General features: G+C 37.7%; 1 long non-coding RNA gene across 2 annotated transcripts; it reads right to left on the bottom strand.

Moving 5' to 3' along the window:
- Positions 1-78,754: 78,754 nt before the first annotated feature.
- LOC106489975 (uncharacterized) lies at positions 78,755-142,594 on the bottom strand. Of its 2 annotated transcripts, XR_010883532.1 has the most exons (5): positions 142,428-142,594; positions 141,225-141,285; positions 140,445-140,520; positions 85,026-85,080; positions 78,755-79,377 (listed from the first exon to the last, which is right to left on the bottom strand). It is a non-coding gene; the product is annotated as an uncharacterized lncRNA (long non-coding RNA). The 2 variants fall into 2 exon arrangements; XR_010883533.1 differs by lacking the exons at positions 85,026-85,080; positions 140,445-140,520; positions 141,225-141,285 and adding an exon at positions 83,382-83,465.
- Between the last annotated feature and the right edge of the window lie 1,585 nt (positions 142,595-144,179).

Genomic DNA, 144,179 nt, shown 5'->3' with positions numbered 1-144,179 from the left:
GCATACTTGGTATGGGTGTACATAGTTATACTCTCCCTCCCTTCCTTGTCACACCTTAATCCTCAGATCTTATGCTCTGGAAAAAGGAGATTCCTTCTTTAGGCACAACTTGATGAAAGACACCACTGCAACTGCAAGTGTTCTGTACATCTTTACATAATGAATTGTAGCAGAAGATGCCACACAGCTAGTAATCAGCATATCAGATTTTGGCATACCACAAATGAGGTGGTCAGACTGTCCTTGCCCCTCTCTGTGTCCAGATGCACAGATGAGAACTAGTTCATTTGCTATGACTGTCAATCAATTACAACTCTTGCTCTGAGCAAATGTCAGACACTCCGCTCATGAGATATTGTGCCTAAATGTTCTGGCTCACAATTGCCAGCTTTAGTTATTAATTCTACGGTAGATGAAGCTGAGAGATAAATTTGGTTATAGAAGATTTAACAGAGGTTAACCCTTATTTAATCGTCTCAGCCAAGCAAACAGCTTTGATCAACAGCATAGAGCTATAGTTCAATATTTACACCTTGCATGAAAATATGGCATTTAATCTAATCAAGCTGGCCAATGCTGAACATGCCACATTAAATGTTTGCTCTTCAAATCTGGAGTTCATTCATTCTGTCACTCTAATTCCCGAACTCAATTTGAAAATAGTTTGCATTACATGCTATCTTGCAGCTTTATGTGTTTGCCTACTAAACACAGGTTAAATGACCTTGTCTTGTGAATGTGACATTGTTAAAATCATAGAACAAATGCAACAGTATTATCTGCTAAAAGAAAAATTAATGCATTGCTAAGAGGAAAAAGACAAAATATCTCTCTATCTGTAACCGTTCTTCTTTTGCTACCAAATATAGACTTGTTTTTTGTTCCCCAGCAGAACAGCAGCAGCTTATGTGCTGATTGTAATTTTTTCTCTTCCCACTCTAGTCAAATCTTTTAGACAGTAGATTGAAAGATGAACAAACAAATGGGGAGACAGTGAAAAATAAACAGTGCAAAATTAAAATCTCTTTAAAAATGACATAGTCTAAAACAAAGCAATAGAGTCTGATCCTGATCTTACACAAACCAGTTCCAGTAAAGCGGGAGTAATTCTAGTGATCTTGAAGGAGATACAATGGGAGTAATGAGATCACAGTCAATGCCTATGGGCTTTTTTCCTCATTACTTCTTAGGTTTCTCATACTGGAAGTGAGACAGCACAGAGGTTAGGACAAAAATTTCAGTATGCAATGAAAAAAAAAACCTACCTATATTTAAAATAAAAACACAGCATTTCAGCTCTCCTCACTTCTTTGCAGAAAGGATGAAAAGTAGATCTATTGTAAATAGTTCCATGATAAAACTTTCCAAAGGAAGAGGTCATAGTTTCTAAAAAAAATTGCTTCCAACAATAGACACATAAAATCATAGCACTTTCTTGCTTCATAGAAATGCTTTTGGTTGTTATAGGTAATGAAGAGAACCAAGAGATTTATACCAGGGTGAAACTTGGTCCAGGGCAGTAGGTGAAGAATCAGAAGGCGCAACCATTTAGTGCAGCAGAGCATGCAGCAGTGGTCCCCTTAACAAAAGGTGAACGAGCTGCTCCTCAAACCAGGCATGGCCCCACCAATGGGCTGTAATGGCACCATGCTATGCTCTGAGATGTACCTACTCCTGGAGCTAGCATGCACATCGCTAGTACCCTGCTGAACTCTGCTGTATGGCCTTTTTATTTTTATCTCCCCTTTACTTTCAAATGTACAACAAAATACAGAAAGCATTTCTATAGTTCTTCTTCTGTATATAGACATATCAATATTAATATTAATCTTGTTTTCTTCCATTATACAATGTCCTACTGTTTCTCTCCCTCTTTTTTTTTGGGGGGGGGAGGGGGGGTGAATATATATACATAAGTATATACACGTAACATTTCATATGTGGATTAGAGGGACAATATCAATATCTTTGACACAGTAATACGAATAAAATGAATATATACCAAACCATACACTACAATAGTAGATAAAAAAAATTAGGTGACTTATCCAGGGTTACAAGGCCAGAGCAAGGAATAGACATTTAGAGTTGGATTTAGCTGCCCCAACTTAGACATCTGGAAGTTAAATTCTGGAATCAGAACTACTTATCTTAAGTTTTCCTTATAGCCAATGCAGAAAAATAAGCAATTTAAAGCAGCTTTCATCTTACCCTAAAATAAGTCAGATGTATCACCTTCTGAAGGTCTAATTCTCTCCAACTATAAAGGCAGCTTAGGGCTACCAGCTCAGCCCTGGATAAATTTGTACACCTAAAGTTAGGTGATATGGACCCACCCAGACCTCCTAAGTATTATGTTATGTTTTATAAATATAGAAAATAAAAATCATATACATGCTTGCATAGAGAGAGACCTAGGTAGTTTGGTGCATGTTCTTTTGTATTTTTCTATTGCATCCATTGGCACTTCATTATTTCCTTTTCCTACACATATAAAATGTCTGACTGTTAAACACGATGAACTATTTTATTGTTAAGCATTTAAGAAGAGAAAAATGATGGTTTGAATGTTAATGCACCAAGGTAGATCAGAATCTTAGCACTGTTAAATGCTTTCTGAGCCACTAGAGCATAGCGTCAGTGCTATAAAGAAGCACTCCCTGATGGATTGTTAGCGATACTCTAACTCTTTTCAGGACAATAATATTGACTTCACATTAGATAAACATGAATCTTCTAAACAAGAGGCGAATACCCAGGAATCAGCCTCTTCTTCATGTCTAGCAGCTAAAAGGCAGCAGGACACACTCTATAGAGTTTGATTTTAACTGTAATTAGCTTTTGCAGTGAAGTGCAGTAAGGTAACAAATGAAGCACAGTGCTGCAACGCACGACTCTGAAGAGAGAATAAGGGAGGTCACACTCTTTACCTTGACAATTTTTGTTTTTCACAAAACCCATTTTTAGCAAAGCACAGACATTAAATGACCCTCAAGCTTTCAAAGAGGTGTGTGGGAGAAAATAAAAATGAAAATCAGTGAGGTATTGAATCTGTGGTTGTAAGTTGTTCAAATGTAAAGTGTTGACACAACAGGGAAAAGGATAGTCTTTCCACTTTACCTGTAGGCCACAAGTTCAGAGAAACTAATGCAGCAGCTCAGAAAAATTGCTTAGCATTTATCAGTTGGAAATATATTTGTTTATATCCCCAGCAGAATTCATAGACATTAGTGAATTTTTATATTTACAGGTACAATTTTCTGTCTGCTAATGAGAAATAGACCTAATTCTATCACGCAATACACTGATATAAAAAAAAAAAACAAAATACACAACTACCAAGTTCATCAAAATCAAAAAAAGACTTTCTAGTTGTTGAGATTTTTAGCTCTTTCCTTCCAGCAATCTTTACAGGTGAATTTTGTATAAAGTAATAATTTACATTGTCAACAAAGTCAGATTTGCTGATTTTCAAAACACTTACATTGCTGATTTTTTAATTCCTTTGTTAATTAAAATTAGAGTAGGAAGTGTCTGGGAAACATTGCCCTGTTTCTGAAGAGAGAAATAAACTAAATATGCTCCCAGTGGGACAATATAAATCTTCAGTAAAATAGACTTGTCAACAGAAGAGTCCGCTATTTTTGTGGATGTCTTTTTTCAGTATTATTATGATTACTAATTTTCATAATTGCTATTTTCTTTCAGTTTTTTAATACTTAAATGGAATTCATTAAGAAATTATAAACTTTTGATAAGCTTTTATTAAGATTTCAGTTTTATTATACTTCCATGAAAGAGTAAAATCCAAAATTCTAAATACTTTTGGCAACACCTAAGCAATCTTTAAAATGCTGGAATATAGGAACTAAAACTCCACAACTTGATGCAATCAATTCCTCTCAGCCCTGCTCTCACTTTTAGCTCAGGACAGAAATTTGAGTTTGTCACTGCAATCTGCCATCATTCCAAGAAATATGCCAGGAGACAAATGGCTGAAAAGGACCTCAAGAGGCAGTTTAATACATTCCTATACCCCGATCCAGAACTGTCTGCACCCAGCTCTTGACAGATGTTTGTCTAAATCAGTCTGTAAAGTCTCCTGCTCCAATGGTTAACTCAGCTTATAATTAGAGATTTTGTATTAAACTCACTAAACTAACCTGGATTCCTACGCATACTGAGTTCATGAATTTCGGTTCACACTATCAGTGTCTACAAGCTCAGTGAAAAATCGTTTTCACAGAAAAACTGTCATGTAGATAAAATATTCACTGGTTGCATATCTTTTCTATACTCCACTCTGCAGTTTCATTTCAGCCTACCTCAGTGGCACTTTGAAAAAGTCTTACAGACAAATCCAGAGTTTATATCCTTTGTCTACTTATATACTTTGCCTCACAAATCTCATCCTCATACACAACACAGAGAGACCAGTGTGACATTAATAAGCTAAAATGATCAAAATATGAGCATTTTACCTTTCTTTGAGTATTTGAAAGTGTCTTCACTGTAACTTTATTTAATATGGGGAAAAACGTGGACTTGATAAGGCCAAACAAAACTTATGTTTTCAGATGTTTTTCTACAAAGCAGCAATTTCCCTTGAAATTTCAGTGTGGGGCAAGGATAAGCAATGACCAAGAAAAAACAGTTTGTGAAAATTCAGTTAATAATTTCTTTAAAAATCATTGCATTTCATTCTGGTATTTAGAACCTGATTGCTTCTCTGTATGCATACCAATCTGGTATCCCATTTCTGCATCCCAATTGCTCGGACAGCCCCACCATTATCTGCGTGGCTGGTATGGCAAATAATCAAAGCGACTTTTCAAAATTGCTGAAAGGAAAAAAGTATTCGAAGAAACCAGGCAGAAAAAATTATTGGTACCTATGCACACCAGTGATACAAGGATCTCAGAAATGCTTTAAAGATACTAATTAACTAAAGTGTGTAATGGCTAAGGATTCTAGATTATTAAAGTATATCAAAATAAAGTACATACAATAGAATCATCCCTGTTATTAAATACTGATGCATATGTTAAACTGTACTTTAAAATAAATTATATTTATTTCATCATCACTCTGCTTAGGGTTTTTTTCTATATAAGTCCATACCCTTGACTAGGCTAAATCAGTATTATCCCATCAGCTTCAAATGAGCTGCACCAAGTTTAAACTGATAGAAAAACTAGCCAATTTTATCATTTTACAAAAAGGCCCCTTCACACAGCAGAGAACTTGTTTGAACATGAAGAAAAATAAGATTTTCAGTGTATGCACAGCAAGGAAAATTACTAACTTTTGGATATTGCAGATTTAAAGGGTATATGAGAAGCTTCTGAGCTCTCAGACCTTGCTATATTGCTTTGGAACCTGGACCAGCACAGACATGATGAAGAGGTTTAGCAGGATGTGTATTAGAAATTGGAGTAAGCTGTAACCATGCAATAAAAATTATAACAGAAAGTACAATGCTATGATTTTTATGAAGCGTTGGAGGCATCCAAAATAGCTTTTCTCAAATTTTACTTCAAGTAAATTAATAACTTGGTCTCCAAGTACAGGCAAGTTTTCTGCCTCTCTCTTTCTCTCTTTTTTCCCCTTTCTTGCAGCCCATCAGTTTTGGTTCATAAAAATATATCTGGAAACTCTTTTATGATTCATTTAATGTTTGGAACGTACTGAATAATGACTTCAGAACTTCAATGAGTTTTAATCCACTTCAAACTCAAGACAAATGCAATTTTTTCCCAGTAGAGTGGGATGTCACAAGAGAGATTGCTGTCCAGCACGAAAGTGAAGCAGATCTTGAGAATTGGTCAGCTGCTTCAAAACACTTATTTGGAGATGATGCCAAATGAAGAGGTCACCTTGTTCTAAATGTAGCACTTCCTCCTGTGTTGACTTTTCACAGATTAAAAATAAATAAATAAATAAATAAATGGGAAGATACAATGACTGGCAGGAAAAGGCAATTATTAGAGAGCTCTGCTAATTCAAGGCATCTCAGAAACAGAGCAAAGAGTGATCTCTGTGCCCCAAGAACTTGAAGATAGGCTGCCCCAGGAATGTAAAAGGCAGAAGCAAAGGGTGAAGCTAAGACAGAGAGCTAGGGGAGGGACTCGGGGCATTGACCTGCCTCTTCACAGGAGGATGGAAGCAGTAGAAATGGTAATGGATAGTTTGGGAGGGGAATCCCACACAATCCAGTCCCTTCACAGGAGACAGCAACAACTACTAATTTCATTTTTCAGGATTCAGTCTAAAACAAAGAGTATCCTGAAGGAGAGAGCTACCTACTTTTTGATTAGAGTTGGCCAGGCTTCAGTACAGACTTGACTCTGGCTAAATTCTACAGTCATGGAAAAACAACAACAACAACAACAACAAAAGCACCAACTCAAAAACTACCTTTCAAGTAACCTACTAGCTGATTAAATAAAATTTATGATACCAGTGCTTGCTGTCAGGTATTCTTTTTGTTCAAAGAAAGTTCTTTTTTCCTGTGTATTGAATAAAGAGATTAGAAAGATGTGAATAAAAAAGCATCTGTGGTCTGTAGAGAGCAGACAGGATCCTGCTGCCAGCACTGGAAATCAGAGCATTTGCAATACTAATCATAATAGACAATCCCAGCTTTTCTCTTACGTGGTGCTCTATACTACGCAGTAAAAGCAAAAAAGCCATGAAACTTTGACTTCATATAGATTAATGTCAAATCAGCTTTTTTAAAATGGCCATTTCTCACTAATGCAAGATAGTAAATAAAAACTATCATCCTTACTTTGTCTGTGACTTAAACTAGATAAGACTCAGCCAACAGATTTAGGCATCTAAATATAGATATCTAAATGCAGGCAACGTCATGTGAGCTAGGTGTTTATGGTCCCATTATACTTAATGGAAAGCTAGGCAAAATAATCAAGGGAACCCAGAATCCTTGTCTGATTTAGGGTAAAACTTTCTATGCATATTCCCTGTTGGAAAACTAACACAATTCTTTTTCCTTATCATGTCGACATATTGTAGTAAATATATTAAAGGTTGATAGGTGCTCAGAACTTTGCAATAAGATCATTACATAAAATGACCAAATCACTCAGTCATATTCTTTGTTTTGGAAAATCCTTCTGATTTTACAGCATGGCATTATGGTTAAGCCACTGAAAAAAACAGCAGGAAAAACAGCAGGTATTATTCTTTTATCAGCAGATAGTTAAAGCTTTTTGCATTTGGAAGAGCTCAGCAGAGGTAAAATTAAGAATGTTAGGCTGGATGATAGATCACTGGTTGACCAATTTTCATTCTGAAAATAATCAGAGTGCTAACTGATAGTGATCACATATAAACTTAAAGATATTATTTCAGATTTACCACCCAAACTTTCTGTGAAATATCTTCATATGCTATAGTGTATCAATGGAAAAATGTCATTACCAACAGATATCAATTCACTTTTTGCTCAGGGAGAGCAAAAGTAGACTTGAATGAATGGCTTAAACTGGTTAGACAATACTTGGCATAAAAATAAGTGAAGACAAATACAGTACAGGCACTGAATAGCTCCCTGGCTGTAAGTTCTCTCAGCAATGCTAAAAGAGATGTAGCTAATGACTTGATTAGAGGACAGAAATAAAAATAAAAATCCTGAGAGAAAATAAAGTCAAAATGGATTTTGCAACTTCTGCATTCACCAGCTGAAATGATATCCCACCTTTAAAAATCCACAAATGAGAGATCAATCTATAAACCTTTAATTCAAATGTGATATCGACCATATGTGTACGGAAGATAAAAATCTAAAATAATGGAAAAGTGCATGAATTCTTTCAAGAACAAAGGCCTCATAAGAAATAGAAGGTGTCATTGTATAAGAAATGCTAAAATCAACAGTTCCTTTATTTCTGAAATTATCTGGAAACAAAGATGGAAATGAAGTTAGAATGAGATAATTATGTTCGATAGAACATGATAGACATGCCATAGACTATATAAAAGGACAATATTTTTGGCTAACCAAAAAAATGCTATCACTGAACAGTACTTATGTTTGAATGTCAGAAAAAACATGTGAGCATAGCTCAGAACAGGGAGGGAAGTCAGAGCCTTGTTCTTTTCTGAATGAAGGTCTGCCAGCAGATTTCAAATGTCGGCTTCTGTGGTTTAACAGCATCGTTGTATCAGTACTTGCACCAAATGTTACCGTGAAACATTCAGTGAACAGGAATACTCATTAAAGGTTATTTTAATTTCAATTTGAACAAAACAATTGCAGTATATTGTCTTTTGTCATCTTTTTTATCCCTCACAATGTCATTCTTTCCAGCAGTTTCCAGAAATTGTATCATACTTCAGAAGGCCCCCACTAAAAATGTTTCTCAAAAAAAGCAACTTCTTTTTTTAATTGCACTTCAAAAAGTGCCACTTCCAATCGTTTCTCTGCTTAGCCAGATTCTTCCTTTCCATTGCCCAGAAGGTTTAGATCAGCCTTCCCTGTTGCCGCCTGCCAAGCTCCCGCACTTTCTTTCTCCAGCGTACTTCAGCAGTGCAGCTATGAAAGTGCAGTCCCCTGTGCGGAGAACACCAGCCAGCCAGTCGCACAGTGTCAACATGAACTGGAAAGGCATATGAGAAATGACTGTCAGAGCCAGCTTTCTGTCTACTTGAGCTCTTCATTGCCAAAATCCTTTTCCTCAGCATTGTATAAGTTGCTTCCGACACCAAAAGGATATTGCTCTTTCTACAAGCCACTAAGATTTTAATTGTTCAGGGGGAGATTGTTTTTTACTTGAAGAGTTTGGTGTTGAAGTTGTTCTCCTGCCTTTGCAATTCATTTGCTGCTTAAGAAAGAACTAGACTACTCAGAGGAAGGATGGATGCGAAAAGAGGAGTAAAAAATAGGGTCTCCTGCTTAGGGAATTAAATTTATATAACATGGCACACAAGTCTGTAATATCACTGGGGAGCTTAACAGTTTTAGTCCTCAATATTGTTAGATCCTAATCCTGCAAATGATTAACTTTTGCAATAGTTCCAACTTGTAGCAATAAACTTACATTAAATGTACATAAACATTTACAAGACAGGCTACATACAGTCATTCTTAATTTCTTGTATGACCATTTTGAAGTTAATAGTGTTCTATCTCAAGTGCTTCATACTTAGTCAGATCATCATAATATCAGCTCCTGGATGTTATTTACAGATTTATTTACTGATTTCCATTGTTTTCTTTCTCTGTGGCCAATCTTCTGGTTCAAACTCTGTATTTTTTTTAAAAAAAGCATGATCAAGAACCCATTGCCCAAGACTACGCTTTCAGCACTGTATAGAAGAGACAGCCCCCGTCTTGAAAGGCTAAAGTAAAGAGAACAATAAAAAATAGTAGAAAGAATTTTTTTTACACCTGTTTTACAGATGGGGAACTAAGGTGCAGAGAGGTTGAATGACATTGCAAACATTTCACAGGGATTTAAGGTAGAGACAGGAACCAAATTTAATCTCCTATATACTCTTGCCATAAACACATACTATTCTTTTTGAGAAGAGATGAACTTAAAATGCATTTTTCCTATCTGTACACAATTGATTAAAGTTCTCAGAGAAGAGCAACTAAACTTACATTGTTAAAAGAATATCTTCTCTAACAGTGTTTTTTGCATGTTCTCCTTTGACCCTAGTAAAATGAACGGAAATGTTTTCAAAGAAGTCACCTGAAACTCTGCCTAACCTTGTAAGTAATTCTGGGGAGATTCTGTTTGAGTTCCAGCCTAAGGTGAGAGTTGACTGTCATTGCATTATATTGCATATGGATATCACATGGTGTGAATTTTTTTCCTTAATAGTCTGTGTGTTCTGGAAGCTAAGTCATAGGTGATTTACCCTCTGGTGAGTGTTGTTAGTGCAGCATATTACACACTTGGCTAGCCCCAGTACTTATTCATGGCTTTTTTATTTTTATTTTCAAGGATTAGGCTAAACCATGCATAGGGAGTAGGTAGGAATTCATATTCTCTTTCATACTGCTGTGCTTGGAAATATGCAATGGAGAAATACATTTAAAAAAAAAAAAAAAAAGTAAATTGCAGAAGCCTCACATTTTTACATAGATACTTGATACCAAAGAGGAATATTCAGGGGGGTTGATCCCTTCAGCTCCTATGAGTTTACATCTGTGTCATGCTTTGTGGATTGGAGAGAATTTTGCAAGGGTGAAGATGAGGAATGGAGCTGTGAAATTCAGTTACTATGCTTTGCAAAATTTGTGAGTCTGCACTGACTCTCTAACAATACAAAATATAGTGACTGTCTCCTTTTCCTTTTTGCAAAAGGCATCTGATTTTTTTTCTTCCTGAAATAATTACTTTCCATTATTAAAAAAAATAAAATTCCTCAGACTTTTCCATCCTCTCAGCAAAGAAGAAACCTTTACTCACAGCATATAAGAGATCTAAGAGAAGAATATTTTTAAAAATTTTTGAAAATCTTAAACCTGCTTTTTCATTTTAACAGATAAAAATCCATTATTTCACGATAACTTTTTGGCTGGTGCGAGGTAAAACAGGATGTGATTGGAACTGAAAGGTATCCAGTTTTATTTGTCCCTGCTTCTCTGATTTAAAATGAAGCCTGGCTGTGTGCAGATGATAACTGTGAGCAAAGGTTGGCATCAATTGGAGCTGCAGGACAAGCTGTCTCTGTGTGGGGGAAAATATCACCTTTTTAAAAGATGCCGAGTGACACTGACAAAATAGACAAGGCAGTCTAGAGCAATGACATAAAAGTAGTTGTCATATAATGATTAGTGAACTACCGTTCATAATAATCTCCTTCAATAGACTCCTCTGAGGATAATGTTTGATTATTTGAACACATCATAGTGTTAATTATGGCTAGGCTGAATTTTACAGTCTAATTTGTATTTTTACAGTATGTGACATTTGAAAGCTTGAGGTAATATTCAGTGTCTTATTAGGTGTTTGAAATTCAGTTTGTAGCTTTTGCTTCAAACAGCAGCCTTTTAATTTAGTACCTCTTTAGCAGAGTGGGCTTGATATGGAATAATCATTAGGGCAGTAACCACATCTATAGGAAGTCTCATGGGGAGGTGTCTATCAATTTCCCCTTAAAAGAAAAAAGGTATTAACAGTCATAAATCTAATTCAGTTCCTTTTTTAGCTGCAGAACAGAGGAGATTTATCTGACAGGAAACTGGGCTATCCTTAAAATCCTCTAAACTGTGGATGAATAATCCAGTTCAAGTAAAATACTAAAACGGTAATATATTGAAGATATATAGCCTTATACATCAAAAGAGTTCAAAGCATTTAACAAACATTAATCTCATCTATGTGTCTGTCTATCTTTCTCTTTCCATCCATTCATCAAGGATATGTCCAGTGAATCATGATATTTGTACAGCACACAATTAAGCCTTACTGTACATTCTTGAGATGAAGAACTAGTATTCCCTCATCCTATACAAAAGGCAAGTGAAATACAAATGGAAATGCTGGTAGATGTATCCAGATTCATTCAAGATATGTGCAACAAAAGTATGAAAATCAAGTTTTCTGCCTGCAGGGAAGGGGGGGCTGGGAGTGGAATTCATCTCACCTTACTTTAAATGTCTAAAGTTACCCTACTCTTCCTTTATAATCAGCAGAGATAGAGAGGCATTGATCCCTTTTGTCTGTTCTCTTTAGGATCAGATGGCCTGTCCTTTAGGGGGTTTTCTCCTCTCTACTGTCTGAAATGGTGGTCCAAAGGACTAGATCAAATAGAAGTGTTAGGTGAATCTATACTGCTGGCTTTCTCATGCACGATCCACCTCAAACACAGTGACAGTCCATTTTTAAGTTTAATGCTGAGAACATTGGTTTTTAACATCCGCTCTCCGTTCTGCACTAGAACTGTTACTGCCAAGAGCAAAGGTTTGCTCTCTGGAAGTCTGCATACTCAAGCAATTCAGCATTTTACTTTGAATAATTTTTTTGACATTTCTTGAATCCAAAGCTCTGTAGCAGAACTATTAAAAATCACTTGTAACATCTCTACACTGGAAGATCTGATGATATAAAATTAAGTGATCCTATTTGACTGCAGGTATTCAGAATTGAAGCCACAGTATCGGTTATAATCTCCTGTTGCATGAGATCTCAGAATGGATTCAGTACTAACTGGTTATGTACCTAGCTATGGCTGGTAGTATCTCATAGTCACTTTGCAGCTATCTTTTGCATCTGTCTTTAGTTATCTCTAAATTATCACAGTGTCTGAAGTTTTCAAAACAAAGCTGGTTTTGAACCACAATAAATCAAATGATGAGGAATCAGGAAATGGTACACATCTGTTTCTTTTCTGAACTAAAAAGTTCATTTATTCCAATTATTACTATTTAGGACAGCCTCCAGACTAGCTAATGAATAGTCAGAATGTGAGAGGCAGTTTGAACTACTAGACTATCACAGAATCACAGAATCACTGAGGTTGGAAGGGACCTCTGGAGATCATCTAGTCCAACCCCCCTGCTCAAGCAGGGTCACCTAGAGCACATTGCACAGGATTGCATCCAGGCGGCTTTTGAATATCTCCAGAGAAGGAGACTCCACCACCTCTCGGGGCAACCTGTTCCAGTGCTCTGTCACCCTCACAGTGAAAAAGTTTTTCCTCATGTTAAGATGGAAGTGTCTGTGTTTCAGTTTGTGCCCATTGCCTCGCGTCCTGTCGCTCGACACCACTGAAAAGAGTCTGGCCCCATCCTCTCGACACCCTCCCTTCAGATACTTGTACACATTGATAAGATCTCCTCTCAGCCTTCTCTTCTCCAAGCTAAACAGGCCAAGCTCTCTCAGCCTTTCCTCATAAGAGAGATGCTCCAGTCCCCTAATCATCTTTGTGGCCCTTCGCTGGACTCGCTCCAGTAGTGCCACATCCCTCTTGTACTGGGGAGCCCAGAACTGGATGCAGTACTCCAGATGTGGCCTCACCAGGGCTGAGTAGAGGGGCAGGATCACCTCCCTCGACCTGCTGGCAACACTCTTTCTGATGCACCCCAGGATACCATTGGCCTTCTTGGCCACAAGGGCACATTGCTGCCTCATACTTAACTTGGTGTCCACCAGCACTCCCAGGTCCTTCTCAGCAGAGCTGCTTTCCAGCAGGTCAACCCCCAACCTGTACTGCTGCATGGGGTTATTCCTCCCCAGGTGCAGGACCCTGCACTTCCCTTTGTTGAATTTCATGAGGTTCCTCTCTGCCCACCTCTCCAGCCTGTCCAAGTCTCTTTGAATGGCAGCACAGCCCTCTGGTGTATCGGCCACTCCTCCCAGTTTTGTATCATCAGCAAACTTGCTGAGGGTGCACTCTGTCCCTTCATCCAGGTCATTGATGAAGAAGTTGAACAAGACTGGACCCAGTACTGACCCCTGGGGGACACCGCTAGCTACAGGCCTCCAACTAGACTCTGTGCCACTGATCACAACTCTCTGAGCTCTGCCATTCAGCCAGTTCTCAATCCACCTCACTGTCCACTCATCTAACCCACACTTCCTGAGCTTGTCTATGAGGATGCTATGGGAGACAGTGTCAAAAGCCTTGCTGAAGTCAAGGTAGACAACATCCACTGCTCTCCCCTCATCTACCCAGGCAGTCATCCCATCATAGAAGGCTATCAGATTGGTTAGGCATGATTTCCCCTTGGTGAAGCCATGCTGACTACTCCTGATCACCTTCTTTTCCTCCACATGCTTGGAGATGGCTTCCAGGATGAGCTGCTCCATCACCTTTCCAGGGATGCAGGTGAGACTGACTGGCCTGTAGTTCCCTGGGTCCTCCTTCTTGCCCTTTTTGAAGACTGGGGTGACATTGGCTTTCTTCCAGTCCTCGGGCACCTCTCCTGTTCTCCATGACCTTTCAAAGGTGATGGAGAGTGGCTTAGCAATGACATCCGCCAGCTCCCTCAGCACTCGTGGGTGCATCCCATCGGGGCCCATGGATTTGTGGGTGTCAGGTTTGCTTAAATGAACTCTAACCCACTCCTCCTCCACCAAGGGAAAGTCTTCCTCTCTCCAGACTTTCTCTCTTGCCTCCAGGGTCTGGGGTTCCTGAGGGCTGGCCTGACCAGTAAAGACTGAAGCAAAGAAGGCATTCAGTAACTCTGCCTTCTCTGCATCCTTCGTCACCAGGGCACCCACTCCATTCAGCAAAGGGCCCACATTTTCCCTAGTCTTCCTCTTGCTGCTGATGTATTTGAAGAAGCCCTTCTTGTTGTCCTTGACATCTCTCGCCAGATTTAATTCCAAACGGGCCTTAGCCTTCCTCGTCGCATCCCTGCATACTCTGACAACATTCCTATATTCCTCCCAAGTGGCCTGTCCCCCTTTCCACTTTCTGTAGACTTCCTTCTTCTGCTTGAGTTTTGCCAGGAGCTCCTTGCTCATCCATGCAGGTCTCCTGCCTCCTTTGCTTGACTTCCTACTCATAGGGATGCACTGATCTTGAGCCTGGAGGAAGTGATGTTTGAATATTAACCAACTCTCTTGAACACTCCTTCCTTCCAGGGCCCTCACCCATGGGATTCCTCCAAGTAGGTCCCTGAAGAGGACAAAGTTTGCTCTCCTGAAGTCCAGGGTTGCGATCCTACTTGGTGCCCTGCTGCCTCCTCGCAGGATCCTGAACTCCACCATCTCATGGTCACTGCAGCCAAGGCAGCCCCCGACCTTCACATCTTCCACCAGTCCTTCTTTGTTTGTTAGTACGAGGTCCAGCAGCACACCTCTCCTTGTTGGCTCCTCCACCACCTGGGTCAAGAAGTTGTCACCAATGCTCTGCAGGAATCTCCAGGACTGTTTGTGCCTAGCTGTGTTGTCTTTCCAGCAGATATCGGGGTGGTTGAAGTCCCCCATGAGAACCAGGGCCTGGGATTGTGAGGCTACTTCCAGCTGTCTGTAGAAGGCCTCATCGACTTCCTCATCCTGATCAGGTGGCCTGTAGTAAACACCCACAACAGTGTCACCTCTATTAGCCTGCCCTTTGATCCTTACCCATAAGCTCTCGACTCGCTCTTCATCCACCCCTAGGCACAGCTCCATACATTCCAGTTGCTCTCTCACATAAAGAGCAACTCCACCACCTCGCTTTCCTGGCCTGTCTTTCCTAAAAAGCACGTAGCCATCCATGACAGCACTCCAGTCATGCGAGCTATCCCACCATGTCTCATGTCTCTATGAGGTGAAAAATGAGTGCTTATTTCCTGGAGTTTTTCTTCAGATTTACACTGTAAATAAAAGTGATGCTGGAGATAAACAAGTTGCATCTATTTTGATTAGACGTAAAAATAAATTATTAAATAAAAAACAGGAAAAATTATCACAGCAACTGTGCAAAATGAAAAGTGAATTAATCAGAATTCTTCACTTTCTTTTAGTCATCATCATGTCTTCCTTGTAGGCCATGTTTCTCTCTCTGAAAACAGATTAGCTCCTTTTTAATTGGATTGGGTCCAATGGATTCCAATTGATTTGCTTCAGTTCCACTTTGAGGAATCACAATAATTTCCATTACCACAGAAATAATGCCCTTTAGTTCTGTTAATTAGAGGTGGGACTGGCAACACCCCTTACTACTAACATTGCCCAATGCTTTCTATTAGAGTGAACAAGTGTTTAGAGAACAATGGATGCTGCTTGGGCATGAACAAGTACATTTTATATTTCCCCACTGATACAAACCATTTTCAGTATATAGAGAATGTTACCAAATTTCATTCATTTCCTCTAACATTTTCCATTCTGGAAATTTTCCATATATGCCTTGAACTGACTTTTTAAAGGAAATTATCACACAAAAATTTGGGACATTTTGAATTGATCTGACAATCATAATTATTTGATCAAATGGTATGTTTCCACAACTCCCTTGGCTTCACTGAGCACGCAGAAGGAACTTGCTCAAGGAACTAACTTACATGGACTTGCTTGATGAAGACCTCTCATGTATAGCTAATATTACAGAAGTTGGAAGGCAAGCAAGGATTCAGTTGAAGATTATGGAAAAAGAAAGGATGGCCCTTGGATTTCACGGGATAATTAAATCCCTTCCTTCCTTCCTTCCTATGTGATAAAAAGCATGGCCAAAAAGTTTTCACAAGTGGTCATTTTCTCAGTGCCTGCCCTAGCATTTTGAGAATTGGCTTGAAGAACTGTTTATCATTTGCAGTTTAATTGGTAGTAAACTGATAGTAGTTGGACTTTGACAAAGTTTAAAGCATACAGATTGCATCAAAACTGATACTTTTGATCTTCATGTCTGGGTATTTCAATTCTTCACCTGTAAAGTGGGAATAAATCTCCATAATTTTATATGGCTGTTATGAAAATAAATTAATGAGTACTTTTGAATCACTCAGATATTTGAAAAATTTCTCCAGGAAAAATATTGGTACTATTGTGTTTTAAACAGTGTACAATAAAGAAAGGCTGGAGTTATGATGGGGTCAACCAAACAAGACCCATCAACGAAAAAAGAAAAAGCAAAGTAGTGAATAGCATGAATACCATGAACAATACATCCAGTGGTCTGTGTAAAGCAAGAATTCTTTGAAAAAAACATCATGTGAGTATCTAATTAAAGATTATCTCATAGTGCATATGTACTGAAGTGGGATTGGACTGCTGCTTTAAGACTTCCTAATGTTTCAGTGTTTAATTTGACTCTCTTACTAATTTATTATTTTATTTTGCTTTTTTTAATTTTTTGTGGCTAAATATTTATAGAATGCCAGAACCTAGGGAGATGATCATACCAAGGGGACAATGATCTAGCTCTTAGCTTCTTCAGTTATTATTAAAGAAAATGGAGGTCATGCAGCTGAATGCCTGTACATTAAATTTTCAGATGGGAATGAAAGAGTTTTAGATTTTTTTCACATCCTTACCATGTAACATCATATCCTGCTAAATATATTGAGGCAAGACACCTGTTGCTTTCAGTAGCGTCTGCCTTTAGATAATGATTGTAGCTAACCATTTATACTGGAAATTAAACTTTTTCAAATATGTTTGCAAGTCAGCAATACATTTCTCAGACTATGCAGCTATGCATATGCATCTGAAGTTACACTTTCATACTTTGTGATCCGTTTTGGTTTTGCTTCCTTCAAATATTCTAATGATTTTACGGACAAGTGTTTAAGGCGGGGGGGAAATTATGTGAATATTAAGGAGCATTTAGAGAAGTGTGTTTGCAGTGGAGAACTACTCAGCATTACAAATCTGATTCTAAAATTATACATCTTACCCAATCGGGGAACAAAACCTTCCTGTATGACGTCTGTTGCGATTTAAATGTCTTTAATTTTGAATGCCAAGTATGCCAATAACCTGCTTAATCATAAATATTTGTAGAAACAGTTCAGCAACTATCTCTGAATAACCAAGAAGTTCCACACAAACGTTAGCTCTCAAGGACAATTTTTACAGAAAAACGGAGAGTAAGATAGAGACAAATGTATGGTTTGTTACTAATTATTAAGCCATCTATATAAATCCATTCAATAGCATTTTCTAGAGTTTTTCTGAAACAAAACTATTTTAAAGCCCAAAATCCAACTGTTCAAAGGAAAAGCTAGATGAAATAAACCTCTTACCTAAAACACAAGCAAGGCATCCACATGTCAGGCAAGTAGTAGGTGCTCAGCATTTTGGGGTCAGATACTAGAACTGGGAAATGTTCCTTCCAGGAAAGTCTGTTATAAGAAACAAACACCTTTGCTGGCTCACCTCTGGCTGCACTCACCTACCTTTCACATCTCAGGGCCTCACCTTGCAGCTGTAGCCCAGAGCTGGAGAGAAGGTCTGTCATGAGGAATGAGGTGCTACACCAAGAGAGTGCAAAGAGGGTATTGAAAGCACTAAAACTGAAACTCACTAAAATCAGATTAATAATATGTGTGAATTGTTTCAGTATAACCTGCCTCCTTGCTGTAGTATGCACAAGTAGCAAGATTCTCCAGGAAGACTTAAAATACCACTGGAAGAAAACAGAAGGATGGAAACTGCTCTGCATTTTATCCACTGATAGACGTAGACGACAGACAGTCTGGAATAAATTTGTTTACTAGTGAAGGGACTGGGATTACTTGTTAATAAACAGCACTGACTTTAGCTGTTGGTGTTACTATGGTGATAGGAAAAGGGTAAAATTGTGAAGTTTCTGAGAATAGACTCTGGACAGCTAGGAAGAAAACAATTAGGAGTCTTCTGTGTTTGAAAAGTGTTTTCTTATGTTGTAATTCTTTCAAAGTGAGCTGCTTATTTTTTAAAAAAAATCGTAATTGGATTTATGATTCCAATGCTAAATTAAAAGGTTAATATGGTAGTATTTACTGAAGTGGATATTGATAGCAAACCATACGTTCCAATTTCTATTTAATCCTCCAGGTAACTTTTTTATTACTATTATTAAATTGAAGAGTTTGCTGGGGGATAATGACTAGTTCTTCTCTCCATAAAATTGGCTAAAAAGTGATTTTAAAAAACACTTCTGAGTTTTCTTCATGCCTAATCTGTTACTGCTATTTTATAAAAGTGGTGTGCATATTTTGGACTCCCAGAAATTTCTTTGTATTTTCTGGTTTTCCATGACAATGGACTAAATTAGGACATTCTTAATCACAGTATATGGGAAGCTAGAGCCAAATCTGAAAAGCTTTACTTGATATAGCCTTATTACACAAACTGTTACATTGAAGTCAATTATGGGAGATTATTATTCTTGATTGAATAAGGATATTAAAATTGAAGTAATACTGGAAAATAGATCAATGATAGGAAAAGAAGGAACTAGTGGCATTTGTATAGAGAGATTCAAGAGTAAATATTTATGCCTTAATCTTCGAGAGGTTTCATCCAAGCCTACCTTTGTAATAGCTGGTCTGAATCTGCCTAACCTCGCAGGCATCTCAACTTCTTTTCATTTACGTGAGCAAAGCCACCTGCACACTGATTTCTATGCCAGCTAACAACCTGTTTAACCATATCAAGCCAAAGCCCTGGAAGTCAGGAAACAGGATTTTTAAATGTGTATTCTTTGGTCTTTCACCAAGCATTCAGATATACAACAGCACAAAGACAAAGATGTGTCTTGTTACAGGGAAACTAGGGTTCATTTCTCTCCATTAAAACAAGAGGGAGGTTAAGGAGATTATAGTCCTCTAGAAGCAATATTTGACTATTTGAGCATCTTTTTTATTTTTCTTATATGTGAATTTAATACTCTGGCACCCAGCTTCTGGGTGGAGGGATCACTGCTGTTGATTTTGAAAAAAGAGGTTTCTCCAGTGGGTGCTTTTCCAATCAACGTTTGGGATGTCTCTAATTATTGCCTGGATACCAGCTGTACCCCTTCCAGGCGAGTGCTACCCTGCAGTGTCATGCTCACTTTTTGTGTCTCAGAAGACTAATACTTGATTACTCTGAACAAATGGAATAGTTTTCAAAGGAGAAACTGAGAAAGACTAAAGCTCCACATAGGGTTAGAGATATTTGAGCTCAAGAAGGAACTGAATGCTTTCTCTCCAGTCATGAGCAGGTGCTCCAGCACCTGAATAACTGAATGTATAAACAGGCAGAAACATTTCCTAATACTTACTCTCCACATCTGCCTAAACTGATCTGTGGGAGAAAGCTGGCCTATCCACCTAACTGCAGGCAATGGTTTAGTGTTGTGAATCCTAACGAGAGATAGATGTTATAATCTATTCTACAGGAAAACACTGCCACAGACACTGCTGGAGCATAAAATCCTTATTCTCATTATTTCCCACTGATTACCTTCACTTCACTAGCCCCCACATCAGTACTCCAGCTATTAAGAATCCAGGTTTTGGCACTTATTTCAGAAGGTGTTGGTTCTACTTCTTAGCAGGATATCACAAATGTACATGTTACAAGTGTTATAAAACCAAATTCTTTTGGATTTCAAGCAGATCTGAAAGGCCAAACACTAAACAGATTTAAATATAATTACAGCCAGGGGCAGTTCCTGGTATTTTGCTGCACTGTCAGAGTACACTAAGGGAATTGAGCTAGAAGGTTAGGAATTTTAGCTAATATGAACACATATTTGATGGGAGTAAGGAAAGTCCACCAGCCCTTTGTTTCTTTTGAATTAACAGAGATTGACATTTAATGAACTTTCATCCTGATGTTATTGAACAGGAAGGTTATGTATGAGCTATTGGATGTGCATGATAATAATCACGTAAATCTAGTTCAGCTCTAGCATAGGATACAGCTTTTGTATCTGAAGGGAGGCCCTGTCTTATCTCAGGATCCTTGGAGGTCCCAGTGAAGAAAGACTGTGAAAGGCAGCTTTAGGAAACACAGGATATCAGTTTCAGGCAAATATTCAAACTGTGGCTGTCTTTGTTCTAAAGAGCTTATTCTATAGCTTGAAAATGTGTGGGTCTTACTCATCTGAAGCTGAGAGGGCTAATGTTGGGAGGAAAAAGAGGATGAAAAAACTACTTCAAAGAATATCCATTCTGCCCCCCACTGATGTATACTGCACAGCTACACTACAACTACAGTGTGATACATACATATGCAAACTGAAGGCTGGGGCCAAAAAAAATACCAACTTGAGCTATACTAGTGTTGCTTTGATTAAAGTATAACTTTAGATTCCCATCCTGTTCAGAGTCCTCCTGAATGACAAGACCTGTAATGTATCTGCTGTGTCCACAGTCTCAACAGACTTTGCCTTGTTTAGTCATTCAGCAAATAAATAAATAAAGCAAAGAAACTTTTTAATCCATATTGGCTGAACCGCTAATAGCCTGATTTTATCAAATTACATAAAATTTCCATGAACAATTACAAAAAAGAGCTTTTCTTTTTTAATATTTCATGTAGTTTCACTGAAATTATTGACTAGTCCTAATATATCACAAGCACCCTTGAAGCTGTTCTTCAGCAGCCATCAGAAACAAAGCTACTGAATTCTACTGCTAATGTTCATTCTAAATATTAATAAAACCCTATTAAAATTGGAGAGTATTTTTCTCCTCCACAAAGAGTTAAATAGGATGTCCAGAGCCTGCTTTAGGGCCTTTCTTTAGGGCACCAGACTGTATGATAATCTTCAGCAAACCCCAAAATTAAAAAGCTTATTATCAAGTCCTTTTCCCCACCCCGATTCTTTTTCAACAGAGCAGGAGCTTTATCTCTGAAATGTTTTTATAGACAATATAGTTTTCCATTCTGATTTCCTTTTTCTAGTAAGACATCCAGCTATCCCAGAATTGTCTGCTACCTGTAGCTCTTTTCCTCGAGAACAGCTTCAGCCATCGCTAATCACCTTCCTTCCCAGTTGGTTTTATAATCTGCTTTACCCCAGTCCAGACATCTGTCATTAAAGGAGCTGCATCTCAGAATACAGCTTGTTTAAGGCTAGATCCTAAACGGAAAAAACTATACTGTAAAAAACACTCTTAGAGTTACTTCATGATAAATCAGGAGGAAGCAGGGAAATAAGGGGATAATAAAGTAGACACTTATACAATTCAAAGACCCATTGACTTCAGTTAATGTGGCCAAAGCAGATTAAAATCAAAAAGAAAAAAATGATATAAACTACTCAAATACAGATGGACTTTTCTGGTCATAATTACTTAAGCACATTTGGGGGAGATAAAATAGAACACTTTTTACGTAATGAGGGATAGGGAATTTGAGACTGTGTCTAGACTACATCTGGCATTCCCATCCAGGAGCAAGTGCCACTTCCCTGGTCCTTGCAAGTGTCCTGCTTTATACTGGAGTAGGATCAAGGAAGAGACTAGTCCTTTTTCTTCCTGTCTTTTCTCATTTCAGATTTCTGTTTTCTAAACAAAGAAAAAGTGTGTGTGTCCTAGATGGGACGGTCCATTATGTTCTGCTATGACTGACTAGGGAAATAGGACTTGACTGGAGCCTTCTTCCATTTAAAAAATGTGAGTTTGGATGCAATCCATGGCTTCATCCATCACTTACATGAAGAAACCATGAATGGTCTGGTCCAAATATATTGAAGCTACCGGAGATAAGATGCTAGTAACCCATGTAGAAGTTTACAATGCAGATGTTTACATATGAGTTGGTCACCCTAAATATCTTTACACTCAAAAGAGAGAGAGATGCTTAAAAGGAGAAATTCATCTTATGCAAACAGGGCAGTAAATTCACTATTGCTCTCCACTGATAGTAAAGGCAGCTTAGAGCAACTAACTCAGATGCTGGTATCTGCATTGCAAATGTGGAAAGTTAGGTGAGATGAGTTTCTCTGAGTCTTTCCACTGTTTTAGTGCATTTGGTTGGGCTCCTGCCAGTTGTTTGATATGCAAAATTCCTTTTTATTTCAAGCAGAATTAGAAGGGTAAAAAAAAGATAAATAGGTTAGAGAAATACAGTGTTATTGACTCATTTCTGAATTATTTATTTGTATCAGTACCAAGCAGAACTTTCCAAGTATCTTCCCTTGATTTTACTTTATTTTTTACTAACTCCTCCTTTCCCTGTCATATTGGAAATGAAGAGGTTAAGTTGTCCATATAAAGGTAATCAAAGGACTGTTTAATCTAGCTTGTTCCATTCTTCCTCCTTGCAGAAGGCACTTGTAATCAGATTCTGTGCTTTCAGAGATCAAGAGCATACACAAGACTATAGGGACAGAAGATAGATACTGAGACATTTCCATGCACATCACTTGTAAATAATACATTTAGAGGAAAAGTATATTTTTTTTTCTCATGTTGGTGTTCTCATCGTTTTGATACTGCATGCACTTATGCAATTTGCAGAGTAATTTTATGGTTGTTAGTAGAGATGAGATAAAGCTGATGGAAAAAAAGAAACTCTAAGAATCAGCCCCAAACTCAGTCCGAACACTGAATATTATCTAACCATTTATAGGGTTCTGATTTTATACATTTAAACTGCATGTAAGCATTATCCTCTAGATCTTAACCTCTGTCAGCTTGATCAGATTTCCTGCTGAATGAATTTTAAAAGAGTAGTTCTAACTTTTGTTTTCAGGTCTTGAGCATTCTGTAGCTTTCTTAAATATGAACCCTTGTAGGAAGAATGACCCAAGTAATGGGAAAAAAACTAGAGATAGGAACTGGCATTTGCCTTGGCAGGTGATAATCCTGTACCATCTTCCCCTCCTTTTACTTCTAGGAAGGAGAAGTGGATATATAATCGTTAAAACTACCATCCCCAATCTTATATCTTCATCCTGTGGTTAACAGCTGGTTTGAAGTCTGTGATCCACATGAATAATAATCTCTTTGTCTGTTAGTAATGTGGTGCAACATCTGAAGAGGCTTCTGTGGTGAGGGAATGATATCAAAAATACTTTTCCTCCTTTAAAATCACCTATAGGGTGTCCTCATAAGCAAGTAGGAAACTGAAAAGTAGCATAGCAGACTGAATTTAGATGGAGAGTAGGCCATCAAGAACTCTACACACACAATTTCACTTCACTTTTGTTATCTGAGAATCATCATGTATCAGGACCACAGAAAGGAATTTCCTTTTTAAAGAATTAGAGTAAAATATTAAATCCCCAGGAGTAATTAAAACATGTAAGGAAGGTGTTCAGTGTTGCACTGACACATCTGGAACAGTCACAGAAACATCGTTGCCATCAAGCCCCACAGTTTGGTCGATGGTGCAAAAATATTGTGCCTTCATTACAGATCACTTGCAAGATCACGGTTTCCCCACGTTTCACTAACCTTGACAGAAATTGTGAGTTCAGTTCCATCAGTAGGCAGCTCTGACAAATTCCCACTTATATGTCTAGTATGCTTTGTCTGAAAGCTGAGCTACCTCCCAGCACATACAGATCAGCCTGCTTTATTCTACTGGCAACCATTCTTAGCAAACCTGCCTGCTTTAATTTGAAAGGACCGTACTAGAATTATGAACTGGATGGAAAAAGATTTTAGTGTGCATTTTCCAGGGGATTTTTATGAAGTGATCTGAAGAGGAAACTATTAATTCAGCCAAAGAGATTAGCAGCAGTGACTGTACTGCTCAGTGCAACATCAAGGATCTCTTCCTCCACAACAGCCTGGTAAAGACAGCCACGTGGAACTTGAAAGCCTCTTCTACACCTTTAAGCGGGCTTTCATTTTTCTTTTGTGCAATGTGTCCTCAGTGTTTTGTATTATGAACGAACAGGCTATGACCACCCCTTCACTCTGCAGAGCTCTAATGCAGCACTGCAGAGCTCTGGTACCACTGGTGTCCACAGAGCTCCTCTTTCCCTGACCTGTAGCCCACAGAGAATATAGAAACACATTATTTCCCTGCGCAGCTCTTTCACCTCTCGCTGCAACCATTTCCTACACAGACACAGAATTTATATAAAAGGTTTTCCTCAGCTTTCATCAAATCTAGGTTGCAGGCCTATTTCGTAACATTAATTCTCTCCCTCACCAACCGCCACATCAATTCAGTACTTTATAAACTATTTCAGGGATCCGATTTATCAGGCCTGACAGAGCTTCACACTGAAATAAACAGCACTGCCTCTGCCGAGCTCGCTCAGTGGCTCCTATTTATCATTATTTAATTCAAGGGCCTAAAATTCTCTGACATTATTAATAGTAAGATGAATCACTGGAAAACTACAGAATCTGTGACCAACGAGGCTGAAATAATCCATTTTGGTGAAAATGTCTACGTGGAATTGCATTCCCTGATGGGTAGCCGCTCCGTCATTAGCGACTCCATATGCATGGATGGTAAAGAACTGAAGCGTGAAGTCCCCAAAGAGTGGGATACTTCAACTACCATTCTCTTCCCAACAGTTAACACCAAAGTAGGAAAAAAAAGGCAGATAGCACAGTTCTAATGCCTCTGTCAGTTGAATTTAAATGTACTAATTTAATCCTTTTTGTACTTGATTAACTTTAACTTGTCTGAGGTTGAACTTTTGTGTTAACTGGAACTGCAAATCCATTAGATCATTATGAGGACTGTATTACTTAGCCACCTTGATGAGAGATAATCAGCTGCCTGGAATGTATATGAGCACTTGCTGCTCTAATTTGGCACCTCATTAGCAATATTTTTCTATTTTGTTTAAATGAAAGGGATTAGATTGGGAGTTTGTCTGGGGCCTGAGATTTTATTTATGAATAGCCAGTCTTACTCAACAACTGTGAGACCCAATAAGAAGCTAAGGACTGCAGAATTTGTTTGATTCTATGTCATGAGTATTAAGGTAGGTAGGGCAGGCAGATACTGTGTTCTTTCTTAGAGGTGCTGAGCACTGCCACACCACCTCACTGATGGACTTTGAATACTTTAAAATATTTTGTAAAATTCCTTTAAAACTGAACACTTCTTCAAAACTGAATTAAAAAAATCAAAAAATTTGTTTAAAAGGACCTTTAGTTCCTTTTATTTCCCCTTTCCCAGGGGGAATCACTCATTAGTGTCTTGTTATTCACTATCATTCCCAACAATTTAAATTGTTTAATTCCCTAGCATCTGGGCAGGAGCAGTAATTTCTGAACAACAAATGATAAAGGATAAAGTAAACACCAAATTCTCCTTTGAAGAATTCCTGCAACAATTATTCTAAAAGGGCGGGGATGGGGGACTGCTAAATAATCCTAAATAATTAATCATTCATCTAAGCTAGAACTCCCACATCCCAAATGAATACTTTCACCTCCTGCCCAGAATTCCTCTCTGGGAAAAAAGGCTGTGTGAATGACATCAGCAGTGTGGCTTTCTCAATTTTAAACAATTTTCTAATCCTATCTTAACAGTGTTACATCCTCAAACAGCTACATCCTCAGGCAGCATACCCCAGGGTGTGCAACATATACCTTCAGCATCATGTTATGAAACAGCATTGTGGAAGGCTGCAGCACAGGTTCCTATTATTTTAGATGCTTTGAACTGAAAACTGATCAAAAACTTAATTATATTTTAGGACCAACATGGCTAGGGGAAGAACAAAGCCAAGTGATATACAGAGTGGATGAAGTCAGTCTGCTCAAGAGAGAATTATCCCTTAGCATTATAGTTACAAGTCACTCTGTGCCATTTGGGCTTAGAAACTATGATTGCTACCTGATCCATTTTTATTTTGCAATGTGAGGGTACCCTGAGAGCCCAGGTTTGAGTTCTTATTACCTACCAGGTTAAATGAGAATTCAAGTCTTGGACTTCCATATCACAACCCACCACTGTGGAGACTACAGCTAGCCACAAAAAATTGTCATTTTCTTTTTCCAGATGTCTAATCTGCAGTGTGTGCTGTGAGAGTTTCTTTCCGGTCAGGCCCTATCAGTAATAATCCATCTTCAGATACATGGAGTTCAGCAACATCAAGATCTGGTGATTTTGCACATTCCTGCCAGGAGAAACCTAGGGAGTATTACTTGAGAATTTCAGCAATATAGCAAATTAGGTTTTGAGGATTTCTAAGATTCTCAAATAATGAATATAGCAACTCAAATTACCAACTGCTTTTACTATTCAGCCTCTTTTCTGAAGTACAATTAACTGAGCTATTTGAGACTCCTGTGATCTCAAATATCTTCTAAAGGAGAATTTCCTTGCAAAGGTTTTATTCCTACTACTCTACAGTTCATTGTCATTGACCTGGTCTCTGCTTAATTTTGGGTTGAACCACACTGACTCAATCCATCAATCATTCCTTCACATCTTGCTCCAGGGTCTGAGTTCCTTCAACACTGTTCGATAAATAACGGTGCACCAAGGTGTAAATGCAGAGTAAGAAAAGGAAGATACAAATACAGAAGTCTCTGTGTATAAGTGAACAGGTCACAGTATCCCAATATGTGATTTTTAAAAAGACTTTTTTTTAAAAAAGGATTGAAAGTAGGATGCAATATATTTATTACCTATATTTTCTTGCATTGTCACATCATCATCCCAAAGAAACAAGGATGCTTGATATTAACAAGTCATTGCATATTCTTAAACATACAGTTAGTATATCTTTTGTGCACTATAGAGTATTGTCAACGAACTAGATTTTGTGTTCTTATCCATAGGAGAATTTATATACTAATGGTACCTATGTAAAACGGAGACATTTGGCTTCCATTATAATCCACCGTATTCCCAAAGTACAGTTTATTCTGAATGAAGATCCACATTCTACCTAATTTTAACCAGCTAGTTCATTAATACTTCTGCAACTTCTATGCAAACTGTGGAGAATTCTTCAATTTCTCTTATCACCAGTTAGGCTAATCCCTGCCTCATGTCATGGAGCATTTGAAACGCGTACGTGAGTGGTAACCGCATGTGCAGTTTAAGGTGAGTATATTACTGTCAGTGTGGCTTTTCTGTGAATATCTCAGTGAACATAATTGCTGCTATGTCTATTTTTAAAATTCTCTCACTATTTAATTGGGGATGGGATTTTCACCATCTCTTGTATTTTCTCTCCTGTTCTAAAGAATGCAAGGTTAACTCCTTAAAATGCAGGGAGGAAAGAGACTGTGCAAAGCTCCAGAGAGCATAACCACGGCAGGAATTTACAAGCAGCAATAACTACAGTGCATGAAATTGTTCAGAACAGTTTTTCTCACTGCTCTGTCTTGCCATTATTCAGATGCCATCATAAAATTAGGTAGAGAGGGTTTCACTACTGAATTATTGCTTGAGATGTTCCATGTACAGGCAATGGCATATAAGTCTGACATATAGTAGTTTACTTTAGTTACTGGAGAGGTGGAAAAAAAGGTTACATTGTGGAAAGTGTGATGGGGCCTGGTTTGGTCTTGTCATGATTCTGTTCATACTCATGTGAATCATTATTAACTCATGCTAGTGAAAGAAGAGACGTTTACTTGTTTGGGCTTTTGTTGCTATATATTCAAAACACATTTGTGTCTTTTTCCAGTTTTTCTGGATAATATCACAAAAGGCTCATCAGCTGCCTTGTACCAAAACAAATAATACAGCCATAATGTTGTTATAACCAAAACTGATTCACAACAAATACTCACCACCAGTTCCTGGTTCTTCCTGCATTACTCACCTGCTTGTAGACCTAGGTAAAGAGTTTGCTTTCCACAGGATGGCTGAGCACACAGGGAGAAATGGTCCCCAAAGTCTCAACACAAAATGCTCTGCCTTCAATAATTGATTGGCTTTCAGTGCAGACACTCCAGTGACTGCCACTGTAGCACTGTACCACTAGGAAACAGGTGATCTTTCCTGTTAGTGGTTCCCAAACTACTTCTGGTGTGAGAAATCAGTGATTTAAAAGAAATCTGAAGTCACTGAGTCTAGGTATGTGATTTATTAACTCTAGGCCATTGATTTCAATAGGGTATTTGTGAGCTGGATTTCATCCTTCCATTCATTCTTCTTTTTTTTCTACATAAGATGATTTAAAATGATTTTTCTTTCCCTATTGCCTGGCAGAAAAAAGAAATCTTTTATTTCTTTCACTAGATTCAAGTCCGTTGTTGTAGGATATTATTGGGGTACCTTTACTCGTACAAAATTTGATTCCATACTTGAAATAATTGTAATCAGTCATAATAATAATGCCGATCCTAAATAATAGGGCAAAATGCAGCCTACTGCCAAGATAGTGTTTAGGATAGGTTTAATTAATCCACATTCACGCCACATTTTATGTTCAGGTATCGGCAGCATCCAGCACATTCTGGGCAGCAGAATCTGTCAGCATAGCAAAAGAGGACATAAATTATTGATAGTGTGTACACCAAATTGCTCGTTGTTAAAACAACATGAATATTCCTAGTTTGTTCTGCTTCAGACTGGCAGAATGGTAATAAACCATCCTCATCCCCAGACAATCTTCCAACCTTACGCCAGCCACCCCAGACCTTCAGAGCCACTTACATCGTTCCTTGATATACACACCACATCCCACCAGCACCACCTTATAAAGCAGCTCGTGGGTGTGTTGCAGCACAGCTCTTTCTCGTTATTTTGAGCTCTGTAAGAAGAACAAGAAAAACAGTATGCTACAGGAGTCCCAGAGGAGTATTTGAGGAGGTACGGCAGTGTGGCTGCAAGCAGTTTGCTCCAGACTGCTCCTGGCTCTAAGCAGCATGGAGTCAAACTCGTCTGCCCCACTTAGCTTACGGACTAGTTTTCCCTCTAGTGTTTTTCACAAAGGTAGTATAGACATAGTCAATGGTACCCATATGTCTGAAACATCCTCCTCTACTTAGTGTCAGAATATACTGCGAAAACAGTCACAGCAGTCTTTTTATGTAGAACTTTAAATTTAGTGCTACAGACTAATTCAAAAAAAAAAAATATACAAACTCTGCTGTGTAGCTTTGTACTTTCTTCAAGAAGTGTTGTGTTTTATTTTGTCCTTTTCTACAGCTTCAGCTTTTAGGTCATACAAGCAAGTAGTATCAGCTTCATTGCTGAGTGTTTCCCTTTCGCAACGTGTCCCTCTAAATGACTGATATCTTGTTTTTAATTATGCTGACACTCACTTGCACATTGCTGTATCAGCATTTTATTCAAAATAGGGTGATGAGGGGACCTAAATGGTCTGTAAGATAATTTAAGTGCATTAGGGTGCTCTCCTTTTCTCAGAAGACTTCCTGACCAGAAGAATTATTTCTCTCAAAGTTTCTAAATATTTGTCTTCTTTTTTTAAAAAAAAGTTATGAAGGCACCATTCAGCAATGTTTTTGAGAAAAACTTAAGAAGAATTGCCCTGTAGCACATTTTAAATAACAATTTAAGTCAATCTGATGAATAGGCATATAAATGAGAGCAACTATTAGAGAAAAGTTTTAGAAAGTGAACTACATGTAAAATTATTTTTAACTTTTCAACCCATTTACAATTTTTTAAATAATTCAGCCAGAAGCAGAGGCTTGTAAAATTTCCCCTGCAGGAGTAAGGCTGGTTGTCCATGTCAGATTTAAAGGACCTGGAAAACATGCTGGAGGCAAAGGGGGAGAAGAATTTCAAAGAAAGTCACAAACTATTAAAAGCTACTTCAGTTGTAATTTGGAATGAAAAAGGAAAACAGTGTAGAAAATGTGCTTCATGTTTTATGGTAGGTTTTGAGATTTTGAAAAAATGTTCCAGACAAGTAAAGTCAAATGGCCAAGACAAAAAAGTTAACATCTTCAATAAAAAGACATAATATGAATTGAAAATCTAATAATGTAATTGTGGTTAAGTAAAATGATTTTATTTCAACTTTCACATTTTGAAAAAATTTCTTTTGCTAGTATAAATTAATTTTAAATTTGTGTTGGAAAGTCACTTTGGACTAATAGTGGAATTTACAGAATAACAGAATGGCTGAGGTTGAGGGCACCTCTGGAGATCATCTAGTCCAGCCTCCTTGCTCAAAGCAGGTTCACTGAGAGCACATTGCCCAGGACTCTGTCCAGTTGGATTTTGAGTATCTCCAAAGGTGGAGACTCCACGGCCTCTCTGGGCAACCTGTTGCATAGTTTGATCACCCTTACAAAAAGGGTGAAAAAAGGGAGAAAAACATTTTTTTCTTATGTTTAAATGGAATTTCCTGTATTTCAGTTTGTGCCCATTGCCTCTTGTTCTTTCATTGGGCACCACTGAGAAGAATCTGGCTCTGTCTTCTTTAGCCCCCATGCTCCAGATATTTATACACACTGACCAGATCCCCCTGAGCCTTCTCTTCCCCAGGCTGAACAGTGCCAGGTCCCCCAGCCTCTCCTCATGTCAGATGCTCCAGTCCCTTAACCATCCTTGTGGCCCTCTCTGGACTCACTCCAGTATGCCCATGTCTCTTTTAGTGGGGAGGCCAGCACTGGACACAGCACTTCAGATACATCTCATCAGTGCTGAGCAAAGGGGAAGGATCACTGCCCTCGACCTGCTGGCAACGCTCTGCCTAATGCAACCCAAGGTGCTGTTGGCCTTCTGTGCCACCAGGTCACACTCCTGGGTCATGTCCAACTTGGTGTCCACCAGGATCCCCAGGTCTTTTTTCTGCCAAGCTGCTTTCCAGGCTGCCAGTCCCCTAGCCTGTGTTTGTGCATGGATTTATTTCCCCCTCAGGCGCAGGACTTCGCATTTCCACACTACTTTGAAACATGTATATGTGATATAGTGTCATATGTGGGTATGTCAGAATTCTGCTTTTCAAGGAAAAAACATTGAGGAATGAAATCCCTTAGACTGACCCGCTATTACCAAAAGTTTACATTTCAGTAAGTCAGTATTTTCTGACAAAACAAATAGTTCAAAAAAATTCCCTTTCAACTTTAATATAAGAAGAAAACAAAAGTGTTGCTTTTTATCTTCATATTCAGACCAGAAAACTCCCACTTACATAGCTTGCAACATAATAAATGTTCTTAAGAACCTCCAAATCCTCAAAAAATTCTTTAAACATTGCATTAATGAGATGCAGCCACTTATATAGTAGCATTTAGCAGTCACCTACTATAACATTCCACATATCCTTAGGAGATGGCAAATTTGGAGCAGGATATAGCAAAAAAAAACCTTAATTCTTATTAAGAAAAAAAATTGAATCAGCATTTCTGTGTCAAAAGAATTTACATAAGCTCTATTATTCTCAAAGTAGTTTTTCAGCCTCTTTTTAAATGAGTATGTCTTTGCACCAGATCCTGAGCCCAACATACATCAGTATAGCTTCACTGGTGGAAATAGATCTATACTGACTTATCCAGGTAGGGCTTTAATCCTTTATGTTTAGAATCACACTCAAAGTTCAGCTGCAAAGACGTACCAAGTCTCTCTAATTGTCTCCTTGGAGCAACAATTTATAGTAACGAAGTATTAGGCCCATGTACTTTGAGGCTACTGTTGTGGTAAACCACCCAAATAGTCTCTATTGATTTTATCATATTTTCCAATTATTTTAAGGAAATAGGATTTTTTCAGTGTTTAGTGAGCATACACATGAAAAGAAAAAAAAAAAAACAGAGAAAAGATACCTAAACACTGTAGACAGCTCTATTTGAAATTTAAGATGTGTTTAGAAAGTCCATAAAGGACATGGGAACAAAAATATGAAGGGGTATGAACAGGGGGATGTGATAATTGGAGGTCAGAAGCTCAGGAAAATTTTGTCCTGGGTTCTATATATAATAAATGGAAAAAGACAGGCATTTCCAAAGGATGAGCTTGTATCTCCCCATTAATTATTTACTTCAGGTGCCTCAAGCGCCTAAAGTGAAATGGGACCATTGCAATGAACTGCCTGTTTGCCAATCTATGCACACACCCATGCACAAACAGAAAATACAAATACAGGCAAATGACTGCATGAAGTACACTTCAGAATTATTTGTAAGGACTCAACAAATCACATTTCTAAATTTAATTTTGGAGAGTCAGTGCAAGTGTCTTATTTATTTGGAAATTTGACATATAATCCAAAACTTGTCCCAAAATTAAAGTGCTAATAAAAATAGATTAAAGTATTAAGTTACTACTCGCTTAATTGAAAATACAGAAAAAAATTCAGCCTTTATTGGGCGTCCATTACTAATTCACCACATTCTATATTAATTCATAAAAAAAATTGATTTTTAGACACAAAATAATGTTACAGAGTTTGCTTTATATGTTTTCTTCATTAATTCTGAAAAAATAACATAAAGTCAAAAACAGCTGGGTAAATTCTACTCTGCCTGAAAGCTGAGCTAACACATTAACAATTACCTTATTAATTTGTTATTATTGTTTGGCTAGTTATTAATTAAAGGGGTAAGGCAAATCAGAAAGTCCATATATAACAGAAATTATTTCAGCTTACTAAAATCTAGAAAAATCTGTGAGTATTTTAGAGGAATCCTACATAAGCAGGTGAATGAGCAACATAATGGCAGATAAATTTTGCTGTTGAGAATTGCACAGCAATACTTATTGGATAAAATCACTTGAAAGCTCTCTTGCACATTGCTGAATTACAGATGAACTGTAAAAACTTAGAAGGGAAAAAAGAACAGGAACAGAATACAAAATAATATGAAAAATGTTATTTTCCTACTACAGAAAAGGATGATGAACTCTTACGTAGAATTCTCTGTTCAGATACAGTCATCTTGTCATGAAAATGGTCCACGAGCATTAAAAGTACCCTGACTTGAGGAAGGAAAATGATAAGTAGAACAGAAAGATTTTTTGTATAAGGATGGATAGAAACTACTTTAATTTAGAAAGCCACAACAAAGACATGACAAAGAAACACAGATGAACTGTTTTTAACATGCTATTATTTACATAATTAACTTGTGAAACACATTCCTGTGTATTACAGAATTCAAAAATTTAATAGAGTTGTTCAAAAATTTAATAGAGTTGAAAAAGGATTTAAGGCAAGTCATCTAATACAGCTGTTGCTGAGACATAGAATTTGCTGAACAAGCTGGTGAAGAGGCTGAATTCCTTACAGAATTTTAATAGAAATTATCGTGGATAAAACAAACTTTTCTTGAGGCTTTTTACATTCAGGGGAAAGGGAAAGAAGAATGGAAAATAAATCAGAAAAATACAAATAATTCTTCCAGGGAGCAAGCTTGTTGAGTCACCAGGCCGGGTGCCAGGCCTCAAGCTCAGTGTAGGTGTGCTGTACTGAAAATGTTAGACATGGTGCCGACATTCTTGCATTCTTTGCTGGAACTTAAGGGGCGCCCTCATTACACACAATTCACAGCATGCATTTTCTCCAGGTTTTCTCATTGTGCTGGAGGTAACATTATTAAAACAGCTTGAATAAATTTATTTACAAACATACGAAGTTAAAAATTAATGAGAGAAAAATGAGAAAAGATAGATTGGGCCGTAAAGCTTTTCCCTCAGGAGACACCTAACACAATAGTAGTCCTTACCAGAAAAAAAGCTAGAGCGGTATCTTTTTCTAGCACTATCTCTATTACTCTCTGCACACCTCTCTCTGAACTTGGGACAAATGTCATGCAAAAGATTGGTGACTAAATAAACCAGGAATAGCATGATAACCCTTAGGTTGCACATTATCTCCCCATCACAGACCTGGAGAGACCGCCTGGATTCCCCAAAGAAGGTTGGCGTTGTGTGTTACACATTACGGAACAGGCTCCTCCAGAACAATGGCCATGGGAAATCTCTGCTAATCTCACTTCACTGGAGCCATACCACTAGGAAAAATATGCAGGAAGAGGGAAATGGCAAAGCTGTGCTCTGGGCAGTGAAGTAACTGAAGAGGAATCTCCTCATGTCTTTCCACTGAATGTCATGAAGGGATAGATACACTACATGCTCTAATTTAGCGTACAACTGCCTAGTTGCTTCTCATGCTCATTTTTCAAAAGCATTACTAGATATGATCCTTCTTCCCTTTGAGATTCACATTCCTCATTTTTTTCCTTCCAGGCTCTTAATAGTTTAGTCTCTGATATTTTTCTGCTACTTGGAATTTTCTCTCCCATTCAACCTGCCTTTGGTCCTTCCAATCTCCTTCATATCCTTTGCTTCCTAGTCTACACTGCCTTTCCTAAACTTCCACTTCTCTGAATCTTGTTATTTGACCTATCTAACCTCCATTATGCTTTCTTTCAGTGCCATCTCATGAAGCATTACCCCTAAATGCTTGCATGCAAAACAGTGCCAGTAGACAGGAGGACAGTAAACTGAAAAAGGAACATGAACAAAAATGATGGAAAAAATAAGACATGAATGAACAATATGATCCAGCCACTTTGTCTCTTTTCTATCTTGATTGGCCCTGAGATAGCCTTGTCCACTGTTCCTGGGCACTCCTTTCTCGGAAAGGAGAAAACTCATATTGCTCATATAGACTTCAATTGCCTTTCCTTTCCCATGCAGAACTACCATATTGGTGCTTAATTAATGATTACTTAAACAATGCTAATGATTAAACAAAATTAGTATTTTAATTAAAATGATTTTTATTTTCTCATGTTTCCCAGTAAGGAATCCTACGATGTTTTACAATGCAGAAGCAATTTTCTGGTAATGTTTTCTGATGAAGTCTCGAAACATAAACTGCTCTGCTCTGAGCTTCTGGTCGTGCATATAGTAGGATTATGGCAAAGCAATTCATATTGCTCTACCTTTAATCTATATCAACAGGAGAGACAATTTAGTTTGTCTGGCACTGGTACTTAAAAAGCCAGATAGATGTAACCTGTGAGAGGCAAGCAAAATATGAGCAAAAGTAACATTACAAAAAGTAAAAAAATGAAAAAAAAGAGTTGTAGCATGTAGTGTTGTTGTACCCATGAAAATTTCCAGGTTTTGGAAGGGGATATGCTTGAGTGATATGTTGATGCTATATTTTGTCCTCATACTCCAAAAAGCTTTATTTTTTCTTAACAAGAATTGAGTAATGACCATGAATTGCTTCTGCTTCTAAGCAAAACAAAGAAGTTGCATCGCTGAAAATTTATTTTAAACATTTTCCACATTTGTCAATGTGAAAACCTCACTTTTGCACTACAGAAAAAGCTCTTTACAAAGCATGAATTTTATTGCATCTTTATACTTATTAGAATATTTGTATAATAGAATTAAGAGATGCTGGATTCTTAAGGTTTGTTGTGGGATTTTGCATAACCATCTACAAATCTTATACTTTAATTAAACATTAGAAAATAATAAAAAATATCCATCCATATCATACACATTTCTATTAAATCTGGCAGCAACATCTACCACGTTAACCAAGATAAGTGGTTCTTATAATGTTTTCTGGTGGAGTTGGTTTACTTTATATTATTGAGGCACATTACAGCAGTAGGCATTTGCTAGTGACGCCACGTAACAGTGAGGCAGAGTTTGCTACTTCATCTCTTCATAGTGCGGGTGACTCTGCGTGATGTGTCCATACTAGCTTGATAATGACAGCTTATTAGACCTGTGAGAACTAGTCCTATTTGTCTGGAAGTAATAGAGAGACAAGCCCATGACTAAATGCTCCACTTCTAAGATGCATCCCTTTGCCTCTGAGAACTATCTCATATATACAAGATCAGTGCATTTACAGTTGCCTTTTTTTGTACTGGAAAGAATATACTGCGGTCAAGTGCATTGTTAAATATGGATGTCTCAGTGCTCTGAACTTGGAAGCTTGGTTTGGTGATACAGATATAAAAAGAGGAAAATTTTTTCCTGTGAAGAATTTTTCGATCTCCATCTGTTTCTTAAGAGCTGAAAGCCACTACGAAACATAATTTAACATTTAGAATAAAAAACTTCCTGATCTTCACTGTCATCAGAAGAGGCCTAAGAAGGAGAAGTAAGTTTAACTTTAATTCCTTTCTTGGGAATGATGTGTCCCTGGAGAGATTCCTGTGATGCCCTTTAAAGAGCTCTAGCTACTCAGCAGGAAAAAGAGCCCGAACAGCAGCAGCTGAGGATGCAATTTCAATGTCTCAGAAGTAATCAGACAAGTTTCCCATCTGACAAAACTCTAGAAGACTTAGAAACTCTCCTTCAATATAGATAAAGAGTTTTCCAACTTTTTCATCACAGCACGACAGTACCTTTCCCCAGAGTAGGCAATATCCTGCTAGCTGGATATGTATTTCAAATATCAGTTATATCTATGCTGGTTAATGAAATGGAGATTCTTCTCTGAGACTGAGGCCGGACGGTATGATACAACTCACATCCACACAGATAACCTCTCATACCTCCCGAAACAGGCTGGCCATATCCAGACTGCCTATTGAGAATGAGCAGGGGCCCATGTTAACTCTCAGACTGTGCCTGGGAATTAACAGAAGAATGATAGGCACTAACCATTTAGCAGTCTTGGCAATCATATGCCAGTGCTCAGGCCTGTGTACTGGCCTTTTTTAGTTTACCACTATAGGCATAGCCCAGGCAGGTAAGGTATAAATCACTGCTGTCCTACTCTTTCACATTCCAAGTGTCCTAACTTCTAATTTATTCTGTATAGCTCTTTTGTTTGTTTGTTTGTTTGTTTGAATTCTTCATCTGCTTTGCATAACTAATTATATTATAACTGTGGCTAGAATTCAAACCCACTTTTTGGGTTGGCCATGTCTAAATTGCCAGCTCTGGAACCAGTCAGTTCTTCCTGGAACAAAGACATTTTGCTGGATTCCCTTCCTGGCTGAAGAGACTCCTCCAGCAGGAGGGCTCAGTGTAGCACTCAGAGGAGTGCTGCCTCTCCTGGCACATACAGTGTATCCCAGACATCACTGGACTGTTTTATTGAGAAACAATATAAAGATATGAAAGTTTGGGCTTTTTCCTGAAAAAAATGATTCATTACAAAAGTCCATCACAAATAACTTTTCAAACATTTTAATTAAAATACAGTCAGAAATTTAACCAAAACATACTTGCCACAAAGCCATACACACAAGAAAATTAATGTTATATGGCCAACAAAATTCTATCAAACTACAAAATGTATTTCATCTTCTTCTGCAGCACCTAATGACAGTCAGCATTGCTAACAGAACCTGACATCAGGTTTACACAACAGCCCTTTGAGTGTGTCAGCATTGATGATCCATAGTCCACACATCATGATTTTAACGGACCTCTGGATGTCATCTAATCTAGCACTCTGCTCAAAACAGATCTAATCTGATCAGGTTGCTCAGAGCTGTGTCCAGTCGAGTCTTGAACACCTCCAAGGCAGGAGATTCCACAACCTTTCTGGGAAACCTGTTCCACTGTCTGGCCACCCTCGCGGTAAAAAAAAAAAAAAAAGAAGAATTTTCTTAGATTTAATTGGAATTTCCCATGTTCTAATTTGTATCCATTGCCTCTCGTCCTATGGCTGTGCACCTCTGAAAAGAGTCTGTCTCAATCTTCTCTTTATCCTCTGACCAGGTAGTTGTAGGCAGCAGTAAGGTCTCCCCTGACCTTTCCCTTCTACATGCTGAACAGACACATTTCTCTCAGCCTCTCCTAGTACATCATGCCCTCTGGCCCCCCGATTATCTTGGTGGCCTTCACCGGACTCACTCTATTGGTCAATGCCTTTGTTATACTGGGGAGTCCAAAGCTGGACACAGTGCTCCATTAGTCATTCAGAAATAGAGGAGACTAGTGAAAGGTCCCTTACGAAAAACGTGGCTGAGGCTTTATTTCAGACACCTGATAATGAGTCTTAGGTGGAATCCAGTTCATAAATGCCATGTCTATAAATGCCACAGATGTTGCCTCCTCTCACCCTTTCCTTGAAGAGATTACTTGATCAATGGTATAGACTTTGGATCCCAATGGTGGGATCACTGTTTGTTCAGAAGCAGCATTGGTGAAGTCATGCAAAGCAGAAGAGATGGTATTTTTTTCTTCCCTACTGGTCCCAGATTTAATTTGCTAATTTTCTGTGGTGGAAGTCACAAAAATAAGCTGTTGTCCATAAACCAATTTACACTATTAAAGGAAAAAAAATGGACATCTGTATCCTGGTCGCTCAATTTCCCTGTTCCAATTTACTCAATCTCTTTTCATGCATGACCTGCAGTGTTTTAAAGGTAAGCGTTTTGTTCTCTGAGCAGGTCTGGGGAACTAACAATTTCTCACTGTTGTAGATGCTCATCAGAGGTTGTAATTGCCTGCCTGGGTGCTTAGACATTTGGCTCTGAGAGTTCTGCCTAGCACTTTCCCAGTACTGAGTAGGCTAAGTTGGTTTGCCCCATATTGCCATTCAGCAATCTATCTTTTTAGCACCTTCATAAGGGATCTCTAATCTCTGACAGGAGATTGAATTAATTTCCTGAAGTATGTGACCATACTTAACAACCTTTCTAACTCATGTGCTTTCTGGTTCGGAGCCAAGATTTACATAATTATTTCTATTTTTGAGCTGTCAGGACTGACACATTTCCCAAATGCCTACGTTTAGCCATTTTTAGCTTACGCTTGGCCTAACTGAAGTATAGTCCTTCATCTCTAGCTTTTTAACTACTTGATGGGCTTTTGTTCTTCTGGGATTGCAAAATATAACTCTATCTAGATAGGTTAGCAGTCCACTGAGACCTTTAAATAACTCTGCTCTGATTATATCAAATACATCTAGGGATTTTTAATGCTCTTTCTGATGTAAGGCAATTTCAAAAATTCTAACAAATAATAGGTACATAATTTAGAACTATTTTTTTATCTAACCAAATTTGTCAGGAATATTAAAAATCTTCACTGTATGGAGTCTACTAAGTGGGTACTAGGAAGATTTATTTTTCCTTCCTTCCTCCTTATTTTTCATCCTTTCATTTATTTATTTTTTTTCCTTTAGCTGTTACCTGAAGACTATAAGGAGGTTACTGCACCTGGTTGCCTTTCAAAAAGCTGTGTACATACACACACACACACACACACACACACACAATTTCACTAAATATTTCAAAATGTTGTTATTTATAGAATGATTATAACTTAATTCAAAGCGATTAGTATCACTGGGGACTTCTAAAATTTAATGGACTACTTATGAAAAAAAATACAAGATAGTCCTCCACAGCAGCCCATTAAGATGTCAAAGGACACAGACAAAACTGGTTCTGGTCAATGTCTGGCATCTGTCACAGACCATAAAGTCACACTGAACAGTACCATATAGAGTGTTTTACAGACTGGCAGATTATGGCAGATTATGGCAAATCACGTGGATCCGATATAGTTCAAGTGCCCATAGGATTACATAATTTCCTAGTTTAGTAATATATTTGGTACTTTAGGCAGTTGTCTGCTGTGCAAGAGAAAAATTACTGCAGAATTTGACATTTTTGTTGCTTTTTCCTGGGGTACAATTTCTACCTAAAAAGCAGCTTCTAAAGCAGCTTCAATAGTTTCCCTTCACATTTAAGAATTTCCTTTCACTGGTGGAATTTATTTCAGGAAGTGAAAGAGATAGTAACATCCAGTCTATAAGATGTCCTTCATCCTTCAATCCAAAAATATCACATTTTTCAAGAGAGATCCTGTTCCTGGTGATTCTTCCAGCTTCATGTGAGCAAGACTGAATCAAAACAGTTACACACAATGAGGCTGAATTGAGGTCCTGCAGATAACTTCTATCCTCTAATTTCTCAAATTCTGAATTAAATTTTGGAATCTTAACACTTTTTTAATACACCTGACTGTATGCAAAAAAAAATCTTATTTCTGTCTATTGATGTAGCCCACAGCAATACATTTGGTCAGAGATTATGTATAACATTTATTTTTCTTTCATATTTCAGGAACAACAATCTAATGAGACAAATTACCCTGTAAAACTCCTTTGCATGGGGGAATACAGCCAGATGCCAGAAAGCACTGGGGGGGAAATTAACATTATGATGCTATGGAAGCACTTTAAATTGCAATACTGTCTCAGGGTAGAATTAGGAATTTAACACTTTTTTTCCTCACTTCCATTCATTTTCAGTCTCCAATTCTGGCTGCATAGCTCTGTGGTGAATAACAATGTATATAAAAAAGCCCCTCTGAACTAGGAGCTAAATATGGTCCCCAGTCATAGCATTGGCTCTCTCTCTGCCATTAGCAGACAACATATGGATATTCCCATGAAAGGCAAGTGATAGAGAAGTCCATAACACAAAACCGCACCATTGTATAGATCACTGGCAGTGCACGGTTAAAAAAAGAATTGGCAGTGTTCTATCAGTTTGAATAAAGAATGAACACTCCTGGCCTGTATTTCTAACTTGATAAATGACTTCTAGCAAATTACTTCTTTATGCATCCATTTTGCCATCTGCAATATTGTGTAATTACTTCTAAGGATTTTTTTTTGACTAAAGTTTAAATAGCTAATGTTTGTAGGGTACTTGTCTGCTTCAAAAGCTCAGATTTTACTGAATGATGGGGGGAAAAAGAGAAGGAGTAAGAGCCCAACACTTAGCCAATAAATAAGATATAAACAAAAATGTGGGATATTTGTTACTGTTTCACATTTCTGAACTTACGAGGTAAATATGCAGTCATGATCAAAAGATTTAACGTAATGAAAAGCTTATGAATCTATTTTGTCCATCTCCCTGCCAGTTCGAAGCCTGATTCTGTACAGTGTGCCAATATTTCAGATATAAGGAGGATTTGGCTCATTTGAGAAATACATGTATCACAGCATTAGGGTCAATATTTAAAGTGCTTTTGTTTTCTCCAAATATTATTTTCCATATCAGAAAGCTCCGTGAAGTACAATAAATAAATATTATCTAACGAATCTATAAAAATAATTAGAATAAATATTATCTAAATAATCTAAATTTTATAGTCTAAAATATTTTTCCAGAAAGAGACTAATGGCTCCCACATGTATGTGTTGATGCTAAACTTCTCCACCCTCTCTGCTCACCTCTCACTGTCTGCAGAAAGGAATACATGCTGACTGGTGGCCCTGCTGTGACCTTAACACCAGCCAGAAGTTATCCCTGCCTGAAACCACAACGTAGAGTATGTCACTGGGTATGTCACAGTTTGCACTGGATTACAAATAGTTGCCAGGCAAGATAGGAAAAGACATTTCTGTGAAGCGCTGGGACAGATATCATATCTGTAAATGTGAATATGGATGTCTCGAAGCATAGGTTTTTAAATGAGCCCATACTTTAATTGCAACAATGGCCCTATTACAGTATCCCCATGGTGACTTTCAGCAGATTGAATCGTTGCTCTTCCATACGCTGTCACGGAGCCAGGCCCTGCAGACAACCAATCATCTATTATCATGTAACGAATGTCTTCAACACCGCTTGACAGTGGGAACTGATGGTTTCACAGTACTGCAGACTGCTCTTGAAGCCAGGTGGGATCCTACTCTTGTAGGGCAACCCTGTAGCCCACTGAGCTCTTGAGTGTCCCAAGGAAAAGTGAAGATCTTCATCTGAGATGAAGAGGCCAATTCCCTATTGCAGTTCTTTACCGGTAGAACCAAAAGCAATCACCAAAGCCATTTGCTTTTCCCACCAGAAGCTGATAAGCAACTGTCTGGCCCACCTAAAGCTTAATCTTTCACAATATGTGCATACCATCTACCCAAGCAACCAACCATCATAAATGCCCACAGCTGAGAGCATGCCAGGGAAAGGTAGGTTGGCAGCATGGGAATATAGCAGTTTTGTCAAGAAGGTTGTATAAAAGATGTGCTGAGAAGTAGGGAAGGGTGAAGTGTTAGATATACTGTTGTGGGAGCAGGTTGAGTTCATAAAGGAAGCTGAGGCTATTGCAGAGGAGAAGAGAAAAAACTGCAGCAGTGAGGAAGTAATGCATTGAGACAAGTATAAAACTGAAAACTAAAATGAGCCACTCATTCATTGAAGCAGGGCATGAGCTCTATACTGCCATATACTTGTACAGTAATTTATCCATGGGTAGGGCAAATGTTAAATGCTACTAAATGAAGCACCTTCTCAGTCTTCATTTACACTTTGTCACTGGTAAAAGAATGGCTCAGACCAGCCTAAGCATGTGTGTCTCTCAGTTTATTTCACTTTATTGCAGAAGTCCTACAACACTGGCTTTAACAACCCCACTGTGGCTATGCTGGGTAGTCTTGATGGCTCCTCATGAACCTTCCCCTTCATTTTTGCTTTCCCTCTCCTGGAGCCTTCCTTCAAAATCAGCAGGAGGTAGGTTGTCCTGTCTGGTATGAGAGATACACTTCAGTTCCCAGAAATTCTGTTTGCCTTCTCTTAAAACCACAAGACAAGCAATGGTGCCAAGGTATTATTTCCTAATGAGAAGACAAGGCATTTTATTCCTGTGGCACATCTTCTACTCAAACACTGAGGTGTTCCACCTTTACAAATTCGTAAAGATAGTCTATTGTACTGATAATTTCCTAATTTTCAGTGTAGCCAGAAATTCAACTAGGATGAGCTTTTGTTTTATTCTAACACCAAGCATCTTTTCTTTTTTTTTCTGTGAAGAGCAAATGGGAAAGATCTCACAGCCCATTAAACAAGCAGTTCAAGTCTTAAAGTGCTGCTCTGAAGCACTCATTCTAGAGGAGCAGTGGGTTTAATTTGCACTGATATGCTAACAAAACTAAAGGGCTGGCAAAGCTCTTTTTTAGTTTTGTTTTGTTTTTTGGGTTTTTTTAAATGAAATCTCAAATAAGCAGCTCACCACACATATATTTTTTTTACATACTGGTAAAATAACTTCAGGAAGTGCAGTGCTGACTATTGTTGTTTTCTTGAAGCAATGTTGGCTTTGCTGACCTGAAGTCAATGTGGGAATTAGCTTGTTGCAGACTCCTCAACTCATATGGAAGCTGTTTGAGCTGTAAACTGCTCTGACAATAACCATGATACAATCTCAGTTCACCACTTGAGTCCTACCTCCTGGCTAGATCTCAGAAGTTGTACCACTGAACTCAGTACAGCAAAATCGATTTACAGTGGAAAGGGTTTATTTCAGAATTTCTATGTTTTCAGTTAGCTCGGCCAGATTTAAATATCTTCTGATAGTCTTCTCTGGATCAATGAGTTACGGGGTTTCACTTATGCAGCTACATATATGCTGTTTTGGTTGGAACTGTCCAGATTTGGTTTAATAGATTTTTCCCTGGCATTTCTGTTGTTGATTAAAACACTGAAAAAAGGGCTACAATTCTTAGAATATCTGGAATAAACTAACCAATCAGAGACATGAGCAGAATCTTTTTAGACAAACATTTATCAGCTGTACTACGTCATAAGCTTTAGAGAAAAGCATTTTATTCTGGGGGAAAAAAGAGTGGGGAAAGAGCCCCAAAAAATTATACACTTTTTGCATATTAGTTCTACACCCTGCACTCATATATATAAAGACACCCAAAGTGAGTTAGGATTGGAAAACCTAAATGGGAATGGCCTCAGTATGCTGGGCTGTTTATACAGGAATCCAATAGGAAAGAAATCTGCAGTGAGCCAGCCATCTTCTGCACGCTGTAGGCAGAATGGTTACATCTTAGCTGTTATTAGACAGAATTAGGGCCTTCCAGCACTGAATATATAAGTCCCCATAGCTTGAGTTCAAGAGTTAAAGTCAAGAGTTAAGAGGCAACGTCCAAGCGCCCTGGTTTGGATACTGAGGAAAGCGTGCAATGTGCTTTGGCCAGTGGATACAGCAGACAGCTGGGGAGAGATTCATCTCCAGATTAAGATACCTACATTCAGGTGGATGCATATAGATATCAATGAATGTATTAGATGTCTTAACTTACATTATAGTTAACAGAAATCTGGTCAATAAATCAAGCATAGGTATTTACTTTAGGGTGAGCTAATGCATTAATTAGGCTTCACTGGCAGCAGTGACTCTTTTGACTATAGTACCTTAGACATCTAGTTAAAAAGTCAACATTTATATTTAAGTATCTTATTTATATTTAAGTATCTTCATCTGAATCTGAATCGACTGTTGAACTCAAATATCCAATGACAGGATCGGGACATTTTATGACAGGACTGAAGAAAAAGTGGCCTGAGTCCTGCCTCAAAGAGATTGCAAACCTTGCAATAATCATACAACAACTCAAAAATGAAAGACTAGCACACTATCTGGAAGAAATGTAAGGCTAAGGGTCACAGTAATAAACTCACATGATTAATCAGTGTTGGTAGGTACTTGCTACCTCTGAATACAGAAAACCAGAGTCAGAGTATTAGAGCAGTTTACCATATGAAAGTCAAGCTATTACAGAAGTCTGATAATCGTTTTAGATTTCTAAAACAGCTTTCTTTTCTCTATTAATTGAAGGAAATCACATGACTTTTAAATAGCCCCTATTTACAGACTATATAGCTATACATAAACATGCACAGGTCACTAGACCTATAAACGCTGTTGCCCTACAGGGATCTGTAGCTTCTGCAACAGAAGGCATGGAGGTTAGGCATGAAAACTGTTTAAAAGGCAACTAACTTCAAACTATATTTATGAAATTTGGCATGAAGACACTGATTCACGTACTGAGAACTCCACAGGTGGAGCCCCTGTGGTCATCAAGGTCTCATTTAAGACTGGCCCAAGAACATCACACTACAGAGCTGTGGTTTAAGGCTTCGTGTTTGACAACTACTAAAGCCAGCAGTCTGATCCTCACCTTTAAAGAGGTACTGAAATAAACAGTGCTGCACTGATTTAAGAGATGTAGTTTTTTTGTCAGTGAAACATTTTACATATAGGAAACACAGTAATATAATACACAATACACAGTATACAATAATTTTGGTTACAAAACCTGTAAAGCTGCTATTAAATATTCTTTTAGAATATTTTATACGGGTTTATAGATGAAAAAATGATAATGGAAAAAGTTATAAATTATGACTTTTTTCAGGGTTTTTCTTCACAGCATGGCATGCTGCTGAGATGCTATCTGTATTCAGGATAATTTTAACTTGGCTATGTGACAATTTCAGTACACAATATGCTCATGCTTTGCACAAATGACTACATAATGTTTCATTAAGGACTGTAAATACCCATCAACCTAATCACAGAAATGCTGTTTCAGTGATTTTAGGGCCATTTAATCTGGGTTATGATGACAGGGATGAATAGCTTTATTTTATTAACAGTTGCCATTGCAATTACATTGAGAAAAATATTTTTGTGGAAAAATTAAGCAGCCTTTCCTGTTGCCCTGATGCATGTGAGCAATAGAAGTATCTTTCTATAAGGAGTCTTTGCAACTGCCATAGGAGTGCTTTCCTTCAAACAGCTTTCTCTATCAGTTTTCTAATTTGCTCAAGAAAACATGGATCAGCTCCAACTATGTCATGCTACTTTTTCACCTCTTGCTTGTATCTCTGTTTGCCTTTTTTGGGAACACCAAATTCCCTTCCCAAGAGTATTTTCTATCATGGGATAAGTTCATTCTGGCATTACTACTCAAAGACAAACTTAACTAGTTCTTAATCATCTCTGAATATAGGACAAATTGAGGCTGCAGAGAGGTTAATTATTTTGATACCTGTGATTTCTTATATCCCATAGAAACACTGCCTTTTCAATCAGCTCTGTCACTCCTTTGAAACCACTGCTCATAGTAAAAATACATGTGGGAAACACATTGTAACAGGAAAAACTATTTGGGAATTTAACTTTTTATTTATTTTTAATTCAGAAAATCAGACTTGGAATAACTTTAAGACACAACATTCTCCACAGCTTAGAAGGCATATGAACAACAGAAAGGTGAGCAGAGAAGAGTCCATTGGCAAAGTGGTTTGCTTGGACAACTTTGGTCATGTTTCTGCACACATGAGCCTGACTTTGGGCTGATAAACCTTGTCTTTTAAGGAGTGCTTTTTATCATTTCCAAAGAATGATATATTTAGGACTCAATTCCAGTCTTGCACTCTTTTCAAAACAGTGTAGCTCCACCTGTTTTCTGGAATTATGCTGGTCAAGTAACATTTGAGTTAGTCTTCTCTTCTGGTCTCCCATAGTAATGTATTCATTACATGTTTGGTTTTATGAGAAACATGAAGATGAGACAGGCCCTTGTGGCAAATATACAACACTAGAGAAAGTTAGAAGAATAGAAGTCAAATCAGATATCATGAACTGGTGATAAATATTCATGGTGGTGACCATCTAATTTTCTTTTTCTTTTTTTTTTCTTTTTTTTAATAGATCTCTCTCCACTTTGATTAAGATAGGACTGCATAGGGGCATCTTACCTCATATTTACCTAACAGAGGTTTCCTTAATCTGTCTCTATAGCATTTCCTTAGATAGACCATGGATATAGTTAAGTAAAACACGGTTGGGAGAATATCTGCATTAATGCAGGCTTGGGAGCAACTGTCTGAGCAGTAGCCATCATCGGGGTTACAGTGGGTGCCAGGTTGAATATGAGCCAACAGCTATCTTCACAAATATGGCAAACTGTGTATTAGGCTGCAGTAGGAGGAGAATGATCAGCAGATTAAGAGAAGTTCTTATTCCCCTCTAACCAGTGCTGATGAGGCCATATGTGGAATACTGCATTCAGCTTTGCACCCCAAATTCAAGAGAAATTGTGGAGGAAATGGGTCCAGCAGAAGGTCACCAAGACGGTCAGGGTCTGGAGCACATAATTTAGGAGAAGAAGTTGAGACTCTTGAGGGTCTTCTTTGGTCTGGCAAAAGGGTGCTCTAACAGCTGCTTACTGAAAGGAAGGTGACAAAAATGATGGAACCAAACTCTTCATGGTAGTATCAGATAATATGACAAGAGGAAATGGCCACGAAATATGGCTTGAGAGGTTTAGTTTGGAAATCAGGGGAAAAAAATCACTATTACGGTACAGTATACAGTACTATAGTACTGGAGCACTGGAGCAGGCTGCCCAGAGGGGTGTGAAATTTCTGTCCTCAGAAGTTCTCACGACATGCCTAGACAAAGCCTGATTGACCTGATCTAGTGGTGGCAATAGTCCTACTTCAAATGGAAAGCTGCATTAGATGATATCCAGAAGGTCCTTGTAACCTACATTTCTGTGATTCCATGACTGAAGTCCTTTTTTTCCTATATGTATACATATTTATTAGGACAATCTCAATTCTGTTTTGAATTTGAAACTCAGTTCTGCTTTGAAAACATTGTTTAGCATCTGATGTAGGTCTTCTATTTTAACAGAACTGTGGCACTGACCTGCATAACAAAGTATTGGGTTTTAAATAATTGCAATAATAACTACAGATAATAGAAAGTAGGGTTGGGAGAAACCTTGTGCCATCATCCATCAATTGCCCATTCATTAAGGCAGGATAAACTATACCTATAACAGCCATGACATAATTTTTTTCCTAGCTTTATCTTAAAATCTTTCAGCTATTTATATTCCATAACCTCCTCAGAAAATCTACTCTACTGCATACCAACACCATTGCTTATCTGAAGCTTTTTGTTCTCTCTTTCAGAACCCTATCTCAAAATTTATTTGAGTCAAGTTCTCCTTTAAAAGGAAAAGGGCTTGGTGCAGTATAAACCTTCTGCCCGTGACCATGATGTTCCAGAATCTGACATGATGGATCTTTCTTCCAGAACAACTATTTATGCAAAGCTGTTTCCAGAAAAGATCTCCTAGCATCTCTCTTCTATGACGCTGATCATCCCAACTCTATAGCAGGTGCTTTTATGTAAAACTGATAGGCTTTTCCAGTAAATGATGCCAGGATGTGCAGGAAGTGCGTAGTGGTTGCTGTCGGTTCCTATGGAATGACACAGGGATCTTCTCTTTATGTGTTCACTTTGCAGAAGAGGGAATAAGCTGCCTAATGAAGGGTTTAGGCCCAATGATATAGCACCATGCAGAATAAACTCCTTCATTACCTGCATTAAATAAAATTATCTACTTGATCTGATATTCATTGAATTCATAGGGAGTTTTTTAAGCTGATTTCAATAAATGGAAGAAGTTAAGAATGTCTTGAATGTATGCACAACTCCAGTTACCTTGAAGTTTGGTAGTATCAGATTTATATTGCTTTAGAGATTCAAAGTGTTTTTAAAATAATTACTCAACAAAGTGTAAGTAATCCTTATGACATCCAGCTGGGAAGATCCTAATGTCCACAAGAGTGGTAACAGTGAACTATATGGTGACTAAGAATATAAGAATAAGAGGGTTTTTGAAAATACAATGTGACCTAAGAATACAATATTGGAACTTTATCTTTTAAAGAAGACCAAGTTTAAAGATTTGTGAACACAAGCAGTACTACTGATGAGTTTGGCTGCATTTTTAATAAAGATAAATCTGTATATGACAGTGTAATCAAAGCAAAGGGATACAGCATATTGATCTTACTTTGGAAGAGCTAATGGAGACATTAATGCCAAGACTGAAAATGTCCCAAGAAGTAGTGGGGCAACTCTGTATCATATTAACAAGAAAACCCATCCACAATCACACATCTTGGGTACATCAGGGAAATGTTCTTACACATTGAATGAAATCTCTTGGGAGGGTAATAAATCCTACACAACAAATTATATACTAACAGGTTCTTAGGGGAATTGAAATAAATCCTCACAACCACTTAGTGGGTAATCTCCAGATCAGATTCCCATTCTTCTTCAGAGGAAAATAATATATTGCTTCTTATACTCTCTGCCAGCCAAATGCTATATATCAAAGATATGAATGCAGTTGAAATATTGATCCTGAGCCAAAGTGAAACTACAGGAAAGTTTAATATATTCCCCTATAAAAAAAGAGAGTGAGTAAGAAAATACTGAAAATATAACTTTTAGTCAAAGGAAATCTAGATAAGAATGGAAATTAAAATAGGAAACATGATATACCCCTTGTCACTTACTTATATTCCTGTGAGGTGAAGAATCAAGGCTAAAATATGGATTATTCTGTACTAAACAGCAGTGTCAAGAAATAAAGAATGCAGAAAAGGTTGTTGGAGGGATAAAAACCTTATTGTTGTATGCAAATGTGTTTAGTAAAGAATTAATTGAAAAGCAAGATGGGAGACTCCCATTAACTGGCTGCAATATACACCGGCAAGCACAATGACTGGAGAGAAGGGCAGTGTTGACTCTTGAAGGCAAACTCAAAAAGTGAAAAGGCATATGCAAGAATGATTTTTGGCTGCATAAAGCTTGTTAGCTCAGTCAAAAGGAAAAGTTTCCCTGTCAGAGGTATCACGGCAGTCATCCAACAAAAACTGGATATCCTAATGCAAGTCATCTGCTGTGGTGTGCACCTCACAAATGTGTAAACCACATGTTCTAGACAAGACTTGATTCATTGGCTAGTCTGGCAAACAGCCTCAGAGATTTGGGTCAAGCTCTCACCAACATCATTCCTTGACTAAGGATAACAGAGGGAAACATGGTGGTAAGTTATGTTCACCCTTCTCCATACAGGTCAGCCCTTGATTTATTTCAAGTTTATGTTTGGCGTCCCCTAATGGCCTGCAAGCTTCTGTATATGGAGAGCAGCTACTGTGCAGTGCTCTTTGGTGGTAGCCCTGAGCTAGTGGCAGAGAGCAGAAGTACTGTAATCCTTAGGTTAGCTTTATGTTACACATAGGGTACTCTCCAAGGGCCAATTACATCTGTTCTTAGATTTCAGAATGGAATAAAAGTCTCAGAGTTACAGAAAAACAAGACCAAGATATCCAGAAAAAAACAAAAGCAGAGTCTTTCCAGAAGATTAAATACTACAGGATAAAAGTGCATGTTTTAAAGTTGAGCATTAACTGCTTTTAAAAGCAAACCGCTATCTCTCTATTCCCCAGGAAAACTGCTGTCCGTGTGTCTGCCTCTGTGGGATTAGCTGGAAACAAAACAAGTTGTTGAAGTAACACAGCCTGCTCTTGGGAAAGGAGACCACGCATCTTTTACCAGTCACTCTACAAAGTTGTTCACTTTAGAGGAAACTGCTGATTTATTCTCATACAAAGAATTAAGGTGGAAATAAAGGACTTGCCTACAGCAGAAAAGAATCAAGAAACGGATTTCAAAGGGAATAAATAAGATTCTATATGAGTGGGGGAATGCTTTGTGATCTCTTAGCACCTTGCTTACTAACAAGAAGGGAAAGTTTCTAAAGATGCTGACGGGTAAAATGAAAGTAGAATAATCCCCTAATTGAACTATTGGATAAAAGAGAGAGAAAGAAAGACAAGAGTGTGAATCACTATCCTTCAGGAAATTCTGAATCAAAATGCTGCTCATCTAAAAGTGTGAAGATGCATATTGTGGGCTCTCCAGACAGGAACTGAGCAGTTTGCAAACTTTTGTGTATGAACAGGTTGTTGGGTTCTGGATTTAACCTCACTGACAGAATCAGGAGCTACACAGCAGAGGGGGGAAGAAGTTGTCCCAAGGCTCTGGGAGAAATTCGCTCTGAAGGCTTATTATCACCCAACTGATTTTTATATGCTTTTCAGGAAGGTGCTAAAAGTTGTTACAGGAAGGGAGAGAAAGTTTTGTGGAAATATTATGAGGCTGAATACTGCAAAATTTCTTGTCACAGAAGAATTTTAAGAATATATAGGACCAACAACGAAGACAATGCTAGGCAGTAGAAAGCCTGTGTCTGCAGTGTGAAAATAAAATAGACAACATTTTGTCATCAGCAACCCTTACAGGGTTGGGAGGTTCAGGTGAAAGAAAATTTTCAAATTTGGCTCAGTTTATAATGGAAAAATCAAAAGTTACTTTAGATCCTTCATTGTAGTACAGGCTTCCTCTATGTCATTTCAGTCCAACTCACATGATTCATAGCCTCAAGTGAAGTATACATGCCAGGGATGTGGGCAGGGCACAGATGTCTATTTAGCAAGCCAAGAAGACCTGTGGACTCAGCTGTCACCCACTACTTTAACTTCACTGGTCCTAAAAAAACTGCAGTGAGAGTGGCAGAAGGAGGCAGAAGGGGCTTTCTGCAATTGTGAAGACATAGTTGTCATCACAGTGACTCTCAGAAGTCCAGTAAAGGATGATTTGCTCCTATTAATGATTGCAGCTACTGTTTTCAGGGGGCAGGAGAAGAGGTGACGGGTTACTATATTTAAATCCATTCCTCTGCCCTTATAATCCTACTGACTTTTGATGGACCAAATATAAAAATAATTCAGAAATAGTTCTCATTTGGATAGTTTACCTGAGGCTCTGGATAGGTCTGTGTGCTGTAATTTCTGTAATGTATTAATTTCCTACTCTCTAGCTTTTTAAAGTTTATTCACATCAACCTTCAAACCAGCCTTATGGACAATTACTGCAGGATTATCTTAGTTGATAGAATTGAAAGTATTCCTTTGTGGGTCTTAACTCTCAGAGATGAATAAATTTTACAAGATCAAACTTCTGATATTTCTTTTTCTTCTCCTTAGATGATCATAAGATACAGAAAAGAATATTAGGACTATTTTTTTTTTCTGGTAATCCAGATTCGATTTTAGATCTAGAATCACTCAGTTTCTACTGATATGAAGCCATAAACCACTTCCAAATCTGTTATAGGATTTCTTGTTGCTCTTAAAAATGTCCTAGAACTAAGTCCAGGCCTCTTGAACCAAAGAATCCTAGGGCAGGGGGGTTAGGGGTTTTTTTTGTAAATACAGGCACTGGTGGGCACATTTGTATCATGCATTTTTTTACACATGTAGATAACAAAATTGTGCTGTTGTTCACTTGTAAATCATTATTTCTGATCCTTCTCCTGCCTCTTTAGTTTCTGTTTCCTGCACTTACTAATGAGACATGTTCGTAACACCTTCATTTCTCACCCAGACATTTCCCTATCCAAAAAGAGAGAGAAATGACAGATAATCTGAATGCACATTAACTCTTCCAAAGAGGTCCCTGTTACAACAGCATTCAGTTGTTATAACAGTACCACGATGGCAGTGAATATATTATCCTTTTTAACAAATGGGGCTTAACTGGGGCTCACAGCAGAGCTGCAAAAGCAAATCCCTGAGATGCAATGTCTATCTTTGGAATTAGATGAGGGTAGCAAAATGCTGCTAAAAATTTTGCCTCGCCAGTCCTTGGATTGCTGCTGTGACTTATTTACTTCAAAGTAGAGCTGAGAATAACTCTCTCAAGAATTCTAGTTGGCAAAAATAACAGTGTTGAGACTAAACACATGACCATTCTGCAACAATTTGTTATGGTCTGCCCTCTAATGGCTGCAAGCCTGAAATGGGCAGCAGGCAGTTAAATTACTACTGCAAGTCAGTGAAACTAAAGTTGTGGAATTACCTTTTGGGGTTTCCAGTCTGAGTATCCAGCTGCAGTATACTTGTGGAAGCTGGACTCCAAAGAGAGAAAAATTGCTGATACGAGGTTAGATGACTTGCAAACTATTGCAATGGGATACTGACTGTGACAGTTTAAAGCCCTGTATCTTTGTTAAGAAATGGCTAGCAATGGAGAGATTTCCTCTTCACTGGAAAAGAGCTAGTCTGTTCTAAAATGAAAAAAAAAAAATTTAGAAAAAATTGGATTGGGTAGTTATAAAGTACTTTCATAATCTCAATCCCATAATATCACCATTCCCTGAGCAGAATTTTCTGCCCTTTTGCCAACTGCATATTCTTTGATCCAGTCCTTGAATTAAATAATCCAGTCTAGTGAGTAAAACCCTTTTATGGTCTCTGTGTGCATCTGACTGCAGTCTGAAGGACTTCTTTTCAGATATAAGGTTCTTCTTAGTTGTGAAAGGAGCTGAAACAGCCTCAGGCTGCCCAAAAACTGGAATGTGTGTATGAAAAGCTGGCGTATCATCACCTTTTACCCTCCCCAACTCATCCCCTGAAGAAAGAAATGTTTAACCACAAAAAGAATCTAGCCTAATGCATGGTCCTTTTTGATGTGTCTTATGAACCTAGAGGGAACGCTAGGAGGAAAGCTGGTGCTATCCTAGCTGAAGAAAAACCCATGGGAAAAAAAAAAAAAAGAAACCTTTTGCCATTAGCTAACTGCTTTAAATAATGATTCTTTCTTAGTTTAGGAAACAAAAGATAGAAAATGTTAATCAAGATGAGTGTTGCAAACGGATACATTTCTTAGCACTGACCTTATTTAAAAAAAAAAAAAAAAAAAAAGACTGTAGAAGCTCAGAAACTTATTATGTGGCAGCTGAAGAAGCCAAAGACTTTTCTGCTTACTGTCAAGGAAAAAATGATGTAGATGAAAGAAGTAGCAGTTTTCATTCCAAACTGAGAGAATTCAGAGGATATACAGTAAAGTGTAGACAATGCTACTGACTAAAGAAATCTTATGTGAAGAAGATCTAAAGGAAAACAAAGTATGTCTATTCACACTTTGCTGAAAAAGATGCATTCCCAGTCCTTTAATTACAATGAAAATTGTTTAAGTAGGATGTTTATTTTATTACTATTCACTCAACACCAAGCAGTTAGTGGATGTTCATCTTGAAATAGCCTTTATGTACAAAAAGGTGTTCAAGGATATTGAAAATGTTATTCCAGATGCTTGTTTGTTTCCAAAAAATGTTAAATATTAGTACACTACAGCTGAGGCTATCCAGCAGCGTAATAACAGGCTTGTCATATATAGAGAAGCAGATATTGTATTAGCCACAGTCAATATGGTGGGGATCAAAACCCCCTATATAATGACCTAGCTTTGACATTTTAGAATGATTTTGACAGCAAACAAACTGACCTACGTGTTAGCAAAATTCAGAGACGTACAGGAAGTGAAATACAGTAAAGATGCACACCATTTGATAGGATATCACATAACATACACACAAATATATAGACATATACATACATATATAAATAGCAATTTACTCTTAAATTAGGTTCAATAAAAATGTGTATTGACAGTGGCAACTACCATGATTGTGTAATCAAAAGAAAACCCTATCACAAAAGTATAATTTGGATCGTTGCACTTCAGAGAACTCAGTCTTGCTGGGGACCACAAAATTTTACACTGGTATCCTATCCCCTTCTTGGCTTGCATCAGGGTAACAGAGTAGTGTCTTTGTGGAATGAAGTTAAACATGAGTCATTTTGCACCATACATACTGGCAAAGGATACTGCAGAAAACTGAATTAAGAAGTAGTCACCTTAATTCAGTCACCTCATGCATTTTCCATCTTACTCTTTTTTTGTAGCAAGTGCTGTGGCAAATTACAAGCACTGGAGATTTCTAAGATCAGGAGAAGTTTAAGATAAGTAGAGGGGAGTGCATGACATCAGGAAAATGATACACTGAAAAAAATGAATAAATTCAGGCCACACTTTTTAAACTGTCCTGTTTAGGCTGAAATTTTGCATTTTTGGCTATGAAAATTAAGTGCTTTTGAAATTTTTTAACCCATAATTGTTTCTCTGAAAATCACAGACGTGCACAGTGAAAGTTGTTGCCTCCTTGTGCATGTTTGCAAAGAGTATCTTTCTTCTAGGTACCTGCTGCTACCTCTGAACCAAAACCCTTTACTCCCAGTCAACCATTTAGCTGAAAAGGATTTAGAAATCTTGATGTTCACTTAGGGATTAGATAGCCATGTAGCAGAAAAGACTCTTATAGCTGCAGGCAGCTGTTCTGTTTTGTATTGGTGGGGGAACACTTTTACAAGAGTCAGTCCTTTAGGCAAAAACTTGTGGTGCTAAAGACACTGGAATACCTATGGGATCAGGCAAGTATAAAATGGATTACAGGTCCCTGACAAACATCTATGCCTTAACTCCTCATCTATAAAAGAAAAGTAAAAATAAAGATATATCTGGCAAGCACATTATGTGGATAAATGAATATTGATTGTGATGCTAATATCCTGGCAGGTATAACAAAAAAAAATTAACCCAAATTGGACCACTATGATCATACAGTCTGAGCTTCTGCATGACACAGGTCATTGGACTTTTATGAACTAATTCCTACCTTAAGCTGAATAATTATTTTTGATTTAGAGTAAATATTCTAGGAAAATGTTCAGATTTGATTTTAAAGTTGTCAGTGAGGCTCTCCCATCATCCATCACTTCCATCAATAATAAATTAACCTTTTGGTAAAAGTTTCCAGTTTACTTGCACTAGTTCAGCATATTTACAGATTGTGCTTTTGTTACTCTTAAACATTTCTTTCATTTACAAAGCAAAGCGGGCTTCAGTGTCTTACAACAAGGCATCTTTTCTGTTCCTCTAACCGTTCTCAAGGCTTTTCTGTGCAGCCGCAGGCACATCAGAAGAAAGCAAAAGTAGTTTTCTGCTCCTCTGGATTGCTATTTAATCTTCTGAGGATTCCTGTTTAATCTTCTGAGGACCACATACCTCTCTCCACCACTGTGTCACACTAGGAATTTGTGTTAAACTGGTAGCTTCCACAGCCCCCAAGTCCTTTTTTAGAGCAACAGCTTTCCAGGAAGGAATCCTATGTATGAGGGATATGAACATCATTTATTGTTTTAATGCAACATTATGGTTGCTTAAACTGAAATGCATACACTTTGTTTATGCTGTTTAACAAGCAAATATCAATGACATCGTCTCTATTATTTGCCATTTAACTTATTTTCGTGTCAGTTTACCTGTTCCAACTAAAAAAAAGAAAAAATTGCTTAAAAGTGAGGAGCAGCAGGGTCAAAAATCAATTAGTCTGCAAACTGCAAAAAAGCACCAGTATGATAACTCCCAACTGAGTGTTGCTGGCTAGCATTTAATCCATACTGTTTACAACAGAGTATGTTGATTTAATCCTGTTCTGGTTTCTTTGTGCAGTACAATATCCAATTCTTTGCAGAAGCCTGGCAGGTCAACACTGTGCCCTACCAACGAAACTTGAATCTTTCCAACAACTTATTTGAAGTTCGTTTGATGAGATCTGTTTTCTATAGATATACATTCACTGGCACTGATTGCACCAAAGTACTGCAAAGTTGACTGCAAACAGCTATTAGAAAATCCCATATTCAGGATATACTGGTTGGCTGTGAGAGATCTCATCCTCTGGCAGTGTTGGTATTCCCCTATGGACATATATAACTGTTGATAACTGTATTTGCAAATGTAAGAAAATGTGGCTTCTTTGCATGATCCTACATGCAGCTGTGAAATTCACTTTCCTCATACCAGCATAGATAGATTGTAAAACTGGAAATTGACTGTAAATAAGATATAAACACAGCCAAAATAAAGTCATTATAATGTAAACAAAGCATCTGAAATACTTGCATCTGCAATACAAGGCTTGACAAGGCTAGACAAGCTCTCTGTAAAACTGCTATCACTTCACGTTTCAATTGCAAACTGAAATACTGAACCAGATTTTTCACATGCTGGAATTTGGCGCAACTCCACTGAAGTCAACCAATTTAAGCCAGCAAAAGTGCTGACTTAGAGAGAATACAGAACTTCTTCCAGCTGTAATGCACAGCACACTTTACTCTGATCCCAATCAGATCTGAAAATACAAAGGGGAGGTAGCAAGAATGGAAATTTTCCTTCTACAGAAATGTTGCCCTCAAGATTTCTAGTAGAGGATGTGGGAGAATTTAGAGAAATTCTTGTTTATCTGGAATAGGTAGTCTTTATATAGTTTGGAAGGAAAACTAGGATAAAAATTTAAAGAAGTTAGATGTAGATACATAGCCAGACAGAAAGTCAAAATTTTGTATTTTTATTAAAGGAGACTAACTTTAAACTACAAATAAGGAAACATGTTCTTCATATATTTGCTCATTTCTCTCAGTTCAATGAGAGCTACTGCTCCTCAGCTTGCCAAGGATGCTGTAACCACTGAATTGCAGAGATGTCCTTCTTGCATGTTTGCCTTTTGCCCTTGGTGGTTGAACTTAACAAGAGAGCCTGAGTGTTGCTCCCTTTGCTTCATTTCCTTCCTTCTCCACAGCTACTTTATAACCTGATAGTGAGAGTTTTCTTTCATAAAGTGGAAAATAGAAGTCTGATCCACCTCAGACCAAAGAGGAAATTGAACTGAGGTCTATAGTATGCTGGGAAAGTACAGAACCTATTAGATCAAAGACAGGCAAAAAAAACTTCTGCAGCAACCATGTTGTAAAAACAGGATGAGTCTCCCTTGGTAGGCTGCCTAACCTGGACACAGAATGGGAAGAAGTGTCAAATATATGGTCTTGAATAAAGTATCTCTGCTTTAAAGATAGGCTGAAGCTTGACACACCGTGCATTTCATATTGATAGTTTTAAGAAACCTCTGCTCAGCGTGTAGGCTTTCCAGATTGTTTTTCATTGCACTTATCCCTTTTCTCTGACTCTGAAGGGATTGTAGGCATCTGATATGTTTTGAGTCACCTTGCTGGAGATGAATTTTGTGGTATTGCAAAACCTAAATTCAGGGTACCACTGTACAGACTCTGACTATTTTTCTTTGGGCTGAAATAACTTCTGCATCTGGCATTTAGGTACTTAAATCATATAAAGTGATATTCATTAACTGAAATCAGTGTTTTTAAATAGCCTTTAAAATAGGTATGAATAAATATGCATTTTAACTTGTTTCTTTTAAAGTAGTTTTTCCATGATGGAGTAATTGGAAGGTGCTGTAACAGCAAAATGAGGAATGTTCTCCTATGGCATGGGGTCTGGTTCACTGGCCCAACAGCTACTAGGCCTTATGAAATCAACCTCTGCTACTTGTTTAGAGTGTTTCTCAATATATGATGAAGGAAATAATTTCTAAAGAGCCTTGGATGTTGTTAAACTATTTATTTTACAGTCAATGTCAAAATAATTAGTTTCTTTAAAATCTATGGTTGCATCGTGCATGGTAAGGGAAAAATGATTACAGAGAGAGAGTCCTTTGGAAAAATATCAAGGAGCATTTCTTCCAGCATAATGCATTGCCTAATATGTCAGCTACTCAAATTTCATTATAGCTGATTCTATCTCCTGCAAAGGTTTATACAGAACAATGGCATGGCCAATGGTTACAAGAAAAGCAGCTGACAAAACTATTTAACTACAATACTCTGTGCAGCTACTGGAACTGCCATTAAATGTTCGCAATATTTCTTTGTCAACATCACTGCTCTTTTTTGCTTGTGACTTTTTTGCCTGATGATCTTAGTAAACTACTGAACTTCTAGATTTTCCTTTATATTTAAATCTGCCAGGCTGGGTATTCTGACCTGAAATGTTCAATAGTACAGGGAGTTTTCTGGAGGGTTGAATTTTTTTGTTTGTTTGTATTTTTCTTTGTGTTGCTACAAAGACAACAGACACCAAAATGTATGTGTATTTAGTATATAAAGTCAAAGGGCAAAGAGATATCTTTTTTTGTAAATCTTTCTTTCAAGTAAAATCCTAAAAATCCTTGAAAAATCAATAGCAAAATTTCAGTAAGGTTAAGGATTACTTTGGGCTGCTATTAATAGTTGTAGAAGATTTACACTTGGGGGAAAAGAAAAGGAAAAAATCCTTCCTTCATCAATGAAAAGCAAAATGTGGGTACTGTAGCCTTTCATTCAAGTGTAGCTTATCTACAGTTTATCTAGTGACTCTTCAGAGATCATTAGAAGCATATATAAACTTGGACATTTGAATGGGAGAGGTTTTCCCAGGGAAACTTGGGGAGAAGAAGAAATAGCAATGTTATGGCAAAAAGGAAACTTTCCAAGAGATGCAGATTATTCAATAGTCCTTTCTATTCACGTTGATTGAGGTGTTCTTCCCTTAAAACAGACAATAATAGAGTCAAATGGACTCCTGTGGGCCTTTCTATGGACCTCTTTCTTAGCTCCCAAATTCTGTAGTGTATTGGTTCTCCTGGGAAAAATCTTACAGATATTTCAAAGACAAATATTCAGATTGTGCAGTCTGACTATGGTGGGACAGATGGTGGGACATTCTCTATTTCATCCTCAAGATGAAAAAAAAAAAAAAAAAAAAGAATTTATTTTTGCATTGAGAAAACAGTAAGAATGTGAGAAATATTTTAGGAAAATGTCAGATCTGCATTTTTTTTCCCAAACAAGATATTTTAGGGCAGTCTTCCATGCCTTTTCATCTGCTTTTGGGTTTTTTTTGTTTGCTTATTTGTTTTTTCTTAATTGTCTTGGTCAAATTTATGTTTGCAAGTAAATAAAGCATTGCTGGCCGCATTGTTGGTCATCTCTTTCACTTAGGTTCGCAACTGGCCCTTTGGCATTTTTTCGCAAGCCTTCATTAACTACAGAATGCTAATAGCTACCTTGAACTGAACATATTGCAGCCAAGAGAAAGCTGTGTAAGAGTCCATGAATGCACCACTGAAGACAATGAACTTGAAGCCAACATCCTGGTGGCTTGGCTATTTCAGCAGTGTCATATGGAACTAGATTTTATCATTCTGTAGACTTATCTCTTACACTGGAATATTCCCAACGTCTATTATAAGGCTGCTCCTCCCCATACGTTTCCATCAATAAACCGTACTGAATATAGCAGACAACTAGTCTTAAAAGTGAGTCTCATAGGATATTACCACTCACTACCAGCATCAGGAATACTGTTTTTTGACTGTCAGTCACAATGACAAATCATATCTCCCCAGTCTCTCTTCTCCACTGCATTTTTAAAGTCACTTCTTTTTCCTTGTAATTCATAAATCCTCACTCTCTGATAAGTCTTTTATGTGACACTTTATCAAGTGTCGTTTTATGAGTCTGATAATATAACCCATATCTTTGACTCCCTTCTATCAGGTATTTCTGTGACAGTAGAGGAACACTTTTTCAAAAGTAAGCTAGACAGATTGGTGAAACAATTGGAAAAGGGGAAGGGGAAAGAGAAGAAAGGAACATATTTCAGTAGTGGGAGCCCTGTGAGGATGAACAACACATTCAAAGTATATTACTTGCATCCAATTACTATAAATTGCAGATTAACTTGGAAAAGAAATCCTTTGTAAAAGCATTTTATAATGTTTGTATTTTTATTTGTATTGCTGCTCATTTTATATTGTTCAAGAATAAGTTGAAGAAACAAAGATTCAGATCTAGGACAGATGTAGAACGGTGAAGTTTTGGAGTTAAGAAGGGAAACACAATAAAGGCTCTCATTTTGGTTCAAGGTTTGATAGAGCTGATATTGTGCCAATGTACAGGGATTTCTACAGTAGCCAGACTGGAACTAGAATATTATCTGGGTTTTCATCCAACCACTAAATCAATGCATTAAACCAGAGATGGGTTCAGATACTGGGATTAAAGGCTGGATGCGGCCCAATGTTGGGATGAAAAAGGGGCGTTGTGCCACTGTGAGGCTTCTTTTGTTCACATGACCTGGAGAGCACCCGCTGCACCAAGCAGTGCTATCAGAGGAACAACTGCCACCTTTGCTTGCCAATATATCTGCACCCATCTAAATTCAATCTGCTTTCAAGGGAATTTGAATTCAAGCTTCTGATTTTGCTTTATACTTTTTTCTACTAGTATTATTATTCTTGCTTTTGATTTTCATTGTCATTTTAAGATCATAGTTAAGCTGTACCACTCAGATCTGTTCAATAGCCTGCAGGCATCACCGAGAAGACTCTCCTCTCTCTTGGAAGACATAAATTTCTTGAAAAGTCAACACTGAAAGGGAGTGCTGGTTTGAAAAGACAAACATCTAACTAAGGAATGTATGAAGAAGGAGAGACAGACAATTTTAAGCAACAAAAACAAGCAACAAAGCCTGGAGAAAGGACTTCTTAGGAAAAAAAAAAAACACAAAGAAATAGAGACAGCCTGAAAGAAGAGATTTTCTTGCTTATACTGAGCCAATTTAAGATATTTTTACTACTTTATCTGACACTTTTTCTCTATTGGAGTGCTTAGGTAGCAATAACAATATATTAAGATCATTCCACTTGGTCAGAACAAACAGGGTTGTTTGCAAGAGAAAGGCAATTAAACAAAGACATGCTTGCTTATATTAATCTATCTGTTCCCCTTGTCAAAAAATCTTAGGAAAGTCAGCTAAATGGTTTCACATCTGTGTATTGGCCTTTGAAAAAATGGAGAAAGTCTGCTTCCTAAAATTAATGCATCTAACAATCAATATGTTTGGCTGAAGCCAGGCAAATTGCCAGCAGGTACTGCATAAATTTCCTCTCCAATTCTCCCAGCAAGGCCTCTGATTTGTAACATGCCCGGTTTTCGGGTAGCGGCCTCCAGAGGCTGCTAATCCTAAAAGGCTGCTAATCCTAAAGGGAGGGGAGAGAGAATAGAGCAGTGGGTAAGAAACGCAAGCTGCCGCTACCTGGAAGTGAGGAGCGCAAGCTGGCACTGAAGAGCCTTAACCTGCTTTTCCTACACCGCTGCCTGCACACTGCCAGCACAGACGCAAGATACCCCACCGCCTTCCTGGGAGAAAGGTTGTGTCCGGGAGCAGCGGCCACATCCTCCGCACCCACGCTGTGTCCTGGGTCCTGGCGCTCAGACGCACCCGACATGTAAATCCTTCCATGGGCCTGACCCAGGACAGAGGAGCAGCTTGGTCTTTGGAGAGGAGGACTTGCCCCGGCACTGTCGAGCCAAAGAGACTTTCAGTATAACGGACAGGGGCTTTCTGACCCTGTGTCGGTGTGGCTCCCTGTCGTGGGCAGTGCTGAGAAAGGTGATGAATGTTGCTATTTGCAGAACAAAACGAGTATTTTTTTTCTTCTTTTTTTTTTTAATTTTAATCTAGCTTTATCACAGTTAAAAGAAAGCTCGATTAATACATTTTAAAGTAATAGTTACAACAGGTTAATAAGTGATACATCTTTATATGACAAGTAATCAAGAATCGCAAGAATATTTTTAGAATCACTATAAATGTTGCTTTATTCGAACTACTGAATTGTTGGTTTCAAAGAATATTTTATATTAGAACATCTATAAGTTATTTTTAAATGGAACCTTAATATACAATATGATCACAACATCAATGTGAGAGAAGAAAAATTGTTCTGTAATACTGAGTTTGACTAATATTCCCGTAACAGCTAGTGGAGCACAGTGCAAGTACTTAGACAGATCAGATGTATGTAGAAAGGAGAAGAATAAAAGGAGCATGTAACCCATAATGGGAGAAAGGAGGAGCGGTGCTTTTTTTTGAGTTTTTTTTTTTTTTTTTGAGATCTGTCCGTTTTTGCTCATATGCAGCACCCATTTTAAAAGAACTCTTTTCTCTTTCCCCTTTGCAAGGAAAAGGCCTAATTTCAAATACAATTAAATAATGTGACAGGCCAGCAACATATAAAGTTCCTTCTTGTAAAAGAAAAAAAAAGGTTTAAATATGAGAGAAAAACTACCTCACAACAACTTCAAATTTCTCTCTGCTAAATTTCTGTTATTTCTGGAAGAATCAGTTATGCTCCCCTTTCTCATATATTACCATACCCACAATGCCAAATGATTTCAATGGAGTAACTATTTCAATACGGTACTATCTATACTGAGTCAGAGCAGAGCAAGTGGGAAATGCCACCACTGGTATATCAACTGCAAACCCGTTCTGAAACGTCTGGCACAGTGTGGCCTCTACCAAGACAAAAACCCTGAAGTACTCTCAAGGCATTTATTTAGGAGGAGAAAATAAAAGCACTCTTTGGTCAGGGTAGTCTAGCAGCATGAGAAAAATGACCTTGCCTGAAAAAACACCTTGTCCCAACTTTGAGTATTAGATTTTGGGGAGAAAGACTTTTCATTCTTCTTTTTGTTAAAAGCAAAAAGGCAAAAAAAGTGGCAAAAGAGAACATACTATTTGAAAATTATGCAAAAAATAGTCAAGTAGATGTGCTTCCAGGCTTGTATATGTATCCTCTGCTAAGAATAATTTTACAGCCAGATTACAGAGCCCCAGACAATAGGGCTTAACACTGAAAATGCACGCATAACCCTAACTGTGGCAGTTTGACTGGCGTTTCAGTATTACTGTATGCAACTGAGAGCCTTCCAATCAGCCAGAACAGTGGGATCCACTGAGGAATCATGATCAAGTAGCTATTAGGCCAAACGGTATTGTCAGAATTTCTCAATTTATGCAGTTTCTTTCAAAGAACTGAGTCCTGAAGCTTCCAAATATCAAAAGGGTTCAATATCGAATAGAACATGTATTTAAGGAAAATTGGCCCCCAAATTACCATGCTATTGTCATTTGTTCTTTTCCAGTTCACTTAAAGGGTAAAGTGGAGACTATTTTTAAAATTCAATATGAAAAAATTACAACTGAAGTTTCTTTAGAAAAAGAAGTTCATTTAACCAGCTGCATCTCTCTTTTGTACTCTGCTCCAATGTTAATGTGAATTATAGCTTCCCTGTTTCTCATGCTCTTTTGTTGTCTGTCATTTCCATTTTGGAAAACTTAGCACAATTTTAGGTTCGAACTGATTTGTCCTCCTTTGGCCAAGCCTGAGGCCTTCCAAACTCTTCTGGAAAAGTACCACATTCACAATCACTCTGGCAAAGTTCTGCCTGGATTCCTTTCAAGTAAGACAAAAGCTGTGCAGCCTGTTATTTAATGTCTTCTCTTTTTCCCATTGAGGTACGCTGCAGAGCTCCAGTTGACTTTACTTGGAGCAAAAAGAACCCCAAATGCCAAACAGACTTGGCTACTGGATTAATAAGGGGATTTTTGGAGTATGAGGTATAATCCATCTTCATACAACCTCAGCACTGGGAAGACCAGGCACGCTGATGTCTGCTTTTCTCCGTTTCAGCTGGTCTATTCTTCTCACTGACCAGGGCATCAGGGAGGAAATCTACAACTCATTTCTCTATCTGCAGTACTTCTAGTGCTTAGGGCCACAGGTACAAGAAGACTCTTTGGTCCCAGAAAGACAACAACAGTGTCTAACCTGAGAGTAAATGAGCATCCCACATCCCAGGCTTTGCATTTCTTATCTGGGCAAGCATGTAGAAGCATGTCATTATCTGCTGCTCAAATATGAAGAGACAAGTCCTGAGCAGTTTTCAAGGTGCAAAATATAAACTGCTGTAACTTTATTTAAATGTTAAGAATTGCAAGCTGTTCACGGTGGAAGCTATCTTTGTGCCACATACAATGACTACATATCTACAGGAATAGTATGGTGAAAGGACCACCATTAGGGAAGGCAAAAGTTGCACAGCCTCTTCCGTCACATTTAAGTAGCTTGCCTGGGAAGTCACTTATCCCACTAGGAGAATATGGCTTTTGAAAGACCAAAGCTGTTCCCTTCCTGCATGGACATATTTATATCTGTGTGCAAGTGGACTGGCAGTGATGGCAGAGAGTCAAGCAGGTAGACGGGGTGCCTAGAGCAGGACCTGTCTCCCCATCTGCAACCCTCAGTGCACCTTCAGCATAAGGAATCTGCAGAAAGGGCTGAGCATAAGGAGCACAGAGTTAGAGGGAAGGTGCCCTCGTGCCAAAAAGCCTCACTTGCGCTGTAAGTGCCTGCCACAATAGAGCTGTAGTGTTAATAAAAAAAAAAAAAAAAAAAGACCTTTATTTGCCAGTTAGAAAAAAGGAAGAAGAAAATCAGGTAAATTTTGGTCTTCTTCTAATGGAAACCTATTTTCTAAATGAAAATAGGAAAAATGTTTAAATATTTTTTGCAGAAACTATTTTTACGGAATATTTCATTTACTTACAGCACTCAACATCTCTGATTCACACCTAGAATGCTGCAGCAAAGTCACTGTATTCTGTGCCTCCCATAAGGCCACACATACTATTAGTATTTAATAACAAGAAGAGCTGCAGTACTGGAGTCCTATACAGATTCTCACTCTCGCTGATGAAACATCTGTAATTTCCCTAAGAAAACTGGAATGATACAATTCCTTTCCAGACAGTTTTAAATATTCATTCAAAGAGCTCTTCCAACCCACAAATATACAGTCTACTACCTGCTTTTTTGAGTGTTGTCAAGATCCCCAAACGCTGTACAAATGTTACTTGAACTCAGCATGGTAATTAATAATGGTATTTATAAAGTGCCATTCTCCTAAAACCAGTGATGTTTTGGGTGCTGTAAGGCACGTCTGAAACAGACAGACTCCAAAATTATTCTTACCATTAGTAAATTAAGGGCCAGATTACTACTGCAAGAGAATATCAATGTGATATTTCTCTTTTGACACCCCAGGGACTGTACCAAAACAATTTACACCCTAGAGCTGCCAGGGCTTCAGCTTTTGCAAAAAAAAAAAAAAGATATATATATATATGTGTTTGTGTGTGTGTGTGTGTGTAAATGTATATATATAAATGTGTGTATATATATATATATAAATGTATATATAAAAATGTGTGGATAGATAGATAGATAGATAGATAGTGTGTGTGTGTGTGTGTGTGTGTGTGTGTGTGTGTGTGTGTGTGTAAAAACAAATGCAAAGGGATATAAGAAGGCTTGTTGCACCTTTCACAAAATAAAAGAGCCCAGAGAGGAATTCTGATTGAAAAACAATTACAAGTGGAATCATTGTGGGTTTTTTTTCCTGTTGATTATTACTTTATACACATACAAAGCAGTTTAACCTTATGCCTCTCAAAACTATCACAAAAGAAGTAAGTATCACTTGCAGTGGTAAGCTAATATATTGCAGCATTGTGGTCATGAAAGATACACCATCAGTTACAGAATCTTGTCTGCAGAGGGTATTATATAAATTATCTTGTTTTCCTTATTAACCTCATGCAAATATGAAATCAGAGACTGCTGATCCAGAGCTACAGGGGCCCATCACTTTCCCAAATGTGCAATAAAATCCACTTTAATTAATTTTATTATCTGTCTCCTAGAGACAGGATGAAAGAGTTAGAAAAATGTGGGCACCTTCAGTTAAAGAGGCTTTTGCATGTATTCAGGGAGCAATGCAACCTGATAACTCCTGCCTCGGTGAGCTCGAACCGGCCTTAAGCTGTGCTGTGCTGGCTCATATTGCTGCAAGCCATATTAACCAGTGGCAGTGGAGAAGAGTGACAGCCATGGGCAATGCTGATTGGGAAAGAGAAAAACTAGGCTGCGGATTTTGGATCCACTTACCACATTTAAAAGTAACCATTCTTTGGCAAAGACACCATCTTTAGACTAATAGTCCCTCCTGTGGAGCTCGCTCTGTCTGCCCTCCAGTGAAGACAGCGGTGGGAGGTAAACTGGTTGGGAATTGTTTTGTTCTGTTAACAAACAGAATGGAAAGGAAATATAACAAATAATAAAGCTAATTTCCCCAGGCTGCTCTGCTTCCAAGACACCAGTCAGAAATTCATTGCAAGAAACATGATGTTATTGATACTTGTGTAGAGACAGTCAAAGGACAGTTGTTCAGTGAGCGTGATTTAATTGGATGAAGCAGGTAGGTAGCCATTGCTTTTAGCAGTAATCATTGGTATAAACAGCAAGAGGGAAGGATGATGCTTAAAACAGAAAAATACAACAAAGTTAGCAGAGTGAAATTAAGTAATTGACAATATTTAAATACTTATTAGTAGACTTTCTTGCCGGTTATAACTATTAGTTGCAGAATCACATGGCTACTGATGGATATGTATGTATATACATGTATATACAAAGTCCTCCTTCCATTAATGTATGCAAAGGTTTCCTAAACTGAGTTGTGGAGATTCCATCATATATGTAATTTCAAAATGATAAAAATATTTTCAAAAGAATCATTAACTGCATTTATCACAAGCAATTACAGTTAGTTTTCTTTATTGTAGATTTAATGTTCTGGTCTCCTCTGGCAAATTCCTCTAAGTCACGGTCTCCAGGCAGAAGAGCATGATACGGTACCATAGTGGTAGTACTGTCTTACATAAAACTGAGGTTATTACCTGGCCTAACTCTTAGATAAACTTGAATGAATATAAACTTTAGAAGAAAAGGAAAAGCACAGATTGGAAGAAATAGTACTGTTTGATTAAGTCACGTTGTTCTAATGTCACACTATTTGTTCACTAATCACTAGTTTAAAACAAAATATAAGCGGATGAAGAAATAAAAAGTTATTGGGACTATTGGCTTGCATACTTAAGCATGGTGGAAAGAAAGGAACAATTAAATTCGCTAATCCAATGAGAATCAGCATTTCATGTATGGGACAGCGCTTGAAATAAATCACAGAGGTAAAATAAATGATCCTCAGATAGTGTTAAAGTCACTGCTATGTTGACTTCAAGAGATATTGCAGCCTAGGATCTCTATGGAAAAAGGCTTTTTTTTGTCTCCATATTCATGAACGTAATTTTATTTAATATTTCTTTTCACCTTTCAGTGGTTTCTTCCAAAAATTTTAGCTACTTGTAATTAAATGTAAGTTATCATACAACAGAAACAATAAAGAATGGGAAGATTAAAGCAGGATATTCAAATCAGGGTCACAATGACATCATTGTGCACTGTGTCATCCAGAAATTTCTTCTGCGATGTTGATCCACCCTTATTCTTGTGACTAGCTGCAGTGTTTTCACTGGAAATACTTGTGAAGCAAGAAGTATGTCTGAACAGCTGTAAGAATTGCAAAGTATGTCATACAGTGATTAGAACCAATCTTCTCAATCTCCAATTAGCGAGATACAATATTTCAGCATATTCTGAACAGGGCTGTGTTTGGCAACGAATATAGCCTGTTTGAAATGTCTCAACCAGTTTCCAGTACAGAGCTGGAGAAATGATAAAAATCTCCCACAAAATTATTTATCTGTACTGCACAGATTGAAGAAAGCTTTGTCCTTTTTATTTGGGACAGTTTAATCAGATGTCTTTGAATATGCTGGATAGAATAAAGTAAGCTTAATAAACATGCACTCGCTGAAAACTTCTTTGTGATAGCTCAATATTTGTTTCCTTTTTCTTTTCTTAATGCCTTTGAAAGAAACCATTTGAAGCTCTGTGGTGTCTGAACTTCTCCTGCACTGAAGTGCATATAGAGATGAGAAGAAAAGCCAAGCTGGCTATTGTGAGCATGCTTTTCTTTTGGGCTCGAGAGATAAGGCTCCACAGAAATCTGCCATGTGGTACTGAATCTAAGAAGATGAGCAAGGCAATGGCTTGAAGCTTCAGGCTTTTAGTAATGCTGCTATATTTATATGAAGATACAGTAATAGTAGGCAAAAAGCCTCTGCCCCAGTAGAAAAAAGAGGCACTAATCCTGTACCACTGAGTATAATGGTCATTTTGTTACTTACCTCAGTGGAATATAGTACAGAGAATGCTGTAGTATTGTAAGATCAGTATACACAGAGATATGAAGGTTAAAGAGACACTCAGGGCCAATTTCTCTAGTGCTCACATATTGAGATTCGGTAGTTTTTTATACCCACTTTTTCCTTTATCATCACAGTTTAAAAATCTGAACAAAGCAATAGTCAGGCCTTATTTTTTTCAAATGAACCAGCTTCTGATTTTGCTTATGCTTAAAACATCAAAGATGACTTCATTGAAGTAACTAATTTTACTTGCTTAAAAAACAACTGCATAGCATATTTTTATATTTATGTATATACACAAATATATATATACACATGTATACACATATATTTCATTTTGTATATATAGTGCTATACATACACATAAACCATATATAGGAAATGAAATTGTTCTATACCTTTATATAAATGAAGTTGTATGTGCAGTTTGTATAATGTTGCCTGCTTTTAAAAGTTTTTTTAACCTGTGATAAAATCATAGTCAATATTTTATAAACAAACATATGTTCTTGCTATAGGAACATGTTACTTTTCAGAACTAAAGGAATATTTTAACAATTTAATCATTCATAAAATATGTAAGCAGCCAATGAGTCAGTAGCAATTCCTTCTCTGCAAATCCTGGGAGGAAAACCACACTAGAGAGAGCAAAAGCACAATAAACAATTTGACCTTCTGCACAAAGCACTTTTCAGTCCAAATATCTGTGTGTTGTTTTACCCATTCAAACTAAGAAATCAACAAATAAAACTTTACCAAACAACAGAAAACTTAAATTTTACCTTTAGAAGCATTCTACCAATTCTCAAACATTACTGTATTACTCATTTTTTGTTTGTTTTGATGGAAAGTGATACCACTGATTTTTAAGGTTTCTCTACAAAACGATGATCCAAGAGTGAATAATTTGGTAATAGAAAGAGGCTGTGGTTTATTTCTTTTGTTAATAAACCAGACGAGTTTTTTCAGCTACTCCTTAAGGTTTATATCTCAGGATGCATACCCTGAAATACAAGAATTTCCATTTAAACACAAGAAGAGGAAAAAAATGTTTTACTGTAAGAAAGATCAAACTCTGGAAGAGTTCACCAAAGGAAGCTGTGCAGTCTCCATCCTTGGAGACATTCAAAACCTGACTGGACACTCTGCGCTGGGCAACCTGCTCCATTTGGCCCCGCAAAGCCCGTTCAGAGGCTGCCGCCCAGGGAGGGGGCAGGGTCGGGGAAGAGGCGCCGACCTGCACCTGCTCGGGGGGGCACCGCCACCCGTCTCCCTGCCAGCTATTTTAAAATCATCTCAAATATGCTTCCACAAGCTACCGTCATGGCCCCGAGGGCGCTGACAGCCCCGGCTGCCGCTGCCCCCCGGCCCAGCCCCATCGCAGCCCGCCGGGGCCGCCAGCCGCTGCCCCGCGACGCCGCAGCGGCCCCGGCCCCGGCCCCGCTCCCGGCCCCGGCCCCGGCCCCGCTCCCGGCCCCGGCCCCGGCCCCGGCCCCGCTCCCTCGGGGCGCCCCGACACTTGCAATTGTTCGACTAAGAGCCGAGCGAACACGCTTCTGCCTACGGATCGCTCGCGAGCTGCTCGCTTCTTGCTATTCCTTCCCTGCGGCCGTCCCCGTGGTGGCACTCCTCCTCCACGGCTGGGTGGCAAGCTTTCCGGTCAGAACAACGGCGTCGCCGTCAGAATGAGGATTGCCACCAAATACAAAACAGCAGAACATAAATAAAAGAAAAAACTAATAATATGAAGATATGTCCTTCTTGCACGTGAGTGACAATATTGGCCTACAAATGCTGCTATTTGCACGGACTCCTTGACTTCCAGGAGTCAAATGAACAAAAAACCTTTGTGAAATGTCCATAAGGACTGAAAGAAGAGTGACCAGTGTGGCTTCTACTGAGCAATGGTTTGAAATTCGTCAGGATGCTGTGAGCACTTTTCTCAGGACTCACCAGGTGACCCCCTCACTGCGGTGTGCTGCGCCAGCGTGGAAGCAGTGCTGGTGGTTTAGATGGCTCACTGGTAAAACACTGGTTATCCCAAGACTGGCCAGTCACAAACAGCAGACTGGTGCTTTTTAACAAGACCAGCTTGTATGAGACATAGCCAGATTTTCAAGCCCTGTCTACACTGATAGAATTATTTCCTATATTTAAAAAGAAATAAAGTGTATTTTGACAGCCAAGGTATGTAAGATGCTTGGTACGTAAGAAATGTCTTTTATCTCCATCTATATTGCCATTTTACCCATATAAATTTTAAAACAAAACTTCTTTTTAAAATGGAATATCCAGTGGATATTTACAAGGAAAAGAGATCATTTGCTAAACTTGTTTTCAAATGTTTTTAATGAGGCTACATAAAACGCTCATGTTTTCAGCAAGACAAATATATCTGATGGTACACAGAATTTATAAACACTAAAAATGATCAAGATATTCCAAACTGAAATAAGCATCCATTTCTTTGTAGATGAAGCCAAAAGAGTATGTTTTAGGCATGTTTATAGTACCCTCTAATGGAAATAGGAAACATTACAAGTCTTCAAGGTTTTACTTCTTAAACCCTAAAGACAGCAAAGGTGCCTTTTGGCACTTTTTGTAATTTCATCCACAGCCAAAATCAAAATTTGATTAAAAGAACTGAGAAGTATTGTAGAATAAAATTGTTAACCAATAAAATAAGTTCTTATTAGGTACCTCTAGAAAAGAAACAAAATACAATATAATTTCTTTCAGCTAAATCAGGGAGAAACCTTCCCAAAGATATACATTTTTGTTTTTTTCTTTTTATACCATAGCTATCTTTATTTTTGTTTCATTCAGATTGGAGAAAAGCCTGGTATTTTTAACATTCTATTTACTTCATTATTTATCAGTATTCATCACACTAGTTTGTTCAGATGAATCATTAATATCCCTTGGAAATATAGGTCAAAATTACAGAATGTCAAGAGATCTTTATGAAAATGAAAATTATCAAAGGATTAGCTTTAACAATCAGTAGCCTTAGGATTTAAAGATATAAAATATCAGATCAAACTTGCCATTATTTCTTTTCTCCTTGCTGACTCATATAACACTTTGAAATTAACTTTCATCACTATTTGACAGGCCATTTAGAAAGTATTTTATACAGTGACAATAGAAGGGTGAATATTGTTGAGCTCCAACTAAAACTCCAATATTTTAATGGTTAGAAAAGTTTCTTTTAAAAGAAACAGAAAATGCATTGCTTTTATTTATCTGTAGAATATATGCCCTATTCAACAAAGCATTCTAGCTGTTGCCTAATTTTTTTTTTTTTTTGCAGAAAACCTCATAAACAGATAATTAAATCTCACTAAATCACTAACAGCTGCAAGCAAGCTGAAACTTAAGCATATTGCTAGCTGTTGTTGAACTGGGAACAAAGAATATATTCATTATATTTATGACAAACAATAATTTCACTACCTGAAATTCTTAAAATTCAGTTGAAGACTGATTAGAATGAAGGAATCATTTGCTTTTGATTTGAGATCGTACTGCTCTCTCAGTAAGTAGGTACACCAAAATATCTATTTTTAAATTGCCATATATTGGTTTTCTGCTGGCTTGCTGAGATGAATCAGCTCCTGAAGGAACCTGACAAGCACCAGAAATGGTGCAAGGAAAGAAGCAGAAGCCTGTGCCCAAGAGCAGGGCAGAGGGCAGTAGCTAGACACTAGCACAGGAGTGAGCTGTTAGATCAGTCAAAACACGTTGTTAAATTCACCCTAACAGAGAACCACCCATCAGCATATATTCACCTCCATGTTCATATTGCAAAGATTACACTGCAAAACCTATGAGAGGAAAGATCCATCAAAATATACATCCTACGTGCTCACCTAATGCATTTTTGTATGTCAGCAGAAAAAAGGAAAATGCACTGAAGATTTACTTTATGTTATTAAATACAGTTCGACGAAAAATACCGAGACAGAAAATAAAGAAGTAGGTGAGCGATCAAGTTCTTTAGCGAGTGGTCAGCAAAACTGCATTAACATGAACAGCCATATTAGAATTAATGAACACTGAATATGCAGAAATCCTGGGAGCTCCGAAGTTCCTGGAGAAGGTAGAACTGTGACTTTACTCAGTCAGGCTCAAGTCATTTAATATTGGTTATGAGTTCAACACCATAGAATGTACATGTCTGGAAAATTAAATGAAGGGGATACATGGTCTGTGGAAGGGCTTGTAAGATCTTAGCGGAGCTAACTCACTGAAATCTATGAGTATAAATATTTGGAAATGCTCATCATTTTCAGTTATAAGATAGGCCTGTAAGAAAAGAAATTATCATATTGAAATGTCATCCAGAGAATGGACCTGTTGTTTCTGTTATATATTTCTGTTATGACTGCATGTGAAAGGCAGTGAAGCCCCGTTGCTCCAGGTACCACACAAACACATCATAAACCTGGAGAGTGTGAGGCGAGAGATTCTAAAGAAAGGAAGCATTTCCCCCATTTTACTGGTAGGGGAATAAAGCAGACAGTTTGAACGATGTGCTCAAGGTTGCACAAGATATCTGTGACAAAGCTAGGGACTCTGTCATAAATTGATGAGAATCATTGAAATGAATCTTATGTTAAAGTTCATTTAAAAAATATAGAAGGAACTCCTTTTATAATAGTAACTTTGTTTCATGTCACACTTCTTCTCTGAGTGAGGTTAATGGAAAGATTCCTACCAAGCTCAGTAGGATTTGGATCAGTCTGTTAAATAGTTCACCAGTAAAAACTTTCTCTCTCAATTACACTGATTGCTAGGGAACAGTTTTGTTGCCATGTACTTAAAAAACAATCTAAATAATGGATTAATGGCACAAGTAGTTCTAAGACTGCTTATTAAAAGAAAACTGTTCATAGAAGTTTACAGTGATGAACTGAGGTTTATGAATTCGATTAACAGCCACATGAGAAAACATGGAGACAGTTCTCAGAGCATGGTGAAATATCAGAACAAAACAGCCATTTATTAGACAAAGGACATGGGAGAGAAAATTACTTTAAAAGACCTAGTTTCAAAACATAATTGGCTAGAACTTGGAAATGATGTTAACTACTAATACAGGTACCTTATTTTGGTTATCCATATTTGAACATTAAGTCTAAACTGCATCCTACAGCTACATGTGTGTTACCCAAAAAAATATGTGTAAACCAAAAGAATCTTGGAAAATAAAATAAGGAATTGTTTCAGCCAGTATAAAGGTAAGAGAGAGGAAGTTACTATTTAAGTCTCATAGAACAAAACTCTTTGGAATAACATGTACAAAATTGAATCATAAAAAGTTCTTGGAATGTTGCTGTTGTTAAAAAAACATATCGTGAAAATGAGAATCAGGCCCTCACTGTTTTATAACCTACTACAAAGAGATATTAGCAATACACTGAGAACTGGAACCAAAGGAAATCTAGAAGATGGCGTATGTGTGTGTTCTTACTAAGATAAGACTAGCAAGCAAATAAAAACGCTGAATGTCCCATTCTGACTAAAACACAAAAGGAATGTCCAAGTAGCTCACTTGAAATATAGTTTATTAGCATGCTGAAGGAGACAAAAAAGTAAAGCAAAGAAAGGACTGAAAGTTCAGAACAGATATCAAATCATCAAAGTATTGAAAAATGGCAGAGTTAGGTTCCCAAATCTAGAAAAACATTAATGCAATCAGCTCTCCAGTACCACTTACCCTTAGAGACATCTAATCGCAATCAGCACCACCTTTGGATTGCAAAGTTCTGGAGGCACCTGGACACAGGACTCCACATACTGGGACACCATGCCATCATTAAAGCAATTGCTGGAAGCAGTGGTATTTACTATTTTTTTTAAAAAAAACACAGTTTGTAGGATATTTCTAGGAAGTCTTTAAAAAAACTAACAAAAGAAAATTTGCTATTGGTGGATTTCTAATTCCTATATAGGTTCAACATTTTCACTGGAAAATAGTTAGCAGGCTAAGCTTTCTGAAGACAAATTTTAACAGCTGAACAGCAGAAAAGAGGTGTAATTTTGCATCCTTTTTTTTTTGACTGTTTACCACACTACCTCCAGTACATCCCTGCCCATAAGTTTAAAAGGATATATCCCCTCCCTGCTCAAAAAAAGTCTCTAAATGCTAAGTTTGAACTGCACCTCTCCTTTAGGAAGAGATCACTATAAGGCATAAGGCCTGTACCAGAAAATTGTACAGGGCCAGAGCACAGATTAATGCATGGGCATGTCATCATCGGTAGTTTTGACTTGTTAGCCTGCTTCCTGGCATGGTTTTGGCCTGGGCTGACTCACGCTCTGTGTGGCAATGCATGCACACAAGTCGGGGGGAGAGATCACTAGCATGTAGCAAGAAGTCTAACTTTATAGCATGATGATTAGGAGATTCACCAACAGACAGATTACTCTGATCTCTGAATTGTTTTTGAACCCATTAATATTTCAGGGTTTTTTTAATCAAATATGCTAAATATAAAGAGTCAGAGAAACAGCAGTGAGAAACCTATGCTGCTGGTGGAGAAAATTAAACTGGGTTTCTTTCTGAGCTTGTTCCTACAGTGCAAACTAAGCACTTTGAGAAGAATATGCATTGGCACCAAAAGCAGAGTCCCGTGCAACCACCTGCATTATTTGTGTCCAAGTTTTCACTTTCTATTCATAGTAAAATCTTCTGATACATGGAGTGCCAGTCAGATCTTAGACTTTCTCTTTTCTTTCCCATACTAGAAATGGGATCAAGTGTCTTACTCACCTCCTGAGAAATATGTGAAATGTATCTCTGACAAACTCTTTATGTGACATATAATAAGATATTCACTCAGCTTGGAGCTAGGCAGTTAGAAGGGAAACAAAATCAAGTTTTCCATACCACAGCAAATGCTACAGAACCCATAGGATCATAGGAGAACCTGCACTGAATAATAAAATAATAACAAAAAAGGAGAGCTCAGAAAGTAGAGTAACTGATATCCAAGTAAGAATCAGCTAAGAATATTTCTTTTTTCCAAGTATTTAACACCTCTGATATTCTTTAAAATGTTGGGACAGTACATTAGATTAGCCTCCTGGGTAGGTTTGTCTTGTGTGACCGGCACATAGGAAGCAGCTAATCCAAGTCAGATTGTTTTTCCCCCATAAGAGTGCTGATAAACTCACCATTAGGATTGCAAGCCCTGCTAGGCTCTGTCAGTCTCATTGCTATTTAATCCTAAATGAAGTATGTCTTATCAATTCATTCCATGCCATGACCCTGGTCAAGGTTAGATGAGGGTCTAGCTATAAAAGAGGAGGAAGTAAAAAACGTTATTTTTCTTTGACAGACTATGGAAGCAGTGATGTGCAGGGAGGTAACAATTCTTCAGTGCAAATACATTCCTCCAAATATGTTTCATTTATTCACTAAGAGAATATTCTTATTCTTCAGCAACATTTTAAAAAGCTGGAATATCATAGTAGGATTTTTCTTTCCTGTAGAGTTTTTTTTTTTTTTTAAGATGAGATTAAAGCAACTTTTTGGGGTTTTTTTTAGTAAATCTTGTCTATGGGAAATCTATTTAAATTAATGACACTATTTTTTCAAATATCTTTTAGAGTCAAAGAAGAAAGTGAGTCACATGGCAAAATTATTCTGTATGCTATTATCAGTGGAGATGAGCCAGCCCTCCTACTGCTTGTTGATGCATCTGTCTAGTGAAAAGAAAAAAAAAAAAAAAAAAAAAAAAAGGAAGAAAACATCCCCACCCTGGGGAACTGATCAGATCACAATCATTTGTAAAAAAACCCTCAAGAACTAGATAAGAATTACTTCTTGGGAAATTTGCAGTGGTAGTGCTACAGCCGCACTATATGTTCTCCCTTCTGGCAATCGAAGTCTAAGCAAATCTTTTCTATTTGTATGTTGTGCTTACTGATTAATCAGCTACTGGGTACAAAAAATCCCGCCCACTATACTTGGGGTAAGATGGTACACCACCCATGAGGATTAATCACTCCAGTAAACTGTTGCAACTTTTAAGAACATTGCCACTTCTGCTACTGTGGAAAGCTACAAACCATTTTCTTCCACAACCTTCTGGGATAAATTGCCACCTGAAAGCTGTGGGACCATGATCAAAGATGTCAGCAGGATTTCACCAGAGGTGAGGTCAGCACTTTGTACTAAACTACCTTGTGCAACCTTGCTACCTTGTGCAACCAAACAGAAAACACAATAAAAGTTGTTTCATTTCAGTGGTGTCCAGCATTACTAGAATAAAGGTTGTTAGTTTTAAAGTTTCTTCTTCATTTATGATGAGGTTATGCCATCCTTATTAATACTGAAGTGGGCTTGTTAGGTGGACCACAGTATTCTTCTTGCCTGGTTTAAGCTTCAATTTGTTGGTCCAGTCGTGCTGGCTAACAATGTAATTTCTTCCATGTTCCTAAGTGACAAAGCTAGGTCAAAAAAAGAACCAAGACAACTAGAAGACACAGGTCCTGCTAGGGAAGAAGAAAAAAAAAAGACAAAAAAAAAGACACCTTTTTCCAAAGTAATTATTCAGTTTGGACTTCTAAATAGCTGGTTTTCTCTTAGCTATTCTGGCAATGTCTTACAATCATGGACAAGTGAAAAATGATGTCAGAATCAGAGCCCTGTGAATCAGTCTGTCCTGTGAGTAAAGCAAAGTTTTCCACAATCAGACATTTGAATACCAACAAGTTCACAGACCGAATTGTTCTGAAAAACAAATAGTTTTTTGAAGGAAAAAAAAAAAAGCAAAAGCATCAGAAGGGCATGGTAACTGATTCATTAGAGCCTTAAACTTCCTGGAAAATTAACTATCAGGGTCAAAAAAACTCCACTGTATTTGGCCTGTGGCTATCAGTGCACCATGACATTTGTATTAGGAAGGCTGGATCAAATTGTAATTCCTTTTCTTCTGTTGTCCTTCCTTCTTCAATCAAAATTTATCAAGCCACCCAAATTCTGCCTCCAGACTCCCTCTTTGATCATCTGTCTTTCAAAGAGAGCTAGTGACAGCTATTTAATCATATTTTAATGGTTAACCTCTATGTGTACACCTAGAATTAGGTACTTTGTGAACCAATATTATGAAAGTGCAATTGGCCAACAGTGTGTTGGGTACATGAGTAAGATTTCCGAAGAAATATCTATGTCATGAAATGAAGCAGTGGTGCGATCTTAGAGCTTGTCGGGGCCTGGATTGTCATGACCATTTGGCACAACAGAACACCATGTTGGCCTAACCAGGCCAGGCCAGGATAACACACAAGCTGTGCTCACACAGTGAAAAGGCAATTTTAGGGAGGACACGCTCGAGAAGGAGGTTTCTTTTTGTCTGATACTCTGCTATCCAAAAATCTTCACATACCATCAAGCTGCTTCTTAGGAAAGCTAAATTAGGGCAAATAACAGATCTGTATCAATACACCATCGTACAGGGCAACCTCAGGGTCCGGAAGTACTATAAATCCAGTATTTATTGACACATGATAATACAGTACAAAAACTGCAGTTAAATATATAATATACTAAACAATATACTATAGCAGTTAAATGCATAGAAAAACTTTAGCTATATATTAATTTGTTGTAAGATATTTGTTATATATTTGTTATAAGATATTTTAGGAAAGACAGGCCAGGAAGGTGAGGTGGTGGAGTTGCTCTTTATGTGAGAGAGCAACTGGAATGTATGGAGCTGTGCCTAGGGGTGGATGAAGAGCGAGTCGAGAGCTTATGGGGAAGGATTAAAGGGCAGGCTAGCATGGGTGACACTGTTGTGGGTGTTTACTACAGGCCACCTGATCAGGAAGAGGAAGTCGATGAGGCCTTCTACAGACAGCTGGAAGTAGCCTCACAATCCCAGGCCCTGGTTCTCATGGGGGACTTCAACCACCCCGATATCTGCTGGAAAGACAACACAGCTAGGCACAAACAGTCCCGGAGGTTCCTGCAGAGCATTGGTGACAACTTCTTGACACAGGTGGTGGAGGAGCCAATGAGGAGAGGTGTGCTGCTGGACCTTTGTTAAGGAAAATCAGCCTCACCTGCCTCCATAACAGGGTCCAACCCTAGGTTCTTCCTGAGGCAGAAGTTCGAAGTCAGATTGAAGAGAAATAAAATTTAATGATACACGTGCGGTAATTACAGCTCGAGCTGGGTGCTTCCAAAGAGGGACCCCGAACAAAGAAATCCCTGGGCAGTTATACCCTTACAATCTAAATTCCCCACCCCTTAAGCGATAGTTTGGACCAATAGTAATAGTCAGGTCTGGGTTCTTCCCCTTCTTCCTTGGGCCCCTTCGTTGTCTCTAGGCAGGCTGCTTCTTATCTTCAAGGTTGGCTACTCCTGCTGTCCGTACAGCTTCTTTATCCCTCCAGCTTGAACCAGCTCTGGGGCCCCCTTTTACTTATCTAAGTAAAAGTTCACAGCCTGAGGCCTAAGGCTTCAGCAAATTTAGCTACTAATGCTAAGCAAGTTATGCTAAGCAATTAATTCTACACAGCTTCAGTCCGATATTCTCTAACACCTCGTACTAACAAACAAAGAAGGACTGGTTGGAGATGTGAAGGTCGGGGGCAGCCTTGGCTGCAGTGACCATGAGATGGTGGAGTTCAGGATCCTGCGAGGAGGAAGCAGGGCAATAGTAGGATCACAACCCTGGAGTTCAGGAGAGCAGACTTCGGCCTCTTCAGGAACCTACTCAGAAGAATCCCATGCGTTAGGGCCCTAGAAGGAAGGGGGGTCCAAGACAGCTGGTTAATACTCAAGCATCACTTCCTCCAAGCTCAAGATCAGTGCATCCCTATGAGTAGGAAGTCAAGCAAAGGAGGCAGGAGACCTGCATGGATGAGCAAGGAGCTCCTGGCAAAACTCAGCCAGAAGAAGGAAGTCTACAGAAAGTGGAAAGGGGGACAGGCCACTTGGGAGGAATATAGGAACATTGTCAGAGTATGCAGGGATGCGACGAGGAAGGCTAAGGCCCGTTTGGAATTAAATCTGGCGAGAGATGTCAAGGACAGCAAGAAGGGCTTCTTCAAATCCATCAGTAGCAAGAGGAAGACTAGGGAAAATGTGGGCCCTTTGCTGAATGGGGTGGGTGCCCTGGTGACGAAGGATGCAGAGAAGGCAGAATTACTGAATGCCATCTTTGCTTCAGTCTTTACTGCTCAGGCCAGCCCTCAGGAACCCCAGAGCCTGGAGACAAAAGAGAAGGTCTGGAGAAAGGAAGACTTTCCTTTGGTCGAGGAGGATCGGGTTAGAGATCATTTAAGCAAACTTGACACCCACAAATCCATGGGCCCTGATGGGATGCACCCACGAGTGCTGAGGGAGCTGGTGGATGTCATTGCTAAGCCACTCTCCATCATTTTTGAAAGGTCATGGAGAACAGGAGAGATGCCTGAAGACTGGAAGAAAGCCAGTGTCACTCCAGTCTTAAAAAAGGGCAAGAAGAGGACCCAGGAAACTATAGGCCAGTCAGCCTCACCTCCACCCCTAGAAAGGTGATGGAGCAGCTCATCCTGGATGCCATCTCTAAGCATGTGGAGGAAAAGAAGGTGGTCAGGAGTAGTCAGCATGGCTTCACCAAGGGCAAATCATGCCTAACCAATCTGATAGCCTTCTATGATGGGATGACTGCCTGGGTAGATGAGGGGAGAGCAGTGGATGTTGTCTACCTTGACTTCAGCAAGGCTTTTGACACTGTCTCCCATAACATCCTCATAGACAAGCTCAGGAAGTGTGGGCTGGATGAGTGGACAGTGAGGTGGATTGAGAACTGGCTGAACGGCAGAGCTCAGAGGGTTGTGATCAGTGGCACAGAGTCTAGTTGGAGGCCTGTAGCTAGCGGTGTCCCCCAGGGGTCAGTACTGGGTCCAGTATTGTCCAACTTATCCTCTCCCTCTACTCAGCCCTGGTAAGGCCACATCTGGAGTACTGTGTCCAATTCTGGGCTCCCCAATACAAGAGAGACATGGCACACTACTGCAGATCACAGAATCACAGAATCACAGAATCGCTGAGGTTGGAAGGGACCTCTGGAGATCATCTAGTCCAACACCCCTGCTCAAGCAGCGTCACCTAGAGCACATTGCACAGGATTGCATCCAGGTGCGTTTTGAATATCTCCAGAGAAGGAGACTCCACCACCTCTCGGGGCAACCTGTTCCAGTGCTCTGTCACCCTCACAGTGAAAAAGTTTTTCCTCATGTTCAGATGGAATTGTCTGTGTTTCAGTTTGTGCCCGTTGCCTTGCGTCCTGTCACTGGGCACCACTGAAAAGAGTCTGGTCCCATCCTCTCGACACCCTCCCTTCAGATACTTGTACACGTTGATAAGATCTCCTCTCAGCCTTCTCTTCTCCAGGCTAAACAGGCCAAGCTCTCTCAGCCTTTCCTCATAAGAGAGATGCTCCAGTCCCCTAATCATCTTTGTAGCCCTTCGCTGGACTTGCTCCAGTAGTGCCACATCCCTCTTGTACTGGGGAGCCCAGAACTGGATGCAGTACTCCAGGTGCGGCCTCACCAGGGCTGAGTAGAGGGGGAGAATCACCTCCCTGGACCTGCTGGCAACACTCTTCCTCATGCACCCCAGGATACCATTGGCCTTCTTGGCCACAAGGGCACATTGCTGCCTCATGCTTAACTTGGTGTCCACCAGCACTCCCAGGTCCTTCTCGGCAGAGCTGCTTTCCAGCAGGTCAGCCCCCAACCTGTACTGGTGCAGGGGGTTATTCCTTCCTAGGTGCAGGACCCTGCACTTGCCTTTGTTGAACTTCATAAGATTTCTCTCCACCCAGTTCTCCAGCCTGTCCAGGTCCCTCTGAATGGCAGCACAGACCTCTGGGGTATCAGCCACTCCTCCCAGTTTTGTATCATCATCAGCAGACTTGCTGAGGGTGCACTCTGTCCCTTCATCCAGGTCACTGATGAAGAAGTGGAGCAATACTGGACCCAGTAGTGACTCCTGGGGGACACCGCTAGCTACAGGCCTCCAACTAGACTTTGTGCTGCTGGTCACAACCCTCTGAGCTCTGCCATTCAGCCAGTTCTCAATCCACCTCACTGTCCACTCATCTAACCCACGCTTCCTGAGCTTGTCTATGAGGATGCTATGGGAGACAGTGTCAAAAGCCTTGCTGAAGTCAAGGTAGACAACATCCACTGCTCTCCCCTCATCTACCCAGCCAGTCATCCCATCATAGAAGGCTATCAGATTGGTTAGGCATGATTTGCCCTTGGTGAAGCCATGCTGACTACTCCTGATCACCTTCTTGTCCTCCACATGCTTGGAGATGGCCTCCAGCATGAGCTGCTCCATCACCTTTCCAGGGATGCAGGTGAAGCTGACTGGCCTGTAGTTCCCTGGGTCCTCCTTCTTGCCCTTTTTGAAGACTGGGGTGACACTGGCTTTCTTCCAGTCCTCTGGCACCTCTCCTGTCCTCCATGACCTTTCAAAGATGATGGAGAGTGGCTTAGCAATGACATCCGCCAGCTCCCTCAGCACTCGTGGGTGCATCCCATCGGGGCCCATGGATTTGTGGGTGTCAAGTTTGCTTAAATGATCTCTAACCCACTCCTCCTCCACCAAGGGAAAGTCTTCCTTTCTCCAGACTTTCTCTCTTGTCTCCAGGGTCTGGGGTTCCTGAGGGCTGGCCTGAGCAGTAAAGACTGAAGCAAAGAAGGCATTCAGTAACTCTGTCTTCTCCGCATCCTTCGTCACCAGGGCACCCACCCCATTCAGCAAAGGGCCCACATTTTCCCTAGTCTTCCTCTTGCTACTGATGGATTTGAAGAAGCCCTTCTTGCTGTCCTTGACATCTCTCGCCAGATTTAATTCCAAACGGGCCTTAGCCTTCCTCGTCGCATCCCTGCATACTCTGACAATGTTCCTATATTCCTCCCAAGTGGCCTGTCCCCCTTTCCACTTTCTGTAGACTTCCTTCTTCTGGCTGAGTTTTGCCAGGAGCTCCTTGCTCATCTATGCAGGTCTCCTGCCTCCTTTGCTTGACTTCCTACTCATAGGGATGCACTGCTCTTGAGCCTGGATATTCCAGTGGAGGGCTACGAAGATGATTAGGGGACCGGAGTATCTCTCTTATGAGGAAAGGCTGAGAGAGCTGGGACTCTTTAGCCTGGAGAAAAGAAGACTGAGAGGGGATCTTATCAATGTCTAGAAATATCTTAAGGGAGGGTGTCAAGAGGATGGAGCCAGACTCTTTTCAGTGGTGCCCAGCGACAGGACAAGAGGCAATGGGCACAAACTGAAACACATGAAATTCCATCTGAATATGAGGAAAAACTTCTTTACTGTGAGGGTGACACAGGTTGTGGAGTCTCCTTCTCTGGAGATATTCAAAACCCGCCCGGATGCGATCCTGTAAAATGTGCTCTAGGTGACGCTGCTTGAGCAGGGGTGTTGGACTAGATGATCTCCAGAGGTCCCTTCCAACCTCAGCCATTCTGTGATTCTGTGACTCTGTGATTCCTTAATGTGTAAATCAGAAATGGCCATTTTAAGTGAGGCCCTAGGCAGCAGAGTCAGAGGGCTTGCAGGGTAGGAGGGAACTGGAACAGCCTTGTCAGGGCCAAGTGATGGGCCTCACCTTCATTGTGTCTACCTATTGGTGGCATTATCAGCCCTTCATTCTCACAAACACTAAAAAAAAAAAAAAATCTAACTCATTCAAATAAAAATGTAAAATAAAGGAAGAAAATTTTAAAAAGACTCACTAATGAAAAGCCAGTGCTCAATCAAAAAGTGCTTTTGATGTTGCACGGTGTCATATCATGATGAAGCTATCAAAGCTGCTCTTTCTGAAAGAAGAAAAATGTAAATTGTTCTATCTTAGCTCTTCAAACAGACGAAAGCAGGGGGAAGTCAGTACAACAATGTGTATGCCGTCTATGTAGAAGACAGCTATAATAGCAAATCTGCTACTATTAAACCTGTTTTAATCATTTGGTACAATCCTTATTAAACCAGGAAAATAAGAAAATTGCTTTTCCTCCATTTTTATTTATAAAATATTTAGTACTTTTTCACATCATTTAACTCAGAATACTCGCTTTCAAAACTATCCAATGTGAGTAGTAACATGAAAATATCTGACAATCATAATTAAAAGTTCACTAATGTTCTGTCTTGCTGCTGCTTATATTATCAAAATTTGAAAACCTTTTTGTTTGCAAGCAACTGTGCCTATGGTAAGCACAAAGGAGAATATATACAATAAACAGTACTTATTTAGTTATATGTGGACACATTTTTTGAGCTATCTGTCTGATTTATTCACAGAAGTTTTCTATATACATATATAATTGGTATGAAACCAGAAGTTAACTCTTTCATGCCAATGGATATCTACCTGAGTAAAATTGGAAAGTGCAGCTATAAAGAATGTTTGATTCTAATATAATAAACAAAATAACTATTATCTCCAAGAACAAAGATGCTGATTTAGTAGAAACAGAAAACCAACACAGATTCTTTTTTTTCTTTTAAACATACAACTTTACACAAGGAATGAATTAAGTCTGTGTGCATATCTGTGTGTATATATTTAATATTTAATAAACCGGAAGATGAGCTCTAGCAACTCTTGTTGTAACAGTTTAAGAAATTACTGCCCATGCCTATTCCATACTTTTCCCAGAGGACACTACCCTAACTGCGGAGTCAGCAGAAAAGAATATGTGCCTGAGCTACCAGAGCTCCAGCACGAGGTCAGATGTCTTAGTTCAAACCCATCTTTACCAACGGTCTGAGCTAAGATGCCAGGTCCTGAGGCATACACAACATATCCCTTTCTGGCAGCTCTCCTATGGAGACAGTAACCTGTGGCAGGTGTGACAGTATAGGCAGCTCAGTTGAAAACCAGTCACCAAATTCATTACAAGTCTTCTACCATAGCCTTTTGAGGAAGTTTTAAAATATCTCCCTCCCTTAAAGGTTAAGTCTAGATACATGCATTAAAAAGTCATACAATAGTATTTTTAGGTAAAATACTGATTATTTTAAGATAAAAATCCCTCTCATTTCCTCCACAGATATGATCCAGAGGACTTGTCTATGCTGTACTCTGTGCTTTCTCAAAAGAAAAAAAAAAAGATGTCTGACACTTGCATTTTCTGCAACTAAAGGACCACATTCCTCTTAATACTCATGGTTCTTGCCATCCAACAAAGACTGTACAGCAGTCTCTAAAGCAAGCTATGAGGACCTTCTTCACAAAGTGGCAAAAAACAGGTAGGTAAACAGATCAATAGACATACTTTTCCCTTACACACTTTGTCGCTCACACACACACGCAAAATTCGCAAATTCAAAAAATGATCAAATATAAACTACACCTACAAGAACAGTTAAACTTATACCTTTTTTTTTCCTTCTCTCTCTTTTTCTTTTTAAGTTAAGACCTGACAACAAGATCTGGAAGAGAAAAGAAAAATTCAGAAAAGAGCAAGTGGCAAGGTTTTGTTTTGAACTTAGTCATGAGCACAGTTAGGTAACCCTGTCCATACTGAGCACCATGAACGGCAGCCTCCGCCTGCATCTGGAAGCTTTCAGGGTCAGGGCCTTGCCAATTTATGAGGGTCGAAGCAGCTGCTGTGTAGCTGATTAGTTATTTGTGCACAAATATGGCTGTTTTGTGTATATAAAGCAGAAATAGCTGAAAGCACCGCTGGTTAAACATGCACAAGTATACGTAAATTTAACCTGGAAAGTTAGCTGAATAATGACATGATTTTGGTTTCAGAATTTAGTCCAGTAAAGGTTATGATCCAATTTAAGGCCAAAATTAGGAATCCCTAAAATTAAATATGGAGACTGTAAGATGGCAAAATTTGAAGCCCAGGAAAAGCAAATGAAATACAGATCAGTAAAGGAGAATAAGAAAAGTAGGAAAGTGAGAGCAATGCACAAGTAAAACTGTTTGGATTTTTTTGTTTGTTTGTTTTTTAATCTCTAGCAATCTCAGAACAGCCAGTTTGCAACTCCAGCAAGCAGGCTGTTATATGCTGTTTTCAAATGGTCACATAGTGTAATCTTTTCTCACTCTCTGGTGTGACCTGGCATTTCAGTGTTCAGATAGCCTGTTCAGAGCAAAATACAAAGAACAGAGATAGAGAGATTCATGACAGAGTACCCACAAACCAAAGTGAACCCTCCTTGCCAAACATCTGTCCTCATCTTTCAGCCACTCATTACACCCAAGAATATCACTATATTGCACTACAGGAATAAAACCTACTTTATCTTAGAGAAAGATGTGTGTGTTACATATAATATTAACTCTTTGATAAAACAAAGCTAATGCTCCCTCTCTCTTCCTCTTGTGTTATTAAAATCTTAATAAGCTGGTAGAACAAATTTTGCTCATCCTAGCTTCAGACAAATGCAAAAAAAAAAAAAAAAAAGTTTTTCCCAAGCATGGCATTTCATTTTTTGGAGATTTACAAATAACATCAACATGTTCTTAAGAAAAAAAACAGCAAATTTCTATTTTCAGAATTGCAGCTCATATCTTGAAAGAAAGTTAGTAATTTGGGAGGAAGTTTTTAACCCTGGCCCCCAAAAATTCTGAAAAATTAAGCATTCCAACCTAAAGATGGAGAATGCAGGAATTTCACACAAATCCCAGTCCTTTTATAATTCCTTGCTTCTCAGCCACACGCAGGTGTTAGGAAATTCATTTCTACAGAGCTATTTTATAGCAATCAGGCTCTGTCATGAGTTTGGAGTATTACTACTGTTGCCTCAAGCAAGCACTAATTAGAATTTTCATCATTTTTGGTTTTTATGCCTTATCTACTGCCATATTTTAGCACTTTTTCCAGCTCTGTGTTTCCATTAATAGCTATCTTAATGATATGAAAATCAATAGCAAATATTCTGTTTTAAAAGCCTGTAGTGCAGAGATTCAGCAAAACTGACTTAATCACAAGCATATTTTCATGAATCAACATCTTCTAAACAAAATGCATCTAATTAAAAAAGTGCAACTATTTTGCCAAGTTCTAAAGTAGACAAAAAAGGGAGTTTCACATTATAGCTGCTCTCTGGGATTTCCTCAGTACCACTGTGGTAAGTTTTGATGTTCGTTAAGGTGGAAAGGCCTACCAGCAGAGAGCGAAAAAACAGGAACGAGACAATGCAGCTAACAACAGCACAAGGAACTTGCGACGTACTGATAAGTTCATCAGCTTCATGGGTTTGAAAATGTTCACACGAAACTCCAAGATCATCTAAAGGGGTCAAGGCATATCAAAGCTGGGAAGAGCTCTGTACAGCAAGGAGTAAAACATTTAAAATCATAAAACAACATATGCCAAAGAATTAACTGTATGGGGCTAATTTAGGTTCATTGAAATACACTTCATTAGTCTCATAATGCCGGTTAGCAGCAAGAGTGCTCCACGAGGGAAGGAGAGCCGGAAGCCAAGGGTGAGAGGGCAGGAGCTGAGGGTGAGAGGGCAGGAAGGGGCAGCATCCCCCAGGACCCCAACAAGAAGAGCAGAGCAGGTCCAGTGGCAGCCAGTGTCAGCAACAAGTCCAGTGATCTCCACACAAGGCATAGGGACAAGGCATATCAAGCCAAGAAGTCAAGTCAGCAAGACAGAGTCAGGATCAGTAAGGTACAATGCCCAGCACAGGCATACCTACAATGTGGGCAAAAGGGCAAAAGCCTGAGTGTACATGCAGCTCCTGAGCCAAGGGGCAAGGGTTGCATGGGTGACACCCCGGAGAAGGTCTTTCTCATGCAGCTTTTTTCACAAAAGTCTGATCCGAGGTTACACAGCTGCACCATATCTGAGTAGGCCCTGAATACTGTCAGCTAAACTGCCAAGATTGGGGAAGGAGCCTGTTGAACCTCTTGGTGCATTCTGGCCATGACGCAATTCCTGCACCTTCTGCTACTGGGTATCATATTCTGAGTTCAACATCACCCAGGGGCTGCCCATGCTGCAGCTGTTGAGTGAATGGGGGAAGAACCTCTAGTGAAATTTGGTATATTCTAACAGAACCGAATGTTTGGAAATAGAAGTCTCTGGGAGCACAAACTGTGGTGTCTGGAGTGTCACCACCTAAGAAGCACTCAGTTCCTAAGGTGTTATTTGTGGGCAACCACCAGTGACTCCCATGGGGTTCCTGTGCCAACAGCTGATACTCTTTGAACTGTTGTACAGAAAGCAGAAAGTGGCAAACACTATCAGTGTTAGATCTGCTAGGCTTAGAAGCAAAAGCTGGTGAAAACATCCTATTAAGTTACGGCAAAACTCTAAACGATTACTCTTCTACTCATACCCTTAGTGATTTATAGTATTTCTAAATTTAAATTTAAATTTCTAAATGTAAATCTCTAATTTACAAGATTTCTAAATTCTTCCTGAAGTGATGTTGAGGAAAGTTTATCTATTGGTGGCACTATGTACCTAGAGATAGACCCTTTCAGAGTGATGGTGCAACACCATGAAGTAACAGAGACAGAAGAAAGGTCAAATCATGGGTGGATAGAGGTGGGTAAGTAATAATTAATGCTATATGTTCACACCTGAAACATGATCCTCTAACCTCAGTTTCCACCTATTAGTTTGTTTTGATGAAGAAATACATTACAAGTGCATAAAGATTCTTGTTATTAGTAGGTATAATTGGATGTGTCCATTGCTCTGTGAGTAGAAGATCAAAATCAACATCTGTAGTCCTAGCTGGAAACAGCCTGAGCACCATCAGGGTTCCAGTGTTCAGTCCGTAGCAACAAAGGGGCGGTGGCACATGGCCCTCAGCACTTTTACCAGTGACATATGTTTCTATTATAATGAACATCAAGCTCATTTAGAAAAAAAAATTACATCCATCAAAGTCAAACGGCCAGCTGAATGTTCTTTTGTAAATGGCCTTTAGGATAGGATTTTGGCCATTTAAATGTTACCAATGAAATATCTACATATATTGAATAGATAGTGTTGTCTCTCCTAAGTCTGTGTCAACTGTTATCCCATTTCTTCCCTTACCGAAGACTGAAATTGGAAAAGGGAATATAAAAGCCCTGGAACAGACTGAGCTAATGAAGATATGCTACTCCCAGCTCACAAGAAGAGATACCATACAGATCTTTTTACATGGCATTGTATGGTGTTAAGCAGGTGAAACCACAGATTCTTCAACAGGTAAATGATGAGTTTTTGGAGGATCACTCTCTGGGTACTACTGAAGATCTCCAAAATTATTCTCTTTATTCTTCTGCCCATCTTTTCTGTGGTCCTTATCCAAATAAAGAAAATACTTAAGTGCTTGCTACAGCTTAGTTTAATAGACTCCAATAGTGGCATCTAATGCTTAAGTTGAGCATATTCCTAAGTGTTTTTTTCTGAAGCGGATCCTAATGTTCTCTCCAGGGCAGATGAACTGATTTCCTGTAAGCCCAGATCCATATGTCATTAGTTGTTAAAATTCAGTCAGGGTCAAGTCTATAGTGTATGTTAAGTTAAAAATGTTACAAAATATATAGCTTCTGAGTACTACATCTGATTTTTGTTTCAAGAATAAAAAGAAAGAAAGTATTTTGACCAGGCTTGCTGATACTATGTAAAATACCATTCAGCATATAAAGATATTGTGTGTTTTTACACATGCTGATTTTTTTTCTATTTTCTCTTTTTTTAAACCTTATCTTTCTTGTGCCTATAGTATCTTTGTCAAGAAGCTGGAGGAAATATGCTACTAAAGCACTCCAGGATGGAGCATTAGGAGGAAGATCTTATCTGAAAGACTTTGAGTCTGGCCCCCATTTCCACATGGAGTGTAGACCAGCAGCAACCTCCTGAATGGTAGTAATATGATTGCTAACAGTCATCTGGCTACCCCCTAGCACACGTAAACCTTTTTGAGTAAAAAAGTCTCTTCCCATTTCTATTTTTTGCACATAAAGTTCCATTCTGAGTCTAGTTATGGCATAGGAACAGAAGAAATTAAAAAAATGGCAATTTGACATTTAAAGTTAAACCATCCAGATACTACTCTGCCAGTAGAAGTGTTTCAGAGAATTTTCAGCTCCTCATTGGCTTTTCATATCTGTATTAATTAAAATCAAACATTATTCAATTAAACAGTTTCCAAAAGTAAAGAACAAACTTCAAGTCTGTTTCTTGTATAACTAAAGCATCTGAAAACAAGAAAATAATAAATGAAGATATAAATGAGATATTTCTACAAACATGGAGTGATTTACAGCTTCTGAGAAACTGGCCCATCATTTTTTGTGAATTATTGTATTTGTGAATCAGATTTGTTACTCCAAAAACCTCTACTGTTTTCCTTGACCTCATTCTCTCAGTCTTAAATAATTAATTTGGTAGCTAGGTTGGCAGATAAATAGAAATTTTACAGAAACCCACTGTTGAGATTTCTGAGTGACCAATGACTGATTTTTATCATTCTTTTCATTATCAATTGAGGTATACTAAGTTTCCTAGAATCAACAGGAACTTTTCAAATCTGTGGCTAAAAAGACTAGAACTTGAAAGAATGAGTCACAACTATAAAATATAAGCAATTAAGGAAGACTAGTTCTTTACTAAGCATTTGGGTAGGAACTGAAAATGTGCCTCTGCCAGGCTCAGCTCTGCCACAGACTTCCCACATGACTCACCTACTATTAGTAGTAGGTGATAACACTCGCATAGTGTGGCACAGTGTTGTTAAGGATTGACTGTAAGTCAGCAAGTACATTTTCCCAAGGCATTGAATCTCCATGAAGATTGTTGATTTATAGTTCTTCCTGTCAACAGTGAAAACTGTAAGATAAAATGTGAAAGTATGGAGATCACCTATTTTAGGCAAAGGTTTGAAAAACTGAGTCAACAATTTTCCTCAAGATGGACAAGATTATACCTTTCTGTATCAGTCTACTTAGCTTATAGTACATGCACTGGCTTTTACGAATGAAGAATTTCAGAGTGACTACATATTCTTGGTATGGCGCAATTTGAGAGGCTTTACTAGTGGTGGACAAATTGAAAGCAAATCACAGGAATGCTAAATGCAATATAAATCTTCACCAGAGAGGAATCAATCTGCTGCAGTATATTTGATCCATACAAACACATCTTTTGCCTCTGAAAAAAACTTTTCTCTCATGAAAAGTTTGTCTGTATTATATAATGCCCACCCTATTTACAGTGGCTGAACACAGTTTTCATTAGTGTTACAAACAGTAAAAATAGCAAAGTCCCAATGACTTCAGGAAGTTGCCAGTATCTCTCATAGGATCAGAACTCTGCTTGAGGAGCATGGCTTTTCTGCTACAGCATGTGCATGGCAGAGAAAAATCAGAATGGGATTTGCAGGTAAACTACAAAATAATGGGTTTTGGCTTCTTTCAGCTTTATCTGATATATTCCACTGCTTTCAGTGGGTCTTGGCTCAAGTCCTCTTTGATCCTGTAAATAGAAATAGTTAATTAAAAGAAGTCTGGGCAGAAATGGGTTTAAAGTATTCTATAAGAAGATGAGGACTACAGCTTAAGGCTGATCTTTAATCATCAGCATTTTCTGCTTAATGAAATAGGACAGGGCCTGAATTACAAAATCCACCAAAGATTAATTTTTTACTGTTCTGGAAATTAATGTTTTCAATTACTGACCAAAGGTGTAACAATTTACATATTTATGATTTTTTTATTATTATTTTGTTATAGATATCCCAGAGGATTTTTCATCTGGATAACTTATTCACAAATGAAAATCAGTGCCACTCTACATGCATATTTAGTTCTTTGAAAGAGAGTTTAGTCATACACATCAGGCATCTATATACTCTTTGTCTTTCACATGTGTTAAAGACAAATCCACTTCTGTTTAGGCTTCAAGGCTGGAAACCCCTGCCTGTCCCGTCACTGCACAGTTTCCAGTCTAACCATTCCTTGGAGTTACCCTTTTCCTCTGCATGTATGTTGATATACATATATATCAACTTACATATATCAATCACTCACTGCTCAGGGAAGAGAACTGGAATGGTACTTGAGGTATTTCAGAGATGTCCATATAAAGAGTCTCATCTTTCAATATCTAGAGTAAATTTAAGAATGAAGACATACACTAATGGTTAGAATTTACTTTTCCTGAAAATGGGCATTTGGAAGTGTCTTCTCTTCTAAGGTGCCTGTTCATCTTAGAGATTCCAAAAATGTCTGGTTTTTAGATAGAGCTCCTAAAAGAAATTCCTATTCACTTGCCTTTGAAGAGTTCCAAAGTAATTGACACTGTGGTCCAAGAGGGAAAAAGGAATGCTAAGATAAAGGATAAAAAATTGTCTTCTGGCTTCAGTAAGAAACCTAATCCCTGAACAGTAAAAAACCTCTAGTTTCATACCATTTCTACCCAAAAGGTCAACTACATGCAGGATGCTAACTGTGTAATCAGCACACCCTTAAAGGCATTTAAAGGAAGTAGCAGAAGAAAGGCCTCATTGTTAGACTCCTCATAATGAAATCATGGAAAGGCATTAGTCCAAGAATGATTACAACTAAGCTTTGCTGAACCACTATAGGTACAGGGTTCAGCCTGTGGAGGGATTAAAGCCTTGTGCAATCACTGCCTAGAGATCGCATGTCATTTCACATCAATTGGCATGATGAATCTTTTACATAATGTGAATCACAGTCTAATTGTGAGTTTGATTGCAACTACTGTTGTTCTGATCACACCACCTCAGCACATAGAGGGGAACAGGGAACTAAGCTATTGTACGGAGTTAACAGAAGAAAGAAAAGCTGTGTAGCATGAAATGAAAGTGACATCTCACAGGATATATACTGCTAGGAGTTGCAGAGCAATTTAGCAGCTACACGCAATGTATATATTGACAACATCAAGAAAGGCAATTAGAGTAACATCTCTTCCACCAATAGAAATATATCATTTCTGAAATCAGCAGCCTGCTGCCAGGAAACCCAGACTGGAATCCATGTTGCCGATGAAGATGTATTTAGGACAATATACACTCCATTAGCCGCAACACAGGCAGAATGTAATTAACATAGAAACCTCACAAAAGTTGGCAGAAAGAAATGGCACAATATCTTTCAAAAATATTTCAAAAGATCACATTCAGTCATGGATTTGTCATAAGTCATATTGCAAAACAAAGCAAAAATTGATCCTCTATGGAAATTATATTGCATCTGTTACCGCAGTAGCTGAAACATACAAAATCTTTAACGCATTTATTCCCCAACACCATTACAACTATTGCTTTCACTTTATAAATGGAGACTAGAATATCTGCTAACTAAGGAACTAGCCCTAGACACTATAGGAAATCTACAGAATAGTAAGTAATTTCATTGAGATGGTGAGATGGCAAAGTAGTACTCCAGTTGCTGGATAGGTGCTGGACTCGAGCCCTACCTGCTTGCTAGTGAACCTTCTGGATATGGGGCACAGGGCATTATTACATTTATTATAATACTATTCTATTTCTCAATCTTGGAGAAAAAGAAGATCTACCACCTAGGTCAATCCAAAATTTGATTAGGGTGAAAAAGAAGTCTGATCATCAAAACTGAAATCAAGCCATTTATTCTCAAAGTATATCAATGGAGTTGGGTTGCGTGAAAAAGGCACTATTTTCAATAGTAAAGGTGGCAATAACAGACTTTTCCTACATAAACATATTCTAGCTACTTTGTTTTTTGACCATTGAAATCAGAACTGAGAATTAAAATCTAGGCACATTGTATCCTTTATCACTCACAAAAGGCATTGCTTCAGACTTTCAGAATTTAGGTAGGATGCTTCACATCCGAAAGCATTTTGAAATTAGTCTTTGGATGACAGTGTACCTATAATAGATGCAAATTCATTATGGTTATTATTAATTAGCTCAACTTCACAGCCCTTAAAGGAGAGCGAAAAAAAGCAAAGAAATTAGTGGTTTTGCCAAGTCAAGGGCCATAGTATCTAACTCGTTATTATTTTTATTAGGGATTTCTCTAAATCCTTCCCTCTATTTACATGGAACCCCAAAAACTGCAGATGATGGAGATGACAGGAGAGGGGGACATTGTGAAGAAACAGTCCATAAATCTGCATAAGGTGGGGCAGAGGCATGGGCCATACACATGTGAGCACACACGCTCACTACAGAATGCAAGGACCTCGGGAGTGGAAGCAGTAACGGCAACTGCCCAACCTCGCCTCCCTAGCCTTAACTTTTCTTCTTCAAAAATACAGAAAGTCCAGTTAAACAAGCTTTGTGAAATGAGAGAACTTGGCTAAAATAAAAAATGGAGTTTTAGCAAAACAAATAAATAGCAATTTAAACTAAGATCCGTCTTTCTTGAGAGAAATTGATAAGATTGTAAAATGGCATCAAAATCAGCCTTCACAGGAACATGTTTCTGATTTCAGTGTCAATTCTAATGTCCAAGAGGGAATTCACAGTCCCACAAGTGCATTTACAATACTGAATTTGGCTGTTAGTCTTTAGTATTTCAGCTACATTATACATTTAAGAGATCAGGACTTTTTATTTATTTATTTTCATCTTTTAGGGGTTTTCCACAAGGCAACTCATTTTTTCACTCAAAATCATTATAGCTAAAGATGAGGGAGTCACTTCATGTCTTGAGTCGTGTATAAGTGGTTGGTTAGGGGTTCATGTTACTTCAGTTTAAGTTTGGATAGATGAATGTGTAATGCATTCGATATGTTTTGAAATAATGGAAGAATATCAATGGAAATAAGTATAAGTCAAGGGCTGGCGTTTCAGCTGGCATAAATCACAACTCCACACAATGGAAATATAAGATTTTATCTCTGCTACACAAGTGTAACAACTAAACTAGTTCTCAGTTCAAAAGTTTGCTATGCTAGCAAATTTTTCTCTTATAAAGTTAATAGCTTAAATTCATAAGCTATTAATGCTTGTTTATGGGGCTAATGAAGGTATTTGCACTAAATTTACTTTTAAAAAAAATGTTGAAGGCCTGGTTTGCTGTTTCAATAAGGACTGGAACACTTAATTGTCTAAGATCTTTTTGTTAGATATCTTTCCAGCTGATATTTGAATACATATTTTTGATGTACTGAGAGTCAACCAGATTGCTTGGTACATAACATTTTCTGACCCACTACAAGGTATATTTTAGTGTAAGTTGTCTAATCTGAATGTTGTCTAAATCATTGCTCTTTGGGGACTTTGGGTTTATATATTGACAGAAAATTAAAACTAGTATGTTCCAGCAGTCACTACAGTGTGCACTGATGTTTGCTTAGGAACTCTTTGGAAAGAAAAATTTTACTGAACAATATGTCACTGTTTACAACTCAAATATTTAGCAAAGGAAACATACAAAATCTTGCAGATAAGTACTTTCTGAACTCTTTTACTGAGGTATTTCAGCCAAAGTTAGAAATAGTTAAAGTTGATTACAGTGAGGTATTCTTTCTCAGTTATCCAAGTGTGAGGACTTCTTAAAACTCACTAAAATGCATATAATAATAATAATAATAATAATAATAATACCACAGTATTTGATGAATATCAAAAGCAGAATTTGGCCCTGTAGGTAGAGGAGAGTAAAAATTCTGGAACCAGGTGATGAAAAATGCCCACAGATATCGCAGATACCAAGTACCAGCTTGGGTACTGTGTTTTAGAGATAAGAAAGGAGTGTGGCTAAGGTAAAAATCACTTCTGGTGTCATGGATTTCATCAACTACATTTTTCCTAAATAAGTTAGTATTTATCCTTTCTATTGTTTTATCCCATTCTTTTATCCTCCTATCCTGCAGGCACTCAGTAACATGAGGAGAACTGAAAGTGCAATCTTTCAACAGAAACAGAACACAGAATAGGTTAGTAGGAAGCGTAAAAACATAAGGCTGATGAAAGTAATAGCCTGAATTTCTGGATCTTAAGAGACTTCAAGTTTCCCCAAGTCTGTCTCCATTCTCCTCACATTAATGAAAAAAACTTCACTACAGAAGATTCAAGGAATCATACGGGTATGCCCAGCATAGCCTAACCCTTCAGAAAAATCACTTTTACAGAAGACATTGAGTATTACTTGTAAATGATGTTTCATTTGTCAGATATTGGAGGAAGATTCATACCTCCAGCTGTGAACAAGGAATATTAATTAAATAGTTTCCCAACACAAAAATACAATGAGATGCAAACACAAGTCAATGGCTCATGCCAGATGTCCATGTAACAAATCATACAACCGGACTCATCATGAACCATTACTGTCGGCATAAAAGCCATGGAGCTTTTGAGGAGTAGTCAGTCAACCCAGACATTAATGCAAGCAGCATTAAATTAAACAGTGGCATAAAAGGTCACATGATATCTCAAACTTTAACACATCAATAAGCTCATTACTTAAGCAAAGTACTGCAGAGGTTTGTGTGCCAGTGTGCATGTATTTAAAATACTACACATGCATAGGTCACTCAGATACTGCATTAAATTCAATAAATTAAACATGAATCGTTGGGCACGTTAAATGAATTGCAACCCATAATCATCTAAGTAGCAACAAGGCATTCATTTAAACTGACCTAGATGAATTGTGTAAAGAGTTATTAAATATAATGAGAATACAAATTTCAAGTAAGAATCGCTTGAACTCTTTCCTGGCTGAAGGGATTTTTATAAGAAGTCAGTAGCTGAAACCATGAATATTTCTAATATTTTAGGACCTCCTCCATCAGACACCAGTTCATTGGGGTAGTTTATATGCAAGCAAAACAGTGTGAGATAGTAAATAATGCACTGGTGTGGTAGTCGATTCTGAAATCTTCTGCCTTGTCTGGATAGTACAGTGGTAGAATATAGGACAGTATTGATGGTGAAAATACGGAAGATTCAGCTGAGTTAGGTAACTCCAGAATTTCAAAGCAGGCATATTTGGCAAAGCTAAGTGAAGAGATGAAGGTTTATTTGAACTTATCCTGAAATACATAGCAGTTGCTTAGATTTGCTTTACCTTCTTATTCAAAATGATTCCATAGTCCAGCAAGAAGAGCACTGTTCCTTTAGTTAAAAGATTTAGAGTGGAATTCATCTGACTAAATGTAGTCTTTAGCAACTGTACTCTTTATCTGAGACATCCCATGTATGATCAGTAAAAACCTAGTCACTGTAGACCATGGAGTCAAGGGCAGAACTCCTCTTACTCTAAAATAGACATTTTAAATATATCTGGTGTATTGAATCCTAAAAAAAGCCTATTTCAATGAATATAAAGGGAGCCTCAGAAATATAGTCAATGCTACATAAGTCTAAGGTAGATGAGGGGACTCCTACTCCTAAAATTTGCTCTTAGCTTTGTTGTTAACTTTCTGTATGGTTCTGGAAGTCTAAATGCTATAGAAATAAATCAAGAATCCTGTTTTAGACTTCATTACCGCATTGATGACATCTATTGGGAAGTGTCTGTAACTTATAGAGAACTATATTTGCTCACAGTGACTCCATCCCTCACCTTTTTTTACTTGTTCTTTGCCTCCCATTCTGTTTGGTTTGTCTATATGCTCTATAGCCTTTGAAACAAGAACTGTCACCTTTTGTATACAGGACATAACACTCTCTTGGCATAACAGCCATACAAGTAGTTAACAATCAAGAATTTTAACTGTCATTGGCATCATTTGAGGTTAGAAAATTCTTCTTTCCAGATAATGTGAATAGACCATTTGATTTGAAAAATAATAATTAGTCTTCACACTGGTAAATATATATATATATATATATATATTTTTTTTTTCAATGCCTCAAAGTATATCCCCAGCTGCACTAGATAAGTGACAGTGAATATAAATTTCATGGGTGGGTTACCTAAGGATAACAGAAAAAAGAATAATACAAACACCCTGCCTAAATATACACTTGGAAAAGAATATTATGAGGTGGATGGACAAATTAAAAAATAAATCACAGTGGAAAAACAGAGGTCATCTTAGACTTAACCATAATCTTTTTTTAATAATGGCTTAAATTAGTATATATAAAGGTTGGTCATGAGTAATACTTTGCAGTACATTAGAAACTTCAAGATACTAGTGTAGGTTGCAACTGAGAGATTCAGACAACAGCACAGAGGTCACCTGTTCTGCGCACACCCTTCCCAGTCCCTTGTGCTTGTACACTACCAGAGCTCTGCCAGCATTGTGCCTAACCAGGGGCAGATTATGGCCCTCCCAGGGAAGTCGGGTGGAGTGTAATTATACCATCAGTAACAGAACAGATAAGAACCTGCTAACACTAAAAATGGGAGGATTCCAAAGAAATCTAAATGGTGTCCTAATCGCCTACTTCTACAGCAGAAATGTTATTTTTAGGAGGGCATCTTAAAAGCACTTAATAAGGTGCTTTTTTAAATTCACTTGCAAGGAAACAAAGAAAATGTCAATTACTAAATTTAGGACAGTTACCCGAAATTGTTTTTTGCAAATATAAAAGAGGGAAGGAGTGACTGACAATCACTGAAGGAACATATGTGTAAATTGGTCACATTTTAATTTCTCTGACACCTTACAAGAATGTTTTTATTTTGATAAATCTGATTAAAGGCCAAATTAATCTCCAAGGAAATGACTCTGACTGAAAGATAAAGTAGTTTTGTTTGGGGGCAAAAAATAAGAGATAGGAATATTTAGTCAATTTTCAAAACTGCTAACAGCTCTGTACCATCACTAGAACTATTTAAATAAGTTTAGAATTCAATCAGTTTAAATATAAATTTAAATAATAAGTTTAAATAAGTTTAGAAATCAAATATAATCATATTCTTAATTGATACTAGTGAAGATTTTAAAGAAAGGTTATTCAGGAAGATTACCAAAGACATGCATGCTGGCAGAAGAAAATTTTATGGCAGTAGGTATGATGTAATGAATTTAAGGTGGGAATAACTTTGACTATTTTGAATGCACTACTGATTATGGATTAACAGAAGCCACCCATGGCAATGAGCTACGTGTCACTGCATGATCTCAGCCAAGACTACTGTTTGGTATCCATGCAAGAAAATAAAGTCATGTTACACAATAAAAAATGAAATAAAGAATAGCATAACGTCATTACACTATGTCACACTTTCATCAAAGTGGCCAGCTGAATTCATTCCTAATACAAATGCCCAAGGAAGAAGTACTTTTTGCATGAAGGTTCTATAGTACAGCTTGGTAAACAGCTTGGTTGCCAGATAACATCCCATTTAAGTCAATGCTAAAACTTTTAGTACCCAAAGTAAATGACTGCAGACCTCCAAAATAGCCTATACTGTAGTCACCCTTCGTGGCAGGATATTATTCTGAACTAAATTCTGTGTTGCTGTGAAATTAGATTGATTTTATCCAAGCTGGATAGTTTAAAGCTCTATCTTGGGTATCTTTCCATTACAATATAGTCATCCTGAGTGGTACAGTTCACAGACTGATATCTAAATTTAGATGTTTACATGCAAGCTGAGCTCCAATTACAATCAATAGAGATATAATCAGATAAAGTTAGTGAAGCCTAGAGATCTATTTAGCCCACCCTAAAATAGACAGTTACTTGTGCTTATTTTAGGCTGTCCATGGAATTTTCCCCAGCATAATGCAAGTGAGGCGTTGCCCTAGCAATGCAGTCTCAGGACCTTCAGCTGGAGCATCATCAGTGTAATTCCAGGACTCTTGTCCTCTTATCTAGGCCTCGAACTTCAGTCCATGTGGTTTGAAATGCTACTCTCTCAGGTGATTAATTTTTTCTCTGGATTTGACTGTAATAAAGAGCACTAGAAAGAATCTCATATGCAGTGGCTCCCCATTTACATCTGAAATTTAAAGCTCAAATCTGAAGCTCAATTTATGCAAAGGACATCAAGGGAAAGACAAACAAAAAGTGGGAAAATATAACATTCTTTTTTCACTGAGGATTAGTTTCCACTAAGTGAAACACAGCCTCCCAGACCATTTGGTGCATAAACCAAAGCCTGACATTTATACTCCTTTACTTTCCTGGCTCTGGAAAACATTTGGAAGTACTGTTGCTTCCCTCTTTCAGAATGGGCTGCCCTGGAGTTACTTTCAGCCTACCAGACTGGTCACAGCGAGCTGTCATAAGGCTGTATTTTTTTTGGTCACTAAGCCCTTCTTGTACAGAAGGAAATAAAGATATAGAAGAATAATAAAGTAGGATTATAAATTAAATTTATAGGAAATGAAATGAAGCAATAATCTTAAATAAAGATTTCAGGACTTTCTCAGGAACCGCAAAATTGGTGATATTGTCTTGTCTCTCCACAACAGTTTCTAGACCCAGAAAAATGATGCAGAGATAACGAAAGTGATGGTTACAGCAGTGATATTATTAATATATCCTGCTGTATGCAGCACTCATGAAGATCAAGTTACATCTACCATAACTGGCCACCAGTGTGCATACGTACACGCTGTGTTCTGTATTAAATATATCTAGATGTTGCTATAACAATGCTTTATTCTCCCCTGGATCCATTAGACTTTCCAGTAAACAGCTTCTTTAGTCTGGACAAAATCACTTCTCACCAGGCAAGAATGTCTTCTTTTGTGAGAAACCTCTGTCTTCTGCGGCATGCTCTGACATTTCTCCAGCTGTCACTACAGTGGCACATGTATTGTATACAGTGGGCAAAGTCTCTCTACAAATCTGTACTCTCTCAAAGACTGTGTGGATCTGTCCAGATCTGTAGCATCATCTATTGTACAATACCAAGTGTTAGTTGGCAGAGCTACATCACTGCATACTCCAAACAGATAAAGAGGTCATTTGATAGCTTAAAAGCAGTTTCTATAATGTAACTCATGGATGATATGTGGATCATTTGATCTATTTGCTCACTTTTAATAACTGACTGCATCAAATAGAAGTTTCCATGAAATCAGTGGCATAGAACTTTATAGACACTGATAGATGAATTTCATCTCCCAGGAGAGTCTGGAGTGACTATCTGGTAGTCAGTAAGATTATGTCATTGTAAAAACTTGACTCTGGAGAAAAGATACTATTAACCTAAAGTCAAGGGTTTCAAAATTAAACCTAAAGAGAGGTATAACATTTCTAAAAAATCTAATACTATAAAAAACATTTTTACATGAGATTTGAGACAAAATACAGTAGCTCCTTGTTGATTAAAATGTATCATTCTCCAATATTACATAGATTTGTCACATTTCAAAATAAAGAATGTGTATTTTATTATATAAATATACCTATAAATACTTTTAAGTGATAATTGTATATACAGTACATTTATCATGTAAAACAAAGAAGGATCTTTTTGCTGAATGGAATTCAATTTACTTAACATTAGTATTGAAAAGTTAGGTTTCTAGTCTAAGCAAATCATACAGACTTTAAGTACTTAGGTCTATTTTTCCCTGTTAATGTATTTCCCTAGTAAAGGAAAACTTAAAAAGCTGAAAAGAAAAAATTAAACCAGAAATAGTGAATGAGTGCTTCCCACCGACTTGCAGCATTTAGAAATAGTTAAATGCTTGTCAATATTAACTTTAAAATAAAATAAATATTCCTATAAATGTAATGACTGTATAATGAGACCAATTTCAAAGAAAAGACAATTTTGATATCAATTTTGAAGGCTACTAGAATCAACAGAAAGACTTCTACTACTTTCAATAGGCATGAGGAAAAAATTTTACTTTGTTTGAAACTCCTTCTACATATAGGGAAAAAAAATAGAGAAGTGACAAGCTATCAAGTGATTACAAGTTATCAGGTGATTATCAGGTGAAGAGTTTTGTCCAACTAGGTCAAATGCACGTTTCTTCTGATTGCATTTGAAACAGCATATTGTGCATATGATTGCTTGCCAATGATTCCACTGGCAGAAGGATCAAGTCCTAATTTGCTTCAGAGGGTTGCCAAAAGGATGACGATCTAGCCTGGTATTTTAGCATTCACTAAAAGATTAGCCTGCCACTAGAGAAGGGTATTTGACTAGCTATGTACAAATCATTTACAATGCATTTTAAGCCACATTTATATATACATTATATATTTTCTCTCCCTGATTCATTCCTCCAGTTCCTCCTTGTTAGAAATCGTAGCAGCATTATGCCTCCGTCAGGAAGAGCAGGCGAAGAGCGTGAGCCATTCTGTGCACCTGCATTAGTGCTAAATCAGCTCTCATGAATCGTGCATGAGCGCCGATATGTTAGAGTCATTAACTTTGGCATAAAATAAAAAAGCTTCTTTAGACAAGACTTTCCCTTAGCATGTCAGGCCAGAAATAAAAACTACAGAAAGTAGTGAATCAGAGCCTAAAGATTTTTTTCCTTTTAATTGTACTAAAGGAAGAACAGGTTTAAAGTAGGAAACATCAATTGCAGGAGAAAGGAAGAAATGGGAAAACCATGACATATAAGCATTACCTGCGATTAGTTTAATATATAATTTGCTTGGTTATCCACGATCCATAACAGAAACTGAAGTTTTAGAGTACATTTATATGCATTATAGGAAGAATAAGCCTCATAACCAACACTCACTTCCTTAGTCCACTAAACTGTGTTTTCTGTCTGAAAAATTTTAATGCTCCTATTAAATGCAAAAAAGTCCATCACTACAGCTGCCGTTCTAGTTTTCTCTTAAATGCTATAAACTGACGTAGTTCAGTGAAGTGCTTCCCTCTAGCGTTCAAATACATCACATATATTGGATCTCTAAAAACAGAGGATGTGAGTAGAGTTAGGTTAATTTTCATTGGTGGTTACATACTCATTTGACCCAAAATCTCAGATTGAGGCTCAAGATACTGATAATGTACAATCTGTTTCACAGGTTAACTTATGTACTGTTAAATTCTCCACCCTTCCAACTACCAAGGTGTAATGTAATATTTTCCCCATCTCTCATATCTCAGTTACTATATCAAAATTAAAACACTCTTCCCCTCTTCTCTTTATTTTTTCATCATTTCCCTTTTTTTGCATTTTTTATTCCATTTTGGTGTTGCCAACCAGATAGATGACTTCTCCTCCCTTAATTCTTTTACAGTAAGTTTGTAGAGATCATTTAGTGTGCAGTAATAGATAAAATTAACTCATCACAGACAACTTCATATAACAGAGTTAAGTGGTCAGATTATTAAACAGCCATGCTCACCAAAGTAGCAGACCGATTTTCATTTCTCTTGATTGAATATTTCCCCAGGCAAATCTATACTCTTCAGTTCCAACAAAAAATGCTTTGTTTCAGTTTATTGAATTGACCTGAAATGATTCATTTTGAATCAGTTAAATAATAAAATTCTTTGCTCCTTATTGGTACCTTGCTTTATCAGAATTTTCGCTGGATAAGTTTAGTTGATTCCTTCCTGTAGTTATTTACATCTTTTACTGAGTATCATGCACCTCAAAATGATATCTGTGTGCATTATTTCAGATATCATTCTCCGGAGAGACTGGCCAATACAGTACACTGGAAGCCCAATTTATAGCAGCTCAAAGACAGTATGCTGGCAGAGCAAGGTAATTGATTCATGTTCTTTTGCAGTTGTTTTCTTGAATCGATTCATAATTAAATGCATTGGCTCAGTTCAACAGAATGAAAAAATATTCTGAATCAGAGCAACAAAGTCAAAACAAATTATTACATTTATATTTTCCATTCAGAAAATAATAAAAAAAAACCTAGAAAAAATGAATACTTTTTTCTAATAGAACTGTCAACTGTGTAAAATGGTCATTTTGTGTTGCAAAACTTGCTTTGGCAAAATATACTGGTGCACTTGAATACTACATTCCTCTCAGTAGCCATCTATATGATGACCTTTCTTACATTAATGCTTATTTAGCCTCCCAGGAGTTTTCAGCCAGCATACTGAGGTTCTTTAGATCATAGTGCCCCTTGTTCTTAGAAATTATAGTCTACAGATACCTCGTTTGTGATGCATGTGAGTACGTGTGCACTTACGTGTGTGAGAAAGAGAGAAAGACAGGACATATTTGAGAATCAGACTTGCCTTTAGGTAACACATTGCTGTCTTATTGGCCTTTTCTGTTTCTTTGTGTACTAGTCTAGGAATTTTATGAAGTCAGTATTTTCTTGTACTTGCTGAAATATCAAAGTTTCAGAGCTTCATAAAACTCAAGTGCCATTGCAATGTTAAAACAGTGAAAATGGATATAGGAGGCAAAGAACTTCAAGATACATTTCAAGTACTGAAGATTTATCTGCTCAAGGGTATGATGCTTTGAGAAATGGAGAGAATGGGCGGGGGGGGAAGAGTTTACACCTTTAGGAAAGATTTTGTTTCTTACTGATTCAAATGACTTTTAGAAATACCACTCCAGGCTTCAGAGGATTCAGAACACAAGCTTTGCAGGGCTACAACTCAGTTGCCTTGATAAACATTATCCTTCTGCCTACAGCATAGTGCAAGATGTGGTAGATAAAGAGCTATACAACTGTTCTTTTTCTAGAGATGCTCTTCTTTTGAAGGCATTTCTTGTCTCTTCCTCACTTCAGAAAATGAGGCTTATGTGACTGTACCATGTGTTGGTCCATCTGTCCATCTGGCAGTCCTCTAGTAATAATTTCAAGCTAATTTCAAGCACATTGGGCAGAGAGAAGAGACCTAAAAGATATAAAGTACTTACAAGGTTTATAAAAGTCAGTGTCTGGAAAAGAAAGAGAGAAAAATTGAATAACGTTGTAGAAGAAAAGCCTTCTATGCATGAGACACATGAGATCATGATTTCAAAATATATTGTCAGCCAATCAACACATACGCAACCTAGAGCTAGAGACAGCATTTATGCCTATGCCTAAACAGTAGCTGCAGGATATGTGATGCAACTAAAGATATGGCAAAACTGGAGATATTACAGAAGTGATAGGTATCATGGAAGACTCCAGAGTAATTATGAGAGTAAGATGCAATATTCTGTAAACAATCATGTTTCCTTAGTTTTACTGCTAATGGAACAAGTCATTAGCAATTTGCTGACTTCAGAGGAGGGTTCAAAGGAGGCTCAGCTCCTAGTGTCATTCAGACCTCTTTCTTAATTGAACAACTATATGTTTCCATAGTATTCAGGAAAAAAATAGGAACTTGTTGTACCATGTCTCCTGAAGTCAGTTATAGATTATACAAAACTAGATTATACAGCCATAACTCATATTATCTATTGTATGTGGCTGTTAAATTTCCTTCCGCTAGCAATACAAGTCCAATCAAGGAGAGGACAAAACCCAAGAAGTACCACTCCTCTGCAAATGAAAAGATCATAACAGGAGAGGTCTGTATGTCTGGGAAGAAGAGGGTTACTGCTTAACTTGGGACTTAAACCTGGGTTCAGTTTCCATGTGACTTTAGACAAGTCTCTGGTTCAAAAGGTATATAGGTATCTGTTTCCTTTAGAATGGAAGTTTATTAGGTACCTATAATATCTTTGAGGATTCACGATTAAGATCCCCATCCCTAAAATCAGAATAATAACCATTTCTCTATATCACAGAAATTATGTAAGAAAAGTATGTTGATGGCGATGAAGCAATCAGGTACTGTGGTAATCAGCACCTTAAATGGTTGCATTTGGGATGGCTGATGTAGCCATTCCAGATGCAAACAAGAAAGAACTGTGAAAGAAGTTCTTTGTAAAAAATTCTGTTTTTAAATATACTGTTGGGTTGTCAGGTGATCTGAGTCACAATTTTCCCCAGAAACTGAAAAGTGTATATGCTGTATAAAATCATGCATATTTGTGTCTTTAACATTCTCCTCTCAAATTCCTTCATGACTGTATGATTCAGATTTCTCTTGCTTTGTGGTACTGTATATGCTTGCAAAGCAAGCCATTATTAGCCTAGTTTCCTGTTGATGTCTGAAGTTCTCTGTCCCCATCCCATTACAATAGCTCAAGCAACCTAACTCCAGTTCTCCCAAACTTTACCTGCATTTACACAAAGCACTAGCTTTCTTCTGTGCCCTGCTGGCTTCTATGCACCCAGTGGCTGTTTCAGAGCCATGCACATAGTGAACATCTGGCAAGCGCATATGCATTAGGTGGTTACCTGCCAAGCTAAGGGGGACAGATATGTTTTCATCTTGAGTATAACCTTTTTCTTACTGGGTATTACTGATACTCTTTTCTTTTCACAGATACTAGTTTTTAAAAAATGAGTAGCAATGTCCTATTTCTGCGTTTCCAATCTTCAAATTGAAATGCAAAAGCTGGTACAGGGGAGCACTTGTGGCCCTGTAGCCCCATAATTACGTCACTGCCACTGCTAGTAACAGGCCTTGAACCGACTTTGCAGGGTCTTGAGGCTGAGGATTGTCAGGTTGGTCTGAATTGGTCTTGTCCTGCTTGGAGTTTTGTTTTAGCTTCTTTAGCTGTAATAGCATTTTTTCTACTGACCAGGTTGTTACACCAGATCAGTTTTACCTTTGCTTATCTTTCTGCGGTATAGCCTTTTTTTTTTTTTTTAGATAGTACTAACAAGTACTATCTCTGTGCAGAGTGAAATATTTTTGACTCCAGCACAGTGAGGTAGTGGTAGAGCAATACAAGTATGGTAAGATAGCAGTGGGAACACAGGATGGAGTGCAGAGGAGTGAATTAAAGCATGGGGTAATAAGAAAGAGGCCACAGGATGGCACCTGTTTGGGCAGACCCCAGGAATATAGACAACTTACCAATGGTTTGTTATAGAAATGCAGATCTGGAGCTGGACAAAACTAGTTTTCAGGGTAACAAAGGGAACAAAGAAAAAATATCTAATGTCTATAAATCACATTGTATATAAAAAATTAGCATGTAACATGATATATAGAAAATTTGGATGTAATGTGACATTGCAGACCAATTAAAAAGAACAAGGTGCAAAAGTGTGTCAGAAAACATAAAAATAGTCCCAAACAAATGCAGAGTGAAGAAGAAACCATCAACCTCATACTCCCCTGGCAAAGAAGGGGAAGAATCCCCACCATCAACATGACACTCCTCACAGCAAAGAAGCTGGGACACTGACCCTTTCTGCACCCCCCCCCACCCCCTGCCTTCTTCTTGAGAAAGACGGGACCCATCGCCCTTAGGACTGAGAAGGGCTGTGCAAGGGTGAGCAAGAGAAGTGTGTGTATAACAGTTTTAACTGGATTATTATTGAGATTTTTTCTGTAGTAATATTCTTCTCTTTATTTTCTTCCTTTTTTTCTGCATTAATTAGATTTAATACTTCATTTGATTATTCTGTTGAGGTTTCAATTATATCAACAATAAACTCTTGGCTTTACATAAAGGTATAATTCCTTTCTGCATGTTACAAGATTTTGAGTTTAACAGAGTGACAGACAGAAAAATGAATACAATGATCATATAAACTTTATTTCTTTAGAAGCCAGGCTAAGAATTGAGTTCCAAGTGCCTTAACTGAGTAGACAGAATCCACTCTCTCCTATCCTATATTCTTCCCCTGCTACAATTCTCTGCTACTCAAGTCTTTTGCTAAAGATTAGAAGAGCTAAGCCTTTCTTTCACAGCATCGGTGCAGATACTTTGGCATCAAAAATCTACACAGCCCTAATTCAGCATGAGACTAAAAGTCTGGTGGGTTGTCATTATTTAGTTAAAACTGCATTAAGAGAAATTTCCTTTAGAATGTGAGAGAAAAGTCATAATGAAATGAGTAGTTAAGACTGGAATAGATTAGATGGAGAGGTTGTGGAAAAACTGCATAATTGGAGCTTTTCTATAACAGGTTAACCAAGCTGCTAGGAATAGTGCAAATGGAGTCTAACCTGACTTGAGGCGAGGGGATGGAACAGATGGCCTCTTAAATCCTCACTCAGCTCTATTTTCTGTGATGGTTCTATACATAATGCATTAACATTTGATTGCTTTTCCACACTTTTCCCTTTGTTCTTGGTGTCTAACTGAGGCTAGAAGTTTATTTGTTCTATAGTACAGAGCGCGAAAGAACACTCCAAATCACAGCACCAGATATGGAAACTACCTCACAGAGTGAAAAACAGCAGCTAGTGCTTCTGTGAATGTCTAAATCAAACAACTGCTCCTGGATGTGCAATTTCTCCGTTTCATTTAGTAGGACCTGATGGACTGTGGAATTTTTATGATTTTCCTGAGACTCTGAACACCCTCTTTGTAATAATGACACAGAAAAAGGATTTATTAAGGAAGTTTCTTCTGCACTGCGTTTTGTTGAAATGCACAATGTAAGAATATCCGGATCGCAAGGATATCTAGTTTGTAAAGATATCTAGTTAACAGCTATTCAGCATACGAGAAAAAGACAACATACAGAACAAATTATAAACTGAACACCAGGTACACAAACCCTAATGAGCAGGACATAACAGAGACATTTTACTTTTTACTTAGACTGAGAGGTCAAAAATTTCTGTGAGAACAAAATACCTGGCTAACCACAAGAGACTCAGAGAGTTAAGCACAAAACGTGCGTTGTATGGTATTAAGGCTCCCTCTGCTGGTGTTTTATTGTATTCCAGTCCTGAGATAAAACACAAAAACACTGTTTAGTTCCAACTATTTATGAAGTTCGCAGCAAATAAATTAATATTTCTGCTAGTCTGATTACAATTATCTTTCTGTTGTTGCAATGTGCACTGATCTGAAAAAAAAAAGCTTTATCACTCTGATTTCTGAAGAAAATATAACAACTGCATTTATGTGCATTTGAGCTATTATAAACCTAAAGCCATTCAACTTTAAGAACGTTTATACAAGTTGTAATATCTCATACCTACCACTTTCGAGGAATACATGCTTGTTCAGCACTGAAGATGCTCCTGTCAGAGATTCAGGATTCTATTTTTCAGAATGTTATAAACGCCTATGTGGAAAATGAAGCTCAGTTGCAGGCTCCTTTCAAACAACTCAAAATCTTAATGCCAAATGGAACTTCATCCTTATGATACTAAACCAAGAAGTTTTGACAATAAAATGGAAGAAACTTCAGCTACTGGTGCAAAGTATGAAATGGTTGAATAGCAATCATAACTGGAACACAGATATACAATCTTCAGAAAGAATATAAATAAAATTAATATTTCATAAGAAAATTAGCTCATGAAATTAGCCAAATTATGGATTTCAGAGGCCTGAAGATGGAGGTATCATGTAGTTTTTGATTACAGTTAATGGATGAAGCAGCAATCTACTTAGAATGTGAAAAAGGCAGTTTCTTTCTGGATTTATTAGGATGTATTCCTAGTACAGTTAGAGGAGGCGCTAGTATAACATCACTGGGATTTTGCAGTTTGAGCACCCATGCTCAAGAAAGATTAATTAAAATAGAGCAAAGGCATAGAATACGACTTTAAAAAGTTGGTTTGTTCAGTCTTGCAAAATAAGTGCTGCAATGAAATTTGTGTTGTTTATGAATACATCAGGGCAGAATGAGATATGGGATTAGAGTCATAGAGAAATGCAGCTTGGAAAGGACTATTGGAGGTCATCTGGTCAGCTTGCAGGGCCAGCTTAGAGCAGATTGCTCAGAGCTGCATCCATTTGAATTTTGATAATGTCCAAGGATGGAGATTCTCTGGGCTACAACCTTTATGGGGTACCTGCTCTCTTTAGAAAAAAATACTCCTACTATTTTTTTGAAAATTCTTTTTTTGAAACTTATGCCTGTGGTATCTCATTCAATGACTCAAGAAGAGTCTGACTCCATTTTCTTTATACCCTCCTGTTAGGTGGCTGTAGGCAGCAGTAAGAGCTTTCTTTAGTCTCTTCTTCCTAAGGATGATCAAACTCAGTTCTCTCAGTTCTTTACATATTATGTCCTCCAGCCCCCTACGCATCTTGGTGGCCCTCCACCAACACTCCAGTATGTGCAAGTATATGGGTAAAGGATGATTTAAGCTAAAAGACAATACGGATAGAGAAGAACAGACTAGTAGTCATTTATATGAGTAAATTTACACTGGAATCAGAAAATATTTCTAATTTGCAGAATATTAAGATTCTAAAAGAACCAACTAATACTCTAAGGTACAAAACATACTTGTTTTACAACAAAGTTTCACCATTTTTCAAAGGAGATTATACAGTGGGCTTTCCTGGTAGAGCAAGGGACAGATCTCACTATTTCTACATTCTCAAACCATCAAGATTTTATGTGAAGAAATATAATTTTTGAAAAATATGATTTACCCTTAATGTAAACTTAAGTCATGCAGTCATCAATGTTGGTAAGTACTTATGACTGTCCAGATACAGTTTAACATCGAAAAAATAGTTTTGGTGATCATTAGTATATAAAGAATGTGTTTAATACTCTGGACCAGATCTTTTGCTAAAGTGAACATGTGCAATTTCAAGAATTTTAATGCATATTTTTATACAGAGTAACAGACAACAGCATTTATCTCACTTACAGAACTTAAGGGCTATATGAACATTGCTTGCCTGCTAGCTTTTCACTGTGTTACAGCTAGCAGTGGCTTTATCTGTACTTGCTAGTCTTGTTTATTCTAATCTTTGGCTCACCTGATCATAAAATTATATGGTTGGAAGAGATCTTCCTCACCTTTTACTTTAAGAAAGGGTCAAAATATACCTATTTCATTTTTAGTAGTTGTATTCACTTAATTAAGTAGTTGCAAGTTAATTGTAAAGGCTTCCAGTGACAAAGTTTTTATGACCTCCCAGGTGATCTATTGCAGTGGCTCAAAATATCCTTGCCACTAAAAAGTGTTTTCTTGACTACCTTGAATTTTACTTTATGTCATTTAAACCGAGTTCTTATTCTGTTGTCACAGATCCATTTGACTTAGGGATACCAGGTACAAGAACTCTAGAAAGAGGAGATGAGGTCCTTGGAGCAGGAGCATCTTCCCTGCTGGGGACTTAAAAGTTAGGCAAGTTTGGAAAGTCAGGAGTTCAAGACTGAAATAAGGAAAATGTGGTAATTTGATTACATTTAAAAAAAAAGAAAGAAAGAAAGTGCAAGTATTGTTTTGAGGAAGTGTGGAAAATTACACTTTTAAGAGTTGATAGCAAGGCAAGGAAGTTGGTCTCAGTTTTGTGGGAAGTGGGGAATTTAGTGGGAGACATCTGGCTTTCAGCCACATAATAGCTATGTGGTCGCTTAGACTTGGTCATCATCATGACAAAATCCTTTTCATAAATTGATAAAACTTTATTCCTAAAAGAACATCTTAAATATTATCCTTTAACTTACATGCAAAGTAGCAAGTTACTTATCTCTCCCATGTTCTTACAAGCAGCAATCATAGGTTTTCTCAGCCTTGTTTTGCAAGACTAAACAAAGCTTCCTAAACCTGACCTTCCTTAAACTTGGCTTTTTACTCTTCTAATGGTAAATGCCCTTCTCTCCAGCTATCCCACTGTAAAATAATTGTTTCATGATCATGTATTATCAAGCTACGCTTTGGCTTTCAATTAGTCTGTACCGTTGCTTTGCACAATGACCATGGTATTTCCCCTATTTCTAATGGGAATACAGTGCTCGATACAAAACAAAATTAGGATTTTCTCTCTTATGGCTGTACTACAATAACAACTCATAATCATCCTGCAACCACCTCAAACACCCACATTCTCCTGCTTCACAGTCCTTCCAGCTGATGAACTCTTCAGTGAAATGATTTTCTTTTTATTCATGTAAAGGGATATGACTGCATTTTACATTTGAATACTGAACATTTGAATATCATTGCCTTTCTGCGGGCTATGGTTCTGAGGACTATGTCTATCCTGGGCACAGATCTGTTCCATCCCGCATCTTCCAGTCCTGGTTTCCCAACTGGCCAGAATGGGTACCTTTTGGAGCATACTGTAGCATCCTTTTCATGGAACCAGAATATTAATGGATCAAACACCCAAACTCATCAATGCTTCTGAGTCATGCGGAACAGATCCATAACTATCCAGTTCTTATATCATGTTCTGTGTTGATCATGTACTCTTCCACTTCCATGAATGAATGTTACCAGGCTCTTTTAGTGCCAATATCCCTAAGTAGCACCTCAGATTAGCGTCCTTAGATTGCCCTGTACCTGAAGAGGCTTATTCAGAGCTAGCTGTGATATCTTGACATGGTATTGAACATACTGAATGGGCACAGCTTTAGCGTCTCTCAGAATGATTCAAATGCTGCATGGGATTAAACTTTTTTAAACCACTGCAGAGATTTCTGCTCACATCCCAATCCTTCTAGCCTCTTCAATAACTATTATTTAGCACTTTCATTTTGTATTATTTCAAATAACTCACTATTCTTGAGGCAGGATCCCTCTTCCCTTTTTGGAACAATCATCTCTTTCACTACAACCTATGCTTGTATGGGTTTAAGTACTCGGGAAAGCTTGAATGAGGTCCAGAATATATTTGCTGTAAGAGCTGTTTGCTTCATTAATAGATTTTTTGTTAACCATGCATAATATCTACCACAACCCCTTTCAGCTAGGGTGGGTGGGGGAGGAAGGAAGGGGCTGAAAGCAAAAGGACCCTCTCTCCTTTTCAGTCCAGGGCAGCTAGAGAAAAGATTTACATTTAAGTCAGATCCTTTGTGGAAAAATACCTTGGAGAAGTCTTTAGGTCACTGAACAGTATGTTTAAGATGTACAATACAAGACTAGTTTAGAGAATAAGAAGTCTTACTTCCTGGGGTACATTCACAAAATGTCAAAAGGAACATATTATAGAAACAGTCCTGACTGTTTGCTGGGCAGTTTTTATCTGGACTATTATTAGTCTACCTGCTGAGTTTTACTGTGAGCTATTTCTCTTCCTACATACATATAATACAATACTCAGCAGATTATTTCATATTACACTCTGCTCCAATTCATTAGACAAAATATATTCTTGATTAGACTCATTCAAAAATATTCCTGAGGACATATATGTATCTACATAAAAGGAAACTAACAAACAGAGAGGGAAAACTAAGTTATAACTACTATTTTACGAAAAAACCCAAACAAATGAAAAAAAAACCCTTGATTGTTCCTGTAGGGTAATGGTTGTATACATGAATTTACAGCTATTTAAGACAAGGATGGTATGTTATCTTAGAGAGAGAGAGAGAAAACTTTCTAACTCTGTCAAAAAATGTCAAGAGCAAGAGACATGTTCTGTCACAATAAGCCATCACTCATACAGGGACTGTTAATGACCTTCCTTCAACAGCGCAAATCAAATGTAGTTTTAAGGTATGCTGGTTCCACAGCTGTCCTTGAATATTGTTCTGGCTTATGTGAATGCATTTTCTTTTAATGGAAACAAAAGTACAGAAACAGGAAGGGAAATGATATTGCCTCATTCCAGTACAGATTCACCTCTTGTCCTAACATGGCTATGGCATGCACTAAGAGGTAATAGCAAGTAATTACTCTGAGGTGTCTGAACACAGCCTAAGAGAAATAACAAGAGTATAAGTTACATAGAAATTTCTTTCACTTGAAGTATAGAATAAGCAGTGTCTATACTAAATCTTGTGCTTGTAAATCGAGTCTTGTACTCCCAGTTAATCTGAGGACCTTTACTGAAACACATGGGACATTATTTTGTTTTTAATTAATTAAATACAGGAATATCCCAGCATGGTGAGATCCAAGCCCTAATTTATTAAATCCAAGTATACAAGGAATTGATTTCCTGTCTGAAAGTACTCTGCACTCACCTGGAGTGCATATTCCACTCTTAACATATTCAGAGAAGGGAAAAACAGCTGTTATACAAAAGTGTATAATACTGAGAGTAAATACTGGAAGCTGCAAGACAAGACAAGTATGAAGATGAATCATCAGGATTCTTTTGCTGGGCCTTTGCAGTTGTATTTCCATATATCTGGAACACTCAAATGGAAAAATACCCAATAACCATATGTTAGTTTCAGAATGTGACCAATTGTATTCAAAGTTAAAGATTTAAGTTCCTATTCTGTACCTCTCTCCGATTACATTATTGAGCTTACAAAAGCCCAAATCTTTGACTAGAAACTGTTTCTCTGTGTTTTTATAACCCATTCAATGAATTTTAACAGAAAACCAGACAAGGCTGGAAAAACTCTGTGACAAATGATAATCATCAGTAAACCATTTTTACACTACTGTTTGCTGATCTAGGTACCAAACTATTTGTGGGTCTGGTCTTGGACTATTACCACTGAAAGAAGCCTCATTATTTTATCCAACTTATCAAGTTTAAAGCACTAAGTCATCTTCAGCTTCGTATGTGAAGTACTAAGGCCTTAACCAAGTCAGATAAACATATTTTGATCCATCCAAATTCTTAATCAAGGTACCCTTGATGATTATAAAATTATTTTTACATTTGAAATAGTTTCCTATTTGATCAAGACAGCTGACAAATTTTATTGTTAAGATCGAGAAAACCTGAGATCAAATTTTACTGCAGCATTCATTTCACCTTTGCTCACTTAAAAGCCAAGAGTCTAGTTTTAGCTCATTATTTAGGCTTATCTCTTACCACTGTAACCCTGGTAGGAAATGTAGTTAGAGATCATGTAAGCTTCCTGGAAATGCACAAGTGTCTGGCATCTGGTCTCCACACAGGACCAGCTGGGATGTATCCAAAGGTGCTCAAGCAGCTAGCTGGTTGATGCCATTGTGAGGCTACTCTCTAACATATTTGAAAAGTCATTGTAGTCAAGAAAGGTTCTCAATGAGTAGAATAAGGAAAACCTTAAGAAAGGTAAGAAGAAAGATCTGGGGAACTTTAGTGCAATTTACCTAACCTCAGTCCCCAGAAAGACTATGGAGCAAATCTTCCCGGAAACCATGTCAAGGTATAAGAAGGACAAGATGGTGACTGGGAACAGACAGCATGGATTTTATATATAAAGTATACTTTCTTGCACCTACAATTTATTTTAGATACACAAATCTATGGGCTAAAAAAAATCACAAGCCACACTCCTTAGCCTATAGATTAGATACGATAAATGTGTTGCAGAACCACTCAACACCAATCTCTTTAGACACTTAAGCCTTTCAGTGTATCCATTAGGAGATGGTTTGGTCTAAAAATGTCAAATACTGGACAGCTGAGATTGATCAAAAAAAATGATGTTGATCAATTTGAGGATAATAGGTTTATTTTAACTGCTGTTAAGGTGATCTTATTTTGGAGCAATCAAATAAGGTACTTTAAGCAGACTGATCATCATTTATATAAAAGTGGGGTTGGAGTCATCTGCCCTAAGCTGCTAGACATCTAAGTCTGAGCTACTCATTGTAGGTTCCCTTTTCCCTTTTACAAATAATGCACATTTCAGATCAATCCTGACATAGTGTCTAAAACAGTGCCAATATCTCACTTTCTGGAGTCGCCTATTTACCTTCATCAATTATTAATGAAACCTCAAATGACTAATTCAGACTAAAGGCATATTAGTGTTTTAGTCTGGATCAGGAGTGAACTTTTGAAACAAATCTCCTGGTTATAAGTGGGGACAATGCTTTTGTTTGTATCACAGAATCATCTTGCGGCATGAATTCCTTTGAGAGGAAAGTAAATTAGAAGATGCATTGAAGGATCATACCTGAATGTTTACTTGCTCCTTATTTGACAGAATGAGACTAGAGTTAATCAGAAATAAACTCTCCAGAACTTATATAGTGTAGATGTCCACTCCTCTGCACCAATTCCTTTGGTTTTACATATTCATTCCTATTGGTCACATCATTTTCTATTGAAGACATAGCCCATGATGACTAAATTTTAGACAAGTGAATTTAACAGGGTGAATCTCATTTTAGGTATCCAGTCACTAACAACTCATTCATGTTTAAGATTACTCAGTTATTTCACTATGAGGATAAAGCTTACCGTCTAGTTTCTGGAATCAGATAAATTCTCAACTAATTTTGTGATTTAGAATTCCTCTTCATTTATTGACTTAAAAAAGAAATTATTGACAGAAGAGTTTAATATGTGTATATATTGCTGGATGTACAGAGGCCTTCTACTGACACTAGGAAGGTCCCCATGAATGCTGTTAACATAGGCTTTGAGAGAGAGTTGTTTCCCAAAGACCCTTGAGGAAGGAATATTATTTTCCCCCTCAAGAGTTTAGTTTTCCTGCCTCCCACTATAAGGAGAATTTGAAAACAAAGTAACTTTGCTATGACAGAGAACACAGAAGACTGTGATCCACTACAGATCCCCATGTTCTCCAGGGAGGTCCTGCCTTGTAAGCATGATAATAATTCTAATAAACTATAAGGCAGATCATTAAGCTTCCCTTCAGGGAGGACCAGTTAAGCAGGTCTACAAGACTTGAAACAGACTTCCAAAAGCCATGAGCTCCTGGTATGCAACCCAGACAATGAGAGTGACTGATGAGGGAGGTGGTGGATGCAAAATAAATTTGTCAACTGAAAATCCCACTGGTGGATCACAGGTAATTAGATGGGAGCAGAACTCATTAAAAGTGGATTTAATGTTTCACTCACGTATGTTTTTGTGTATGTTTATATCTATATTATTGTTTATATTTTTTCTATACTTTGCTGCATTTTTGCAAGCTTTATTCTAGTTCTGGTGTTCCTTTCCCCTTCTAAGTAGTCCTTGTTGCTACTTTTAGCATTTGGCAGAAAGTATACCCAGCAATGGTGCTACCCATTGTAAGAGTTCCTACATGAAACTAGGTAGATCTACAAGAAGACTACAGAATCCTATGCTTTAGTAAAGTAAAACATAAGTGATTTGCTCAATGTTTCCAAAAAGTCTACTATGGAGGGAGAAACAGAATGAAGATTATCCTTTTGTTCCCTTTCTTTTATTTTAATGAAAAAATGTTCCTAGCCATACTTTGGAGGTTACGCTATCACTAAAGATCAAAATCCTTTTTTTGTGCTTGTTGTTTGGAAATAAAGAATTGAAAGGTTATGAAAAGTAGCCCATTTCTGTTGGGTAAGAGGTGAAATTGGTTTTCGTATAAATTATGATTACTTATATTATACTAGCATACAAATCAATTTGGGATTCATTTTTCTATTCACAGTACGGATACAGAATAAAAAGATATTTTCTTGCTCAAAGATCACTGTGATTGGAAATTTCTAAATCATTTGACAGTTTTTGGAAACTGAATAAGGAAGTTTGCTTCATCTAGAGGACATATGAGCAACATTCTATATGCATAACAGAAATACGTTAGTTTTTGGCAGTCCTGTGGTATTTACATATCCAACCAATATGTACATGTACATGGAAGATAAGGGTTTCCAAGAATACAGACTTATAATTAAATCTCAATTTATAAAGACAGACCATTTTCTAATATGAACTACATCACCCAAAATTAACTTTCAACTCAGTTACGTACCAGGACTATGAAGAGAATTGCCATCAATTGCAACTTGCAATTGAATACCCCAAGATCAACAAGTGGCAAACACATTGATCCTACATGAAAAAATGGCATTTTGGAATGCAGCTTTGAAACCAGAGTTGAGATGATCAATAGAAAATAGACAGTAACTTGTAATGCCACACCTTGCCACTCTTCCAAATATATAGCTTATGCTAAACTATTCAAAAGATATTCTCTGGGGTCTTGGCTCCCTGATAGACCAGATCAAGCACATGGCCTGAGCATAACAAGGCTTCCTTTCAGGTTGCAAAATACAATCCTTCCTGAACTTAGGATAGCAGGGAAACGTCTTGGGGTACTCTGGAAGGAAAGGAAAGTCAGTGTGTCAGGCTAAATGTCAAAGTAGAGTCATGAAGTGAGAGGTAGCTGTGAAATTCCTCAAGTCTCATAGTTAAGTCATGGTCATGGAAGTTTCAGTTATGGTCAGGAAACCTACTAATGGAACTTAGGGGAAAAAAAGAAATCAAACCAATCTGGAATTAACAGGAATGCAGTGTACCTATTATTGTCCATTTCATGAAATGAAACCATGAATCAATGAAACAAAACAAAAAATGAATTGGACATTAAAAAGTTGTTGAAAGTTATTGTCAAGTGAGTTCGCTAATTTGTAGGAAGGGTGGAGACTGGTTAGACTAAAGAGAAACCATTCTGTGCTACCCTGAACAAGAAAAACGAAAGTTAAGAATTATACAACATTATGAATTTGCACAGTGGAAAATAAAGTCTCTTTCCAAATAGAGCAATTTAAAGCATAAGAACTTAGAAACTGAGATACATGAAATATTTTATCTATATACATAGGTAGCTTGTGTATAACTCTCCATGTTGTAATACTGCCTAAAGCCCACTTTAGAGCTGGCTGAACATTCGTTACACAGACATAAGTTTTTCATTCATAATTATGATTAAAAAAAAAAAAGTCTTTTCAACCCTTTTTATTGCTTTTCTTACTAGCCTCAGGCTATATTTATCAATAACTTTTCACATAACAGTTTTTAAGATCTTATTTTCCCCCATAGTTCAAAAAATAAAATACAATCACTATAAAAGTTTGATTTCAAAAATTGTAACAAATGCCATCTCTAATCTTATGAATTACTTATTTTTCTATATAGTAAATCAACAGTGCAGCTAATATTTTATACATATGTATACATGTGTGTATATATATATATATATATATACACATACTAGTTTAGAATATCTTGCAATTATCTATTCACCATTTAAAATGCCTTTCTGAGTTCTGAAAACAGAGCAGGAATGAAAATAAGCTAGAACATCTCATTTTAGCTTGGAATAAGAGATACGTAAATCCGCTACTCTATACTGTTTTTAAAGATTCTCATATTTGGGGAAAATTGTATTTGTAGTAAACTATGATTGAATACCACAGAAAGTTAGAGAGATTAAAAAATATATAACAATAAAATTAAAATATTGTTTCAAATATCCCTTAAAAATCATGAATACGTTTGTATTAAAAATTTAAACTAATTGAAAGTACATAATTGTATTGTCATGTTTTCTATTCAGAAATAAAAGTCTCACAATTTGAGTTTCTAGGTCATGTGAAGAGTCAGGTAAAACAGATTTCTGAGACCAGTTTTTATAAAATGCCTTTGTAATGATGGTGCATTTTCTCATAATTTGCCTGGTTAAAAAAAAGAATAAGACTCTTTCAAACTGATGGTTGCTACTGCAAGTCAAGACATATCTCTTTAGTACTGGCCATCTACAAGCATATATATCTTCCAAATGTCCATTTCTGAGAACTGAGAAATAAACTGGCTTTATTCTCTCCACATTCATTACCCCCATTTCCCATTCATTTTGCACCTATGTTAAATTTTCCTGAAGTACAATGATTGCAAGGACACAGAAACTGAGAAGTGCTTAATATATGAACCAATTTAAAAATAATTTTTTATAACTTTGTCATCTGCAAGTGATTAACATGCATTATTAATGTTTTTGAAAATCTCATTAATTTCACTCAGTTTTGTTATACAACCAAGGATGGAGGTAGACCAAAACCCCATATTAACAGCTTCCAAGCTATATCAGTTCATTTACCACATTGTGAAAAATCTGTTTTAAATACCATATCAGCGTACTTGCCTTGCACGTATTACTCCTTCATTTAAGCATACCTGGACAAGTGCCATAAATCTAAAATATTTTATTACAAATAAGGCTGGCACTGTCTGGATTATGAGCTTGCACTCTGTTAAGCAGAGGACAGCACTGACCTTAGGACTCCTACATGCAGACTACAGATCTATTCACTGGACATTACATAAGGGAGGATAACTTGCTATGAATTAAAAAAAAAAAAAGTCCTCCTAAGTTTTCCCAAAGAACAAACTGAAGATGGTTAGTCTCAGGAAGCTTCCAGCTACACTGCACAATAGCAAAAGCGAAGTATTTACTTTTACCACACACATGGCTAAATTGTCAAATCTATAGAAGAGAATGAGAAACAGAATGTGCAGTCCTTGTAACAGAACCCATTTCAGATGTGCCCTCACACTTCTGCTATATTTTTACAGGTGCAGAAAATTCATTTCTGGAGGATGTGCTTGAGAACTGAGTACATCATATTTTCATTGGAAAAGCCTTTGCATTTTAGATCATTTCATCCTTTCTTATTAGTTCCTCCTCCTGTTTTTTTATCCTCACTTTTTTCCATGCAATAATTTGTAATTTACTATCAACTTAAAAGTTGAAAGACCTCCAGATATTTCTAGTTTCATTCACTGTGTGAATGTCTTAAGTAGTATCAGAAAATCTTCCTGCGGGCAGGTGGAATCTTATGAAAAATATAGTTTTCCTAAGTTAGAGTTTATTAATGCATATCGAACAGCTATTATAGCTACTATAGTATATAAAACAACTATTTTTGTGTACTTTATATATATATAGGGGGAAAAAAAGTAGCTATAACAGCAGGCAATAATGGCTGCTTCTATAAAAGGCCTGTTTTGGAACAATTTCAAAAAGTATTGGAACTAATACTGAATTCATACTTTATGTTCAAAACTACAATTCTGAAAGTCCTAGAAGTGCCTGAAGTTAACAGAACATCAGCTTTTTGACATGTAATTATTCCAGCCACTTAAGGTTCTTCTCTCATGCTTTATCGAGCCTTTCCAGCATTCATCTCAGGTCTAAGTACAACAGGTATTCAAAAACTAGATGATCCCATGTCTGAAATTCTCTCTAGAAATGTCAATAAGGTTTTCTTTTAAAAGATACTTGGAGAAGAACAGTAGTGCCTCTTCCCCCTTTGTAGGATAATAAATGAAAGACTTATTTTTGAACTGGAAGGCTAGATTCGACGTGTAACTCCATGTCGGGAGACTCACACCCACACAGAATCACATAATAGTAGAGGTTGGAAGGGAGCTCTGGAAATTGTCTGGTCCAATGCAAGATGGACCAGCTTGCCAAGAGCAGCTTGCCCACGACTGTCCAGTCAGGTTCTGAGAATCTCCAAGAATGGAGACTCCACAACCTCTGGGCAATCTGTTCCACTATTCACACAGTAAACCCCTTACCACACAGTAAAAACGTGTCTTCTCTCTCATTTCCTGTGCTAGCAAGCAGTTGAGGCAGGCACAAGACTTATCTAACATACTAGTTGGTGCTAGGTGAATGATTATCGTGTTCATCCCCATTTGGTAAAGCCTGCTTTAATCACCAGATTATAGTTTATTCTAAAATGAGGGACATTATCCATGTTCCTGTTGTTCCTGTTCCACTGTATACATAAATTTATTTGGACTAGAGAGATCAAATTAACATAAATGTTAGCATTCTAACTTGGAAAAGGGTGAAGTTCTGTTATAGCATCTCCAATAGCTTACTGAAGGCCAAGTTTTCTGACCATCTGTATTGTCTAGCCTTCAGAGCTCCTCAACTGATGTACTACAGTGGAAAGTTTAGGAATACTGAGCCTTTCCGGCATTCCAACAGAAATACACATGTACTGAAGACCAGTAAGAAGATAAGAGGAAAAAGATGAAGGATGCCTGCCCATCTAGGCCTTTCCACCTCTGTAACCTACACTGTAGAGAAAAATAATTGTTCTTGCCCAATAATTTGCTTTCAGACTCAATCCCTCAAAGTGATGTTGCAAACTGCCTCTTTTCAACCTATATTAACCTGTTTTGCTCTTTATTTGATGGAAAGCCAATGGAAGTTGCAGTTTGATTGGGAATCTGGCTGCACATGCAAACCACATCTGTCCTCCAACTGCAGGAATGAAGGAATATCACACTTTAAGTAGCAAATACTACCTATATCAAAGAAGAATGTACATATTTCTCTGTTAGCTTAGTCTCTCAGTGCAGTTAATATTTCAGATCTGTTTCAAAACATGTGACTCTTTATAGGTACTGCTTCTGGAACCTTTGTGTCCAGCTCAGAAGCCCAGATTTCATGTTAGGAATTCATGTAAAGATAGCACATAAAGAGGCATAGGAGGTTCATGGAGATTTGAAAACTGAAATAATTTTCGTGTTAATAGCTTCTCTCCTAGCTCTGTTTGTGTTTCCATATTTTATTAGTCTTTATGCTGCCTTTTATTAATTCCTTCCCAAAGAAGAAATTTAGGCTGCTAAACACAAAACCTAAGTTTTCTTATGAGAATTTACCATTCTTCCACTGATTTTACTCTTGTAACATGACATGGTGGGATAGCTCGCATGACTGGAGTGCTGTCATGGATGGCTACGTGCTTTTTAGGAAAGACAGGCCAGGAAAGCGTGGTGGTGGAGTTGCTCTTTATGTGAGAGAGCAACTGGAATGTATGGAGCTGTGCCTAGGGGTGGATGAAGAGCGAGTCGAGAGCTTATGGGTAAGGATTAAAGGGCAGGCTAGCATGGGTGACACTGTTGTGGGTGTTTACTACAGGCCACCTGATCAGGATGAGGAAGTCGATGAGGCCTTCTACAGACAGCTGGAAGTAGCCTCACGATCCCAGGCCCTGGTTCTCATGGGGGACTTCAACCACCCCGATATCTGCTGGAAAGACAACACAGCTAGGCACAAACGGTCCCGGAGGTTCCTGCAGAGCATTGGTGACAACTTCTTGACACAGGTGGTGGAGGAGCCAACAAGGAGAGGTGTGCTGCTGGACCTCGTACTAACAAACAAAGAAGGACTGGTGGAAGATGTGAAGGTTGGGGGCAGCCTTGGCTGCAGTGACCATGAGATGGTGGAGTTCAGGATCCTGCGAGGAGGCAGCAGGGCACTAAGTAGGATCGCAACCCTGGACTTCAGGAGAGCAAACTTTGGCTGCTTCAGGGACCTACTTGGAGGAATCCCATGGGTGAGGGCCCTAGAAGGAAGGGGTGTTCAAGAGAGCTGGTTAATATTCAAACATCGCTTCCTCCAGGCTCAAGAGCGGTGCATCCCTATGAGTAGGAAGTCAAGCAAAGGAGGCAGGAGACCTGCATGGATGAGCAAGGAGCTCCTGGCAAAACTCAACCAGAAGAAGGAAGTCTACAGAAAGTGGAAAGGGGGACAGGCCACTTGGGAGGAGTATAGGAACATTGTCAGAGTATGCAGGGATGCGACGAGGAAGGCTAAGGCCCATTTGGAATTAAATCTGGTGAGAGATGTCAAGGACAGCAAGAAGGGCTTCTTCAAATACATCAGCAGCAAGAGGAAGACTAGGGAAAATGTGGGCCCTTTGCTGAATGGAGTGGGTGCCCTGGTGACGAAGGATGCAGAGAAGGCAGAGTTACTGAATGCCTTCTTTGCTTCAGTCTTTACTGCTCAGGCCAGCCCTCAGGAACCCCAGAGCCTGGAGGCAAGAGGGAAAGTCTGGAGAAAGGAAGACTTTCCCTTGGTGGAGGAGGAGTGGGTTAGAGATCATTTAAGCAAACTTGACACCCACAAATCCATGGGCCCTGATGGGATGCACCCACGAGTGCTGAGGGAGCTGGCGGCTGTTATTGCTAGGTCACTCTCCATCATCTTTGAAAGGTCATGGAGAACAGGAGAGGTGCCTGAGGACTGGAAGAAAGCCAGTGTCACCCCAGTCTTCAAAAAGGGCAAGAAGGAGGACCCAGGGAACTACAGGCCAGTCAGCCTCACCTGCATCCCTGGAAAGGTGATGGAGCAGCTCATCCTGGAGGCCATCTCCAAGCATGTGGAGGACAAGAAGGTGATCAGGAGTAGTCAGCATGGCTTCACCAAGGGGAAATCATGCCTAACCAATCTGATAGCCTTCTATGATGGGATGACTGGCTGGGTAGATGAGGGGAGAGCAGTGGATGTTGTCTACCTTGACTTCAGCAAGGCTTTTGACACTGTCTCCCAGGACATCCTCATAGACAAGCTCAGGAAGTGTGGGTTAGATGAGTGGACAGTGAGGTGGATTGAGAACTGGCTGAATGGCAGAGCTCAGAGAGTTGTGATCAGTGGCACAGAGTCTAGTTGGAGGCCTGTAGCTAGCGGTGTCCCCCAGGGGTCAGTCCTGGGTCCAGTCTTGTTCAACTTCTTCATCAATGACCTGGATGAAGGGACAGAGTGCACCCTCAGCAAGTTTGTTGACGATACAAAACTGGGAGGAGTGGCCGATACACCAGAGGGCTGTGCTGCCATTCAGAGAGACCTGGACAGGCTGGAGAGGTGGGCAGAGAGGAACCTCATGAAGTTCAACAAAGGCAAGTGCAGGGTCCTGCACCTGGGGAGGAATAACCCCATGCACCAGTACAGGTTGGGGGTTGACCTGCTGGAAAGCAGCTCTGCAGAGAAGGACCTGGGAGTGCTGGTGGACACCAAGTTAAGCATGAGGCAGCAATGTGCCCTTGTGGCCAAGAAGGCCAATGGTATCCTGGGGTGCATCAGGAAGAGTGTTGCCAGCAGGTCGAGGGAGGTGATCCTCCCCCTCTACTCAGTCCTGCTGAGGCCACATCTGGAGTACTGCGTCCAGTTCTGGGCTCCCCAGTACAAGAGGGATGTGGCACTACTGGAGCAAGTCCAGCGAAGGGCTACAAAGATGATTAGGGGACTGGAGCATCTCTCTTATGAGGAAAGACTGAGAGAGCTGGGCCTGTTTAGCTTGGAGAAGAGAAGGTTGAGAGGAGATCTTATCAACGTGCACAAGTATCTGAAGGGAGGGTGTCGAGAGGATGGGACCAGACTCTTTTCAGTGGTGCCCAGAGACAGGACGCAAGGCAACGGGCACAAACTGAAACACAGACAATTCCATCTGAACATGAGGAAAAACTTTTTCACTGTGAGGGTGACAGAGCACTGGAACAGGTTGCCCAGAGAGGTTGTGGAGTCTCCTTCTCTGGAGATATTCAAAACGCGCCTGGATGCAATCCTGTGCAACGTGCTCTAGGTGACGCTGCTTGAGCAGGGGGGTTGGACTAGATGATCTCCAGAGGTCCCTTGCAACCTCAGCGATTCTGTGATTCTGTGATTCTGTGATTCTGTAAGGCAATATTGCTTATCCATGTATCCTGTCAGAAGTGTTAATCCTTTATGTTTTCAGCACTTAAGTACTTGAATGAATTTAAATGTAAGTATGGGAGAAATACTGTAGAAGTTAATGAGAATTAAATGGTTACCTGAACTCAATCTTAATTTAAAATTTTAAATGTTATATTATGAACTGTCACACTGTTGAACTGTATGGTTTATCAACAAATTTTCCAAACACATTTTTGTATTCTGTTCTGACAGAATTGAATTAACTAGTAAAAACTGCATGTCAACAGGGCTTATGTTCACACATGCTTTGGTATGAAAAGGGTGAGTTCATGATAAGTTTTGAGAAAGGTCATAAGGTTAGATATGGTCATCATTTTCAAAATCTCAGATGATTTTTGATGTTTTAGTTATTAGAAGCATGATTTTTGGAGACTGGGTGATCAGTACTTTCAGGAAGCCAAGCCTTTTGAATGCATCTCAACTTGGATGCCAAAGTAATCATGACTAAAACTCTTAATATCACAATATTATATAAACCGCAAAGTTCTTCCAAATATGAACTCAGGAATATCTATCAAGTAGAGTTGGGTGGCTGCATGAAAAATTATTCACAGAAACAAATGAGCAAGAATCCAGTAAACATTCTAAAACAGGCACATACATTTCAAGAATAGAAAGTAATGAGCATTAAAAGGAAATGATACCAAAAGTGGTATGGATTAACAATTCTCTAAGATTCAGACCCAGCCTGGAATGTCTAACTAATCTGATAGTCAGAAGAGTTAGATGTTTGTACAACTTATTTTAATCAGGGAGAAATGTGGTGGTGAGAATCTCTGAAAAAGAGGCAACTTTTATTTTATAGCCCTTAAATGGATTTTAGATCATAATTCAACCTGACTGAGTTTAAAAATTCTGGAGGATGCTTACTTTATCCTACACCTTACAAAAATATGAAAAAGCTTCTTAAATCACCAAATCCATTCTTCGGCTCTGACACACATTGCATCACATTATTCTTTTCACAAACGGATTGGACTTGTATGTTAATACAAATTATGTTTTATCGCTATTCCATTTAGAAAGTTGTTCCAGAATCCAAGAGCTTCAGAGGCTGGGAACTTTCAAAATTACAATGAAATATAGGTGAGTTTAACAACTCTATCTGCCTAGTGGAGTTTCTCTGAAAAGAACTTTGCCTAGCATCCTGGAGGATCTGGCCCTAATGAAATCAGAAAGCCATTAATCCTCTGCACTATTTCCCTGAATACTTGGAAGCTCGTTAAACTTCCGACGAATATGAAAGCACCCGACTTGATGAGATCTGATGAGTAATGATTTGAGTAATGGCTTTGTCCGTAATTGTTACTCTCTGTAACTGGAGAGGCTAACCCAGACACGCCACTTAGTGGTACCACATACTCAGAGCTTCAGTATTAAAACAATACCTTGCTTCCAACATAAATAAAATACTGGCATACAATCCCAAATTAATCAAATCTGCTTTTTCTTCTGTACTAAAATGTAGCATGATGGATGAAGACCACACTGATTATTACTGCAGGAAAGACAAGACAGAATTTTAAAAAATGATCATTTTAATGGCAGATCATTAATCATAATTACAGTCTTCCCCATTTACCCTCTGAATTGTTATGTATCTAATGTCCTGATGGTCACAAAAATATTACAGCCTGTTATAAAACTTAATTTAAATTAAATTAAGCCAATTTAGTATTTTTTTAAACAATCTGAATTTATTTCCCAAGAAGCATCAGGTGCCTATAGCTGTCAGAAAATATTAATATTCTCCCCACCTTCCTAGTAAATATTTTAGTTTTATGATTTATCATTCTGACCTATGACAGGTTTTGAGGGTAACTACCTAGTGGAAACCAAAAAGAACAATGTAACCTGCAAAAAAATGTGTACATGGTTAAAAACATCATCCTGCAGCTGTCTCCACTAAGAATGGCACAAGTACCTAAATTATGATAGGAGAGGTTCTTCAGGATACTCCACGTTCGCATTTCAGAGTCTCCAGACAGCTTATGGTCCCTGGCAATGTTATTAATGCAAGGTCTTGCCTAGGCTCTTCTGCTTTACTCTGTAACAAGACTCAGGCCTGCTTCTGCCCAGAGCAAGCCTCTCCTGAACTCCTCCAAGTCAACACAATCCTAACTTTGCCTATGGTCATTCTTTCAGAGATAAGAACTGAAACACTGAAGGAAAAAGTGATTGCACAAAGGTCACCAAAAAGAAGAGTCTAGGCTGATTTGGAAGCCCAGATTTTCCAAGTTCTATGTTGGTGCTTTAAGGACATTTTATAACCTGCATTTATGGCAGGCATAATATTTAAAGTAGATAGGAAAGTCAGGGGTTAATAATTTCCTCACGATCCACCTTTTGGAAAAAGTGAAAGTAAATTTCTGAGAGCTACAATGCTAAGATCATTTCATTTTCAAGCCTCTAGTTTGCTATGCTAAGCAGTGCGGTTACATGTTTAAATTCAGAAGTTTTAGGATTACTTTTCCTGATCAGCAGGAAATTGCTCTCTTTCCAGTGTGACTTTCGCTTTCTGCAGATAAGCTTTATACAGTAAGGTGTGCCTTTATAAAAAAAAACGGTTCACACCCACAATAAAATGAGGGAAAAGAAACAACCCTCCCACACACATCCTTCCTTTACAGCATGCCATCTTTTAGCACAAAGAATTTTTGTAGTTACATACTGATACTGGCAGAATTCAATTATCTCACTCTGAGAAAACTATCTGTCTTTCTGTTTTGGGAAACCAGTAGAAAGGGGCCTAATCACAAAAAACAGTGTGGTTCCTTATGCTGAATAAGACTTTTGTGAAATATTTTTCTTTATTTTATTCTTTTACAAATTTGCAAGTGTTTTAATTAGAAACATAGCTGAATAAAATTTTTACCACATTACTGCTGAGCATTTTTTTTAAAGGAAAACCACAATAGAAGGAGAAAAGGTTAAAAAAAAGAAGCTAAAACATTTCAGATGCCTTGCCCCAGTCACTCTTGGAGTTCCAGTGCACAAATAGAAATGACACAAATATCCTGAAGTATGAAACTTAATGGAAAAAATGAAGCAGTAAATTTTCAAACACACTGACAACTATCAGTTACCTTTCAGACTACTAAAAAGAAGGTTTATCATTCTAAGAATAAACAAGTAGCATCTATGCCTCCCTCACTAAGATAGTCCAGTTTAATTTTACAGAGAAATACATCCAAATATGATGTAGTTTTGATTATTTTTTTTTTAGGTTTAAATAAGATTTTTTAAAGTGTTGGAAATAATGTGACACAATACGTTTTTTTTTGCCCCCCAAAGGAACATGTCTGAATTCTTATGTCTGACAAGGGGCTATAAACATTCATAAAGGTGAATTATAAAAGTGAATATCTTTTGAAAGCTGACTTATTTTAGCTCTAGCCTCACTGCACTCCTTGAATATTCTCTCTGAAGTGGCTCAGCTGACTATTACTGTACAATAAAAGTACAGGAAGAATAATTATGATTTAGTCATGAGATACTATGCAGCAACCATTGTACATCTTCTATTCTGTAATCTTGATCTCTCAAGAAGCCACAATGGAAGAAAGGGGAAGACAGAAAGGTAAGAAGGATGGACAATCTTCATGCAACTGTCCCCCTCCCACAAATGCTTCTCTAAGCTTTTCCTATGGAAAGTCCATTGAAGATGTATTATATAATGTATATTTTCAATTTTTACTGATGTTGAACCAAAAGCAAACATAGACTAAATATGTAAAATTTATGTAAATTATGTAAAAATACGTAAAATTTTAGTACCACTGTTTAAAGGTATTTACATTAAAATATATAACATATTGTAGAATCCAAAACTTAATCAGTGGTTCTCCATATATGCAACAATGTATATATAGCACTATACAGTCTATCTAAAACATTTTAGAGTTACTCAATTCAAACTGAAACAAATATTTTTAGTCTTACAAAAATGGTCCACCATTTTAGGATTTCATAACTGTTGCTTTATATAATTGCTTGTTAAAACTGAGTATCCAACTAGTAAACAATCATCTATGTTAAATGCTAAGAATAAAATTCTCACCCTAGTGAAGTTAATTTTGCACAGAACTTCAGTGGTCTGGCATTTCATTCTGGAAATTTAAATTAGTAATCAATAAATTATTATCTTTATGATTTTTTGTTAGGCATTGTAAAATCAACACCTCTGAACATAAATGGAGCCCTAAATTTAGGCCCGTATGTGTGGCCAGCGAGGCAGGTAGCAAGGCATCAGGGTGCAATCACCCTGCAATGGGCAGTCGCGTCAGAGGACCTGCCGCCGTCCAGCACGTTCGCTGTTCTGGGTGCACTGACTGTCCGGTTAACACTGCTCCCTGCTCCATACTGACAAACCCTGGCCACTGCCAGTAGTGCCCTGAATTTCACCCACCCCTGCTGGCTGCATGTACCTTATGGCAAATATTTATGTCCTGTATCCAGAATCTACTGCTGAAAATATGCTCATCAAACCTCTCCAAGATATGATAAAATGAAACCTGCCTTGCCATACCTGTCTCACTACTTCGCTTACTCTCAAAAAAATGACAAAAATTGTGCTTAAGTCCAGATGTTAGATGCCCTTACATTCCCTGAAAGTTGCGATTGGCAAGTGTACACAAAGTAGCATTAAGGTAAAATTATTAAGGATGTGCAGGTGTCCTAGGAAGGGACAAATTAACAAAAGGCTATGGGTGAAAAATGCAAATATAATCTTATGAGTTTCCCAGGTGGGCCCTAGATATCTAAGTACGTTTGACACATCCACTATTAGCCAATCTGCTTTAAAAAAAACAACAAACTTTAAAAGTCTGGAGCAAAATGCTTTCTGCCTGGAAGTAATACAACACTTCGCATTTTGACAAACTCTATCAAAGAGAAACTTTTGATAGTAGATCGAAGGGGCTCAGACAGGTAGGAAATAACAGTAGAATTAGTTGCTACAGTTGCTTTGAATTTTAATGGGACTTAAAAGCCTCAGAAAATATCGTATTATTATTAAAACATTTTCTAATTCGGTAGGGATTACCACTTTTGGAAGTCAGTTCTCTTCAGCACCTTTGAATAGCCCAACCTACAATCTGCTGGTGACTTCACAGTGTTTGGTGTGTGGGGAGGTAACATATGTGTATGTATGTGTATATACACGTGTCTGTATGTGCACCCTTGTTTGCACATTTCATATTTGAAAGTAAATATAATTCTGATAAAATTATAAAGTTAGAGGCTCACACAGAATAATCACAGTTAAAAATCCACTTTTTTTTTTTACTGGTATGTTGATATTACTTATACAAGCATAAATTGGAATCATATGGACTAAATTTATATGAAATTACACATTCACAATTTTAAGTGCAGAAAACAGAATATTTGTTCATACTGGAGAACAGTAAAAGTTTTATATTGTATCACCTGTATATGAATATTTGCAAACTGCTAAGAGTTTATTAATTAAATTGATGTAAAATTAGTAAAAATACATTTTAATAAGCCACCCACATATAACTTCTCTACTGCCTGGAAATTAACATACCTGAACAGACAGAATATTGAAAGCAGGAAGAGTTTCACTCTGCATCAACATCTCAAAGGAGGCGGTCAGAGATTTCTCAAAGTGGGAGAAGAACATTTAAAAGGGACTGAGATGCCTGACAGACTGGTACCCCAGGTGTCCTCCAGAAGTGTACAATCAGGAGCTGAATCTCATCCACAAGGTGGGTTTCAAATATATGGCTGAATTATTTTTTAGATGGGAGTAACTTACTCATTTTATTTTTCCAAATGTGATGCCAAATGTGTTTCTTGAAAACTAAGTGTGACTACAATGTAACCTCGTATTAAAAAACAATTATTTTAAATCATGTTACAGATTATAAGTAACAACTGCAATTACTATAAGGCAAAAAACGCGCTTTTTCTATTGTTTAGTTTATTAGTTAGTAGAGCTGGTAGTAGTTTAGATTTAGTCAAATTTACTGTATTAAATATGTCAATTTTCTAGATGTTCCATGTGTTTTTCCATATAGAAATAGAGGAAAAATAATATTTTAGGAAGCCAGAACATGATTAATTATGTATAACATATTTTGTGTGTGTGTGTGTGTGTGTGTGTGTATAAGCAGTGTAAAAATTAAGTTTTCTCAGATGATTTTTTTTGCAGCTTATAAATTGGATAATATATTTATTACAAACTTCCAAGTGTTATGACATAAAAATTGAACTCATTAGGCCAATCCCAGGACATCAATAACACTATCTTCCTATTGGTTTCTATCTTAGGAAACACTATGTTTGCCCTGAGATACTGGACTAAATTCAGGTTTAAGTGGATGCAATTGTACTGATTAAAGTTAAGTCCATTTAAAGTTACAGTTATGGCCTTTATCTTTATTAGAAATATTACGGAGTAAAAGTGAACAAGCAGGAGCAAATAATCAACTGTACTTGTATGACTTTACAAATCTGTAAGACAATCCTAATTGTATTAACGCTTTGTCCTTGTCTTCATTGTTCCAGAACTACAAAATGTATTTCCCCAGGAACATCTTCCTCTTAACTGTCTGCCTAATTGCTACATCCCTTGGTAATCACCAAAGTAACAGTCATCAGTGCTTTGAAAGCGTGCAATGGAGTGAGCTCTTAAAGGAGGTTGAGAAACTGGTACGTGAATGTGTAAAATATTGTCACAGTCTATAGATGTAGCTTTTAATCTTTTTTACTTCAGTTTAGAGATAAGGAAGCCTTTCACAATAATTCATAATTGTCTGATTGCAATTTTTTTTACATTATTTAAAAAATATATATGACCCAGAATGCCCCCTCTCTACAGGACCAAAAATCTTAAATTTCTATTTTTTTTATTTGAATTCCTTCTGTTGAATCTATGACATTTGTGTGTTTTCCTAAAAAAAGTTCCACATCCACTACACAAATGTCACATATTCTGGAGTCCACAATAATCTGAGATCCCTGCTAACTGGCATCCGCTGAAACCAAAATACCACAATTTAGACAATTTAGACCAAGCTACCTGGGACATTTTAGAAAAGGAGAAAGCTAAAAAGTCCTGCTACAAAAGCAGCTATTTCCTCTACTTTCAGTAAATTTGGAAATTTTAAGTGAAATAAATCTTCTTCACATACCTTCATGAGACATGTAGTGTCCTGTACTGATACAGTCATTCCTATACTTCATTGTTAAAAGATAACTGATTATTTAGTGATTTTCCTATGAATTGTTTCCATGATAAACCTAGTTATACATATGGTTAAAATATCTACACTGATGTTTTGTTTAAGAACAAAAGAGGTTTTTCTTTGGAGTGCGAGGAAGTGGGCAGTGAAGATTTGTGTTTCCCCGAGCAGATGCTAAAAGCAGTAAGTAGAAAAATATATGTATTTGACATTATTTCATTGTAACATCTCCATCCTACACAGGTTTTATACCTTGTCATGAGATTTTTACATCAGAAATACGGCATACTAAACTACAGATTTAAAGGATAAAACTGATTTTTGACTTTTCAAAATCCTTCTCCTTGAGGGTTTACTGGCTAAGTGATGACACCCTACACACAGAAGTTGCATATTTTGGAGTCCATAGTAGTCTGGGATCCCTGCTAACTGAATCAACTCAAACTGTAGTACCACAATTTACTTTACAAGGATATAATAGTATTCAAAGAAAAGCGCTTTCATAGTCATGAGGAGAAGTTTTTGGCACAAATACTCTCTGAAGGTGTTTTTGGAAATCAGCTCAGTGAAAAACATTTTTCCTTTCCTGACTGGGTCCTTTTTTGCTCAGCACCATATAGACCATAAAGACTAAGCTAAGTAATGACCTATCCAGTTACCTAGGTACTTTCTTCTTCCTTAATATTACATTTTGAATAACAAAGTCTGCAACCCTAACAGTGTCTCTTTATATATCTAGTTTTTGCATTAAGATGAGTTCTCAATAGCCTTTCACATGCCATTCCTGAAAAGTTAAAGGATATTCAGAAGTAGTGACCAGAAAAGCAAAGGCAGAAAAGGTCATGATCTTTTGTTTTTCCTATTGCTTAAAAGTAAGTTGTGATACCACTTTTACCAGAAAAGGGTTAGATTCTTTTTTTGTTGTTCTTGCTGTTTAAAATGGACAATTAGCAGTAAGTTAACAAAAGCAGAAATGATTACAAAATAAGGTATGTTTTCTTAGACCTCCATTGGTCTTGTTTCTGAAATAGGAATTACATTATGAAACTAGCAGAAAGGCGCACTGCCTTCAGTTTCAGTCAGAAGCAGATCTCATAAAAGTAGCACAGGGGTAATTTTATGTACTACATGGCCCATGCACACACTTTATAGCTACAGTCCGCTTTCAGTCCAGGTCTGCAATGACACGAAATAAGAGTGTGCTTGTTTGAGAGTATGCCACTGCTCCAAAGCGATTCATGCAGCCCACTTCCAGCTCTTCTCTTTAAGGGAGTTTCAGAAACCAGCCAGGGAACTAGCAAAGGGATGGACAGCAGCATCAGCCTCTTTTGTATTTCCATTTGCTCTGAGGCAGAAGGAGCTCACCTTCCTGCTCACCTCCGGATATGTACTGTCCTTGTGAAGAATAAGCTGAAAATTCCTAGTCTAGATTCTTGGGTCTGAATTTAAAAGACCTAGTTTTGCCTCTTGGTTGCCAATTGAATGGTCCCCATATATTGTATAATATCCAACTATATCAATGCAGCCCAAAAATGCAAGATACATTTACATTAAAAAATAGGGGTCTAGCTTAAGAAAGCAAAAAAAAAAAAAAAAAAAGAAAAAGTAACTGGAAATTCCACATACAGTTCCTGATTTTCCAATAAATATTGCCTTTACAATGCATATTTCTTTGCATAATTTTTGTACTTAAAAATTTTAGAGGAACACAAGAAAGTGACAAAAATTATGGAAAAAAATTATTATAACTGGACTCCGGCAGCTGGAAAATGTACTGCTAAGTGAAACTTAAATGCAAAGTTCAAAAAAAAAGTAGTTTACATTTGTATTTCTCCCACATTGTTACAGGTTAAATATGATTATGCAGCCATTGCTCACATAGTTCATGAACTTGCTGAGTTTTTCAAGAGAACAGATGCTCCTTTTCAAAATAAGAACATTTTTCTAAGAGGAATGTATGAAGCTCATGCTCAGCTCAGGACCTGTGTAAGTATGGCCATTTTTTTCATAGTATGATATTCAAGTCATAAATATTCATGTCAAATCAAACTTATGTACCGCTAAAAATGCAATAGAAAACTTTAACAGATACACTTTCAAGCAATGGCACCTAAAACTTCTGCATATAAGGAATGACATATACCCTTGAGAGTATTTACTGACCCGTAAGATATCAGTAGTTTTAAATTTTACACATATACCTTTGGAGACTTATTTCAGATGCAATGCCTAAAAACTATTTAACTTGTTTCTGCTTAAAGAATCTACTAGTTCTAGAGGACAGCACTTACTATTTTCAGTAAATACCAACTTCATGGGCGTGGTAGTGAGCGCACACTTTTCTTCAACTACTTATGACTTTTGTCAAGACAAGATGATATAAAGAACTGCATGCAAATTTTATGCAAAACATTTCAGAACACATTTAGATCTACATTCAGTCTTTTTCAGCTGAGTGAACTACTTAAACATATTTGTAAGAAGTTCTTTCAGTTGAGGTCACTTTAAGAGCTATTTACAGAGGATGAAGCCTCGGATCTATAATAGCTTGCCTTGCAGCTAACATCCGTCTCGGGCACCAGATTTGCTAACAAACCCATGAAGTGAGAACTAACATGTGCATACAAATATATACCCTAACATGTTCTTTTCTGCTGCCATAGAGGGAACCCGCAGTGCACTTTTTCTGCGTGACAGAAGGAGTTACATGATTAGACATATACCTGAGTAGCATATAAACTGAGCTCCCAAACCGCATCACTCCTCCTGAATGTCTTCTGATCAGGCCAAAGCCTGGGACAGGATATGTAAGAAAGTAATAATTTATGCTTATTTAAGCACATTAAATATTTCCATATTTTTTTATGAAAGAACATAACCACCTAAGTATATCTCTGATATAGTATGTCAAATGACCATCGCTATCAGTTATTCGGAAACTAGTTTCCTTCAAAGACAATACACATTAACAAAAACAGCATTGTCATTGCCATACAACCAATACCTTATTTGAGCATTGATATATTCATTTCCTAATCTCTTCATAGACATAAAGGTGGTGTAGTACACATTTTCTAACATTAATTCCTACAATTCCTACTCAATTCAATTAATTCCTTAATTCCTACTCAAGACTTTCATATGACACAAGCATTACAGTGCTGTCAGTCATTACTACATCTATCAGAGGGTACTGTTTTATTGAGTTAGGTTAAACCTGTTTTTACTTAACTATTCAAACTAACAGTTTATTTTCCCTTAAAAATAACAGCTGAAGTCCAGACTTAACATTATCCATGAATCCATAGTGAAAGAGTGCTTCAAGAAAATGAATAAGTTTGTGCTCAAGGTAAGCATGCTGCTTTTTACTTCAAGCTCACATTTAGGAATCTGAAAGTTACAGAAGAGCTTCTTATTCAAGCAGTCCCATTACTGATCAAAACCGTAAGAATCTGTCAGACAGGGCCACACTACCAAGAGCTACATATTTTTACTCACACAAAATCTTTCGGCCCACACTTGCTTTGAGGTCAGTATATCATCTCTGGCTTTTAAAAATAATTTAACTAATTAATAGCCACACATCTGATGATATCTGTTTCAGCTGGGACAGCATTGACCATTTTATATACCAAAGAACATTTCAATCTTAACTGAGCTTCCTAAATGTATTCCTAATCTTTTCTCAAATTCCTTTTTGAATGGATTTTTGCATGCTTATTTTCCGTTCACATCCAATTTGCCATTATATTGAATGTTATCTTTTCACTGTTAAAAAAGCTAATAAATACTTTCAAATAATCTTTTCTTCACAGTCAAACGATCACTGCACTTGGCAAGAGATCCATGCACAATCCAGAGAGATACTTCAAAGAATTGAAAATTACTCATTCAAGAGAAGAGCAACACATTAGCAAAGTCAGTTTCCATCGAATACTTTGATGACCTATTATCATGTTGAGATGGATTGTTTTATTTTTCTAATAAATTAAAGAAAGTACTCAATGCACAGTTTCCTATTTAGACCTATAAATCACTTAACTTACTTTTCTCAAGATATTTTTCTACTTATAATAACTTTAGTCTTAATAAAGAGAATATAAAGGAGCATGCAAATATGTCCGTGTTTGATTATTTTCCCAAAAGACTGGAATGTTTTTATAAAACACATATCATAGATCTGGCCCTCCACTCTCGTGCTCATGCTAAACGATGAGCTTGTAAGTAATACTACTGATTTCATAGTACATTTTTCAAGTTATGGGAATCGGAACCTATGACAGTTGAATGTTTTTTCAATGCACTTTTACCACTGTAGTTACAAGGGTACCTAAAATACCATGTGTGGAAGGGACTGCATGCTTCCACAACGCCATGCCTCCAGGTTTCCAGAACTACTCATGAAGAATTCATAGATTTGAGTTTGATGATCCCTATTTAAATTATAGAAACCACCGTTCCATTATCTAGACAAGAACCGAAATAGCTAAACACCTTTAAACCTTCACATGGTATCTAATAGGTATTGACAGCACCGTGTACTGGCATATTTCTCCAAACAGCTGATTATCTGAAAGCCTGTAAAAGTGGATATCGATGAAATCAACAGTCTTGAGGGAAAGAATGGAGGGATACTGTGAATGAACAGCATCTCATAACATCTTTTGGCAGTGAGACAAGCCTTATTGCTATGATTCCAAATTTCTAAGCACTGACTTAAGAAATGCAGATGTTGAAGCAAATCAGAAAGTGCCTTTGCAAAGGATTCTAACATTCATATGTAATTTAGATTGCACAGAACAAACTTATAAATCTATATTTAGAGGAAAAGAGTAAAAATACTTGTAATACCATATCTGTCCCACTTCCTTACCACTTTTGAATATATTTTTTAAATCTGTTAGGGTCTTCATAGATAGTCAAGTATCCCACTTTGATACGACTTCTCAAATTCCAAGATACACTGTCAGCTTTCTTTTCAAAAATGGCTTAGGAAAATCTTTCCTATAAAGAAAAATTAGTGGTATAAGGTATCAAGATTAACCCCTTTAGAACTGCTTTGTCATCAAGTTCAAGGACAAACACAGTTTTCATGCTTTGATTACTTTCCGCAGCATATTCATTATACTGCTTTATTCATACGTCAACTAAAGTGGAACCTATTTGCTCAGTTCAGACCTACGTCACAGATCAGTGTGCAAACTAGAGTGTTCCAGCACAGAAATTAACTTCTTGAGGTCACACAGCAATCAATACAAGATTCAAACTTGTTTAATTAATAAAATAAACTAAGACAAATAATACATTAAAATAATGCAGAAAATTCCCACATCTTTAATGACAGACAACCAAGCAAGTGTTTTTGTATCTGCTGAGGTTCTAAGGCTCATAACATTGATGTATGTTACAGTAGTTTGGATATGGTTCCAAACCTTCCATCATAAAAGGTATATTGTCAGTGTAAACATATTATATATACAGATGGCATTACATACTTTATTTTTTAAATTTAATAATTTAAATTTAACATTTAATAATTCTCTTTCCTTTATCTTCCCAGTCAATAAGTCCTTTGACTATAGTTCAGAAAAATTGTTGCTTTATCCCTTAAGATGTGCCACTTGTAAACTGAGTTAGGGTATGATTATTACGCTAACACATCTGTCTGAATATTTACTTTCCTAACAGACACAACCCATTTTAATCAGATTAGAAAGGACACCAGTTATTTAAAATGTTCAGTGCAGAAAATATAAATACGCAAAAACAATCAAAATAAAGAAGTGAAGAGATTCGCTGGACTTTAAAGCTTGAGCTAATGAATCATTTCATGAATGCATTATTTTTATAACACCTATCCAAATCTCCTACCACACAAGAAGACATATCAGGATTAGGAAATCATTAGGAATCTAGTAGTGATACTGTGGGTTTCAAGTAGCAGCCAAAGAAAGAAACTTTAATTTCTCCTGGAAAAGTTTGCAGCTTCTAACCTTAGATGTTCAATGAATTAAACTTGCATTCTCTTGATACAAACACATCTTTCTGTGTATTCACAGATATGCAGGCAAGTTAAAGCAGTATACGAAACTATGAAGTCTATATCTGTTATCTGGAAGAAAACAAATGATCATAAATCGTGGCTGCAGCATACTGTGAATACCAGATGGTGACAACAAATTTGAACTGGCAGGTATAGGGCCTCCATTAAGGACTATTTTGAGGACATGTCCATACAGCACAAGGTAGTGCAGAAATACCCGAGCTAGCTCTAAAACATATGGCCATAACTTGATAAAAACTAGGCTAGACATAATAATATCAGTTCTTTGCCTAGGCAGTGAAGAGTGGATTAACAGCAATCCCAATTTTATGCCACACATATGAAACATGAGGCAAAAAATACCAATGTCTAACTCACTTTCATGAGTGGCTTAAAATTTCCTTCTGGAAAAGAGTGTCAGCATTGTTAAAGTTTTTTATGTTTTGGCAAAACACAAGAATTCGTCAGCATCTTCTAACACTAATCATATGTGTACTAAGACAAAAATGGGGCGAGGTAAGGGAAAGGTGAAAGATTTTAAAAATGAAGAGATATAAAATTATGAAAGAGTGATCATGTTAATAAACAGCCTATACTTTGTCTCAGCAAACTTCAGTTACAGAATTAAATATACATTGTTGTATGTAGCATATTTTTATAAACTATTTCATTATTAAAATATTTCAGGATATAAATACAGAAAAACACACTGTATACAGTATGAAAAAGAGCTTTTGGAATAGACTAGATTTTACTTCCTCCTCTGTTCAATGTCACTTGTATGCACACACTTAAAAATGTTGCTTTTTTATCATATCTATACAAGTCCAGCACACTCCATTGTATCAGCCAACATGAATTCATGACAGCAGGATTTGTTTAAGAACAGTTATTTGCATCGAGTAGATTGTGTAATTCACACTCAAAATTTCATTTTAAAAGCTGTATAAAACTTCATTCCTGTGCAGTAGCCTTTATAAATAGAGGGCGTGTGTACATCCTCAGATGCAATGAATTCAATCTTTTAAGTAAATAATATATTTCAAGGGGCAAATATTGAGTCAGAGGTTGTATTAAATAGCATTTCTACATGAGAGTAGACTTATTAGTTAATGAGTCTCCAGTTCCAACAGGACTCTGACCTGAATAGGTGAAGAGAGCAGTCACTCTTTTCAATATGTGTGTGCTCTGTGATGGACTTTAAAGTTCTGTATACCTGCATTCTTAGCTTTGTAGGCTTTTTCCAATATGTAATGTAATTTGATCTTAAATATTTCCTCATTCTATATCAGATAACCAACAATACATTAAAAATCTCACAGCTCCCTCTTTATAGCCTGAACTAAATAATTTAATGAAGCACATTGCATCATCGGATTTGTCACTCAGATTGAGTGCATACATTTAAGTGTACCCAATATGCTAAGAGCTTGCAGCATCCTTAATCCAGCTATTACTCAGGAGAAAGGGACCTGCTGGCACACAGGAACTGCAAGAATAGCAGGTACGAGTGCAAATGGAGATACTGATGGCATCAGCACACGACAAATACAAAGTATTCACTTGTCTAAACTTTGAAGTTTTCAAAACATTCCCTTAGCACAGATGCATCTCAAGGCTGACATGGAAGAAAAATACGAGACAAAATCATAAATGTGGGACTTCCTCCTGCTGATGACTTTGTCAAGCTAAAAGAAATGAAGTGTTTAAGTGACTTCAGGAAAATTTTAGTGTATCAGCCTTCTAACATGAACTTACAGCTGAAAACAAGGAGAAACAAACACCATATACCAATTTCTATAATGCAATGAGAATGCATGGCTTTCAGTTTAAAGATCTAGGTGGTGCTATGAGCAGTCTGAACTAACTACAGCATAAAAAAGGAAGAAGCCCTGCATTCTCATTTTAAGTGATCTTCTCTTTGAGGTACACTCGCGAGAGAAAAATCTGGTACAGTGAGGACCTTCATATACTACAGAAGATGTCTGTAGTTAACGGGGAAAAAAATAGCTGCTCTGAATCACCTTCTGGAGAAACTTCTTTCTCTCTCTCCACAGATCACAATGAAGAGTTTGCCTTACCCTAAGGAACTTAAGCTTCAACGAACCAGATTCCATGTTATATATCAAAAATCTGATACTCTATGGTGCTTCAATGAAGGGTTAACATTTACACTGTTTTGCTGGACTTCGTTAATGATACACTCTTCTTCAAGTAACAACATTACTGCCATCATCATCCTAAAACAAAGTGCTTATTTTACTTTAGATAATTCTAAAAGATTTAAGGAAAAAGATCCTTAGGATTTTATAGTGACCATATTGATCAAAAACATTGTTTTCATCACTCTTAGGCCGATGAAAAAAAATGATAACCAAGCTCTTCCTAAAAAGACAATCTCATTTTTCACATAAAATCATATTAGTGACCTCCATAGCAATCTGTTCACTAAATCATCCCTTTTCTCACAAGAGAGAACAAAGTTAAAAATAAAGAGAACCTACCTACAAACATAACTTCCTATTCTACCCATTAAAAAAATCAAGTATTTTATAAGCATATGTAACCTAACAGCATTTCAGTTTATTATTATTGCTATTATTCACCTTAGAAGGCTGCTCTTCCCACAGTTTCATGAAGTCCTATATATTGCAGTCAGGTCAACACTGGAAATAAGCGTTACTAGAAAACAAGAGTTGATAATAAAAGGTATTCATTTTCCTGATAGTGTTTGATTCTATATGTATTGTTCATCTGCTGTGCTTGCATGGCGTGAGAATCAGGTCTTAGTGGAGCATGCATTTCACTATTCTCTAACTCCATGTTCATAGCGAAATGCATTTGTTGGTTTTCACGAAACAAGTTAATCCACTGCTATTTCATATGCAGGAGAATTTGTTGGCTTGACATATATAAATCAAGCCAGCTTTCTCACCAACCAAATGAAGTAGCTAGAAATATACTACTACTAATAGTGAAATACCTTCATACCTCAAAAGCATCTTTTCTTAACATCAAACTATTTGTGTTAGGCTGCTATTCAGGCTTTCTCTACCCCTGGTTTGCCATTCTAAGACAAGATGCCAAATACTTTCTGTATGATTTATATCTCTCTTCAATTTTGCCTTCCAATTTTCTTCTACCACCTGGCTCACTATGATACAGCAACATTACTAAATTCCCATTTCTTGAAAAACCACACAAGTTCAGTACAAGTAAGTAGCCCTACTGTCTGAAGATAGTTTGAAATATCATGCTTGCCAAAATGTTTCTTTATTATGGAAACTGTTCACAGACAAAGTTGTGGCTGACAAAATGACTAGCAGTTGAGGTTGTACTTTATGGTAAAGGTTCTTTCCTGTCCGGCTGCTTTTGTATATTCTTACCTCCTCTTTCTTGCTGGTTCATGTGCATTTTCTCCACAGGTACCACAACTGCATATCAAGCCTCAGAAAAAAACAAAGTCTGGCTCAGATACAGAATATTCTTCCAAATTGCACTTTTATTGCAGCACCAAGTCTTGAAAAAATTTCTGTCAGCAGCGATATCAGTATTTCATGTGATGCTGGCTTCTCTACTCAGTTTACCTGTAACTCCAACTTTCTCCTCTGGAATGGAGGGTCTAACAGAGAAGACCACTTTTAATAAGCTTCCAGCATAGAACATTCTTGGATTCTTTCTAGACTCAGCCTTGAAACTGGCATGTCAGTAAGAGACATGGCTCTCAATATCTCTATTGCTATAATTATGAAAATAAGAGACTCTTTTCTCATGGAGCCATTAAAGTCGTTAGCCAGAACAAAAATGTTACTTCAAATATTCCTCCTGATACTTAACCATTTTCCATGTATTTGTTATGGATCACAGCTGCCTCTTAAGAAACAACACAGATGGTCAAGGTGGAAAAATTCCAGTGAATATATACATTACAGATAAGCAATGGAAATACTAATTATTTCAATTCTTAATATAAGCATCAGCATGCTCTAGATTTCTAGTAGGTTAAAATTCAGATGCAACTCTGTGAATGTCAACAGTTTTATTTATGCTAAGACAAAATTTAATTGTATTTGATGTGTTTGTTTCACTAAATCAGCAAACTTAGTTCCAGAATGAGACTCATTGATAACAACACAACAATGTACCACTTTCATTTTTGCTAAACCGTCATATGGTATCTTCTCACACCTAAGTTCTTTATTTCTGGCAAAAACATTCTCCTAGACTCCCCAAGTCCTCCCAAAAGGAAAACAAATGTAACTGGTATTTTTAAGTATGATAGCAAAATTGGTTATTTTAAGTTCATTTGGAAATTATTTCAAGCCCATCTGTTAAAACATAAAACTGTGGCATATAGAAATTTTAGAACATGTATATGCGTGCCACGGATCGTTACTGGAAAGGGTAGTAGCAATCAGAACATAGAAGGCAAAGCAAATAAATGTTGACAATATGATACTACTATTCTATTTCCATATTTACATTTATATCTTGCAAAATAACCAGTGAACTTCGTGTCACGTTTCACATACAGTCAGTGCTACAGCACCGCAAGTAGGATGAACAAAATGATGTGAAGAACAACCTACCTTGGAGTGATTCCACAGGGTCAGGAAGATGGATGGCAGTCCAGGTCACTGACACAAAGTATAGAACAGCGGTGGCCCCATTACTGCTCTGAGCAGCACGTAGATAATAAGCAGTTCAAGTCTGGAGGCCTGGCCAGCGTTCCATCACATGACCAGGTTGTGATGGCACAGAAATTGCTTGCTAATCCCAATTTCTTTCTGTGGGAGGGAACTGACATAAAAATTCCATATGTATCATAGTGTTATGAAAGTTAGCCAGCCCTGTTGTTAGGCCACAACATGAAACTCTAGACAGTCAATCTGCTTAAAAAAGATGTCTGTCTCAAGATTTTGCCAAAAAAGGCATTCACTTCTGCCAAACAAAAAAAATTCAGCTCAAAGGTACTAGCAATACTGCTTAAAATGTTTAAGAAGTTGTCAAAGAAAGAGGAATGAAGACTGAAGACAGCTGAATAATTTAGATGAATATAAATGATGGTATCATTTTAGATATAAGAACAAATTAAACAGTATTCAGTAACCCAAAATCTTAATTTATGTATTTAAGTCACTGATAAACAGCCCTTCTTAAAAAAAAAAAAAAAAAAAAAAAAACCTACTATCCCTAACTTAGCAATAGTAGTAACTCTGTGAAACTGAGGAATCCATTCACATACAGCAGGAGCACTGGCAACTGAAAACAGAAGAGACAGCTTTCTTAGAAAAAAAAAAAAATCAATCAGACACCATAGTCAGCATAATTACTTTGGAATACTTGGTAGGATTAATTCTATTCTTTTGATGGTTAACATACGTTTTCAAGCTAACCTAATACAATTCTTACCAATTTCTGATCCACAATTAATGCAAATCCCTTGCACCTATCAGAGGAAATTTATTGATTTATTTGAACTATTTGACTCTGTGCTAGTTCCACATAAATAGAAGTACATAAAAGTTACGCATGTGAAAGAAAGTTACAGAAGTTAATATACTTCATAGACATTTGACCTTTCTTCTCCGTCAATCTCCTTCCACCTGAGTAATCAGGAATCCAGTCATTAGATCCTTATGTATTTTAAGCTCCTTCTGATTTCACAGAATCACAAAATGGTTGAGGTTGGAAGAGGTGTCAAAAGCCTTACTGAAGTCAAGGTAGACAATATCCCCTGCTCTCCTCTCATCAACCCAGCCAGTCATTCCATCATAGAAGGCTATCAGATTGGTTAAGCATGACTTCCCCTTTTTGAAACCATTGCTGACTACTACTGATCACCTTGTTGTCCTTCATGCGCTTGGAAATGGTTTCCAGGATTTCCATTCCATCACTTTCTCAGGGATCGAGGAGAGGCTGACCTGCCTGTAGTTCCCAAGATCTTCCTTCTTGCCCTTTGTGAAGATAGGAGAGACATTTGCTTTATTCCAGTCCTCAGGCACCTCTCCTGATCACCACAACCTTTCAAAAATGATTAAGAGTGGCCTTGCAATGACATCAGCCAGCTCCCTCAGCACTCGTGGGTGTATCCCATCAGGGCCCATGGACTTGTGAATGTCCAGTTTGCTTAAGTAATTCCTAATCCAATCCTCCTCCACCAAGTGAGGGTCTTCCTTTCTCCAGACTTTTTCCCTGGTCTCTGGGGCCTGGGATTCCTGAGGGCCCGTCTTACCAGTAAAGACTGAAGCAAAGAAGGCATTCTCAGCCTTCCCCATGTCCTCTGGCACCAGGCCCTTGCCCCACTCAGCAGTGGGCCCACATTTCCCTTAGTCTTCCTT

The sequence above is a fragment of the Apteryx mantelli genome, chromosome 2 (genome assembly GCF_036417845.1).
Source record: "Apteryx mantelli isolate bAptMan1 chromosome 2, bAptMan1.hap1, whole genome shotgun sequence".
Taxonomy (NCBI): domain Eukaryota; kingdom Metazoa; phylum Chordata; class Aves; order Apterygiformes; family Apterygidae; genus Apteryx; species Apteryx mantelli.
This window is presented reverse-complemented; position numbering and strand designations above follow the sequence as displayed.